This window comes from Trachemys scripta, chromosome 1 (assembly GCF_013100865.1).
Source record: "Trachemys scripta elegans isolate TJP31775 chromosome 1, CAS_Tse_1.0, whole genome shotgun sequence".
NCBI classification, from domain to species: domain Eukaryota; kingdom Metazoa; phylum Chordata; order Testudines; family Emydidae; genus Trachemys; species Trachemys scripta.
In genome coordinates, this window is record NC_048298.1 from 173359901 (window position 1) to 173481796 (window position 121896).

A 121896-nucleotide genomic window follows, 5' to 3' on the forward strand; every position below is an offset into this window, starting at 1 on the left:
TGGATTTAACCCCTGCAATGAATCTAGGGGCCTTTAAAAAAGCAGTCATAGCATTAAAACTTTAGATTATTTTTAGATGCTAGGTAGTTCTGCAAGCAACCCCTTTCCACAGATCTGTCAATGTCTCCTGTAATATTTACAGCAGGCTGCAATATGAATATGAAGTCTAAGCTACCTGAGAAACAGCTATTTTCAATGAGGAGACTGCTATGAAAACGTCATCAATACATTATTTGTCCTTCCAACTTACAAAACAGACACCACCATGTAACTCTTACCCAGTTCTGGACATGGCATTGGTTGAAAAGCTTCACAGTTGGCACATTTTCCATTCTGGTAATCCAAGTATGAATCACAAGGGTATGTTGTTATGTTGCAACTCCGTTTCAAGGATGACAGGAACAAGAAAACAGATCTCTGATGATCACATTTAAAAAACTGAGATCCTTTAATTAAAAAAGAAAAATTAAATATGCAAGGAATATGTACTGAATTATCTATTCTTAAAGAGAATTAATATTAGTCACACAACAAAATTCCCATTTCAGTTCTTGCTAATGACTAAATTATTCCCTACTGCTCAGGGAGAAGGTTGATTTGTGGTTTATTTGGCTACCAGCTTTCAAAGGTGAGGAATGGATTTATACCTATCCAAAAATAAAAGATGAGGAGCTAGAGTATACAGTTGCTGAACAAAGGGGCTGTGTACATAGAAAAAGTATTGTACTGAGCTCTCTTGCAAAATTTACAGAGTTATTGAGATTAAACATGGGCCCAAGTCAAAATGGGCCAAATTGCCCCTCACATGAGAGGGAGCTCAGGGAGAACGATCTTCTGGGAGCATCACCTCATCAAGATTTCCCCCATGCTGTTCTTCTGGGGGGCAAGTTCCTCTCTCCCCACAAACTAGGCTGTAGGACCTTTCCATAACACTGCAGATGCCCGGGAATCCTAATGGATTCTCAAGCATCCAGAGCCATCCTCACAGGGCCCGCCACAGCAGTTCTGGTCCCTTGTGGTCCCACATTACTCTTGGCAGTGGGGCTCTGCTGTAGCCATTCTACCAGGAACTCTCCCTGGTCACAGCTGCCCAGTGGACATCCCTCTTAACAGGGAGGTCCCCACTGCAGAAGGGGTCTGTGGAAAGGCAATACAGTCTGTAATACTATATCACCTTTTCAATGTAAACTCTCTGAGAGAAGGATGTTGTACAACTTCTGTACCCTAAGCCTGGCATGACTATATACACCAGGGGTTGGCAACATTCGGCATGCGGATCACCAGGGTAAGCACCCTGGCGGGCCGGGCCAGTTTATTTACCTGCTTACTCGGCAGGTTCGGCCGATCGCAGCCCCCACTCGCCGCGGTTTGCCATCCCGGGCCAATGGGGGTGGCGGGAAGCAGAGCGGGCCGAGGGATGTGCTGGCCACGGCTTCCCGCTGCCCCCATTGGCCCGGGATGGCGAACCGCGGCCAGTGGGGGCCACGATCGGCCGAACCTGCCGCGTCAGCAGGTAAATAAACTGGCCCGGCCCGCCAGGGTGCTTACCGTGGCGAGCCGCGTGCCAAACGTTGCCGACCCCTGATATACACATATACAAAGGTAGTAAGCATCTTACACACACTGTATACATTGTAAATAATAAGATACAGCAGGTATTTTGGTCAAAATCTAGGTAGCAGTATGCATGGACTAATTCTCATTTATCCAGTAGCAGAGTGGGAAAGAAAAAGAATACATTGGGGTCAGCCATCCCAACAGTTCTAAACATGCAAACCCCACTGATTTTAGTTTTGCCTTACCAAACCTTAGTTGATTAACTGGATACATCTTCTGTCATGCTCTTTTCTGAATTAAAATGAACATATCTTTATTTACCACTAAACAGTGTTTGTGGACAGCCAGGCTGATCTGCTCCTCCATTTGGATAGAAATCGATATTTCCTAAAGGTTTCCTGAAGCCTAGAACTAAAGTAAAAACATCTGAGGTAATAAAGTACATCAATGGAATTTTCAAATGATAATTTATAATTACACAATAATGTTTACTAAGGCTTTGTACGGGTCACCCCGCTCCTGCCCTGAAGGGTTTAAAACAGCCCTGGGAGAGGGCTGCGGTGGGGAAAAAGCTAGGCTGATTGGGGAAAGCAGCATGCCCCAATCAGACCTCAGCTGGCCCTATAAGAGGGCTGAGGGCCAGAGGCTGACACACACTCTCTCTCTAGCTTCCTGAGAGAGAAAGACCTGTCTGCCTGGTAGCTGAGAAGGGTACCTGAGGTGGAGCAGTGTTGGGGAAAGGCAAGGGAAGCTAGGGAGCTCCAGCCTAGTAAAACCGCAGGCTGCAGGCCTTGTTAAGAAGGCCAAAAAGGTACTGGGGCTGCAGGGGGGCAGCCCAGAGATAGGTAAAGCCAGCAGGTCCTAACCCCCCTTGCCGATGATGAGTGGTATACCAACTGCAGTCTGCCCCAGTGAGTGGGGGCTAGATGGAGACTGGCAGTAGCCACTGAGGCAAGGTGGGGATAGAGGGTTGGGGGTTCCCCTGGGAGGGGAGACCCAGACACAGGGAGTACTGTGGTGGGCAGAACCCCTGGGCAAAGGGCACAGGGGTCCAGGAGAGACACGGGGGCAGGCGAGACATCAGCTGGCAGAGGGCGCTCCAGAGCTGGAAAAGAGCTAATTCCTTGGACAACCAGCAGGAGGCGCCGCACCGGTGAGTCATTACCCCGCGACAGTCTTAAAGGTAAATAAAAGTTTCTGGAGCTTATTTTCCTCTTGTTTTGTACATAGCACTCCTACTGAGACAAACTGAATATAGTCCTTTTTCTCTAGTTGCACTCCCCCCCCTTTTAATCATGTTATTTTCTTTAAAAACAAAAGTAATAATATGCAAAAATCAGTGGGCTATATTCTAACCACATATTTGCACAGGACCCCCATTGACACCAATGAAATTGCCATGCATGGAATGAAAGAAGACTAGAACCCTATGTTTACATAGTGTTGTGGTAGGGATTTTAATTGCACAAAGGTCAGGAAATTCAGAGCTCTGGTTTGCCTCAGCAATCAAAATTCTGCATCCATGTTAGTTTAATTAGGGTTTTTCATTCTGTGCTCATAATACTGAGCCCTAAGATAAACTAGCAGATGTCAATACAATGAAGTAGAATGGAAAGGAACTGACTTCCAGCCTTCCTAGCCCCTCAAAGACTCTCACTGATTTTAGTGCACTTTGGATTAGATCCATATACTTTAAACACACATGTATACAGTAGAACCTCAGAGTTTTGAACACCAGAGTTCTGAACTGAACTGAACCGGTCAACTACACACCTAATTTGAAATTGAAAGTACACAATCAGGCAGCAGCAGAGACAAAAAAAAAAAAAAGAAGTAAATACAGTGCAGTACTGTGTTAAAAGTAAACGACTAAAAATATAAAGGGAAAGTTGGTTTTCTTCTGCATAGTAAGGTTTCAAAGCTGTATTAACTCAATGTTCAGTTATAAACTTTTGAAAGAACACCCATAACATTTTGTTCAGATTTACGAACATTTCAGAGTTACGAACAACCTACATTCCTGAGGTGTTCATAATGCTAAGGTTCTACTATACTTATTCATTTTACTGCATATGATCTTAGTTTACCAGGCCAAGGTGTTTTAAAGATTAATGTTTTAATATGTCTTAATATGTAAGTCAATACATTAATGTTAACTGTTAATATTATTATTGAGACTCTATTGTTATACATATGACCAAAGGTCAGAGATGAGAGACTTTTTGTGCTCTTAAAAATCATCAGAACTAATTATTCTTTGGCAGAATTATGGTGCTGTGGAAATCCTGACTGACTTTCTTGATTTTTTGTATGATGAAAATCTTGATTTCAGCATTACACTAATGTGGTTCTTCTCAGGACTCTCAATAGTGGCTCTAAATCCATCCTAAGTTAAAGTCCATCCTCCACAGAAGTCAATGGGAGTGGTAGCTGCCTATATGACAGCAGAATTTGGCCCCGTAGTATTAAAATGTTCACAGTTCTAGATGCGTGTATGAACATGATGTGAGCATTGTACAAATTATCTTAATGCTTAACTAGCCTACAAAGAACACAGTGTCAATTGACCCATTATATTTACACATATTTTGATTTCCTGGGGAGACTGCATGAATTCTTCTTCCTTCAAAGTGCATTTACTAGAATAATATAGACATAAATTACTAGAAAATAGTCTACTTCTCAGCGTCCTATGAACAAAAGGAGAGTTGTGTGGGAGTGAATCATCTGGCCTACACATTTGTTGATTTTTTTTAAATTAAAAAAGTCCTGATACTAATTAGTTTTGGATCTAGAGCTGAAACCTTTAGGTTGCTCGAAATAGTCCGATTGATGACAACCAAACCCTTCATATAAGAACAGAAGGATTGGGCCCTTCATCTCTAAAATGAATTCCATTTTCATTTTGAACAGGCATATAAGGACTTATTTAATGCCACTGAAGTCAATGGAAAGACTCCCATTTAGTACAATGGGATCAGACCCTTAGATAGCAACAACTCAGAACTACTCCTATTTATCAGTATGAACCAGAGCAACATTACTTAGATGCTCCTAATTGACTTTCTCCCCTCCTCTTTGCTACTCCTGCATTCCAGTTTGTATATTTCCCCCTAAACTCAAATAGGAAAGTATAAGCTATGTCATTACCATCTATATCAGTATGAATGACATCAACAAACTGTGCATCTGTATGATCCAATCTCTCATTTGGTGGTTTCCCACTGAATGAAGGGCCAGCTGGGTCAAGACCTGAAAGAAAAGAAGAATCATGTGGGCATTATTTTTCTAGGACTCTATTTCAATAATAATTTTTTCACCTAATTTTTTCTCAAATGCGGCCACCGTGGCTGCATGTGGCCACCAGAGGCTTTTCATGTGGCCACAGCCTCCTGGGTGGTGATGCAACAAAAGACAAGAATGTGCAAAGTACATTATTTGTTTCTATTCTGTTTGGGTCCAGTAAAGAATAAGACAACTGTATATTATTATGACTGAGTATGCAATAAAAATCTACATAAATTACAATGATTTGGATGTGTATATGTGCATATTTATTTGTTTTTCCTAAAGTTAATTAAACATTTTAGGAAAAATTGTCAGAATGGCCACCAGCAAGAGTTGGTGGCCGCACTTTGAGGCTACCAAAAAAATTCTTCTGAGACCCCCCCTCAACACCCATGTTTGAATAAATGCCTTTACAATCTATTCTAACACATAGTTCATGCACAAAGACTCACCCCTTTCTATATTAATAAATTAACAATACAGTTCAAGCCTTCACTCCAGACTTAGTATCTCCTAGGGTTCCTACTAAAGGACTGCTCAGTCCACATCCTAGATTCTCTACACCCAAAGAGCCACTCCCACCTCCCTTTTATCTAGGGGAGTAACAAGCCACCTACACCATGGTTCTGAGTCAGCAGAACTGCTTTATTCTTGCCCAGCAGAAACGTCTGCTAAGTGAGTGGCGTATTTCAGGCAAAAACTTCCAGACTGTGACGCCAAAAGAACATGGTATAACATTTGCAGCGGTCCTGATTCCAAGCGGGCCATGCCCCATTTCTAGATTTGTGTTGAAATTATCTGAAATTTGTGGTTAAACACAGTTTAATGCAAAACCAGGTGAAACTGGTCAGGTTTTGACTGAGTTTTCATGTGAAATTTAGTATTTGTGAATCTGAAATTCAGAGAATGACAGGTCTGAACACACAAGGATCAAAATAGAAGCTGGTTTCTTGAAACTTGGTGAAGTAAATGGCTTAGCTTTGTTCATCTCTGCCACAAATCCCTCAAATGTAGGGTCTCCATCCTGTATTTTTATGCACCCATGTTCCACTGATATTAACATGCAACCAAACCTCCCACTGAGGGAATTCTGAAATACCATATATACTTGATCATAAGCCGGTTCATTTATAAGCCGACCCCCGAAAGATGGATAAGTAAAAATGGAAAGTTTTTATGACCCGTTCATAAGCCGAACCTATAATTCAGGGGTCAGCAAACTTTGGCTCCTGGGCCATCTGGATAAGCCACTGGCGGGCCAAGATGGTTTGTTTACCTCGCGTCCGCAGGCACAGAGGTAAACCTAAGTAAACAAAGTGTCCTGGCATGCCAGCTGCTTACCCTGATGGGCAGGGACAGCAACTGGTGGGGAATTTTTTTTGGGGGGGGGGAGAAGCTGAGGGTTAGGAGAGTAACCCCTGTGACCATGTCTCACATGACCCTACCCCTAGACCGGGAACCCCATACTCTCCCCATCCCATCCCTTCCCACATTATCTGGGGAGGGCCAGGGGAGGATGTCTCTGGCCTGGCTGGAGCTGCTCCGGCAGGCTGGGCAGTGCAGCTGCAGCCTGCTCCGGCGGGCCAGACCGGGCGGAGCGGCGGTAGCATGTTCCAGCGGGCTGGGCCGGGCGGTACAGCTGCAGCATGCTCCAGCGGGGCGGGGCAGGGCGGGGTGGGCAGCGCAGCCACAGCCTGCTCTGGGGGGCGGGGCTGAGCATCACGGCTGCAGCCTGCCAGCCCCAGAGTTGCAGCTGCTTCGGAGGCTGGGGGGAGAGCAGCGTGGCCAGAAGCAGAGAGACTCTGGCCCCGCCTCTTCCCTTCTGGCTCTGCTGGCTGTGCTGCTTCTGTTGGGGGGAGGGGCTGTGTCCCACCTCTCCCTCTCTATACCTGTTCATAAGCCGACCCCCCTTCTCTGGAACTTCCCTTTTTACTAAAAAAATTCGGCTTATCAACGAGTATATATGGTACATACAATGCTTGATCAGGCCCTAGGCCTAAAATTAGGTTTTTAAATCCATATTTAAGCTCCTCTAATGCAGGTAGCCTGAGCTGCGAGGGTGCTAGGCACTTGCAACTCTCATTTAGGATTCTAACTTTAGTCAAGTAGGTTTGAACATTTTGGCCACAATTTTTTTTTTCTCCAAAGTGACTTAAATCCTAGGACGAATTTTTGTAGTGGATTAAAAAAAAATTAAAATGTAATATTTCTAAATACTGTTTATGCTACTGTTATATTGGGTCAAATTAATCTCTTGATTTACGTCAAGGATGCATTTGATCCATTGTCTTACTAAATTTAATCGTGTCCTATGTGTTGATTTTTCAACAGTGGCACGCATGTGGTATGCATAGGGTGACCAGATAGCAACTGTGAAAAAACAGGACAGGGGGTGGGGGGTGGGGTAATAGGCACCTATATAAGAAAAAGTCCCCCAAAACAGGACTGTACCTTTAAAAACAGGACATCTGGTCACCCTAGGTATGCAGCTAACTCAGACAATGATGGAATATAAACTAGAATGGGGGTGGCAGGTTTAAAAGTCTTACCTGTAATTCTGCCAAGTTTACCATTATACATTTCTCCAACAAATCCAGCTATATGAGCCCCAAGGCTAACTCCAATCATATGAATAGAGTCAAGAGAAGCTCCATATGCCTGTCAGTAAAAAAAAAGGCATGATTATGGGTTATAGAAATGTTAACCATAAGGTTTACAATATGGTTAGCTGAATAGACTTCAGTAAACTAAGTTTTACTATTTAACTTTTCCTTAAAACTTTAGGGGTTTTTTTTTCTGACTTTTAAAAATGATGGATTTTAAGTGTCTTTTTTATTAAACTTTCTGTACTAGTTATACTGTACAGTAGTTATAAAAATGTATGAAGGAGGCTGGTAACCTTTCTTCCAGGCTATCTCATTGATTTTTTTGAAGAAGAGACAGAGTGTTATCAGATTCTCTAGAAAGGTGAACTAAAACTATCAGTTAAAAGCAACTCTGACCCCATCCCAATACAATTAAAAAATACTAATAACAAGCTCTGATATCACATAGCCAGTTCAGCAAGTCTACATCTGCAGGAATGCTTGAGAGGAGGCAATGCTTACCATATGCAGTAGGTGACTTTAAAAAAAAAAAAAAAAAAAAAAAAGCTATTGCAGGACTCAGGGGCAATACCAGCAGATTTAGAGCCTGCCAGGTCATGGGATTGGGAACTTCTCTCAATCAGTCCTAGAGGTATGATATATTATTCCTGTTCCAGAGGTGAATTAACAACTAAATGGCTGCATGACAATCATTTTGTCAGTATGACGTTTGGAGTCCTGGGCCTTAACATCTTTACCCCTACTTTTTACCCCCCTCGTGAACATTTTACTGTAACACAAGTTGTAGCAGAGCAAGATCTGCTCAATGCATATGGTGCAGCCACTGTTCCACTAGGTAGCCTACTTGCTTACTGTAAGTGGCAAGCAGTAGCCTGCATCAGGGACCTGGGATTATGCAATATGTAGTCCTGTCTACCTCAGTATGGGACTGTGCCTACATTGTTATAATTATTTTAGTCTTATGTCACTTTTCCACCATATTTTTGTAAATTAGTAAGTACAACCCAACCAGCATTAGCTGATCCTAGGGGCCATGCTATGGTGTGTAATATCTTCTGTCATCTCTTCTTACCACTTTCCCCCAAAACCCACTTTCTTTCTCTGTTAACCTTTGTGCAGATATTTTCTTGTTACAGAATCTTCAAACTTTCTGAGAATGCTCAGGATGGGAAGTGATGGGGATGGAAGAAATTCAAACAATAAAATTGATAATTAAATAAATGAGACTTTAAATTATTTTTGTCCATTTCATTAAGGACTGATCCTAAACCTAGTAAAGTCCATGGGTGGGTCTTTCCACCGACTTTGTGGGCTTTGGCTCAGACTTTTATTCATCACCAATTGTTTTAGCTGCTCCTGTTAGCACTGGTATATAAAATATTTTGTATAATGGAGAACTGTTTTTAACTGCCTTATATCAATGATTTCTGATAAACATTCCATATAAGAAATGTTCATAAGTGGGCTTTCTTTGCATCTCATTTAGTACTTAAAGGAGTATCTAATGCAACAATTTTTAATAATGTAATGGTCTAGAGTTTTGCATATCCTTCACGTGACCTTTCTCCTCTGAAATAGCAGCTCTTTGCTTAATGCATCTGAAACTCCTTGCTGACAAAGTAATTCAAATACAATCTCGGTTCCATTGAAATAAAGTGCCCAAACTGCTTTTGACGTCAATGGGAGCAGATGTGGGAACAAAGATATGTGAGTGATGCAGTAGTAACTTCATGCAGTCACTAATGTAAGCATTAGTACAAACGTTTCAAAGTATGGTATTTATTGTGTTCTTTCTGAGACCACTATATTTTGAACACTTTTTTTTTAACCACCCAAAGCTATACTATTTTAAATCATTTACCTCCAGGGTAAATGTCTACCTTACCAACATCTGGTCAATATATTTCTTCAAGATTTCTGCAACTCTTCTGGTGTTGTGGACAGCATTATGATAAATTACAGTTGTAGCACCCCTGTTCCAATCTACTATAATGAGGTTAACGTCCTCTAAAGACAGTAGAAGTTCTTTCATGTCGTTCAGCCATACTGGTGTAGAGCCTGTTAGTCTTAAGCCATGGACTATAAAGACAGTTTTCTTGGTCACATCCAGATATGTAGATGCTGTTGTATTATATTCACTGAGACTCTCAGAACAGTTTTGGTTTGTCCTTGTGTACAACAGCAGTTTCACTTTTAGATCTGTCCCAGCTAAAGCATTGTGTATGCTAAGATCTGTGAACTCTTGACATTTTCGTTCTGTATCTGAAAAATATAAAAATGTTAGACAATTGTTTGATCAGTTAGACTATGTAAAAGGCCATTCTTTTACACTCTTTCTTTCTCTAATTGTCCACAAAGGTTGAAGTACTTCCATTTATTCCATCATTCTGAACTCGTCTAAAGCCTATGCTCATTCCAACTCTGTGAAACAAATCTGGGGCCAGATCCACAGCTAGTGTAAATCAACACAGCTCAATGGACTTCAAAGCTGATTTACCCAACTGAAGGTTGGGCCACCAATATTTTAACAAACCGTTCTCAGTTTTTCCTGTCATATGCCTCTTTATATAAAACTAAGTATAAAAATACAAACTGTCAATTTCTTTTGGAAAGTTAGAAGTAGGAAGAGGAATAGTAACTACTCTGCTCCTAAATGGTAGTTTTTCATGTAAGCTTGTCATTTAAACTAAGTTTTCAGTTTACTGAGGATTCTATAAATAGGCAAAAAAATAAATGGGAATCTGGCAGAGATTGAAGGACGTGGTTGCAGCACTTTCACAGTTCTCTGGAACCAAGTGGCATTACAGAGAAAGTGGACATGGTTAAATCACCCACACAGCTACACGTGGCAGGTCCAGAGGCCCTCGATATCCACAGTGCATTGTGGTGGAAGCATGAAGAGGATTACAAACTAGCTGACAAAGATGTGTTTTGTTTTTTTTTAAATCAAGAATACTGTGATCCACATAAGAACGTCACTTGGAGAGGTCCTTTATATTCTTTTAATCAAGAAACCAACTGACAGGTGAGATCTCTGAACTCTATGTTCCAAATCTACATAACCAAGATAAATCATGTGAATTTCAACAATTAACAGATGGAACAATTAGAGGCCAAATTATTTGTGGAATAATTGATAACCAGGCCAAAGCAAGGTTACTGCAAGAAATGGACTGGACGTTGCAAAGAACAGTGGATATATGCAGGGTTAATGAAAATCAAAATAAGGTGACAGAGCAGGGTTACAAAAAGTCCTGAGGCTTCCTGCTCTATCATCTGGAAAGGCACAACATTTCTCTCTGCTCATTCATTCAGTCACCTCATTAGAAATGATTGTAACAATAATTAATACATATTTGGAATTCCTGACTTTTAAAATTAAATACCAATTTTTTTCTGAATAAAAGTGTTTTAAATGTTTTATTTTATTTTTAAGTAATTGGCAGTTATTATTTAATGGGTTACATCTTTGTGGATTAATATGACTCACTAAATCAGATAACTAATAAAAGAAGACACATCTGGCTGTAATCTTTAATAGACTGGTATATAGTGAATCTTAGTAAAGTGAGGAACTCTGAAATTTAAGAACAGTTCAGATTCAGATGCAATTATTTTGATCTTCATACTAACAACATCAAAAGGTCCTATTTAAATGTCTTACATTGGCAAGATCCTGAAATGTTATCATCTGTCAAATTTAATTTCTGGTTTTCAAATCATGACAATGTTAGGTGAGGTGAGAAAACTAAAATAGAAATTCTCTCTCACACATGCCATTCACACACCCACAACTACATGCTGGAGACAGTTTCAGTTAAAAAAAAATTACTTAGACATCTAATTGCATTTTAAATATTCAGATTCACAGCTAAACTTTACAACATTTTCCCTCGGTGTACTATGAAACAGCTGTTCTTCCTCTAGAAAATCTAAAATGGATATCACTATCTTACAATTAGATAAAATTATTATTATTACCATGTATTTCTCAAACCTGTGTAGTGAATTACACTGAGATACCTTAAATATTGAAATGTTCCTTCACATTAATGGGACTATTTTGATATCTACTCATGAAGCTCAATTCTCCTCTCACTTACATCATTGTAAATCAGGAATAACTCCATTCAAGTCAATGGAATTCCATGGGCATAAAACCAATGTAAGGGAGATCAGACTTAGATCAATGGAAACACAAAGGCCTATCCTGTTGGAGATATCAAAGATGAGTGAAACCTATTAGCTGAAAGGTATGCTACATAAGAGTTAAACATATCTCACAAGTTTACTTTCAAGTATGAATAGAGTATAAAATGTGTTCACTGAAAAGTAAATACAGGAAAAAGGACAAAGCATCTGCTTTGTACACTTATGCATACTTTATATTGTGGAATTAGATGAAAACTCACATGGATTTGAAATGTTTATAAATAATTTGAGACTGTTCAGCAGTAAATCATTAAGCAAACAGGAAGCTTTGCAAATTCGACTTCACACATTTTTGAGGCAACATTTATTGGTTTCAGGTTTCAGAGTGGTAGCCGTGTTAGTCTGTATCAGCAAAAACAACGAGGAGTCCTTGTGCCACCTTAGAGACTAACAAATTTATTTGGGCATAAGCTTTCGTGGGCTAAAACTCAGTTCATCAGATGCATGTAATGAAAAATGCAGTAAGCAGCATATTTATACAGCACGTGAAAACATTGGAGTTGCCTTACTAAGTGGAGGGTCAGTGCTAACAAGGCCAATTCAATTAAGGTGTAAGTGGCCTATTCTCAACAGTTGACAAGAAGGGGTGAATATCAAGAGAGGGAAAATTACTTTTGTAGTGTTAAAGAGGGCAATGCAACGTATAACTAACATTTGTATAACTAACATTGCTTTTTATACACCCTCATGAGAGAATACTCAAATATGTACTTTTATCACATGAGAAAATTATAAATATCAGTTGGGCAGTTGTATTTATTCCAGTAAATATATATCATTTCACCGTTTTCTGTTTAAATTTGTACAATTTCTTTTATATTTGTCTTCACTTAGTGGCTTTTGAAGCTAGGATAGAGAGAACCTTACATAAACACATATTTTGATTGGAAGGGCTTTAACAAACAAATTATAGTGTACATAACAAAAAATAAACTCATACATTTGTAAAATACACTTTGAAAGTCTTCATACCTAGTAAATTAATGCTGAATAATCTCATCTTCTGTTTAAAACTATTTTGCAAAAACTATTTTACAGTTCTCATACACTTCCACAATACAAAGTGCACATACTTCTATGTTTGTGTACAAAAATGCGGAAGGAGATAAGTTATCATGTTTTCTCTTTATTTACCTTACACTGAAAAACTTTGTCCTAATTTCAAATCAGTCAAGTTCACTTGACTAATTGTTTGTTATATTAATCATGATTCATAAGGTTTAATCTACATGTCATTTTGCAGTTAGAAAAGTTAGTTTGCTTTGCTTGGAAAAAGTCAAGAGGAACTTTTAGTGGCTCTCTTACCTGATCTCACCCAGCACGTCAAAAAGATGAAGAGAAACAACTTCAACATATGGAAATTGTGAAAAGCAACACGTAACATCCACAACTGAATAGAGAAGATTTTAGTATTTCCTTATGTGTGCTAGCTTACACTATGATCTGACAATGAAACGTCACTGATAAAAACAGGTGTGGTGAAGAGAAGGAAGTGACTTTGCAAAGGGCAAAAACCAGTGTTCAAGCTTTTGCAATTCATGACTCCTCCTATTTCCATACTGAAATTGGTGATGCATATTCGGTTCTTTCAGAGTTATTTTTGTGGGTTTTTTTCTAATCGTCAGTTGCCCTTCTTTCTCTCTCCTTGGGAACTACTGGACTAACATGGGTCTATGCTTTGTGAGTAGTTGATGTGGTATGTTACTGGTGGCTCTGCCAGATATGTGGAATTTAGGGAGGAGTGGAAGTAATTATACATCATTTTGCTTGACCTCTCTGCTCAGATGAAATGCCAATGAAGACAGACTATGTGGTTGTTTTTGATGGTCTGTTATACATCTGGTGGTCTGCAGAGTGTGGAAATAGAAGATGCTGGGATGGGCAAAAGCAACTTACAGCAAAAACACATTTTGGCTATAAAATCATTCCGCTGTAAGGACTAGAAAGAAAGCCATTGTATTCCTAGGGATTGATTTGACCTTGTGATTTTCTTAAGGATTCTCCCTCTAATCTTAACCCACAGAGAGATGGGGAATATTTTATAGAAGACAGAACTGGTAGTCAGAACTCTTGACTTGTATTTCTGATTCAGTCACTGGTTTGCTGTGTTACTGAGAGTCAGGCATATCACTTAACTTCAATGTGTGCCAGTTTCCCCAGATGTAAAATAGAACAATACCTACATCTTCACACAGGTGTTGTGAAACTTAGTCAATTATTACCCCTTTACACTTCTGTCATAACTATAAAGGGAAGGGTAATAGCTGTCCTGTGTACAGTACTATAAAACCCCTCCTGGCCAGAGACTCCAAAATCCTTTTCCCTGTAAAGGGTTAAGAAGCTCAGGTAACCTGGCTGGCATCTGACCTAAAGGACCAATAAGGGGACAAGATACTTTCAAATCTTGGGGGGGAAGGCTGTTGTTTGTGTTCTTTGTTTGAGAGTGTGTTCCTTCTCGGGACTGAGAGGGACCAGACATCAATCCAGGTTCTCCACATCTTTCTAAACAAGTCTTTCCTATTTCAAACTTGTAAGTAAATAGCCAGGCAAGGCGTGTTGGTTTTCCTTTGTTTTCTCAACTTGTAAATGTACCTTTTACTAGAGTGTTTATCTTTGTTTGCTGTACTTTGAACCTGAGACTAGAGGGGAGTCCTCTGAGCTCTTTAAGTTTGATTACCCTGTAAGGTTAATTTCCATACTGATTTTACAGAGATGATTTTTACCTTTTTCTTTAATTAAAAACCTTCTTTTTAAGAACCTGATTGATTTTTCCTTGTTTTAGATCCAAAGGGGTTTTGGATCTTGATTCACCAGGAGTTGGTGGGAGGAAGGAGGGGGGATGGTTAATTTCTCCCTGTTGTAGATCCCAGGGGGGTTGGAACTGATTCACCAGGAGTTGGTGGGAGGAAGGAGGGGAATGGTTAATTTCCCCTTGTTTTAAGATCCAAGGGGTTTGGATTTGTTTTCACCAGGGATTTGGTGAAGGTTTTTCAAGGTTTCCCAGGAAGGGAATCCCTTGAAATGGTGGCAGCCGAACCAGAGCTAAGCTGGTAGTTAAGCTTAGAAGTTTTCATGCAGGCCCCTACATTTGTACCCTAAAGTTCAAAGTGGGGATCCAGCCCTGACAACTTCCCTGTTGGAAAACCCACAGGAGTAGAAAAAGGCAAACAAATCTGAGTGATGTTTTCCTTGCAAAGATTCCTTCACAATTGTTCCCTTGGGTAGGAGATGTGGTTTCATGATGTTCTTTCCAGAACAATATATGAGACCAATTCCTCATGGACTAGCGAGAGACCAGAAGCTGGCTTTGTGTTCCTGGACTGTCAGAAGGTGTTTTGAGTCCCAGGCTGGCAGTACCACCTAGTGGAGATACTCTGGACAGTGTTGCCCAACAGTGAGAGTCAGTAACTGCTTGCAGCCATGTTGCCCGATGATGAGTCAGTAGACGGGGTAGGAAAACTGAGGTCCTCCCTGCTCCACCGGGTTCCAACCCAGGGCCCAATGAAACAATATGTCAAAGTATGCGGCCTAGGGGGGTGGGTGCCTGCTCCCTGGGCTACTTCCTACCCTGGTATCAGTTCCTTTGCTGGTGCCACTGGGTAATTTCTGAGCTCCCCTTGAAGTCCTCCTTGGGCATGATCTGGAGGGTTTCCCACCCTTTGTTGAGGCTTGTCATTGCAGTCCTCTGGAGTCGAAGGGCCTGTGGTAGCTTGGCACTGGGACCTAGTCCTGGCCACCTGGGGCCTCAGCTTTTCGGCAGAAGCCTGTACCACACAACTCCTCTCCTGTTCAGTACGCCAAGACTGAGCTGGGCTGCTCCCTTTTGAGCTCCTCTTCCATTGTGAGCATGCCCAGCAGTGTGGGTGGGCCGGGATTTCTGGGCCCAGAGCTGCTCCTTACCCCTTCCTTTCCCAGTGTGGGGCTTGTACAACTCATCACAGACTACCTCCACTCTTCAAAGGGTGACTCCAACAGAGCTATGCTGTCCACATTTCTACAGCTGGTAACTGCCCCTGTGGGCTCCTTTAAGGCTGCATTACATTTTTACTTTGAGCTCTGCTGGTGGTAAAGTGGAGAGGGGGATGGAGTAATAGGACTATTCACACAAGGAAAGTTTTGCAGAATCAAACCTTTATTTCATTAGTCTAAATATGAACAAGACTAACAGGAGCTTCCCACAAAAGTTGTTTTCAAAACTGAAAATGTTTGACTACTTGTTGTAGCTTCACTCATTCTCCATCTATTTTTGCATGGCACCGAAAGTCAGGTTGATGTGTGCACATATTCACACCAGTTTTTAAAATATGCATCTTATTCAATGCAATGTGCATCTACCTGTGGATGTTCATATCCTAGATTACATACATGGACATGATACAGAAAGTTTTGAAAATAACCTCAAATTTCTAACAATGTAGGGACTGAATCTTTTTTACTGGAGTCCTTTATTTCTGACAGGTCTACATATGAACTCACATAACTACTATAATCCATTACTGTGTCTCAGCTATTATTTTTTCCATTCCTTCTCCATCCTTAACCTTTGTTTGGTGCAAATAGGTTATTTTAAGTATGTTTCAAATTATTGTCAAGTAAGATGATAATATAATTACAATTCTGTTAAACCACATGATGTATTTACACATTCAATCTTTTGAAGCATTAGGTTCTGCAAAAATTGCTATCTGCAAAGACTGATATTCTCCGATCACTTCATTCCAGTTGATTCTCTTTTATATTCCAATATTTTGTCATATAAATAATGGTGAAATAAATATATGCTCAAAAAACTTACTAAACAGCTTAGTAGAAATGCACGACATTTACAAGAAACACTTAATGTAATAGTAGCATTACATACCATCATGTAGGACATGCGCTTTCAGAAGTAATCTACAATCTCTTGTCTAGGGAGCCAGCAGGAATTATGCATTATAGGGTTGATCTAAAGCCTACCTTAGCCATTGGAAAGACTACAGGACAGGGGTCGGCAACCTTTCAGAAGTGGTGTACCAAGTCTTCATTTATTCACTGTAATTTAAGGTTTTGTGTGCCAGTAATACATTTTAACATTTTAGAAGGTCTCTTTCTCTAAGTCTATATTATATAACTAAACTATTGTTGTATGTAAAGTAAATAAGGTTTTTAAAATGTTTAAGAAGCTTAATTTAAAATTAAATTAAAATGCAGATCTTATCAGTTTAGTGTGATGCTTGCCCTTGCTTTTCCTTGCTGAGTTTTCCAATGTCTGGCACGTATTCGGATACTTTGAGCTGCACACAGGCTTCTGAGTGATCAGTTGTTAACCGGCTCCGAGAGGGAAGAGGACAGATTTCATGTGTGAAAATACTTGTTCACACAGGTATGTGGATCCAAACGCTGAAAGCATTGCAAACGCAATTTTCTTCAAAGAGTTCAATTTCACTGGCAGGAACATCCATGATCTCTCTCGGTAGCTTCAAGTGCACTCCACAGATCTACAAACTTTGATGCCCACAATTCTGAGCTTTAACTGAATGAGCTGCATTTCGAAATCTTCAACACCCATCCACTGAAATACAGACAAATCCAAGTCGCTTTCGTTGAACTTTTCAGGTTTAATTAGAAAAGAAAGCATTGGGCCAAATTGCTGGAAATCTTGAAATCTGACAGAAAATTCTGATTCCAGTTCTTGCATGTACATTCCAATCTCATCGACACTGACAGTGCAACGTGTTGGTAGCTCTTTTATGTGTTGGAAGTAGCAGAAAGTAGAAGTTTGAATACCGCGAGAAAAAACTGCTAGTTTTACAACAAATACCTTCCAGGCTTCATAAAGATTCAGAACCGTTTGCCCTGCACCCTGGAGTCAGAGGTTGAGTTTGTTTAGGTGAGTGGTGATGTCAGTTAGAAACATGAGCTTACACAGCCATTTATCATCAACCAGTTTGGGGTAGTTTTGTCCTTTTTCCGACAAAAAGGCCTTGATTGCATCAAAACAGTTTACAAAGCTCACCATAACCTTGCCACGACTTAGCCACCGAATGTTGCTGTGATGTGGAATGTCGTTATAAGCATTGTCCATCTCTTCTAGCAGTGCTTGAAACTGTCTGTGAGTCAAAGCAGAGCAAGCAACAAGGAAACTCACAATTCACACCACTGTATTCGTCACATTATTAAGCTCTGAATTAGAAATTTTAGCACACATGTTTTCTTGATGGATGATACAGTGAAATTTCACTATAGGGCGGCCAATTTGATCTTCAAGTAACTTTACAAATCCTTTCTGTTTTCCGACCATGGCAGGAGCACCATCCGTTGTCACACAAAATATTTTTCTGATGTCAACTCCTCGTTCCACAAAATGGTTTACAAAACTTTCCACTATATCTTCGCTCTTTGTTGTGTCATACAAGGGTTTTAGGCAACAAAGTTCCTCTTTGATTTCATCGGAAGCACAATATCTTCCAACAACTGCCAAAAGTGGAACATCATTTATATTCACACTCTCATCCACTGCAACGCTAAACACTGCTGTGTCTTTTAATGCAGTTGTCTGCTTTTCCTTAATTTTTTTTTTTTTTTTTTTGCCATTTCGCTTATGCAGCTCTCAACTGTTCTGGCAGAGACAGGCAGTTCTTTTATTCTAGATATGATCGTATCTTTATTTGGCAAATCATTGAACAAAATCTCTGAACTGCTGAGAAAAACTTCTTTTATATATTCCCCATCTGTAAATGGCTTTCCGTTTTTCACAATGCACTGTGCAATCTTGTAACTTCCTTCTGTAGCTTGATTTTTACTCACACTTAAGCTTTTAAAAACACTGCTTTGCTTCTCATATCCTGCTACTGCCTTTTTGATCGATTCAGTCTTGTCTGCTTCACAAACAGCACGGTCCTTCTTTTGAATAAATCCAAATGTGTTTGTCCAAGAAGGCTGAAAAGAACGGACATCTAACTTTGCTGTCTTAGGAGCTGCCATTTTGTCAAATGTTCCCCTCAACTCTCAGTGGAAAAAAAAATGGTGACAGAGGGCACGCACAAGGTCAAATGCAGATGTGGTCTGATATAAGCAGCAAACCAGGACTTTAAAATATCCCAGTGGCCAGGAACAATTTTTAAGATGGGGGTGCTGAGCTACGGCCCATTGCCCATCTGCATCCCTCACTGCTCCAGGCTGGGGCCAGTGGGCCACAGCTCGGGGCAGCTTCAGAGCATTGGGCCCAGGCCAGGAGCAGAGCGCCAGGCCCAGGTTAGGAGCAAAGCCCGGGGCTGGATGTCAGTACCTCAGGCTGACAGTGGGCTGAGCAGGGTTGGAGGCCTCGACACCCAACTGGTATGGAGCCAGCAGCTGGAACCCCAGACTGACAGCGAGGCGAGCAGGGCCGGCGGCTGGTATCCCAGGCCAGCAGCTGAGCGGGGCCGGTGGCAGGGACCCCGGCTGGCAGGAGGATGACGGGCAGAACCCCAGACCGGCAGCAGGTTGAGCCGCTCAGCCCGCTGCTGGTCTGGGGTTCCATCGCTGGTTCCTGCCAGCCGGGGTCCAGGCCGTCGGCCCCGCTTAGCCCGCTGCTGGCCTGGGGTTCCGTTCATCCAGGCAGGCAGCAGGGTTGAGCAGGGTCGGCGGCCAGGACGCTGGCTGGCAGCAGAGTGCCACTAAAAATCAGCTCACGTGTCGCCTTTCGATCCCTGCTCTAGGACATACCAAGGTAAAATCCAGGCTAATGAGCAGCTGTGTCACCTGTGCCCTGCAACTTGTGTGCCTTACACTGTCTTGCTGAAGTGGCTTCCGTCTAGGTTGCTCATAGCCTCCAACGTGCGAGCTACACCCTGAATACTGCAACCTGCCAGCCATATCTGGGTTACACTCTAGCTCTCATCAGCTTTAGTTATATTGCAGGGTGACCCCAATACACCCTCATAGATTTACCCCAGAAATGTATGCCCCGTATTGCCCAGCCCTGTCCTGGACAATACAAGCTATATTAGATCCATTATTCTTTAAAAGGAATAATATGCACACAACTTGCCTCCCCAAATGGAATTTATCAGAATTCCAATTTAAACACACTGGATTAAGTAAAACACAACAAGTTTATTAACTACAAAGAGAGAGATTTTAAATAAGTACAAATAATGAGGCATAAAAGTTAGAAATGTTTACAAGAAAAATAAAGATAGCTACTTGTACCTAGATTAACAAACTATGTTAAATTCAAAGCAAAGTTTTCTCATCACATGTTTTCAGCAGTCTTACTGACCAAACTTCCTAGGTCAGGACCATTCTGCTCTCCCACCCCCATCCAACGGCTGTTTCCTTCGTCTCTTCGGGTGCTGTGAATTGATGGGCACAGAGACAGAGAACAGTGGGATGCCTTGGGGTGTTTGTCCCTCTTTTTTATAGTTTCAGTCCCCCTCTTGAAAAACATTGCCAGCTGAGTTTCAGGAGACAGTGCCCATACTGAAGGATGATCCCTGCTGCTTTTCTTCCCCTTTTTGAACTTCCTTTGTTTTGCTTCCTACTTCATTACTCTGATTATTGCTTAAATGCAAACTAAGCAAAGCACACATTCCTTTGAGAGAGACCTATCTGCTAACCTCAGTTTGGAACATGTGTTAATAACACCATACAATGTAATCTTATAATTTCATATACTATATCGCCACGTATTTTATCAGGACTATACTGATCAGCAAGTTATGAGTTTTCAAGGCATGCTTTGTACAAAGATTACAAAAGCGTGTAGGGTGTGAATACAGAGGTACATTCTGTCACAAACTCACATTGACTTTCAAAGTACACCTCTACCCCGATATAATGCGACCCAATATAACACGGTAAAGCAGTGCTCTGGGGGGGCGGGGCTGCGCAGTCCGGCGGATCAAAGCAAGTTTGATATAATGCAGTTTCACCTATAACGTGGTAAGATTTTTTGGCTCCTGAGGACAGCGTTATATCAGGGTAGAGGTGTACTTGGATCAAGACCCTCAAGAAGACTCAAGCTAGTGCACCTTGCTAGCATATAAACTAGGCATCAGTGAAAAACACTAGTGCAAATTTCAAAGCTAAGCCAAACCCCCTGCTTCTCAGAACCACTGAATATTTGGGTATTTTAACCATTAATAAACAGAGCAAAGCAGAAGTACTTATAAAACTATCAGAGTAAGATTTTTTATCACTTAGATAATTTCAGGAAATGTGATATTTTGTTAAACACTGAAGCAACATAAAGGTAAATGTACATATTTATTTGATTTAAGCAATATCTGTATATCCTAAAATAGACAGTTCGAATGCAACCATCATGCCAACTTCAGCTATACCACTGATCTCATGACACTTACTAGGTACCACTTGCAATATTTCAAATTTAATTACAGGTCTGTCACATCTTATGTGCATTTAACATGCGCGAATTCAGCTTTACGCGGTTGGCAAAAACAAAAAAAAACTATTTAAATACTGTGCCTGTAGGGTGGGCAATTCCACCCACCATTACACTCAATGTAATTTTGACTATACATGGTTTTCACTTTACGCGCTGACCACGGAACGTAACCCCAGCATAAGATGAGACAGACCTGTAAACACAGAAATCTCAAATCAAACACTTTTCTTCTTTAGAATTGTATTATAATGCTATGTTATTATATTGCTGACTGAGATCATTAATATGATTTCATGTATGGACTGGAAGAATGGGGCTCCTCAATATCTGCAATTACCAACCCTATGACAACAACTGTAATATCTAGTTGAGCCACATGATGGCAAGTGGAACACAAACTGACTTTATTTTTTTCATTTTCAGGGGGTGCTCACACAGGGCTGCAGTACTAAGGCCACCAAGTAAAAGACAACTAATGCAACTTGATGACAAGCGTATTCAAAAGTAACAAGTCCCTGGGCACCACTTGCTTCATCTAGTGAAGCTAAGCCTGTGATTTCCCCACAGGTGCCACCACTTCTGCAGCAGGACGAGGGGAGGGGTCTCAGGCTGCCTGTGGCCCAGAGGCGATAGCCGGTTTTGGTTGCATGTATTCCTGGACTATAACACACCACATCATCTTCAATTCCTGGCGACTCCAGCACAAGCCTAGCGGGGACTGCGCACCGCAGCGGGGCGGGGAGCGCCCTGCCCAGGGTCAGACTCCGGGGCCGGGGCCTTTGCACAGGCGCTGAGCGCTGCGGCGGATCGGGGTCTGTCCGCGCACGTCACGGCCAGGGGGGGGGGGGGGGGGGGGGTCGGCGCCCGGCTACCGCGGCTGCCCGGTGACGTCAGACGTCCCTGCGCTGGGCGGGGCCGGGAGCCGTTGTACGTGCGACTGGCGGGCGGGGCCGGTTGGCCTAGAGGCGGCGCAGGGGAGAGAGGCTGTGACGGTGGTTCCCGTTTCCATTGTCTCCCAGCCCTCCCCATCAGGAGGCGGGGTTGGAAAGAGCGAAGCTCCGCCCCCTCGCGCGCTGCCCGTATGAGGGTTGCTAGGGCCGCCGAGCCCGAAAACGCAGCCTTCTGGATGCCACAGGGCGCGCAACTCGTCTCCTAGCAACCTCAGTAAAGCACCCCGCCTGCCTGTCGCGCTGCTGAGACGGGTGGCCGGTGCTTTACGGACGGTCGTGCGTGTTCACTCCCTCTTCCCCCCGCCCCGTGCCGGCGCTGATGGAGCGCTGGCGCTGACTGACTGACGCCCTGCTGGGCCGCCATGTCCGCACCGGGGCGGGCGGGGGAGCCGGACCGGACCCTGTTCGTAGGGAACCTGGAGAGCCGCGTGCGGGAGGAGATTCTCTACGAGCTCTTCCTGCAGGTGCCGGCCGGGGGCGTGGCCTAGCAAGGGGCGGGCAAGTGGAATGAGTGGGCAGCTGGGGGCGGGGCCTGGGAAGGGGGTGGGGTCAAAGAGGTGGAATGAGGGGTGGGACTTGGAATGCGGGCACATGGCCTGGGGGCGGGGGTGGAGTCTGGATGAGGCAGGTGGTCTGTGGAGTGTGGGGGCGGGGCCTGGTAGGAGCGAGGCAGGTGCAATGTGGGGGCCTGGCCCAGGAGCGGGGCCTATCCTGGGAGGTGGGAGGTGAGGGGGTCTTGATGGACCGGAAGGGCCCCTGGGTGGGGCAGGTTGGGGTGTGATGGGGCTTGGAGAGGGAGTTTGGGGGAGGGGGCTGCAGTCAGTACAGGAGCTGCCCTTGTGTTGTGTGGTGTTGCAGAGCTCCCACCTGCATCCAACGGAGCAGGTTGAAGAAGTCACTCCCCCCGTACAGGGTCCGTGTCCTCCTGTTCTGGCCCCCAAGCTGGGGCTGAGGGTGCTGACTTCCTTAGCTCTCTGCCCCGTGCCCATGAGGAGGGTGGCCTCTCTGTCCTGTTGTCTATTCTGGTATTCTCAGCCTCCAACATTCAAAAATTGTAAATCTGACCCCCAAATCATGGGACTTCAATAAACTTTTTGTTTCTTTATTTGCTTTCTGGGTTTTGAATCATTTGGGTCATGTTTTCCAGCATTTCTCTGTACCAGAAAAGGTTAGAAAGGTACAAAACCAGAAAAAGTTACGAGAAAGCTAAGATTCTCATGTAGTCACCTGACTTCAGAAACTGGGGCATTAAGAAGAACTACTATTGCAAGACACACTGAATTTGTAGGAGTTGGTAACAATAGTCCTTTGCGTGCTTCTGGGTCCTTGGACATACTTAGGTTACCCCGATCTGTAGGAACTAGTACAGGGAGGAGAGGCATGTGATCCATTCACAGTGAAAAACATGTTGCCTAAATTTTCTCTCTCAAATGTTTTCAGTGCTTGTGTATGCAAATGCACTAAATCCCTGCCAGTTACCTTTTAAATGTTGAGGTAGGGATCAGTTTCTGTGCTATCTGTGTGTGTGTGAGCGCATGCACATGTGTGTGCATGTGTATAGTGTTCACATCAGAAATTCACTGGCATCAGGGTTCCCCTCACTGACAATAAACAGGCCAATTATAGAAAAAAGCATCACAGCCTAGACTTTTTCTTATTTTAGGAGGTTCGACCCTTTGTTATTGTCTCTGCCACTTCATAATCCTTGAATTAGCTTTTTCCAGAGATAGAGGTGAAAAAAAGCATCCATCTCATCTCCCCTTAGCAGCCGTTCTGTTGTTGCTCCCTACGTTTAAACCATGTTGTACTACTCATGATCCCTAGTGAGACAGTCCGTCATGCTCTCCCAGTGGGATAAAAATAGGATGACACTCCCAACATGAAGTCCTTCACCCAGAAATGAATCTTGTGCATGAGCTACCCTGGTCATCTGATCCTGGCTAACAATGTATACCTATTTAGCCGTAGCTTCTGTCATACACCTCCTCAAGAAACCAAGCAGGTCTTTTCTTTTTCCTTATTCTCCTTCTCTCTTCCCCCATACATGCTCCTTTACTCTTATTTTTATTGTGGCTGGATGCGTTCCACTGCCGTGCTGTCCTCCTCCCCTCTCTCACGGAGACTGTAGAATTCAGTATGGTAGCACCTCGTAGTCCAAAAACACTCGTAAGGCTTTAGTTCCTAAACCTGTTTTCCTGTATCATAGTGTTTTCTCTTACCACATTAAATAGAAAAAACAGTTATAAAATTTATTCTCTTTTCATTTTTATAACTATTCATTTATGTAACTTTGCTCAGCACAAAATTATTTTTTATTTATAAACAGGAAGATCTACGTATAAAAGATTGATCATCAGAGCACATGGTTTGTTACTACTAGTTCTTGAAGAACCAGATAATCTGCATTAGACAAATCCTGAGCAGCAGACTGGATACTTGTAGGAAACTTGCAGATTAGGAAAAAAAATTGCTTCAAGATTCGAACAACTCTGGAAAAAATAAAGCAGAATTGCAAAAGTTGGTGGCTGAGTTGCCATTACTTTGAAATGTGCCTTCCTTTAAAAAAAAAATACTTCAAGATGTTTGAAGATGCAAGATCACCTTTCTGAAGACTCCCTGCACAGGATAGCCTGGGCTGAATCTTCTGCCTATCTCGATCAGCATTCTGTTGCAATAGAATTAGAAAAAAAAAATGGTACATTATTTTTGTTCCTTCATATTTACCTTCATCTTTTGTATTCTCCATTTTTTTCTGAAAAAAATCATTTTTAAACTTTATTTTCAGAAGAAGTGTGTGCAGTCATCTTATTTAATCTAGTCCCAATTCATAGATAGCTGGCAACAGTGCATTGCAATCAGATTACATTAATCAAGAATCCCTAATGTCCTTAATGAGGATTCTTAATGTCTTCAGTGTGATAATATGGAGTGGGTAACATGACTGTCAGCTCAGCACCATGAATCAAAAGGATCAGTTCCCTAGACAGACAAATTCTGATTTTGCTTTTTGCTAATGATCATCTAAAATCCTGAGTATTACATTAAGTAGAAATACAGAAAACCTAAGATTGATTTTATTTTCCTTTGTGCTCTAGTGTTCTCCATTTAGCATATACTTGAAAATATAAGCCTCTGGCAGTTTGTGCAGGAAGAACAGGTTTACAATTGCTGAAAAGCCAAGCATACAGAATGCTACCTGGCCTAAAGTAGTACATGATTTTTGAGGGGGTTTTTGGCTCTTACCTGAAACTTCATTTCATCATCAGTACTTCCAACAAGTAAGCCACTCATTTAAGACCAAAAGTCCAATAGCTGTGCAACAGTAATTTGAACATCTAGTTAGTTGCTTCATGACCCCACTTAGTGAACTGAACAGCAATTTGACCAACCCAAGACAGCAATGGGGTGACATACTTGTTCCCCCTACAAATGAGCCAACTATAGTATGACCACTCTTAAGCATTCCTGGCCTGTGGTAGGAGGGCTCCTCTTCCTATTTCCTCTCACTCTGCCAAATCAACATTTTAGAAGTGGAGCATATCTCAGGAGGAAATGCTGATTCAGTGACTAAAATACTAGTTCATTCTTCTCTTTTGCACTGAAGGCTGATTGTCTTGGATGCCGTATTATGAAAACTACTACTTATTTGAAATTCAGGAATCAGCATTTCTTGAAGCATGATCACTTTGAACTTGGTTCTTCTAAAAAAAATGCTTACCCAGTACTGAAATAGTTCAAGTGGCACAGAGATGGATCCCTTCTCTGTGGAGACATGTGGGCCTAATGCTTAATATAAGCTACAATTTATCCCTAATGGTTGTCAGTGCCCCTTGTTTTTCTGTGTTACATATTTGTAATGACAGGTGGGCAATGTTTGAGTGAAAACTGATTTGATTGTTTTTTTGTATTGTTTCAATTACAGATAATAGTGGCGCTACCTGCCCAAGTTTGCTATTCCTACCACAGTTTTTTTTTAAGTAGCTGATCAAAACTGAATAATGCTACTTGTTACCTGAACTTATGCAAGCTGCAACATAGATGGAGACCTAGTTATATGTAGCTGGTATTACTCACTATTTGAATTGCACTAGCAGCACCCAAAGGTTCCTATCAGGATTGTGCTAGCTGATGTTCAGACATAAGACAGTTTCTGCCACAAATAATGTATAATTTAAAAAGATAAAGAGAAAAAGTGTGAGTGGGGTGATCAGGACCAATGATAACCACACATTAATTAGATGTTTTGTTACCTTCAAACACATGCACAGCTGACTTTTACTTGCAAGAGCCCCAGGTCTGGAGCTATATGGATTCAGTCAGTAAAGAATGACGTGCATAGTCAAAATGATGTAGGGAATCTTAAATATCACATGCTTGCATTTTGTGTAGGTCTGACCATTGCTAAATATTCATGAATGAAATAAACATTCAAAACAGAATGAAAAGCTATTCTCTGCTAAGGATTTATGAGAAAATAATTTAAGTTTCTTACAGGCTGGACCATTAACCAATGTGACCATATGTAAGGACAAAGAAGGAAAACCCAAGTCTTTTGGATTTGTCTGCTTTAAGCACACAGAATCAGTGCCTTATGCTATAGCTTTGCTGAATGGAATCCGTTTATATGGAAGACCAATTAAAGTACAGTATCGATTTGGTAGGTTTAGTAATTCCAAAACTATTGAATTAGCAACTTTATTTTTCCTTCAATGTGAATTCTGGCTCTGCTCTGTCATTGTAGAATGGATTTAGCAGCTGTGTGACATGCAAATTCGTGATTTACTGTAGTCTTTTTGAGAGGTGGGTCACAAGTGAACAAAGCACAATCTGTTCTCTTAGGAAGAAATACTTTGTCCATATTCATATAGCAAGATCAAATATTTGTGTTTTTAAGTTTAATAAGAAAGGAACGCCAGGGGATTCAGAACATAACTTGTAAGGTATCAGAGAGAATACAGTGACGACAACAAGATGGCAAAAAATTCTGATCACACCAATGTAAATTTGGAGACAGTAGAGTCACTCTGAATTTACACCAGTGTAACTGAAAGTAGAACTTGGCTGAGAATGTTTACAGTAGAGTATTTTATCACATGTTTGCTTGCCAAGTTTTTTTCTGAGGCAGAAAAGGGATGTGTGGACTGCTAGCATATGCTTGTTTTTACTTTTTTTTTTAAATGGAAAATATGTGGTAAAAAGGGTACTGTCAAACACAGAATTAAAATTTGAACCCAATTTAAGAAAATAAAACCCAAACTTTTATAAACTTGTGACTAGTAGATTCCACTAACATATATGAAAATAATTTCAGTTCAAACAATTACAAAACTAATAATAATTTCCCTGCAGTGTTTGCAACCCAAACATTGCAGTATTAACCTGGGCATCCTGTTGACACTACAGCCTACGCTGCTCCTTACCATTGGTGTGTTACAGCGATAAAGTTTGCTAATGTAGATGCAGTCTCTGCTAGCCATTTATTCATACAGAATCTAAAATATAAAGGTATTGTACACAGTAAAATCATTTATTACTTAATTCTGTCGGATACAATTAACTGTGAATGGAAAGTCAGTCTGTCATAAATGATAGAAAATAAACTTGACATTCAAATGGTCAAATTTAATAATCTGAAGAGAGAATGCACTAAGATACATAGGTAAGTGCTTTCAAAAATAGAAAATGATAATTTTCCTTTAATATCACAGTAAAATATAACCATTTATATATGTGATATACAATTATAATGTATTATTAATTATCTTTATATCTCAGTAATGGCCTGCCAGATTTAACAACAACAAAAATGTGCTGAAGTACTGTACTAGATGTACTAGGTGTGATTTCTCCTTCCTACCCTCTTCCCATATTTTTTCATCGGTGCATGGGTAAACTTGGATTGGTCCCAATGAAGTTTGCCATTGACTTCAGTGAGGTCAGGATTTGGTCTCCATGTCCCTCGAGTCTCAGTCAGAGAACTATCCCAATGATGAGTTAAGAATGGCATTTCAGATTGTACCTTTTTTAAGATGAACACTTTCCAGCAGTTTACTTCCAAAATTAATCAATCCATGAAAATTTGTCTCAGAGAATGTCCTCCATATGCTATATTTCTTTCTAGAAAACTCAAAATCTGTCACTGAGTCATTTTCTGAGTGAGTCACCAAAAAGAAACATCCAACACAGTCCACTTTAAGAGCACAGTGTCCAGGCTCTTTAGTACTACAGTTAAACTATTCTGAAAGCTGTGGTGAAGTTGACTGTAAATTAAACAAAAATATTTGTTTAGCCTCAGAAAGAGCACAGGAAAGAGAAAATAAACAATTGGCAAAAAGAAAGCGAAATACTAGTTAGAGAAATCTAATTTTCAAGCTACTAAGAGTATTTACAAAAAGTGAAGAAAAGAAAAAAGGATTCTTAATTGTTGAAAGTCTGTCCTTTTAAGTCAAATCCTTAATGTTATTTAAACATTGTGGGATAATGTAAATATACTATGGTAATAATTTGTGTTGTGTACTAAATATAAGCTATAGGATTTCTAGTCTGTTCTGTTGGCATAGGGTAACATTTTCCAAAAGTGCTTGAGTGTTTTAGGAGTTTAAGTCCCATTGACTTTCAATGAGGCTAGGTCTACACTACAGCGGGGGATAGCTTGAATAGCGTAGCTGAAGTTGCGTATTTTAGGTCGACTTACCTGGCTGTGAGGACGGCGGCAAGTCGACCGCTGCCGCGCCGCCGTCAACTCCGCTGCCGCCTCTTGCCGCGGTGGATTTCCGGAGTCGACGGCAGAGTGATCAGGGATCAATTTTATCGCGTCTTCACTAGACGTGATAAGTCGATCCCCAATAGACCGATTGCTACCCGTCGATCCGGCAGGTAGTGAAGACGTGCCCTGTGATTTAGGCTTCTAAGTGCCTATGTCTCTTTTGAAAAGGGACTTAGGCTCCTGAGTCTCTTAACCACTTTTGAAACTTACCCACGAGTTAAGGAAATACCTTCTACAACAAAGTGGGCCAGGTTCTGCTTTCAGTTACACCACTGTTAAATCAGAAGTAACTCCACTGTAATAAGTGGAGCCACATGAACGTTCAGCAAATGTTTTCATGTGATCACAATCAGGCTCTGGAATTTTAATCTGCTGTAGAATGGTGTCTTACATCTACAAGTGCTTTGCTATAAAAAAAAAACAACCCAACTTTGTGTCTCCCCCAACTGATTTAGGACAGTTTCTTTATTTTTAACAAGTTAAGGTAATAGTCTTCATATAAAACAGAATAAATGTTACCATTTTTATTTTGTTTACAGGGAGTTCCCACTCACCAGAGTTAAACAGCCCTAGCCAAGGTTTTGAGAACTGGGTTGACATATATTCACCAACGTATAGGTAATGGAGAACATTTGTGAAAATATTGCAAGGTGTTCAAGATATTACATTATTTTAAATTTAATTTAATACTTAATTGAAATCTGCCTAATGGGATAATGCAATCAATGGGTGAGGAGAAAAAGGAGTTGAAATAGCTTTCACCAAAAAAAACCCCCACCACATGTATTTTTAAAGTACTGCGGGCTCAAACCTATTTACATTGTGGTACGTGGAAACAGCATTAAGCCTTTATAGAAGTAAAGCAAGAGACACTTTAATACCAAGGATCCTTTTACAAGTATTTCAAGGAAACGAATACCTAATATAGTAAATTTCACCCTGTAAAATGATGGTCATGGTATATTATTTTTGGCCCCACACATACAGTTTATGTTGCTGTGCCTGAGTTTGATGGTACATGGAATTCTCAGTCTCTCTGATTATGTGCCAAACCCAGAATGAATCATAGAATATCAGGGTTGGAAGGGACCTCAGGAGGTCATCTAGTCCAACCCCCTGCTCAAAGCAGGACCAATCCCCAGACAGATTTTTGCCCCAAATCCCTAAATGGCCCCCTCAAGGATTGCGCTCACAATCCTGGGTTTAGCAGGCCAATGCTCAAACCACTGAGCTGTCCCTCTGCCCTAATGGTTCTACAGTAGAACCTCAGAGTTACGAATACCAGAGTTATGAACTGACCAGTCAACCACACACCTCATTTGGAACCGAAAGTACACAATCAGGCAGCGGAGACAAAAAAAACCCCCAAAAAGTACAGTACAATGTTAAACATAAACTACTAAAAAAAAGGGAAAGCCCCATCTTTCTTCTCCATAGTAAAGTTTCAAAGCTGTATTAAGTCAATGTTCAGTTGTAAACTTTTGAAAGAACAACCATAATGTTTTGTTCTGAGTTATGAATATTTCAAAATTACAAACATTCCGAGGTGTTTGTTAACTCTGAGGTTCTACTGTATTATATTGGGGGTGGAGGTCTTTTGGTGTGAAACATCTTTTATTTTAAAAGTTGTAACCCATACTAGAATCTGAGATCAGTGTGTACATACCACATATACAAACAGTTGTAGTGTATTTTGACTCCATCCCTGCTAGCTGGTCAAGCTGTTGGGGACCATGTTACCTCTGCCTAGTCACAGGTCAGCAAGCTTGGTTTTTAGACCAGTGTGGTTTGGCCTGGATCCTATTATTTTAAACATTTGGGTGATTAGAATGGATACCATGTCAATCCAAAATGACCAGACAGAATGAATTTTACATGCCTCGTTTCTGCCAGAAGAAAGTATAAATGTTGTAAAATTATTTCAGAGCATTTTTTCCCACAAAAAAACCTCTAGAACTACATTTTTTAGAAAAAAAAGTCAGTGATAATAGAAATAATTTTAAAACTCCATCAAGTTTGTATGCATGTACAAATGCCATAAGAATACAAAAACATAAATCATCATAATGGAGCTTACCGCTGAAAACCAGCCTAGATCTTCAACACTTCTGTTTAAAACTCTGGCAGAACTATTAAGGGAAATTAAGCTCTCAGGGCTTGATACAGTGTCATTTAGAGTCTTATGTAAGTCTTTCCATGGACTTCAGTTGACTTTGGGAACAGGCCTTCGGGAACAGGCCTTCGCTGAATCCTCTCTTCTAGTTTCTTTAGTTGACACAATTTTGTCATGGAGCTTCAGCTCTTAAAATAGAAGTTCATTCAGCTTTTAACATATCATCCATCCAGTCAGCTGCATGTGATATCCCAAAATTCAAATAATTGATTTTTTTAAAAAAGGGAATCTTTGACAAGAGACAACTTCACGTATTTATGCTTGTTTTCACAGGAATCAAGAGCCTTATGGCAGTCCTCCATTTCCCATTACTCCTTTTCCAATGAACAATAGTTTACCTCAGGAATATTCAGTCTTTCAAAAGATGGTAAGTTTGCATAAATGTTACAAATCTGGTTAATAGTTGTTCCTTCCATTAAAGCAAAATGACTTGTGTGAAATGAAAGACAACAGAATTAATGTATTAAAGAGTATATTATCTGAATTCCTAGTCACCATGTCCAAATAATGGAGGTATATCTGTATAGTAGTTACAAATTCTTAGCATTCCAGGGAGTATAAAAATCGGATATTTTGTTTTCTGACATGGTGCTTGTGTAACACATTAATATGGAAGTTGATCAGAATTTGAGTGTCTGGCTACCAGTCCAAAATTTTAATCCTACTCTGACATTGGCTCCCTCAAATTGAGGGAGCCCCATTCTTCTGAAAAATAAGGTTGCTTATTGTGGTGCCTGGATATGGATTTTAGTGCTCAACTTTAGGCAGCAAACATTGTGGGTTGGATTCTGTGTTGCCCTGTGGTCCAATTAGGCTGCCAATATTAAAGACAGTAGATCTGCTAAACTAGGGAATACTTATAGTGTTTCTCTAGATGAGACAGGAGGTGTACTGAAAGTATAGCTAGGAGAGTGTGGCTGAAACATGACTGCAGTCCAGCTGCCACAACGGCCCCAGGCATAAACTGGAGATACCTTGAGATGCCCTAACTTAGTCAAAGGCCAAAGTTAGAATTTGGGAAGGCACAAAGATGACATAAAACCACTTTTCTGCTCCAAGCCCTTTCCCCCAGCATATGCATGCACACACACACATTTATAATTTGTATTGCCATCCTTGTTCCTGCTTATCTAGAGTAGAGACTCTGACGCATCGAGTCTAACATTTGCTTTAATTTTCCTGTCTGTAAAATGGAGATATTAAAGTATCCTACAAAGGTATAGAATTACTTAATATTTTTATAGCTCTTTGAAGATGGAAAAGCGTTATATAAGGTAATAACTTATAGTTGTAAAATGGTGCTAACATTTTCATTATAGATGCAGTGGTGCATGCAAAATTAAGCTTTGTCTTGTTGGAACTTAGTCTAATATGTAGGACTATCAATTTATCGCAGTTAACTTAAGCGATTAACACAAAACAAATTAACTAGATTAAAAAATAGGCGCGATTAATCACAGTTTTAATCATACTGTTAAACAATAGAATACCAATTTAAATTTATTGTAAATATTTTTGGATATTTTTCTACATTTTCAAATATATTGATTTCAGTTACAACACAGATTACAAATGGTATGGTGCTCACTTTATATTATTATTTTTTATTACAAAATTTGCAATGTAAGAAAGAAACAAAAGAAATTGTATTTTTCTTTTCACCTCATACAAGTACTGTAGTGTAATCTCTTTATCATGAAAGTGCAACTTACAAATGTAGAATTTATTTTACATAACTGCACTCAAAACCTAAATAAGGTTAGAGCCTACCAGTCCATTCAGTCCTACTTCTTGTTCAGCCTATCGCTAAGAGAAACAAGTTTGTTTACATTTATGGGAGATAATGCTGCCTGCTTCTTATTTACAATGTCACCTAAAAGTGAGACCAGGCATTCACATGGCATTGTTGTAGCCAGTGTTGCAAGGTATTTACGTGCCAGATATGCTAAACGTTAGTGTGCCTCTTACTGCAATCTACAAGTCAAAGCATGGTCTTTTTAAACCTTTTATACAGTGCAAATATTTGTAATAAAAATAATATAACCTGAACACTGTATACTTCATATTCTGTGTAGTAATTTAAATAAATATATTTGAAAATTTAGAAAAATATCCAAAATATTTATAATAAATTTAAATTGGTATTCTATTGTTTAACAGTGCAGTTAAAACTGTGATATTTTTTAATCTCTCAATTAATTGTGATTTTTTTAGTTGTTTGACAGCCCTGATAACTGAGTTTTTGTTTTTTCAGATGAGCCATTTTTTAACACAGCAGTATGCTGTTTACAGTCCAATGGAACAGCAGCTTCCTTACTATCAGATGACTCCACCACCATCTTCAGTTTTTCCCATGCCACCCTATATGAATCCTGTTGAGGATTTTAAAGCTGGGCAAAGCTCTTTTGAGTGGGTTCCTCCACAACTGAGCGACTGTGAATCATATCTGGCTAATGAAAATGCTTGTAAAAGAAAAAGAGAGCAGCAAACTAGTGATAGTGACAGTAGCATGGAAAATGACAGAAAAAAACAAAGAGAACATGGCCAAAAATACCGTAAGTGTAAGATCAAGAAAAAAAGGCACTAATATTGTGTGACTGAGTTCACAGTTTTTTTTAATTGCGCTTTTATTTGTTCTTTTTATTTGAGAGTGAGCATCTCTCATTTTTGCACTTTACTAAAATGGACCCACAAGATTCATGACTATTATTTTTGAAATGTTATATGTATAAAGTATCCTGACATTGCAGTTAATCTTATCATATTTGGAGGAAGAAATCCTTCTAAAAAAGGTATAGGAAAAGTATTGTAAAAGTTGAACTTTTCCTAATAAAGGAAAAAAGCACTTTTGTTTCCCTTATTTTTTCATGAAGCAATGACAACTATTATTCCACTAATACATGAAGTTTTCAACTTTAGTCATTCAAAAGTATTACAGATGTGTGTTGGAGTAAGAACCCTGTAGGGTAGCTTAAAAAGAATTGTTCAAGCTGAGCAGTATTAAAGATTCAAGGTTTCATATCATAGCTTTGTTTTGGAATAAGGCAGGGGTCGGCAACATTTGGCACGCGGCTACCCAGGGTAAGCACCCTGGCGGGCTGGGCCAGTTTTATTTACCTGCTGACGTGGCAGGTTCGGCCGATCGCGGCCCCCACTGGCCGCGGTTCGCTGTCCCAGGCCAATGGGGGCGTCAGGAAGCGGCGCAGGCGAGCGATGTGCTGGCCACGGCTTCTCGCTGCCCCCATTGGCCCGGGATGGCGAACCGCAGCCAGTGGGGGCCGCGATCGGCCGAACCTGCCGCATCAGCAGGTAAATAAAACTGGCCCGGCCTGCCAGAGTGCTTACCCTGGCGAGCAGCGTGCCGAACGTTGCCGATCCCTGGACTAAGGTATCAAAAACTGCAACAAAATTTTTCAGGTGTCAGAGTCTGCTTTGATTTAATTTTCTTACCCAAGGGTATATTTTCAGCTGGGCTAAGATCTGGCCTTCCATAGTTATTGGTACAGTTTTGACTTGCGAAATAATTTGGGGTGCAAATCTGAGTCATTTTACTTGTAGCTAAGTGATTTGAGCCCACGGTTACTCATATGTACTAATAATTAAGATTATATGCACATTTTGTGGGTGTGATTGGCACCCACAAAAAGGATTTCACCCTTCCATAAATTTATCTTTCAGTATATTATTTGCTTGCTTTAAAATCAGGAATGCAAGCTTTGTGAACAGTGGGTCAAAAGGTCACCTAAGTGTTGTTATTGCCTGTGCAAGTAATTTTTTACTGGAATGCTAATTTGTAACCCAACAGCAAGACTCAAGTGAATTACTACAGCAATTGTATGAAAAGACAACTATTCCACTATCTAACAAAGGAAAAAAATCACTGTCACAAAACTGTGACAAATCAAAATAACGCAAGAAGAAATAATTATGTTTCCTATTTTTCACTGCCTTGCTTATAATATTATTTGCAACAAAGTATAACTCATTACAGTAACAAACAGAAATGTACAGTGCTGTGGTTTTGTGCAAGAAAAGGGCAACAGAACTACTACTATAATCCTATTGAGTAGAAAGGATGACTTTGTTTTGAAAATTTTCTATTACAAAAAGTTTAGACTCAATGTAGACTGTTAAAAAATCTAATAGTAATAGAAGTATTATCTTCTCCTTTTTTAAATTGACCCAGTTCGTTTAGATGTAATTATCACCTTGGATTGTTTGTGAGGCAAATAGTGCCACATTTTATTAATGCAAATTGATTAGAATTGATTATTTCTAGCATCCAAATTGAATGAGATGGAAAGAGTAAACAGCATGGACTAAGAGAAAATTGAGAGTTGTAAATATTTCTATTTTATCATATATCACTGGTAAGTAAACTTATTTTTTAAGGATGCTACCTGTAACCTGCCAATGTTACTGCTAGAACTACAAGGTATGCTTCTGCCAGACGAGATAGACCCAATGGAAAATTAATACGACTTTTCTGGGTCGCTGAACTGTGTATGCTACACAACCTGCATTCAGGTTAGAATCAATGAAATAGGGAAAAGAATTCTGAGAACTGTTTGAGTCAGTGCATTATATGTGTTGTAAAGCACAAAATTTCCATAACATCTTATTTAGTATACACATAAGGAAAAAATTGCGCCCAGCACAAAACACTGTGTACAAAGTATAACTTCACCTGTCTTGGTTAAGTGGAGTGAACATTACTTAAGATTAAACAGTTCTGTCTTGTGAGTCATAATTCATAGACTGGAAGAGTTCCTACTCCCAAAATTGCCTTGCTTTACATTTAAATTTACTCAATTTATTTTTTTCATCAACACAATTACTAAAAATCTAGGAAGTCACTAGTTAAGGAAACATGAATCATCTGTGCATATTTATAGGTATAGGGGCCTGATTTTCATTTATACTAAGACCTGTTTACATAACTCTGGGAATGTTAATGGACCTTAAAGGGAGTGTAAATGTAACTTATACCCACTTTGGTCTTTCTGCAGTGTCAGGGTGGGATAAGTCTTAGTGTAACTGAGAATCAGGCCCATAAATCTTTACATTTTCAAACTTTTAAAAGTGGAATGGGACAGGAGAGTGGGTGGGCACGGAGGGATGGGTCTAAAGGGAGATCCAATGAGGTAGGGGAACATGCAGGGGATTAAGGGCAGAGCTTGGAGCTGGAGTAGAGAAAGACATGGAGCAGGGCTGGTAAGTTTGCCAGCCAGAGACAGCATCTCTTTAGCATAACTACACATTTTGCTTTCTAGGAAATTCCATGGTATAAGTCTTCCTCTCTATCCTGACCCTGTCTACTATTGAGGACATGGAAGTGGACAGAGAGAGCGGCAGACTTTCACCATAACTTTCCTAGGAAGCAGAAACTGTAGTTCTAGTAGACTGCCACTTCCTCTGGATGGTGTACCTGCTATGGTCTGCTAGAGAGCATCCCCACTCTGACCAACCTTATGTCTCCTGGTGAACCTTAAAAGATTAGTAGGGCCTAGGAAAGCATTCTTGGCAACTGAAGCCAACATAGGCAGTGAAGTACTCATGCTTCAGCACTTCATTATCTGTCCTCGAAGCAGGCTGTTTTTACAAAAAAAGCTCTCTCTCTCTTAGGTTCCCTTGGTATAAATAAAAACAGTTATGAATAATGCTAATACTTATTTTTGTGGAGTTTATATATACTGTATATATAATTTAGTCTAGATTGAACATATGCCTAGATTTATATGTTACAACACAGCCACATGAGCTAGCAGTGTATGAATAAAAGTTTTGACTGCAAATCTAATTTCAAAAAGTCTTTTTAGCTCTTTAATTGTTAAACAGACTTTTTTCAGGCTTTCTGGAAAATGCAATCTTTACCCTACAATTAGATAGTAGTAAATTTGGTGCTGATACACATTTTTCTCCCATATATAACAAAGGGATTAGTTATAAATATCAGTGCAACCTTCACTATGGCATTTCTACTGTCTCAATTGAGGTGAAAGAACATAGTGTGCATATGTAAGGCAAAATAAATTAATGGATTGAAACCTAAACCACTAAACTAGATCACCACAAAACCGTGTAAAACGAAGAAACAAATGGGAAGAAACCAATGGAAATGTTCTTTCTCAGCTTGCAACTTTGTGACAAAACAATATAGAAATTAAGACATAAAAGAGATTTATTCAAGCGGCTTGGACTTAAAGAGAGGCATTAGTCATTATTAAAACTCTTCTGTATGTTTTAGCCCAATGAAGACCTCATTAATAACTAGTGGGGAAAAAAGTGGGTTCTAAAAGACTGTCTTGATGAACAAATATTTGTTCATTTACCTGAAGCTATACTAGTCAGTTTTCATTCTCTGAAAATTAAACATTAGGGCCTCCTGTATTGTTTTTACCACTACGTTATTATTTTGCTCTAGTCTTCTTTTCTCTCCATGCTATTTCCTGGCCAGGCTATCTCAAGCACAAGCCACATCTGCTCTCTCAGAAGTCTTGCAATAAACAATTCAGATATGGTAGTTCTGAAGACAAGTTGTCGGCCATTAGACTTATTTTCCTTAATTAGGCTGCATTGGGTCCTACACCTTACACATTTGACTTCTATCATTAGCTATCAGGCCTTGAGCAAAAATGTATCCCTGCAGTTCAAATTCTAACATAAGGGGACATGGGGCCTCAAAAGAAGTAGTGAATGAAACAGGAGATGGGAAAATACAATATTGATATTCCACAGAGTAATGCTAAGATATGATGCTTCATGAACGTATGCAAAAATTCCATTATTGTACAGGAAAAGTTACGATCACGGGAACTATAACAGTAAGTGAAATCCTGGTTTTGTTACTACATCTAACTTCCTTTGCATTCAAATGATAACAAACGAATGATAACGAATACAGGTACACAAATCCAAAACAAGTCACATCCCTCCCTGACTGCCAGCATGAAAGATGATAGGTGGGGGGGATAGGCCATGAAGGCCTTGAAAGTGAAGACAAGCAGCTTATGTTTGATGTGATAAAAAAGAGGGAGCCAGTGGTAGGGTGACCAGATAGCAAGTGTGAAAAATCAGGATTGGGGGTGGGGGGTAATAAGGAGCCTATATAGGAAAAAACCCCAAATATCGGGACTGTCCCTATAAAAGCGGGACGTCTGGACACCCTAGCCAGTGGAGAGATTCAAAGAGAGGGGTGTGTGACGCCACGAATAGCAACCCTCCCGTTTTGCAACTGGGTGCAGTTTCTGCCACGCAACTTGACATCTGGAAAAAGAAGAACAGGAGTACTTGTGGCACCTTAGAGACTAACAACTTTATTAGAGCATAAGCTTTCGTGGACTACAGCCCACTTCGGTTACTTGCTACCACCTGGTCCATGGGGTTGCGAATCAGGAGGGATGGGGTATATGGTCAAAAACACTCCCGATCTGCTTCCTGACCAGAGTGGCCCCTTTCATTGAATATGTGAAAAGGGAGGTAAGGTTTGGGGGTACGGAGCATGTCCCTGAGCCCAAGGTGAGACCAGAGTGGCCCTTTTAATCGATCTGCTTCCTCCTGGCTAGCATGCCTTTAATTGTTTTAAATCCCTCCAAAGAGGAGGCAGCAAATCTTAAGCAGAAGTAAGGGCAGAGAGAGGGCAGTGGCTACAGCAAAGGTTACTGGGCATGCTCAGTTCGGGTGAGCATGCTCAGTACACCCAAAGTAGGAAAACGGGAGCAGGGTTTGTTTGCGTCGCTGTCTGGCAGAGTCCTTGTAACCCCAACAAGGCTGGGTCCAGGATTCCTGGAGGGCTCGACCCCCAACCTTGCTGTGGTCACCTAGCTCAGGTGCTAGGGTGTCCCCACTGCGGAGTACTCTCTCTGCACTGGATGCTTTCCAGACCCACTGATCATTACATACGATTTAAAGCAATACAGTTTATTTAATTAACAATTAGTTTAAAAAGGAATAAGAAAAAATGGGAAAGGTTAAAGGAAACACATCATCCCGCTCTGTGCCAGGGAACATAACAAACAGTGTCTCTGGAATGTCAGGGCAGTTCACAGTCTGTTTCTTGTAGGTCCCAGGCCTCCTTCTCAGGCTCTGGCTGTGCTACAGAGATGCTGCGGGTTGGACACTTGCTCTGCCGGTGGCCACATGCTCTCAGGCTCTAGCTGGCAGGACTCTTCTTCCCAGGGTCGCCCCCGCCCTGTCAGGGTTACAATCCCCCTCCAAGTCTGGCCTGCAGAGCCTCTTGGCGGAGGCGTCTCCCTGTGCTGGGCCCACTGCCCAGGGTCCCCCTCACTCTCCCGAGCTGCTCACCGCACCCAGCTCCGGACTGCTCCAGCCCCGGCTCCAGCTCCACACTGCCTCCGCACAGCTGCTGCTGCTCTGCCTCCAGTTCCCTGGGCTGCTTCTCTAGCCCCTCTGGCTCTGGTTGCTACTGCTCTGCTCCCAGCAGTTTAGCTCGGGCCCCTGTTCTCTCCTTTGCTTGGCCCTACTCTGTCGGATCCAGGCAATTCCAGCTCACCAGGAGGATGGGACCCCACCCCTGGCCTCCTGACTCCATGATTAACCTGCCCGCCCTGTCAATCAGGCTGACCTGGAGCATTGGCCTCTCTGCATTGTTCCTGGGGACTGTCAGTCTCAGGGTCCTGATTTCCCATGGACCTTTCCCCTGTGCTCTCCTCCCTGCAGTCAGCCAGCACGCAGCTCTAGGCAGGGGCACCCACTGCTAATGCCCAGCGCTCCCATTCCCTCCAAGGGGCTCTGGGCTCAGTCTCTAAGCTCCGGGGACACAGGATCAGGCGGGAGTTGCTTTCCGCCCCCGTGACCCGACCTTTCCATCGCTTGCGGGCAGATTGCGGCGACAGCTTTGCGCCTGGGCTGTGGCCAAGACGCGGAGGTGGGTGGTGCCTGCGGGCCAGCTCCTCCCAGGCTCCCCGAGCTACACCGGCACCGGGCGCCCCTTGGCTGTGACTCAGCCACGCCCTGGCGGCTGCTGCTGCCGCGCTGCCCGGCATCCAGGGACACCCCGAGCGGCTGCGGGGCGCGCTGGGATCATGCTCGCCGCTCTGCGCGGGGGAGGGGGCGGCTCCTACGAGCTCCTCCCTCCGCTCAGCCAGAAGGTAACCCGGCCCCGCTGGGCTAGGGAGGGGTCCCGGGCGCACCCGGGGCGGGGGCGCTACTGGGTGGGAGGTTTCATGAAGAGCCCGGCTGGAGACTGAGCCCCGCTCTCCCCGTGCAGCCCGGCAGGGCAGGGATGGGGTCTGGCGGCAGGCAGCGGACAGGGAGGGGAGCTTGTGCTAGGGCCGCCTGGCCTGTGCTGTCCCCCCTCCGTTCGCTCACCAGGCAGCTGTACAGTGCGCAGACCCGCCCCTCCCACTACCTGCATCAGGCTAAAGTCACCTAATGGCTGGCTTGGTGGGGCTTGTTCGAGCGTTTTCCTCGGAGCAGTTACATGCAATCACTGCTGGAGGCAGGATCTCGGGCTTCATGGTCTCATCTTTCAAATGGAAACCTGGTCGTTATAGGAGACAAAACTGGGGAGGGGGAGTGCGCGGAAAAAAAAAAAAAGGTCCTAATCAAGAGTTAAAAGGATGGGGGAGGATGAAGGTGATTGCGGAATAGGGACTATCTTCTGAGGGCTCTTTAAAATGTGGCATTAGGTAAGTATACCGGCTTGGAAATAGGGGTTAGGACTGGGTCAGGTCCAAGTGAGTCAGTCTCACATCTCCTTTCTTCTGGCAGTTGTTTATCCGAGGTACCTTGCACTTCTTGTTCCCTTCACTCTGATAACGCCAAGTGACTCTCACATCACCTTTCTTTGGGAGGCCTTGTAACATTCCTCCCCGGTGTACACTCTGCCCCCTAAAAAAAACATGCTAGGAACCTTGCGCTTCTTTCTTCCTCCACTTTGGTAAATCTTTCCTCCTATCACTCTTTTTATAGTTTTAGGATTCTCTCTGTCCTGTGCATTTTCTTTCCTCCCCTTTACAGTCTCTTTTGTGTCTCCCTCGGGCTAGTATTAGAAAATTCCATGAACAGAATGTAAACTGATTTCAGAGTGAGAGAAATCAACAAGAGGATGCGTCATTTCTGTGCTTATCTTTCCCTTTTCATCCCTTTTCTGTGTTGTCTGTATAATTGTAAGCCTTTTGGGGCAGAGATGGTCTTTCACTACATGTTTGAACAGTGCTTAACACAATGGGACTTGAGGTGATACTTTAATATGAAAAACAAAAACAAAAACAGTTTACACTCTTAAATTAGAATTACAGTATCAGGGCCTGAGTGGTACATATGTAAAAGGATTTGCAGGCTGTAGTTTGGATCAGAATGAGAGACTGGTGTGAAATTAATACATATGTTATGTCCTAAAACATATTATAATATATCAAAATAATTTAAATTAAATAATAAAAAAAAAGCAGTACCTGTGGGCTGCCAAATTGTAAAGAAAATCAAACCACTGGCATGGTGTAAGTCACTGGAGAAACATCTGCAACCAGAGTTTGTAAAGCTAACCAGCTTTTGACAGCAGTAGCTTTTTTTCAGGGGCAAAGTATATTTTCCTTATTTCACTTTATTCAGCCTGTTAAGTTCAATGACTAGTTCATTTAAAAAGTTAAGAAACCAGCTGGGAATTGAAAATGCAAGGCTTGTTTTCCTTTTCCAGTCTTTGAATAAAAACTAGGTGCATGAGGATGAGATCTACTGGTTCTAAAATCCTGACTACAGATACTACTATATTTGATTGTTTAAGAAATCATTTCGTTTTAAATGACAAGCATGTTTTGATAAACTTTGATAAACTTTTTTCTTATTTATCCAGCCCATTTAAGGTACCGGCAATTTTATTTAACAATTCAAACGTTTCAAATGTTGGGTTTTTTGCATTTATGATTAAATTGGAATTTCCAGCTTGACACAAATCACATATGAAAAAAAATTAATCATCATCTAGTTTAAAAAAAAAAAGCATCACTCACCAGTTTATCAAATAATACATGTAATATTTAAGAATCTAAATAAAAATAAATTAAATTATATAATTGCTCAAATAAATGTGTATAGATATAATGTGTCCTGGTTAACAAAAAGAAGCTCCAAATTTAGTGTGAAGGCTATATTTAGTTGCAAATCAACATGTTTTAATGGTTACCAATCAGTGAGACTCAACTTTCTTTAGGAAAATAACTAAAAAATACAAATGCAAAACAAGATTAAAATCAGTTATTTAAATGAAGATTTCTTTCTTGATGATTTAAATTATGATTAAAATCTGTGATTTAAATCAATCTACCTTGATGATAACACTGAATCATTAGTGTTATGGTAATATCTGCACTCAAAATATGTCCTCTATCCTTAGTAAAAAGTGCTGTTGCCTCTGGATAAAATATTTTTAGAAAATTTTAATTGAGCAATGATTTTCTTGATTGGACTGCAACTTTGGAGACTCAGTCAACCCCATTAAGGGTCTCTGTGTACTACAAATTTAAAAAAAAGTTAGCAAAGAAACATTTCCTTAATCATCAACATCCTCATCAGAAAGTGCCTTCACTTCAGATAATTCTCTCCATTTCCCCTTCCTCACTCCCCAAATTAGAAAAATTCCCTAATTTGAAAAATTAAAAACAACTCATAGGGCTTAAAGGGTATCTTGTTGCTCAGTCACCATATCACTTGGCTCATTGAAGAGCACCTCCATGAGCGAGGAACGGGAAACCAGTCTATGTAACAAGATGGTAATGCTGTATAATAAAACTGAACAACAAAAATCAGATGTTTTTATTAACTAGTTAATAAAAACAACACCTAATATTATTATAACTGAAAAAATAGTGATTCCCATTGTTTTGAGGCTTTAATACAGTGAAGGGTGAAAAATACAAAAATAGGAAAATGTGTTTATAAAAGCACAAAGATTGGCAGGGGAACTCTGGAACAGGTGTAATATCTAAAAGTACTTTTAACTCTATTAGATTTCAGGTTAATGCTTTTAAATAGGATCAGTGTCAGAAAGTGAAAATGTTAGTGACTGGTGTGAGACAGCGCTGCAAACTTGTCCTGACATCATCCTTTGAATTAATGGGAAGGCAAGGGATGAATATGAGTTCAGAGTTTGGCTCGGTGGGTCTTCCTTTGAAGTGTTTTCTTGTGGAGTTCTATGCATCTCCTGTTAGGGTCCATTACAATTTTGCTACATATAGAAATGGGAGCATGACTGGACCAATAGTAAAAGAGAGGCTGATTACTTCAGATTTGTATCATGCATTTGAATGATAAATGTACAATATGTATAATCCAGCAATACTAATTAACCTTTACAGGTATTAACAATTTATGGAGGGTGAGTTTCTTTATTTGAGAATTACATTTGGGAAGATATTTTTTAAAAGGGAGATCTTTAATTAGTCTGTTTCTTGGATTATCATTGGCTATTTGGTGTTGCTTGAAAGAACAACAGAAATTTTTGTGAATACATAGTGGGTTCTTCAGAGTACTGGTCATGTGGTGTCCTTGCAAAATGGGTTTTTAAAAGCCACCTCCGAGATCTGGAAGTGCAATTCCAATTAGAAATTAATGAACAAGGCATCCAATTTTTTTGGCAGATTTGAAAATCTGAGCAATAGAATGCATTGTATTGTATTCCTCATGACTAAAGGCAGGCCTGTGTTAAGACCCATCTTTAAGTGTGAACAATTTATTTTCCCCTGATAGTTCAGTTGGCCAAATAGTAATTTTTAGTTTAAAAATTTTTAAGGTAGCTTTGCTTATGTTAGGCCTGATTCACTGTTGCTGTAGTTGTTTACATCAGTGCAAAGTGGGTTAAAAACCACTACCAGATCAATGTAAAATGGTGGTGGAATTTTACATCCACTTTCCACTGGAGATGAGTTGTGCCTATTGAATCAAGTAGCCTTAAACCTCTCTCTCATTCCATGTGTCTTCTGTGTTAAAGAGAGAAGGAGAAATAGGTGTGGCACTTGATCATGATGAACAGATAATCATAGCAATAAATTCTAGTATTCAGGTCTAGGTTTTTTGTTTTACATAGAAAATATAGGTTATGTCACTGGAATATTAAATATGAAGCAAATTTATTTTTAGTTACAGCTTTGTGTACTGAACTTGGAGTTTATTATCTGAGATCTATAAATTTAACTCACATTAACATTGATCCAGGGGAGAATGGATCTCTTAATGCCTAAATTTCTAGCAAAAAATGTGAAGTACAGATTCATTTCCCTTTGCCCTTCAAATAACATGAATTGTGTTTGGTTTATTTTTATTAATAGAAATGCAGTCCTGAAGCAAATGCTTCCTTCTTCAGTAAGATAACATATTCCTGGTACAGCAGGTGAGAATTTAAGTTATTTATTAGTGCTTATGCTCAGTTGGTTTAGGCACAAGTCATACATGCATTCCATCCATTTATGCACCTGGCATTTTAATCCAGAATGAGAGTGCTATTAAAACAGTGTTCTAAAGCCAGAGTTTACAATTACTATAAGTCACTTCTTAACAATTACTTTCTAATGTACTAGTCCTGTAGTTCTAGGCATATACTAATGTTTTAGGTTGCCTGATTCTTGCTAGTAACAAACAGATAATGTTTAGCACTTTAATTAACAGTTATGAAGTGCTTTAAGTCAGTGGGAGCTATTCACAAGGTCCCCTTCATTAGAAAATAGACATATATGTTTCCCAGTGTTGTGTGTGGCAATACAATTACAAGAGTAAATATTTTAGTGTGACCTACAGAAAATTAGCCAAGTAACCCTGTTAATCAGTTATATGACTAATTTCCTGTGTATTCTTCTTTAATGTTTGTTCTCTTCTTCTCTCCAATCATGTGTGATTCTAAACAAGTAATTAAAAGAACCATCTCCTTGTGAGGAAGGTATAGCATACCTTCATATGAACTGAAAGCTCAGCTACTTCAGGTTGGGCTGACTACTGTAATTTAACATTCAGTAGGATATTTCAAGCAACTTCACATGTTTTGTCTCCTGACTATTACTCATTATTAGCACTTCTTCTACATCATGTGCTTCATTTGGAAATACTGTCAGTCAAAATAAACAGTAAGGCATGTAAGTGTATAGTGTAAGCCTATAGTCATGAGAGAGGAATATTAATAATATGATTAAAGTCAGTTTACAAGTAACAGCTGCTTTTTGCTTTGTTCTACATTACTATTGTAATATTCTTAAACTTTAGTATCTGATTCTTTTTGCTTAGCTTAATTTCAAGCTTTCACATTATATGGTGAAAACCTAACTCCATTAAAGTTAATGGGAGTTTTGTCATTGATTTCAGTGGACCCAGGATTTAATCCATGGTCTTGAATACAGTAATGTTGCAAGTTAAAGTTTTTAGTTCTTGCACAATTTGCATAAAATTTATAACTCCTCACTTTTATCACAGACATAGACTTATGAATATTAAGTTCACAACTTTCTTCAAAAATAGAAAGATCCAAATTTTGCTTAAGGTTTTGATTTTCTTGTCTGTCTCTGCAAAACTTGGTGATGGAAAAGCTTACCTGTGTGCTCTATGTACACGCATATATGCTCTAATCTCCTTGAGGGAGCTCCTTAGGATTTCTGTAAAATAATTCCTCACAACTTGTTGCAATTTAAACTCTTAAGTGTCCTTATTGGAGAGCTCTAAATGTTGTCTTATTAGGTTACATTTTAAATAAGTCTTGTATTACTCTCCAGTAAAGTGTAGTTGCAGCCTTCTCAGTCCCAGGATATTAGAGAGACAAGGTAGGCATAGATGACTCGTGCCTCCCCATACTGGTAGAGCACAATCTAAAGAGGAGGACACGTGACCGCCCCACGTGTCTCCTCTCTTCAGTGACCCCCCCCCCCTGCCCTGCGCCCAGTCCGGGGCTGCCATGGTCCCGCTCCCCCCATGTTACCTGTGGGGGGAGGCTCTGTCCTTCACTCCCCACACATCTCCCCCAGCACGTTTGTCTGCTCTCCCTGGCAGCCAGGTGAGGAGTGGGACGGAGCCACTTCTGTTTGAGAGAGCCTGGCTGGAAGGCAGTGGCAGCCTGCACCCTGCCCTGGCTCAGCTGCCAGGGACAGGGGCCGAACATGCTGGGAGGTACAGGGGGGCTCTGGCTCACTCGGCCCCTGTCCCTGGCAGCAGGGCCTGGGTGGGGGGCAGCCCACTGAAACCCTGGCTGCCAGGGACAGGCTGGGCAAGCTGGAGCCCCCTCTCCACCGCTGCTCCTGCTCAAGCCCCAGCAGGTTTGCCCTGTGAGGCTGAAGCCCCAAGTCCCTCTCCTAACTGGGCAAAAGCCCTACCCCACCACCCCGCTGCAAGGCAGAGGTCCAGAGCTTCCTCCACCCTCCTTTCCCGGGCCTGATAGGTGGAAAATGGGATGGGGGCGTGGAGGGCTCCGCAAGCCATACTTTAACTGTAAGAGAGCCGCATGCAGCTCGTGAGCCACAGTTTGGCCATCCCGTAATAAGCCATAAATCCAGCATTTCTGATCAGTCCATGATTTTTCATCTCTAGCAGAGTAATGAATTTAAGCTCCCAGGCTTGTCTTTTGAAAATGTAGTGGAGCTTTCCTTTATGGATGAGAACTGAGAGGTCAGATACCGCTTTGTGAAAAGTGTTCACCCAGAGGTGATGGGATGTTTTTGTCTTTTATCATTTTCCTCTGTGAGTTCATTTGAGGGCATAGTGATTGTCTGGTTTCACCCACATAGTTTTTCTTGGGGGATTTAGTGCACTGGATGAGGTATGCTACATGTTGTGATAGGCATGAATAGGATCCCTGGATCTTGAAAGGTGTGTTGTTGGGGATGTTGATCACTGTCGCAGTGGAGATATGTCTGCAGGTTTTGCATCTGCTGTTCAGGCAAGGTCTGGTGCTGCTTTGAGTTGGTGTGTCCTGGTCTGTAGGGAGCTTGCTTTTGATGATGAGCTTGAGAGGTTGGGGGGTTATCTGAAATCCAGAAGCAGGGGCGTTCAGGAAAGATTTCTTTCAGGATGGGATCCCCATCAAGTATGGGTTGTAGTTCTTCTTCGAGAGATGTCCCTGTGGGTGCTCCACTACAGGTGTTGGTGCGTCCCTGCGCCTTCGCCTGGAGATTTTTGCAGCAGTACTCATAGTGGCCACGCATGCTCAGAAGCTGCCCCCCGCTGTGACTCTAGGTTAATAGTACGCATGCGTGGCCGGTCTCCTCAGTTCCTTCTCAACCGTCCCCGGTCTGAGACGGAGCTCAGCAGACTCATTAGAAAATCCTTCACTCTTGCCACAATTACCCTTTAGTAACCAGTTCTTGTCAGTTTTCTCTGTTAGTATAGTTACTTACCCCGTTTATCTGTTAAAAAAAAAAAAAAAAAAAATTCTGTCAGCCGCGGCTATGCCGGGCTCCACAGGTTTCAAGCGCTGTGCTACCTGCAAGGAAGCTATCCCATTATCGGACGGACACTCAAAGTGTATAAAATGTTTGGGGGAAGCTCACATTCCCCAAAAATGTGCCCACTGCTGTAAACTCAGCTCCAGGGCACGGAAAGACAGGGAGCTTAAACTTAAACTGCTCCTCCTTCAAAAGTCTATCGGGTCAGTTTCAGACCCAGGCGTTGAAGCTGGCTCCGCTGCCTGACAGCCCCCCCGCCTCAAAAAAACTGAAAAAATCTACGAAGAAGGGGCACCCTTCTTCACCAAACAAGGCTATGAGGCACAAAGTATCTCCAGGCAGATCAACGATCTCTCTGCCTGTGTTTCCTGGCCTCAGCAACTTTCATGAGCCGGGCTCTTCGGGAACCGCGCAAAAGCCGCCTGAGGCTCCAGCGGCGCCGCGAGGCTCCGGTGCCGAGGCATCAGGCTTCCAGTTGCCTGCCTCTGTTACGGCACCGTTCGGCACCGCGAATGAGACGGTGCCGACATTCCACAGCATGCCTGACCCCAGGCAGCCTGATATTGCCCGCCCGGCACCGACCGCGGCACCGACCCCTGCGGTGCACTCTGACACAGAGATCACAGGCAGAAACCCCGATCGCGGAAATGCTCCTGTGTGGCAGCCTCTCCCGGCTCAGCTTTCATCTCCCGCAGGAGCTTCATTAACTCACTTTACCCAGACAGCAGATCTTCTGGTATCACCTACCTTGCAGTCTCCGCTCATGAATGAATATTCTTTTTCAATGCCTGAGTCAGGATCTGAGCAGTTTTCCTCCAGTGAGGAGGAAACAGATCCACAGGGAGTTTTTTCTCCATATCATGACTCCCAGCCCCGGACCCAGGGCACTAGGGGTTATGAGAAAACTACCTCATCCCACTCTCAGGACCCTGCCTCCTGGGGGGTGAACCCCTGGATGGCACCACCTATGCCCTACCCGCCACCATGGCAATACTGGACACCATGGGCATCATACCCTCGGGAATACATGCCCCGTGGCCACTCGACCAGGCGCAACACTGATCCAGCGCCGTCTCCTAACGAATATGCCAGTGACACGAGACGCCTGGCAACACAGCCACGCTCCCAGGATAAACCTAGCCCTACTCCTGTTCCAACAGAACCGGAGCTGGCACCTGAAGAAGCATTACTTCCCCTTCCTCCCACTCCCTCAGATGAATATACAAAATTCCAGGACCTCTTTAAAAGAGTTGCCAGTGACCTGAGAATTAACCTGGACGTGGTCACCGAACAACAGCATGAGCTAACGAACATCCTACAGCCCCCTTCTTCCTCCAGAGTGGCACTCCCAATTAACGCAGCCCTTTTAGAACCCGCTAAGTCCATCTGGCAGACTCTAACGACAAGCCTACCTACCTGCAAGCAAGCAGACAAGAAGTATTTTATTTCTCCAAAGGACTCTGAATTCCTTTTTACCCACCCAGCACCAAATTCATTGGTAGTAGACGCTGCGAACCAGAGGGCTAGACAACAGTATTCTCGTTCTGCCCCACCCAACAAGGATAACAAACGATTGGACCTTTTTGGTCGCAAGGTCTATGCATCCTCCACCCTCCAATTTCGTATAGCTAATTATACTGCAGTCCTGGCAAAATACGACCATAAAAACTATAATAAGTTACTGGACTTTATTGATGACATTCCAGAACAAAGAAAACAACAGTTCAGAGCTATGGTTTCTGAGGGACAAGCCATATCACGCACCGCTCTCCAAGCAGCCCTCGATGTAGCCAACACAGCGGCAAGATCGACCGCTACAGCGATAGTCATGCGACGGGGCTCATGGCTCTCCTCTTCCTTTTTTCCTCGCGAAGTTCAGAGCACAATTGAAGATCTTCCCTTCGACGGTGACAAACTCTTTGCTTCTACCACGAATGAAGTGCTTCATTCAATGAAGGACTCCAGGACAACCCTCCGGTCTCTAGGTCTCCAGGCACCTACGACCAGAAGATGGCAATATCGATACCAACCGTACCACCGGCCACGTTATCCCGCATTTACACAACATTCCCATAGACCGCAGGAACAGCAACAACCACAACGTCAAAGACCAAGATTCCAGCGACGTCGCCCAAACTCTGCAGGGGCACCTCAACCCCCACCAGCTAATAGGCAGATTTGAAGACTTGGTTGAGGGTTTAGAAAGCAACGCCCCCACTTCAGCCGACACACCTATCTTTGGACACTGCCTATGACCTTTCTTCCATCAATGGAGGAAGATTACCTCCGACAAGTGGGTCTTAGAGGTAGTTACAATTGGATACGTCATCCCCTTCCTCTCCTTACCTCCCACCCACCCACCCTCCCCGTCCCTCTTCAGGGACCCTTCTCACGAGCAGCTACTCCTCCAAGAAGTGCAACATCTCCTTCATCTGGGAGCAGTAGAAGTCGTGCCAGAACGACACAAAGGGAAGGGTTTTTACTCCCATTATTTCTTAACGGAGAAGAAAAATGGGGGATGGCGACCAATCCTCGATCTCAGGCGGTTTAACAGATTCATCAAAAAGCAAAAGTTCAAGATGGTTACCCTCACTACCATAATCCCAGCGCTGGAGCAGGGCGACTGGTTTTCTGCCCTCGACCTACAAGATGCCTATTTCCATGTCACTATACATCCGGCCCACAGACGTTTCCTCCGATTTACCCTCGGTTCCACACATTTCCAATACAGGGTACTCCCCTTCGGACTATCTACAGCCCCCCGTGCTTTTTCCAAGCTTCTAGCTGTAGTCACTGCCTACCTCAGGAAACAAGGGGTCATAGTGTTCCCTTACCTCGACGATTGCCTTCTCAAAGCTTCAACATTGGACGAGGCGCTCCGGTTCACACGGCTCACAGTCTATTGCTTTCTATCTCTCAGCCTACAAATAAACAGAGACAAATCCACATTACGCCCCACCCAGCACCTGCAGTTCATAGGCGCAGACCTCGACTCCCGGACGGGGCTAGCATCGCTCCCACCCGATCGCTTCAATTCCATAAACCAACTGGCCACAATTATTCGCAACAGCCCTCAGGTAACTGCCCGAGACTGCCTGCAACTGCTAGGTCACATGGCCTCGTGCACTTTTGTCGTCCAGAATGCACGCCTATACATGAGGTGCTTCCAAGCGTGGCTGGCAACGGTCTACAAACCGAATATGCACTCTTTAAACAAGACTCTCTCCCTGCCTACTCCAGTAAAAGATTCGCTACATTGGTGGACCGTCCACTCCAACCTCTGCTCTGGAGTCCCGTTTCTTCAACAGGCTCCATCACTCATTCTGACCACCGATGCATCTATGACAGGTTGGGGTGCACATATGTCTCATCACACAGTACAGGGGCTATGGTCAACAACCGAGACCTCCCTGCACATAAATGTTCTAGAACTTCGAGCCATTCGCAACGCGTGCCGTCACTTCCTGCCACTAATCAAGCATCATCACGTACGCATAATGACGGACAACATTGCATGCATGTTTTACGTAAACAGGCAGGGCGGAGCTCGATCCCATTCGCTGTGCACAGAGGCTATGAAGCTCTGGAACTGGTGCATTGCGAACAACATCCGGGTATCAGCAGCCTATCTTCCCGGAATCATGAACACCACAGCGGACGAACTAAGCAGACGCTTCCCATGGGACCACGAGTGGGAGATAGACGAGAAAACCATTCACGATGTATTCAGCACCTGGGGTTACCCAACCATAGACCTTTTTGCAACTGCAAAAAACAAGAAATGTCTCAATTTCTGCTCCAGAGCAGGACTGGGCAAACATTCCCTGGGGGACGCATTCATGATCTCATGGCACCGAAACCTATTTTATGCGTTTCCCCCGATACCAGTTCTCAACAGGGTTCTGATAAAAATACGAACGGACCGAGCCAAGGTGATCCTCATTGCCCCATCGTGGCCCAGACAACCGTGGTTTCCCTTCCTCACCAGAATGTCAATCCAACCACCAATCTCCCTACCGCTTATCCCAAACCTTCTATCTCAACAGCACGGCCGTTTTCTCCACCCCAACCTGTCCATGCTTCACCTCAAGGCCTGGTTCCTACGTGGTTCTCCCAACGCAAATTAGATTGCTCCGAACAAGTTCAGGAGGTACTCCTACATAGCAGAACGCAATCTACTCGCAAGACCTATCTTCAAAAGTGGAAACGATTCACACATTGGTGTTCTGCTAAACACCTTTGTCCTACCTCGGTACCTCTTTCAATTATATTGGACTATCTCTTGGGCCTTAAGCAATCCGGCCTTTCGTTCAGCTCCATCAGGGTCCATTTAGCTGCTATTACGACTTTCCACGACAGAATTGATGATACGTCTGTCTTTGCTCACGCTATTACGAAGCGTTTCCTCAAGGGACTACAAACCTTATACCCAGACATTAAACCACCGACCACCCCGTGGGACCTTCATCTGGTACTGTCTGCCCTAACTCAACAACCTTTCGAACCCCTAGCCACGTGCTCCCTTTTACACCTCTCGATGAAAACAGCGTTTCTAGTGGCAATTACCTCTGCCAGACGGGCAGGAGAAATAGCAGCTCTTATGGCACACCCACCATATACGATATTTTTTAAAGACAAGGTTACTCTCAGATTACACCCCAAATTTCTTCCAAAGGTACACTCGTCATTCCACATTAATGAACCCATACACCTGCCGACTTTTTTTCCGAAACCACATGCGAACTCCTTTGAAACCTCAATGCATACACTAGATGTTCGCAGAGCCTTGTCATTCTATTTGGATAGAACCAAACCTTTTAGAACCTCCTCCAGACTTTTTGTCTCTATTGCAGAGCGCTCCAAAGGCACGCCTATTTCTACCCAGAGACTCTCGAACTGGATCTCCCAGTGTATCCGACTGTGCTATCAGATGAAGGGGGTTACACCTCCAGACGGCATTAGAACACACTCCACTAGATCTCTGGCTGCCTCTGTCGCGTTCTTACGCAAAGTTCCCTTGGCTGACATTTGTAAAGCAGCCACCTGGTCCTCTGACCACACTTTTGTTAAACACTATGCCCTTACTCAAGGCCCTCTATCTGACATACGCTTGGGCAGGGCGGTACTTTCAACGGCGTTCCTACCAGATCCGAAGTCCCTACCTCCTTAAGGTACACCGCTTTTAAGTCACCTGTAGTGGAGCACCCACAGGGACATCTCTCGAAGAAGAAGAGGAGGTTACTCACCCTGTGCAGTAACTGACGTTCTTCAAGATGAGTGTCCCTGTGGGTGCTCCACTACCCACCCTCCTCCCCTCTACTTCGGAGTTGGGGGGCCTCCGTGGTAGAGAAGGAACTGAGGAGACCGGCCACGCATGCGTACTATTAACCTAGAGTCACAGCGGGGGGCAGCTTCTGAGCATGCGTGGCCACTATGAGTACTGCTGCAAAAATCTCCAGGCGAAGGCGCAGGGACGCACCAACACCTGTAGTGGAGCACCCACAGGGACACTCATCTTGAAGAACGTCAGTTACTGCACTGGGTGAGTAACCTCCTCTTCTTTGATGATACACCATCTGGGTTCCAATGTGGGGTGGTATGTGATGACTACAGGTGTGTAATCAGAGGGAGTTTTATTTCTGTATTGAAGCAGGTTCTCAGGATATTTGGGTTGCCTGTTTCATGATGTGATCTACTTTTCTGATGGCGTGTCCTTGTTTTGGCAGAGGTGATTTTAAGTGTGTTAAGGTCTATAGACTGTGACTTTCTCCTCTGAGCATATTCTGTGGTATCTGAGTGCCTGGCTGTAGATAACAGATTTATTGGTATGTTTGGGGTGGCTACTGGATCTATGAAGGTAGGTGTGGGGGTCCGTGGGTTTCTTTTATATGGTTATCTGAATGGTTCCATTGTTTAAGATGATGATGGTGGCCAGGAAGTTGATTCTAGTGTGAGTGTGTTCCAGAGAGAGTTTAATGGATGGCTGGTGGTTGTTGAAGTTGTGGTGGAAATCTAATGAGGAGTTTAAGCTGTTTGTATCTGTTCCACCTTGCATTTTTGCTGTGATGCTAGGAGTTCCTTTCCCAGACCTGAAGAAGAGCTCTGTGCAGCTCGAAAGCTTGTCTCTGACTAACAGAAGTTGGTCCAATAAAAGATATTTCCTCACCCACCTGGTCTCTCTAGTAAAGGACACTTAGGGCTTAAATAATATTAGGCTTCTGCAGTGTGACCTGGGAAATCTCAAACTGATTATTATATAACTAACTCATAACATTGCATCATGCTTCCATGGGACCCAGAATGAGATTAAGGCAATCTGGGGCTTTAGGCACAACCCAAATTGGGCCCTTCAATGGACTCATCTGTCTTTTGGGGAAGCACCAGGATTCAGAATTGAGACCAATGGGGCAGTTCACTGCTCGTAGAGGTATTGTTTCAGGTTCTCTCCTGACTCAAACAGGTACCGTTATACTCAGGTAACATTTTCAAAATTTTCTTTGAATACCTGACATCTAGAAACGTTTTTTTTTTTTAATGAATGGTGAAATTCTGATCTCACCATTTGACTCCAGGAGTTGGGACTCTAAGCAATGACTTAGAGTATGTATGCCTTAATCTTGCCATGTTGGGACCCCGGTAGACCTATGCAGTGACATCTGGTTGATTCATATCTATTGCTTTCCAAACTTTTGGAACTTTCTTAAAAAATTAATTGACTTCGACATCAGCATTCATTTTTGTAGATTTTCCCATTTGGTTGCTCTGCCCCATGTCCAGCCAGTCATGCTTCCAAACACTACAGGTTCCTTTCATTGTTCTTGTGGGGGGATTCCTGTGGGTTCAGGGTGATTACGACCATTATTTACACCCATTTCAGCTCTTCTGTTTCTAACAGCAAAGGGGATAATATGGCCCAAAATTTAAACAAATCAAGATCTATTGTAAGCTTATTGTAGACTTATACTAAAACCCAATTTCTGTTTGTCCCTGAGTACCCTGGTTAAGGATGAGTCACAGCAGAGTGAAATCCTATTATAAAGAAAAATATTTTCTCTGTAGATCAGGGGTAGGCAACCTTTCAGAAGTGGTGTGCCGAGTCTTTATTTATTCACTCTAATTTAAGGTTTTGCGTGCCAGTAATACATTTGAACATTTTTAGAAGGTCCCTTTCTATAAGTCTATAATATATAACTAATCTATTGTTGTATGTAAAGTAAATAAGGTTTTTAAAATGTTTAAGAAGCTTCATTTAAAATTAAATTAAAATGCAGAGCCCCCCCCCAGACTGGTGGCCAGGATCCAGGCAGTGTGAGTGCCGCGAAAATCAGCTCGAGTGCCGCCTTTGGCGCGTGTGCCATAGGTTGCCTACCCCTGCTGTAGATCATCATAAGTGGACGGTCACTAACCAGATTTGCTATTGAAATAACTAGAAATTTTTATTCTCCTTAACTTCATAACTACAGATGGATGCTGAAATGCAGGTTTTCCCCATTTGAGGGTGTTCAGATCTGGGGATTTTTGATTTGGGCCCTTGTCTACTATAACTATAGTTTCAGTATAGTCAAATGGACTTTAGGTGGGTTCCACAATTTTGCCTTTTATATTATACATACTGTATTTTTTATTGTGAATGTAGAGTTTATTTATAAGTATTGTATTATGTGTATAAAGTTTCTCAGTTAGGATTCCTGTTTGATTTGACTGCTTTGTGTGTCTTGTAATAGTTCACTTGTTAAAGTGTTTATTTTCCTTTCAGAATAATAACTTTAGGCTACAAGAAACCATTGGAAAGAGAAGACCTGTTTGAATTGAATGAAAGTGACTCTCCATATACTGTATGTCCTAACTTTGAAAAGCATTGGAAGAAGGAACTCTTAAAGGCAACAAAAGGATTAAAGGTAATGATGATAGCAATAAGTAACATCACTAACCATTATCTTTTTCTAAATTTATATTAGGCATCTCCAAAAATCCTTGTCAAAACTTGATTAAATTCTTGTAATGATTTAAATCAAATATCTTAAGAGCACCATATAGATTTCCATATATTCTGCCCTCCCTTGATGGGTGTACTAGTTCAGAATACCAGACAAAAGTGCTTCAGTGTATATGTTTAGCTCCCATTAACATTGGTAATGAGTCTTGCTCTAAGGCAGTGGTTTTCAACCTTTGTCTGCAGGTCCCTGTGGGTCCGCAGACTATGTCAAAGGGGTCCATGAAAGATGACTATGAAAATACAATATTTCAGCTCCCAAAAAAGGGAATTGGTATCGTTACCATATATGCCCACAGTTTAGCACCCTTTCTCACGCTGCATCAAATGCCGTGCTGAGCACGTGCAACATTTATAGTTGAATTCTGTTCAGTCAATTTTCAGTCTAAGACTTCTATGGTAGGGGTCCTCGGACTACAGGTTGAATTTCCAAAGGAGTCCACACCTCCATTTGAAATTTAGGGGCCCACAAATGAAATAAGGTTGAAAATCACTGCTCTAAGCAAAAACCAATTGTATAAGGTTCTGGCAACACTTGTGCACCATTGCAAGGAGTGGTATGTGTAGCTGCAAGGTGTATTAAAACCATTAGTAAGATTTTTGTAGTGTAGAGCAGGCTTCAATGTAATGTTTTAATGAAATTTCCTGGGTTGTTGTTTTGTGGTAGGTGTTTGTGGGTTTTTTGTTTCTTTTTGAAGTTTCACATTATGAATTTCTTTTTTTGACATGTTTGGCTAGATACTGCAGGAATGCCATAACCTTAGGAAGTCTATATGAAGAGCCTCTGTCCTGAGAGTCTTAGGAGCATACAATGCTCACCATTCCCAATAAGGCAGACAAACCTTTCTTGATGTCCAGTCATGATCAGATCATAGGGGACTTTGGCTTCTGCATGATATGGTTGGCAGGGTGTTGAGCTCTGGCAGCTCTGATCTTGGGGCTGTGCCCCAGAGTTAGGCTGGGTCTACACTACCCGCCTGAATCGGCGGGTAGATATTGACCTCCCGGGGATTGATTTATCGCGTCCCATCGGGACGCGACAATCGATCCCCGAATCGACGCTCTTACTCCACCAGCAGCGGTGGGAGTAAGCGCCGTCGACGGGAAGCCGCAGAGGTCAATTTTGCCGCCGTCCTCACAGCGGGGTAAGTCGGCTGCGATACGTCGAATTCAGCTACGCTATTCACGTAGCTGAATTTGCTTATCTTAAATCGACTCCCCCCTGTAGTGTAGATGTAGCCTTAGGTTCCAAAAGGCTTCAGACCTTACAGGGCCATTTCTTTTCTGGATGCCACCTTTCTAACCCCATCTGATTTGAGGAAAGTATCTCTCCCCCCCCCCCCCCCCCCCCCCTTTTAAAACCCAAAAAGGGCAGATTTGTTTTTGCTCAGACTATCAGAATATTCATTTTTTATTAGAACCTTAACTTGGAAAATTTCAGTGTGCCAGGTTAAGATTTAGAAAGCTATTTAGCAACTGACATCACACCATTAGAATAGAAATCCTTAGGCAATCTTAAATAAAGCAGTTGCTACAACTCCCACTGTAAAGCAAAAAGATACTTATTAGTGTTTTTTCAGTGTAACGTCTTACTTATCTGGATCTATATACAGTACAAAAGGCTTCCTCCAACACATCTAACAGATTTTTGGACATTCCAACTCTCATTTTTTGAGGAAGACCTTTTCTATTGAAGGCCTACCCATGGTAATAAATTGCCTTTTTGTGATACTCAAAGATGATTGCAGAATCCTTATTCCTCCTTTCATAAAGGATTACTAGATAGTCTAAATTATTTTTACACAGAAATATTTCTACCTCTCACTGAGTTGGAAGAAGTATATTCCACAGCACCATAGGTGTGCCCATTGCTCTAGGTTGACACTCTGCATTTTTGTGTTAAAATCTTTGTCTTAATTTTGTGTGTCTCTTTTGTAAATTGGCAGGCTCCTTATGACAAAGAGGTGATATCAGAGAAAGCAAGTTTCCAGAAACCATCTCTGCTTTACCCTCTATGGCAAACATTTAGATTTTTATTGATTAAAGTTGCCATTCTGAAAGTTGCAGCTGATATTCTTGCCTTCATGAGTCCACAGATAATGAAGTAAGTTTTTTTTTAATGTGCTCCATTTTGTGTTCAGGACAGCAATAATAATAAAGCTAAAGGATTTCCAATATCAAGAAATTTAGTTCTGCTAACACAACTTTTTAGTGGCAAGGTTTATTAGAGCAAATGTTTCGGTAACTTAAAATTATTCGCGTTAAATATTTTTATAAGATTTTTTTGAGGGATTAACAAACTTCCTCTAAGAATGTTTTAATGCCAGTTTGTGACCAACAAACAAAAGATACTTCTGATATTTATAGGCTGAGATGTTAGATCATTAAGAAAAGGTCATTAAGAAATGAGTCCCTGACTGAATTCCACCCAGCCCATGCCTAGCAGATTACATGCAGCCGTTTCCATGAAGTTACTGAAATGCAAATATTGATAGTCACCGTTTGACAGTTCTAGCTTGAATTTGTAATTTCCTTCATGCATATTTTCTTAAATATATGGCTGATTGCTTATTACATCTATAGAACTAAATAGCATTCTATCAATAAATACCAATTAGGGAGCTCCTTCCTGCATTGCATTGATATAATACCATAGTACAGGAGCTAATAAGGTGAAAAAAATGTGGATTAGTTATGAATTATGAACCCTATTGACAGCAGAGATGCATTTCTCTCTTTGCGGTGTTACATGGCTGAATATGATGACACTCAAATCCATGTTGCTATTGACACTGAAATATCAGATGTTATTACTGTATTAAAGAAAACAGTGAAATATTTAGAAGTGTGTGTGTGTTGGGGGGAAGCTTGAGTTACAGGAGCTAAAAAAAAAAAAAAAAAAAACACGGTGCAAATTATCCTTTTCCATACAATGGGACAAGGAAGAAAGTAAGGAAATACAGATACACTCAAAGTGGCTCATCTCCTGAGAGGTGGGGCGAAGGTTTCTTTTCCGAGGAACACAAGGTAGAAACCACCAGAAAAGAGAGTGGCTCATGGAGTTAGCCAAATTTCCTCCCTGAACTCAAGGCTGTCAACCTGTATCTCTGAAGGATTATCGTATTATAGAAAACGAGTACACGTCTTATTAAAAATAAAAAAAAATGCAGAGGATTGTGGGGAGGAAGAGGAAATGAAGGAGACATTGTAGTCACCAAAGTATGTTTTAAAAATGTACATACTGTACATAGAAGCTTAGTGTGTCATGTGTCGAAAGGAGGTTCATGAGCCTTTCCTCAAACAAGGATGTCTCGTAAGATCTTGACTCTGAAGTAGATTTCAGGTAAATAGCCCCTATATGACTTAATCAGAGCAGATACACTATATAGCAATTACTCCATAAACAATACTTTACTCCAGGGGTCGGCAACGTTCGGCACGTGGCTTGCCAGGGTGAGCACCCTGGCAGGCCGGGCCAGTTTATTTACCTGCTGACGCGACAGTTTCGGCCGATCATGGCCCCAACTCGCCGCGGTTCGCCATCCCGGGCCAATGGGGGCGGCAGGAAGCGGTGCGGGCGAGCGATGTGCTGGCCGCGGCTTCTCGCTGCCCCCATTGGCCCGGGACGGCGAACCACGGCCAGTGAGGGCCGCGATCGGCCGAATCTGCTGTGTCAGCAGGTAAATAAACTGGCCCATTCCGCCAGGGTGCTTACCCTGGCGAGCCGCGTGCCAAACGTTGCCGACCCCTGCTTTACTCCTTAGCATGATTTACTGTAAGTGCTCCCTAATAATGTATTCAAACTAAGAAATTATATTTTTAAAATTTCATAATTCAGGTAATATACCCAGTTGTGTTATGAAGTCATTGGTAACTTTTTAAAAAAAAATGCTTGAAGTGAAATTGCTGTGACAGTCATGGAACTGCTATGTAATGATCTAAGAATACTGAGATGTAGCAATTATATGAATGCTGTATATGACCTGGGCAGTGAGGTAAAGTTACTGTGTAACTAGCATGGATTTATTAGAATTTCCTGAATGTCAGAATTGATTTACATTGGAGGTAGTGGAATGTTTATTGTATGCCTAAAATGTTAAAATTCAACGGGGTCTGTGCATGAAGGCAACACAATGGCTGTCCAGACAAGAACATCCAGGCACTTGAAAGACAATGGGGAAAAGTGTTACCCTCAAAGATCCTGTGCCCTATTTCCAACAAACTGCAAACCGGTTACAAAGTCCTTCTCTGGAGAGGAAGTGAGGGGTTAATTGTCAGGCGCTGCCCAAGGGGAGACAGGCTGACAGTGAGAGAGACTTTGAGGAGAAATCTGAAAGAGTTGGATCTTTCCCCGTATCCATGGAATGCTAAGCCTTAGGAACAGACAGGCAAGAGTGTAGACTTTTTTTTTTTTTTTTGACAATTACATTTCAGAGAAAAATCTATTGTTCTAATAATTAATACTCTGCTTTAAAAAAACTGTCTGGTCACAACTGTCATTATTCTTGGAAGGAACAGAATTGTAGGGTCGGGACGTACATCAGACCTGCTGAGGCAATCTAGGGTGGCCATGTGTCCGGCTTTCAACTGGAAAGTCTGGTGTGTTACTGACCGGACACCCAAAGTCCAGTTATTGCAGGTGCGGGAGGTGGGGTTGCACTGGGTCATCTCCCACGCCAGCCCCTACTCAGCTGGGGCCGCCCCCTACCTGCATCAGGCGGCTGCAGCTCCCAGCCCTGGCTTCACAGGCGAGTCCCTCCTGACCCGGGTGGCGGGGGGTAGGAGGGGAAAAGCAGCGAGTGACTGGGGGAGGGAGAAAGAGGAGTGGACGGGGGGGGGCATCAGGGGAAGAGGCGGGGCAGGAGCTTGGGGGGATAGGTGGGGCAGGGGCAAGGCTTTGGGGAAGAGGCAGGGCAGGGGTGGGGTCTCGGGGAAGAGGTGGAGCTGGGGAGGTTCTAACACTCCTGCTGGAGTGTTCAGTTTTTAAATATTACCAAGGTGGCAACCCTAAGGTAATCATGGTTGATACACAGGGAACTGCAGTGCAATGCCTGGTCTGAGAGTGGGAGAACTGTGTGATTCATCCTAAGAGGCAGGCAACTGCTAGGGGCTTGAGAACTGAGAGGGAATGTACTTAGAGGGGGATCAGAGGGGCGGTTAGCCCAGGAACTGTGACAAATGCAAAGGGAAGCCTAACTGTGCAATCTGTGTTTAAGAATTTCAAAATTTAGAATCTGAATCAAGAACTAAAAACAAATGAAATGCAAAGCTAATTGAAGGCTGATGCTCAGACTAACTCAAAAGGTACATATTAAGTGTTAGCTTAAATTCAGAGTCAAAACTCTGAACTTCCATGCTTTTGTTGCTTAGATGTAGATTTTTCTTATTTGCTGGAGCAGCTGAACAAAAAAGAAAAACCTACATCTCAGTCACAAAAACATAGAAGTTTTGTGATATTATAATAACTACTATTCAGGCTTAATTGAAGACTGAAAATGACTCTGCCATGGGAGAGAAGGAAGTGATTTTTATCAACAAAGGGAAGGTGTTTAACACGGTTGTTCACCTGGTTGGTTATCAGAGAATTTATGAACATAAGTGATTAGTGTTAACCTTTAGACTGTTGCAGCTGCCACCCTCAGCTATGGAACAGTTTGTGCTAAAAATTAACCTTGCTGTGAGCTACATCTGCAATTGTCTGAAAGGAAATGTTAGAATGACACCATCAACTACTCTATATCAGTGTTTCCCAAACTTGTTCCGCCGCTTGTGTAGGGTAAGCCCCCTGGGGGGCCGGGCCGGTTTGTTTACCTGCCGCGTCCACAGATCCGGCCAATCGTGGCTCCCACTGGCCGCGGTTCGCTGCTCCGGGCCAATGGGAGCCGCTGGAAGTGGCGCGGGCCAAGGGAGCTGTGATCGGCCGGACCTGCGGACACGGCAGGTAAACAAACTGGCCCAGCCCGCCAGGGGCTTTCCCTACACAAGTGGCGGAACAAGTTTGGGAAACACTGCTCTATATTGTTTATTACACTCACTTGTTAGTAGTAGTCTATTTTCAGGCTAGTAACAAAACTTAATTTTGACTTCTGATTTTTTTTTTTACCCTTTTCCATTTGGCAAATACTGATTTTTTTTATTATTCTACAGTTCTAACAAAAAAGGTAGATTTTTTTTTTTTAACCGCCCTTTATTTGTGCTCCATTACCAGTGAAATCAGCAGCAACGTCCCTCTCTGTGAAACAGCATTTGAGAATTGTTTCAAAGGTAGCACAGTAGCACACAGATGAATGCTCTTCAATCCACCGCCCATTTTGAGTATCCTAATTCTCCACTGTCTTGCACCTTTTAGACTCATTTTGACTTGTGCAAAGTGGATGTAATAACTACACAGATTGTAAATATATCAATTTTACTGAACCCATTTGCCAGATTCATATTGTTGATTAATGCACAGATTTTAAAACTGTGTATTCCTTCATTTGCAGGGCAATGATAACTTTGTATGAAAATCACTCTGATTTACACTGGAAGGGATACGGCTATGCCATTGCTCTTCTTGTTGTGGTTGTCTTGCAGACACTTGTCCATCAGTTATACCAGCGTTTCAATATGCTCACCTCTGTCAAAATTAAGACTGCTGCTGTTGGCCTGATATACAAAAAGGTAACTGCTTCTTCTAACATTACTCCCTAACCTCTAAAAAGGGCAAATGTCTCAGTTTTGAAAGATAGAAGTGCTACAAAAACAAAGATGTTGTAGATTGAAGAAAATATTAATAAAGATGCCTGAACTATAACTGGAGCACTAGCAACAGCTGAAGTTAAAATTTCATGTTTCCATTCTAAGAGTCCCATCCTACAACTAAATGGGGGAAGCTCTGCATCAGTGCAGAATCTGAAGATATAGGGGTCTGCCAGGGCAGGGCAGGTTGCGGGATTGGGAATTACCCCCTTTTTCACTTGCTTACTGTTCTCTGAAACTCACTTTTTTTTTTTTTTAAACATGAAATTTTCCAGGCTTGGTATGTGTGTAAAGGCGGAGGGCTGTGCATGTGTCTGCATGTATGTGTTGTTAAGTTTGAACAAAAATTATTCATCCATTTTTGAGCAAAAAGAAGGCTGAATTCCCCTCCATCCCTAGCCGTTTTTTAAAAATAAGAACTACTTATGCAACCTTTCCTTGAATTGCTCTAGCATTGAAGTAGTGGGAGCAGAAAGCTGAAATTTTGGCCAGGAAATCTCCTCTCTAGGGGAGAAAGTTGAGATCTTCAGCCTTTTAGTGAAAATTGGGTTTGATTTGGCACAGCAGTGCTACTCTGCAAGTTGCAATATGCACAATAGTTTAGGAACTGTTGTGGGTTTTTTTAAATAACTTTAACCTGATGTTTTAGGTGAACTCTGCAAATGTGTGCGTAGCTAATACCAGATTGTAGTAAAACATGTAGTGGGCCCTGTCTCATTCAGGACAAGGGAGCTTAGGTGCTAACAAAGCTCAAAGCTGGAGAGAGAAGTTATCTCTATATGGAGCTTGTGAGCTACAAAGTATTTACTATACTGTAGTGCATAACAAATGAGGCAAAGATGCTTTCTTTTTTACTCCATCTTTTTAATTTACTTCATTTTGTAACAGTACACTTTGGTTTCTTGCTATTGTTGCAGGCTTTAAGCTTAGCTAATTCTTCACGGAGAAAATATACAACTGGTGAAATTGTTAATTTGATGTCAGCAGATGCCCAACAACTTATGGAACTGACTGTAAACCTCAACCTTCTTTGGTCAGCACCTTTTCAGATCCTGATGGCTATAGTCTTTCTCTGGCAAGAACTGGGCCCATCAGTGCTAGCAGGTGTTGCAGTGCTCGTTTTGGTTATACCTATAAATGCTTTTGTTGCTGCAAAAGTAAAACAGCTGAGGGTAAGAAATGTAAATGCCGGAAAAAGTTGTTATGGAAAAAGTTACAATGAAGAGCTGATTTTTTAAATACGAATGTAAAACTAATTTGGGCACAAAATAACCAAAGTCACAGCTCTCTTTGTTGGAGGGGGAACTTTTGGTATCTAAACAATCAATATTTAGATCACTAAACTTTATCTATAAACAAAAAACAATAAAGAGAAGAGATTTTATCTGTAGAAGTGTTATAGGCCCTGATCCTACAAACACTTATGCATGTGCTTAACTTTACACACAAGTCATCCTATTCAACTCATTGTTGGCAAATTTGGGGCAATAATTAGGATTTCTGGTTTTAGGTCAAAACTGACTAAAATACCAACAAAATAGTAAGGTGTGTTTTCAGGAGCTTATTATTAAATAAAATGGAAGGCAAAAATCCAAAGACCCGAATCCTACAACTGTGGCACCCATTTGGAGTGCTAAATAGGGTGATCAGATGTCCCAAATTTATAGGGATCGTCCTGATATTCAGGGCTTTGTCTTATATAGGCACCCTTTCCTGATTTTTCACATTTGGTATCTAGTCATCCAAAGCGCTATTGAGTCAGCAACTGATTTGAGCCTAAGTCTTTTTCGTGTTCGCAGTTTTCTTTAGGGGTGAAGAAGGAAAAGGTAGCCCATATGTTTTTGGGAGTTAATCCCCAGGAACATAGGATGTTGACCTATGTGTTACATGGCTTCACTTCTGTCAGTAAAGAGCAGGTCTTAAAAAAATCATATGCCTAAAGATAAACACCACAAACCAGACACTCTGCTTACAGTGTGAAATACTGACAAGAAGAGTTAGTCACAGAAGTGAGTGTGCCAGTAAGTCAATACATTTTAATTAATAATACACAGTTGATTTAGGCTCTAAATCTAGGTTTAATTAACAAAAAAGCTTTTACAAACCTTTCCATGATTACTATAATTAATTAAAGTGGGGATTGGGAAGTGGAATAAGTGACCTTCCTCAGCAGAGATGAAATGATCTGGCCATGGTCTGTAGTAAAAAGTGCAGGAGGGAAAGAGATCTTTCTGAGGATCTCACTTTCATGCTCTGACTCAGACCATCCCATTGAGGTGTGTGTGTGTGGGAGATTAATCCCTCAATACTCAGAATAGGCTGCACGACCCACTCTGAAACCTGCCTTCACAACATCCTAACCTCCAGAACCCCTCTCTCTGGCTCCCTGATACCACAGCTCCATGGCACTGTTTTATTATGGACTTCCCTTGGCCACAGCTGCCCAGGCTCCACAGAAAGAATAAAAACAGCCCAAATTATTATATTTTCCAAGGAAACTTTACAGGGCTATAAGGGAAGCTATTTGTATTCCCCAGCATACCCTGTTTCCAGCTGCTCATGCAGTGAGGGCCATGGACCTCTGGAGAGGTCTGGCCTATGTGTCTGTGAAAACAGTGCCACAGAAGCAGCTGACCTCCACCAGGAGGAAGGGGGAGGGCAGATTCTTACGCAGAAGTTCCCCTCACCATACAGATCTTGTCAGTGATGTGAAGGGAGAAGGAGAAAGGTGAGGGAGAGTGCAGTGATCTTGGCCACTGTTTGCAACCCAAAGTGTTCTGCCTAAGTATCCTAATAACCAGAGAGTGAAAGATGTTAAGTGAAACTGACTAGCATGTTTTCATTGTGCAAGTTGAATGAAATGTACAATTAAATATAGCATAAATAGTAAGAAGAGAGGATTTTTTAAAAATTCAGTTTCTAATAATCAAAGATGTTATCAGTAACAGAGGAAAGGAATTTATTCTTCAAAATATGCTCTTTAACCTAAGTATTCCTTCACATCTCACAAATCAGACTGGGCCAAATTCTGTTTGCTTTTGTCACAGAAATAGTTTCATCAGTTTTTTGGGACTACTTACATTTGGTAGGTGAGCAGGATTTGACTCCTTGTGAGTGACTATTAAAGTAAGATAAATTGGTAAATGGTTACTACTCCATGGAAAAATATGGTGAATAATCTATTCAAGACTTTAAGGAATCAAAATCACAATTTTTTTTTATAAATTATAGTTTAGATGTTTAAGCATTTTTAAGATTAATCTATTTTGTAATTCTAGAACACTGAGAACTGAAACTCTAATTATTATCTAAGAAATGCAGTTATTACTGTAATCATGCTGCAGGAAGTATTACAAAAAATCAAGATGATTTTTTTTTTAAAGAAAAAGTGCTATTAGAGAGGACATACCCATCTTTTTATCATATAATGAATTATTTAATTGGGTATAATACATGTCAGATACCGAATGTGAAGTACATTTGACAATGTAAGGTGTACAGTATAACAAGTATTTTTTTCCAAGGGAGTCAATAATAGAGTAGTAGCAGTGTTCACTGTCTGAAGTATACAAAGTATGTTTGAATCGCTGATGTTTTTTTTTTAAAATTGTAAGCATTGCTCTCTCTTTTTTAAACTAGAAAAGCCAAATGAAGAATACAGATCAACGAGTTAAGCTACTAAATGAAATCTTGCATGGAATAAAGGTAATACAAGCAGCTAATCAGTTTCATTGTTCTGCTTAATAAGATGAGCGACTAGGTTATTCAGAAAACTAGGGTTCTGTCACTGAACCTTTCAGCTGATAATGTAGGAAAGAAGAATTTAGGGGAAAATATGTTCTGTTATATAACTACTTAAAGTGGATTTTTAAAGCATTATTAATATAAGAGAGGTGATTATAAAATATAGATTACCCATGATATTTTGATCATGTTCTCTTGTTGTATTTTTTAATCAGCACAGATAGTTTGTCATTAGATGGTTGGAAATCTTCACTAAAACTTGAAGAACAAAATTGAGTTTTTCAAATTTGTTCTTGTTTCTGAAAATCTATTTGTCATTTATGCTTCAATTTTTAAATATAGCCAGTGCTTCAAATTATTCACAGTTAATTTTACATTTTTCTGAAGTTTGTGGATTTCTAACCATAGACATTGGTGCTACTATAAAATGTATATAATACTTTATTTAAGATGTTACTTCTTGGTTGCAAGTAAGGTAGAGAATATTTTTAACATGAAAATGCTAGTATGATGGACTGGCAGCTATTTGCCAATACAAAGCCTGAGGCCTTTCCTTCCTTGAGCGTTTTGTGTTCTTTTATCACCTTATATAGTATCTTTCATGTAGATGGATCCCAAGAGTTTCTTTCCGGATTCTATGGGCACATTGCGTCAATTAAACTACTCACATAGCTAAAGGGTTAGGCCCTACTTGTATATGTAATTCCTCTGTCTGGTGTTCTGGACAATAGTAAAGGATGTTTTCAGGTGTCCTTAGGAGTCCCTTGGCCACACTTTAAATTTACTTCCTTATTAAATAAAAATATTGTCTGGGCATGAGATGATCAGTTTTACATGCTGTGCACCAGGAAAATGAAATAAGTGTGTGGCTTACCATACTGATACTTTCCCACATCAGTAAGTGATAGAAGAGGTTTACAATGAAGTCAGATGGTGGCACCTCTGTGGATAAATTTAATAAATTAAAATGTATAGGGGATGAATGCTGATAGTAGTAACCTGGAATAATAAGTAATTCACCAAAACAGGGGCACAGTGAACTGTATAGAGCGAATGCTGATACTAGTAACCTGGAATAATAAGTAATTCACCAAAACAGGGGCACAGTGAACTGTATAGAGTTCAAGGTGGCTACACTATAGCATTCTTCATAACGAATCTCATTTTGGGTTATATTGGGTCTTGCTTGGACAATATTTTATTTGTAGAAGCTATCCACTGGAAAAAGCAAGTGTTGGATATTTACACTTTTGTATTGTTCAACATTTGCAGATAAATTTTTTGAATTTAAACTCATTTTAACAATCATGATCACTGCTGTTGATTTACTAAGATGTAATTTTCTGTTTATTTGTATTTAGATTCTTAAACTTTATGCATGGGAACCTTCATATCAGAAGAAGGTTGTGGAAATTCGAGAACACGAAATAGATGTTCTGAAGTCATCTGGGTACCTGACAACTTTCTCCATGCTAACTTTAACCTGTATTCCTTTTATGGTGCGTTACTTAACAATATCCATTTTTGTAGCTAGCTATCACTCTTACCGGAGTATCTGAGAGCCTAACAACCATTAATGAATTTATCACTACAATATCTCTGTGAGGTCAGGAAGTATTATTATAATACCCATTTTATATAGGGGAATTGAGGCATAGAGAGATTGTGACTTGCCCAAAGTCATATAGGAAACCTGTGGCAGTGCCAGGAATGAAATCCAGATCTCTTGAGTCAAGTCCAGTGTCTTATTCAGAAGACCTCCCTTCTGTAATGTAAACAGACACACATTCGTTTTTAATAGAGGCAATTCTTGTTGATATCCCTATTAAGCATCTAAGAAGTTTGCTTTTTTTCCATGCTCATATTTTAAAAGGGAAACAAGATTGGGGTGGAGGGGAAGAAAGAGGTACACATTCTAGTTCTTCTGAGAAGAATAACTTTCTGTGGGTGAAAAAAGATACCTTTCGTAGGAGTCAGTTAGAGACAACTTAAGCCTGGCTGTGCTGGATAATACACTTGAGAAGGACAGAAGATAAATTTCCCCCTCACACTCCTTGAAGTTGATAGCATCTGTTAGAGGTTCCCCCATCAAACTCCCTACATATCAAATAAAGCTGCGCTCAATTATTCACAAAACTCACAATCTGTTTAGTTCGTTTCGACACCTAATATATAATATAGTGTAGCTATATTCAGAAGTCAGATAGGAATTTTTCTTCTTCCTCCTCCCAAGCCACATAACTAGGGGCCTACCAAATTCACGGTCCATTTTGGTCAATTTCATGGTCATAGGATTTTAAAAATTGTAAATTTAATAAATTCAGCTATTTAAATCTGAAATTTCAGTGTTGTAATTGTAGGGGTCCTGACCCAAAAAAGGAGTTTGGGGGGCTGGGGGGTGTCGCAAGGTTATTGTAGGGGTAGCGCTGCCTTCAGACCTGGGCAGCTGGAGAGCAGTGGTTGCTGGCCGGGAGCCCAGCTCTGAAAGCAGCTGCACAGAAGTAAGGATGACATGGTATGACACTTTTACTTCTATGCTGCTGCCTGCAGAGCTGGGCCCTCAGTCAGCAGCTGCCACTCTCCGGCCGCCCAGCGCTGAAGGCAGCAGCACAGAAGTAAGGGTGGCATGGTATGGTATTGTCACCATTACTTCTGCGCTGCTGCTGACAGGGAACTGCCTTCAGAGCTGGGCACCCAGGCAACAGCCACTGCTCTCCAGCCACCCAGATTTCACAGGGGAAGACTAGATTTCGTGGTCCACGACACATTTTTCATGGCCATGAATTTGGTAGGGCCCTACACATAACAAGTAATTGCTATAGTAAAGTACCAAAAATAGCATAAGTGAACACTTTTATTTCTGCAACACACCTGCTCCTCTGAGCTAAAGCCTGCATCTGCTAGAAAATTGGGGGACCATGTGTTAGTAGATTGAATTCATAACTGGGAGTCAGAAACTCATGGGTTAATTCCAATTTACTGTATGGATTTAGGCCAATCTTTTAACTCTTCTTTGCTAGTTTTCTCATTTGTAAAAGTGGGATACTGTCGTTTATTTGAGTACTATAACTCACAACCATGTTATGATGCATGATTTGTAAAGTACTAAATAATAATTGCAGAAGTGCAACTGTTATTGCATAATACATTTGTGCATTTACCTCAGTAACATATTTCATCCCTTCCTAAATTCCTGCAGAAGAAAGAAAATGATGCAATTTGATTATATAAGTAAACACTGTTGAAAAATCATGTGGTCATATGGTGACCAGCTCTGTTATCAATATGCCTTTCTGCTTTTTAAAGTTTGGAAGATATATGCTTTTAATCCTTGTTTTTAACAACCTCCTCTCTCTTCCCTTCCCTTCCCCTCTGCCACTGAACTGTAAGGTTCTGAATTTTAAGAAAATAAAACTGTTTAAAAAAAAATAACAAAACTTCTAGCCAACTTCATCCCAACTCTGTTTCAGTGGAGTTACACTAGGGATGCATTTGGCCCTTCATACTTAATTTCTCCTATGTATTGAAGTGATTATGGGTCAGATCCTTATCTGGGATACGTCCTCTTTTGACGAACTAAAGTAGAGAAGTATTTTTTTTCTCCTTTTTATTATCTTTAACAAAACATAAGCCTTTACAATATACCCATTTTGTGTGAAATGCACAGGTTAGTTAAAGTAACTCAGAGCATACATGTCCAAATTCTTTGGTGATATATATTTGGCTGCAGCTTCATTGACTTCAGTGGCTTTGTCCATTTAAAGCTGCAGAGAATTTGGCCTTTATTAGAATGTCAGATGTGTTTAGGAATAGTAAAACCTAGGTGCTCCCTGATGACCATTTAATAAGGTAGACAGGGGGCTGAAACTAGAGCTGGTTGGGAATTTGTCGACTTAAGTATTTTTCTTCAGAAAGTGGTGATTCATGGAAACAAAAACTGTTCATGGGAGAGGATCAGTTTTGACACTTCTTGGGGAAAAAAACTGGAAAAATTTCAAAGTTGCCAGTTTCCAATTTTGACATTTTTGAAACAAAAAAGTCCTTTTCTTTAGTTCAAAATGACTTTTCATTTTGAAATGCAAGCTAATTTATAGTAAATACAATTTAAAAATGAAAATAGTCAAAATTGACACAAAATCAATTTTGATTATTTTCATTTTTAAATTTTATTTACTATAAATTAGCTTGTTTCATGTGCGCTGAATGGAATGTTTCCTCACACTGTCAGTCCATAAATATTTGAGATTGACTTTTTGTCCCAATTCAGGACCAAAAATCAGTTTTCTGCCCAGTTCTAACTGAAACACCTTCATTTGTTGATATCAGTAGGCATGCAATTGCTTGTTAAAACGATAGTGCCAATATACTGTGGAAAACAAGCAGACAGTGAACTCTGTGTGGAACATGGGAATACAAGTACCAATCAACAAATGGAGACTATTGAGACCTTCACATAGACTAAAATCTAATGAAAATCCAATGGGAATATTATCTGTGTACAAACTTAATTACGAAATGGAATTTTATACCACAAAATATAAGAGCTTGTATTTAGTCTATAGACAGAAGTATGTTAGTTTTAATACATGAATAGTAGCACAGTTTATGTTTCAGTTTGCTTTAAGCTGTAGTCAACATCCAGCTCTTAACTGCTACCATCATATTTTTGTAGCAGGAATCATTGAAAAGTAAAACTAAGAAGGATGGGACAAGTAATGGAAAAATAATCACCTCATCTCCCCCCCTCCCCTGCCTTTTTTTTTTAAAGGTCTCGTTGGCTACATTTGGAGTCTATTTTCTGCTGGATGAAGAGAATGTCCTAACTGCAACTAAAGTTTTTACATCTATCTCTTTGTTTAATATTTTGCGACTGCCTTTGTTTGATTTGCCAACAGTGATCTCTGCCGTAGCCCAGGTAAAACCTAAACCAAATATGAATATGTGTCAAAAAAGGATGACATTTATGGCCCTTTATTAATCTTCAGTGTCATGTGGTTTAATCTATTTGTAGATGAAGGTTAAACCACCTGATTATTTCTAGTTTTATTTTGTTGAAATTTTCATGTCTTTGTGGGGCGGGAGAGGCACTGGTGTTGGAGGGGGTTTCAGAGTATATTCTCTTTTGAAGTATGTTAACTTATAATAAGGAATGACCAGCAGATGGCAAGAGTACCGTTCCTATTTCTACTTGTGCTCTATCTACTGTTTCTGTATGTAGCTCAGTTTCTTGTAAAGTGGCAAGGCCATTGTAAATAGATGCCCTCTCCATCCTGCTGTCAGACATGGGCAACAAATTATACTGAATCAGAACTCAACCCTTCCTGGGGTTTGGTTTTATTAACCTAGAAATTAGCAGTATTATAACAAAATTGAGCTCAGTCTCCCCCAGCTTGACTGCTGCCTTAGGACTGCTCAGTTTATATGCTAAATGTTCTCTCTCTTCCAGAGAGCTAATCCACAAACAACCTGCCTCAGACTTTGTCTCCACTGACACAGAGGTGTTTTTTAAACAGAAAGATAACTAACGAGCATGGAAACAAGTCACTCGTAGTGTTTGCCACAAGGTAGCTAGCAGGTCCGCACTATACCCCAACCTGTGATTGACTTTGCTTAATTTACCTTAAATAAAACTAAAGTGCATTGTCTCCACTGTGTTTTTCCAGTAGAATAATAGCTAAAGCACCCTTTTTTTTTTTTTTTTTTTTTTTTTTTTGTCAGTGAAGACATAACCTTCATGAGTCAGCAGAGCCTACTTCCCACTGGGACATGAGCAGCAATGTTGTCTAACAGTGTGTGGTGTTTCAAGTGAATACTGCTGTCAGCCTAAACCAGTGGTCTCCAAACTTTTCAGGGTTGCCCCCCTCCTTGCCCCTGTCCGTGTTCCTGCTGGAGCCGGGAGTGGGGCTGCAGCTTGGGCAGGGGAACATGGATAGGGGTAAGGGGGCCGCAGCTGGGGTAGGGCTGAGAATGGAGCCTTGGCTGGGGTCAGGGCTGGGGCTGAGGTTAGGCATGGGGCCAAGACTGGGAGTGGGGCTGGAGCAGAAACGGGGGCAGAGCAGGGCTGGGTGGCCCTCCCTCCCTGTTCCCTGTGGGGGCTGGCCCAGGCCCCGCCATGCCCCCCTGGAATGTTCCTCCTTGCCTCCTTACAGGGGTGCGCCCCACAGTTTGGGGACCACTGGCCTAAATCTTCAGCTACCTTTATGAACGTACATAAGGAAAACATTTTCTATTTAGTGCCAAGAACTTTATTGCCCATCTCAAAATAAATTAATAGACTTGCTTCTTTATTGGTGTAATCTAGAATATATGAAGTATTGCTTAAAAACTCAAATAGCATAAATGTTTGTGCATTCTACAGACAAAGGTTTCTCTGGGTCGTTTAGAGGATTTTCTGTATTCTGAAGACCTTGATCCTCAAGACATCGTCACAAACTACAGTGGAAGTAAGCAGGGTTTTGTTGTTGTTGTTATTCAATGTCTGCAGGAACAAATTGATTAGCCAAATTGATAATATCAACTGAGAGGCTGCCTCTGTAACTCATTGTTGATTTCTCTTTATTGCAACAGATCATGCTGTGGGATTTATTGGTGCTTCTTTCCGGTGGGAGAAGACTGGACCTTCAATCTTAAATAAGTAAGAATCAAGTCTTAGTAACTATGAACAAGAATCTGTACAGGCATCACATTCTGCCGGGCTGAGTTTACATAGCTTTTGGATAGATGATGACATTACAGTCTGCCTAGTGCAAGGTGCAGCATGTTGTGATGTCCCAGAACAGCGAGGTAGAAGGCTGACTCCCCAGACCACAGTATTCCCCATCTCCCCATTACTTAGGAAACAGAATAAACCCAGAACAGCGCATGCTTCCTAAGGTGCTGGCACTGCTATGTGACCAGGTGTGTAGGGCGAAGAGGGAGGCCAAGATTCTGCTCTGATTCCATTCACTCACCTGCACAGGGACTGAACATAGAGCCCTTACAGGGCCTGCTTCTCCTACCGCATTGCTACTCGTGATGCAGGTAGCCAGAACAGGGAAGGCACAAGATGGCCCAGTACCTCTGTGTAGCTGCATGAGCTGGACCACTGAGTCCCCTGAAAGCATTTGTGAAAATAGCTACAAATCAAACAGGGTGTTTTTGTTTTTCTTTCTGAACTTACATGGTCTCTTACTGTTAATCTTGTACTGTGTGATGGCTTCCTACTGCACTGTTGCCCCAATTCTGCAATTGATAGTGTATGGTGACTTTTTAACACTCAGAGAGACACTACAGTCTCCTTAAGTCCAGCTTTTCAGGGCTGTAGAGCAAGGGTCGGCAACATTTGGCACGCGGACCCTGGCGGGCCGGGCCAGTTTATTTACCTGCTGACGCGGCAGGTTCGGCTGATCCAATGGGGGCGGCGAGAAGCGGCGCGGGCGAGGGATGTGCTGGCCGTGGCTTCCTGCCGCCCCCATTGGCCTGGGATGGCGAATCGCGGTGAGTGGGGGCCGCGATCGGCCGAACCTGCCGCGTCAGCAGGTAAATAAACTGGTCCGGCCCACCAGGGTGCTTACCCTGGCGAGCCGCGTGCCAAACGTTGCGGACCCCTGCTCTAGAGTATGCTCTACTCACAGGTATCCAAACTGAAATATTCACCTCCTCAATCACAGTGGAGTAGGCTGTATTTTTGAGGATTCTACTCTATACAAGTACAGTGTTTATAGAGGATAACTGTTGTTTGTCTTCCTAAATGTTTCCAGTTTGAACATGACGATCTCGGAAGGCTCTTTAGTTGCTGTTGTGGGGCAGGTTGGATCTGGAAAGTCATCTCTCCTTTCTGCTATTCTTGGAGAAATGAACAAGTTTGAAGGAATAGTCCAAAGAAAAGTAAAGTTGATTTTATTTCTTGTGTTTGCAATTACACTATTACAATATGACTGTTTTACAGAAGATGGTTTATTTGTGAATATAATAAAATATATTGACAATGGAAGCATTTCTTTTAGTAGGCTGACCATTGGATCCTTCGAAAAAATAACTGGGTGGCATTCATGCTGCTTGCCAAGTTAACTGATTCGCAGCCACCTACACTAAAACTAATATGATTTAGTCTTCATTTTTAGTAAATCTATAATTATTCATTGCAAAAACCCTTAGGATTAAGGTCATGCATCAAGCCTACACATCCTACAGAGGCTGGTTTAGAAGAGTGATACACAACCATAACTCATTTGGAGCAATGATATAGTTTTGCAGGAGACAGTCAGCCCTTTCACAATGGCTTACACATAGAAAGGAGAGAAACCATTTAAATGGGGGAAAGTGAGTTGTGGGCAGAGATGGAAGGAAGTTCATTCTGCCCCTCTCAATGATAACAGCTCCCTTGGCATAAACTTTTTCTGTGGTTGAACAGAGTGAGGGACGTGTCCAAATGCCCATCACAATAAAATAGAATTTAAAGAGGCTTATATTAGGCTAAAATATCTATGCAGAAAGATAACCTCTCAATATAACCCACACTAATAATAATACTTATCATTCCAAACACTGTAAATAGATTAACCAATCACCATAATACTGATAAATGCAGAGTTGTCAAGTAACTCTTGAGTTTGAGTCACTTTGGAGTAAGATTAGAATTTGGTAGTCCTTTTCTTCCATTCCTATGTAAATCCGCTAGACCATATTGCCTTTCACTATTGTTTAAACAAGAGGGGTCTGAAGTCTCTTGCTAATTTACAGTAAGCGAATAAATTTAGTACATTTTAGTGGAAATCAAAAAAACAAAAAAGTGGGGGGAGGGGGGGCGGGCGCCTTCTTTAGGACAGGGAACTATATAGAATATGCTACTGAAGAGTTAGTATGGATTCATTGGGTGGAGGATGATGTCAATGAATCTCATCATATTTCTTAATAAAATTAATAGATTTTCATAGATTTATGCATTTAAGTCAGAAGGATCCACTGATCATAAAGTCAGGAGCTCTTAAAATCATCACTCCTGTCCCATAAAACCATGTTAGTTTCTAGTGGTTGACATTTTTATCCAGCTGGATCATCAGTGATACATAAAGACACTGTGTAACTAACCACAGGAGTGTCCACAATTAAGCAGTACTTCACCTTGTTATTCCAATTGAGCAATGCTTCAAAACTGGGTTTACTTAAAAAGTGCAAATTAAACCAAAACATAATCTTCCTGTATTTGCCACATTCTAAGTACAGGTCCAGTTTTGCTACCTTTATGTGCACTGAGTAATACCTTAGTATGCAAGAAGTCCAATGGCTCTCAGTGAGGCTACTCAATGAGTAAGATTTTACTCAATGCGTGTAAGGGTGGTAGTATAGTGTGCACATGCCCTCATAACATGCACAGTATTTCAGCCAGTATCTTCAACAGCTTGGTCTGGAACATTTGACTTTTTAGAATTCTAACAGTTTGACTATGCTAATATTTAGAAATAATAACCAATTACTTTACTTTGAAATATAATTTGAACAGCAGATGCTATCCTACCACATGTAGAACTGTCCAAATGAGAGTATTTTGCCTTTTCTCTTTATTTAGGGTTCAGTGGCTTATGTTTCCCAGCAGGCCTGGATTCAGAATTCCATTTTGCAAGAAAATATTCTCTTTGGCTCAGGTCTGAACAGGCCATATTATGAGAGAGTTTTGGAAGCCTGCGCTCTACTACCAGATTTGGAGCAGTTACCAAATGGGGATCAAACAGAGATTGGAGAAAGGGTGAGAACTTGAAACATCACATGCAGTCACTCAGCTGAGCTCTAGTTCACAATATCTTCCAAATGCATTTAGTTTGCTAAGGCTATGTCTACACTACTTTTACGTCAGCAAAGCTTATGTCGCTTAGTGGTGTGAATATTCCACCCCGCTGAGTGATATAAGTTACGCCAGCATAAGCACTAGTGTGCACAGCGCTACTTTGGCAGAAGAGCTTCCGCCACACGTTGGGGGTGGATTAATTATGTTGACGGGAGAGCTCTCTCCCATCAGCATAGAGCGGCTACATGAGAGATCTTACAGCTGCGCCACTGTAACTTCTGTAGTGTAGACGTGGCTTAATTGACATCAAACATGAAAACTACTGAAAAGGCCTAACTCTGCCCCAAATGAAATCAGTGGGAACAGACTTAGGCCAATGCTGGTTGCTTCTGAAAACCCCCCTTCTCCATCTCTATTTTGTTTTGGATTTTGGTATTCATTCCATGATCTACCTTGTTTGCCTGGATATGTTGCTAGAAAAATTGTCAGATACCACTGTTGCCAGATAACACTTAATCTTTTAATTTTAATTGTTTTAGCCCCCTAAAAAAAGTAAAACAAAAAACTCCAAACAAACTTTATGACACTGACTTTAAAAAATGATAGAGTAATTATTGTTATTGTCACTGTTACTCTGCTGATTATTTCCAGTGATTCCCTCTTATAAAGGATACAAATATTTCTATAAAAAACTTTGTACAATTAGGTAATTTATTTAAAAAAAAAAATCACTAAGCTGATCCCCCTTTGTATGTCAGCGCCGTCCTCTTTCGGAGCTCTGAGTTGTAATATAACTTGCATAGAAAATGCTGGGAGATCAGAGAGCAGGAGTCAGAAACTTATCAGGGATAAAGTTTGTTTCTAATGTCAGCCACCTTAATCTGGTTAACTGGGACATTTAGCATGTTAAACAAAAACTGGTTAAGTGTATGCATTTTATATCTGCAGATTTCCTTGAAGGCTTAGTGGTCGAAACTGAGGCATGCGAATACGTTACTGCACCCTCTTATGAAACTATTTCTATTTCTCCTGTATTTATCTCAATCCTGACTATTTTTACAAAAATGTTTTTGATCTTTTGGAAGATAGAGAAGGAAGAAATTATCATAACGGTGCCATCTTAGTGTATTAGATAAACACACTCTTCATAGAAGCAGTACAATAATTACAGTATTTTTGCCTGTAACATATGGTAGTAGAATGTTTTCCCATTAGTTAGAACTACAGGGTTGGGAAGTGCACCTAGTCCAGGACCTCTTATCTTTTTTCTAGGTAAAATACATGAAGCTATTACAGGACTAGTATCAAGCTGGAGAGAGTTTCCCTTATCCATAATGTTGCTTTCCTCTCTCTACCCGTTTTCCAAATTGGGCACAAACACGTGGATACTTCACCTATCACAGATCACTCTTGTTTTTTCAAAGGTTACATATGTTTGTCACAAAGGAGATGTACTGTATAAAATACATCCATATCCTTTTCTAGTGCTAAGCTTGGGAGTTTGCTAGAGCTGCTGTATGGAAGTTAGCGAAGGAACCAGAATGGAAAAGCGTAAATGTAAACTCTTTCAAATAAAGCTAAGTGGACATTTGTAAAACTGTAAGGGGATTTATAGCCACTTCTAAAAAGTTCCTCTTTTGAAGTAAAGCTGTGTCCATACTTTCATGCTCTACGGTTGACATACAACAGCAGTTTTAAGCTGTAAACAATTACTTTTAACCCTATAACCTTGAAGAAGAATGGAAAATAAATTATATACATATATTAAAACTACCATAAATATGTTTCATATGTGGTATCTCCTCTTGAAGTGATTTACCCAGTCTATTTTCACTTAGTGGTGTAGTGTAACTGATAGGAGCTAGACATGCTGGTTCAGAATGACCGTAAATCACGTGTCTCTCTTTTGACTGCTTTTCTTTTCCTAGGGAGTGAATATAAGTGTGGGGCAGAAGCAGAGGGTAAATCTGGCTAGAGCTGTTTACAGCAATGCTGACCTTTATCTTCTGGATGACCCCTTGTCTGCTGTAGATGTACATGTTGGAAAGCATCTTTTCGAGAAGCTGATTGGGCCCTCAGGGCTCTTAAAAAACAAGGTAAAGAAATCAGTCTTCACATAGTACAACGGGCCAATTGAAAATCTTCAATCGTGTCTGAGTGGGCTTGTTATATATGGTAAAGAGAGGGAGCACCTTGTTAAATAAGAAGCCCTGCTGATTGTGCTATTTGAATCATATCAAGCAGTCTTATGAACACAGACACAGTCAACACTTAACCTGGGCTGATCTGGAAGTCTCAAAGGGTACAACTACACTGCAATAAAAAACCTGTGGCACCGAGTTTCAGCGTCCGGGGCAACTGACTCAGGCTCGCGGGTCTCAGGGCTAAAAAGAACAGTGTAGATGTTTGCGCTTGGGCTGGAGCCCAGGCTCTGAGACCCATCTTCCTTGTGGGGTTTTGGGGCCTGGCCTCCAGCCTGAGCCTGAATGTCTTCACTTGAGTTTTTAGTCCCATGAGCCAAGTCAGCTGACTGGCCAATGAGGGTCTTTTATTGCAGTACAGATGTACCCATACAGTCACAGAGAGTCATATAATATTTGGGCTTCCTGCTTGGCCCTTGCTTGTTAGCTGGCCAAGATTTTAGGAATGCTGTGGGTTCTATCTGTGAGGAGGGAGGAAGGGCCTTGTGGTCACTATTGATCCTTCACCTGGCTGAAAGGAGGACCTAAGGTTCACAGATTCTGAGACCAGAAGGAGCCACTGCGATCATCGAGTTGTCCTGCATCACACACAGGCCATAGAACTTCCCCAAATAATTCCTCTTTGAATTACAGCATATCTTTTAAAAAAACTGCTTGTGATGGAGAATCCACCACAACCCTTGGAAAGTTGTTCCAATGGTTAGTTACATCCCCACCTGCCCCCCTTAAAAACTTGCACCTTATTTCTAGTTTGAATTTGTCTAGATTCAACTTCCAAATTTACTTGATAGGAAGTTGCATCTACTGTGAGTGACAAAAAGGTTTTCTGGTGACTAAAGGAATCCCTGAGGAAGAGTGGACAGGTGACAGAGTTTTCTCATTTAAAATTTGTTAAAGATTCAAATATCTTGGTGAAAAGTAAATTTCCACAATATTACTGATTTATGCAGATTATTTACTGCTAGCTGCTACCTATGGAATTCATGGATTGGTGGAAGTGGAGATGTTTCTCTTTTTACTTCCCTCTTACCCTCCTCTTCTTCACCTGCTTTATTGGTAATAAACACCTGAAAAAGGAGGTTCCAGTACTGAAAACACTAGTAGTGACAGATGCCTAAACAGGATGAACAGGGCTGCTATCAACATAGATATGGTACTAGGTTGTATTTAGAGGGACTGTTACTGAGAAACTCGAGCTTTCATGGTCTTCTGTTATCATTAAGAATGAGCACTTTCCTAATTCTGAAGTATTTTTATTTGTAAGGCTAATACAACATGCCTTAAGAACCACATGTTTAACAGCAGCATAATAATGTGTAATTTGATAATAAATGTATTGTAGTATGTAACAATGGTAACAATTTCTTCAAATCTAGTTGTTTGCTTTAAAGAGGTAGCTAGATAAATTCCTAAGACAATTCCATATGCAACTCTCCTTTTAAAAAACAAAAAACAAAAAAAAACCCTGTACTGATAGTACACACTTCATTTTCATATGGTAAAAAAGAAAATGTTTTGTGTTTTTCAGACGCGTATTTTAGTGACACATAACCTGACATTCCTGCCTCGGACAGATGTTATAATTGTAATGGAAAATGGCAGGATAACGCATATGGGAACCTACCAAGAGCTGCTCTCAGAAAGAGCTAACTTTGCTGAACTCCTTCAAGTCTTCAGTGCAGAAAATAAAAGTGAAGAGACACCTCAAATGAAAAGTGAGCACATATAATATTTTTGAATATACCATATTTTCCTAAAACCTAGTTTTACCTTTCTACATCAGTCGCTAAGACATTTTTTTTTTTCCTTAGGGAATTGAATAGCACAAGGATTTGGTAAAGGGATACAAAGCCTTTCCCCCTACTATCACTTGTTTGAATTCAGCCAGGTCTAGATGCTGAGATTCCAAGTTATAAACTGGAATAAAATTCAGGCACTGTTGGAATAGTAAATCATTGACTTCAGGCACCTAAAGGCCCTCATGTGACCAGGGTCTATCTGAATATAAGTAATTCCTGGCACAAGAAACTGCCACATAGTTCCATGTTTTTTCTGCTTATGCTTTTTTGTCCTGTCAACTCCTAATTGACTTACATCAAAATGAATCTTTGACTAATCTGACACTTCAATAATTCTGACTTTTATAGCCATTTTTAGTTTTTACAGTAATACCTGTTGGTACTAATCTACATGGTGTTACATTAGAAACCCCCCTCTATTTCCATAAGTTTATGGAACATGTTATGGTGAAGTATGGCATAGGAATTGTCAACCTGAGAGCATTTCTTTTCCTCTTGCACATATACAAAGAAAGTGTTCTGCACTTTTCAGAGGGATGTTTAGGCTTAACATTTTACCTAACTGACAGCTCTTACAATATTGTTGGGAAACACTTTACATGGAAAGTTTCTAACGTATTGCTCTAGTGCTGAGAAACAAACAATTCCTTGTTTTGTATCTCCTATTTCTGTATAGTAGTTAAACAATAATTGTATTCTCAGATTGCAAAAGATGCTGCTACTGTGTAAATTGACATTTTTTTTGGTTAGCAAGACTTCTGTGGTAATGATATATTTATGAAAAATAGTGGGATGGAAACAAATCAGTTTTTGCATAATGAAATAGCCCAGGTTCAACAGAGAGATTATTGTCAGACTTCTAAGGGGATACTCCTGACAACTGTAAGTAAAGATAATTAACACATAAACTTTAAAAAGCAGCTGCTATATATTACAGATATACAAATATCCTAGAATAGGCAAATACCTTTCTTAATGTTCATTTGTAGCATGCAGTAGAAGCATGGCTGTGAATGGATATAAACGGTAAATGGACAAAATTATAGGTGAATTCAACACAACAGATGTATGCAGAAAACAGTTTTATTTTAACAGGCTTATTGACTTAAATGACAGCAAGACCAAAAAGAAACAATTTCATACTATCACTGCAATTTTTTTTACGCTTTTTCTTGATATTAGCATAACATATGCAGGGAAATGGAAAATAGCTTCATACAGTGGTACTTAAAGGACAATGCAAGTGTTATTTGCTTTCAAGTTTTACCTCTGACCATGCTGAGCTGAACAGTCTGACTAGCAGCTACAGGACAGGGGATCCACCCAACTTTGGGGTGGATAAAAGGACAGTTCCTGAAGAACTGAGGGGAGAGGCACACTGCTGGGGACCAGACTGAATCCCAGTCCTCAGAGGTTATGGTGTCTGGGTTAAGATAGTCATACATATGCCTTTAGGTAAGATAGATATATGTGTAGACCATCTGTTGTGTTAAAACCCCATTTCTCTGTTTATGCTTTGTTCCTACTATTGGGATTAAACAATATTTCTGTTTTGAAAAGGCTGTTCGGAGTCACTGTGTTCACCTACTCGTCACAGGGATCCTGAAGTGGACAAGGCTTGTAGGTAGCTGAACACAGCTGTGTCTGTTGAGTAACTAGGGTTAGTACACAGGGAACCTATTCTGAAAGTGGAAGAATTGCAGGATTGCACTCTGGGAGATGTGAAGGTACGGGCCTGTCACCTGAAAAGGCTCACTCAGGCTAAAGAGGGGGTCAAAGATGCAGCTGGCTCTGAACTGTGACTCTGCTATTAATCTAAACCAACATATTCATACAGTAAACATCCCAATAACCAGGTCAATATACAGTATTCATATATAGTTATAGAGCAGCCCCACTTCCACCTCACCTGCATTCTCTCCTTTTTTATTTCTCACTTCTTAATTGTAGCTGTCTGAACAAACTATAAAGACTCGAAAAAAGTATTTTCCATTTTTTCACTCTAGTGGCTTCTTTAAAGAGAGAGAGTCAAAAAGGCAATACTCTGCCTCAAAAAGAGCTCCTGGGGCATAAAGACTGGTAAGTACTGAAAGTAAGCAGTACACGGCCACGCTCTGATTTGGGGAGGGTAATTGAAGTGATACTAGAACTACTCCAGCCTCCTGCACTTAGGGAGTGCACAGTGCAAGATTTGGGTGCAAATCTGGGCTAGGGGAGGGGCTGTTTGCATCATCTCCACTCCATCTGTTCATAAGCAACCTAGGAATATGGCTTTGTTTGTTCTAATGTCCTTTGCACTCATGCTGCTCCCTAGCATTGGTTTGGTTTGCTTTTTTGTGTACATCAGACTGCTTCTATGTTCTGTTCGATAGTTGAGTAAATTCCTAGGGGCGGACATCTATTTGCAAGTTTGTAAAGCGCTGTGTGCACTTAGGACACTGCATCAATCATGGTTATTGTGTCTGGCTGCACTAACATTTTAATGATAAAAAGGAAGGGCTTGGAAATACACTGTGGCATTTTCAAGGAAGAGGAATTCACAGACCTTTAAGTTCACTGTTTTTGTTCAAGATTGATTCAGTGTATGTGCTTTTCTTGATGTTTCACTTCATGTTTATGATTAAATTACATTTAACATTGTTATTTGCAGTTCTTCCTTTGAACAAACCAAAGCATTCTCAATGAAGAAAGAAAATGTTGCTACTGGGAGCGTAAGCATTGGATAAATTACCTTTGTAGTTTTCTATATTCATGTAATCTGTTAAAGTAATTATAGGCAGGGCTGGTAGCACCACCTATTAAGATTTCCTGACATTGCCCATTATAAGACGCAGTTTTCAGTTATTGGTAGCTGTGCCAAACGTTAACCAGTTGGGCTTAAATTTTCCATACTAGGCATCTGCCTCAAGGTGAATGTTTTGGGAAAAATTCAGCAAAATAGTTCAGCTGTTTCTGAGATCAGGGCTAGAGAAAAGCATGTTTTGACCATGTTAAAAATAATTCTGGTGACCCCTTCTTTGAAAAGTTCTAATGCCTCCATGTTTTGTAGCAGAGGCTTGAAATTTGGCAAGAGGGTGTCCTTTGTGTCAGGGATTTGCTTTTTGCGATCACTGTGAAAATCTGCCCATATTTGGTCAAGTTATAAGCCTCTGAAAATCTTGTTAAGTAGTCTGGAAAATCAGGTCTGAGATGTCTCAAATTGGGCACTGAAAATTATTGGATACTTTTGAGCTAAATCTTACTGTGCCTCAGCTTTCAATCTGTAAAATGTGGATGATGCCCTCGGTGTCATCAAAATTAATCAATAAATATTTGTGTAGTGACGAGCATCATAGGAAAGACCATGAGAAAAATTCATAATTCTGTATTCAAAGTAGGGTTTGAATAGCATGAAGTAAATAAGGTCAACAGCACACATTATTTAGTGAGGCAAAAACAAATGAATAATTGCTTATTAAGTGAGCACCATTGATCCTGTGCACCTAAATGAGACTGGGGTTTTATTGAAAAGAGTAGTATATGATCATGTAATTAATTATAGTACTATAGTGCATTCGCAGAAAGGGGGCAAGTTGTGGGTAATTAGGCAACCTTAATTCTGGCATTTCCTAACATTTTTAGGCTTGATTTTGCAACCTTAAGGTTGTTTTTAATGTTCTGTGTAGCATATATTAAAGGTATCCCTCCCTGTACAGCTGACAAATTTTATTGTAAGGGGAAAAATTATTTCTGGGGGAAATAGATTTTTTGAAGACCCAAAATATGACTGCATGTGATTAAATTATTGGATTTCATATTTATATCAATGTCTGAAGAAATCAGTATATTCAGTTCATTTACTGTAATTTGCCTTTCACAGTGACACTTTTTAGTAACTCCAGTGCTTTTCTTGTATTTAGATGACAATGTCAATTATTTTGAAATACCTGCAAGCATTTGGCTGGCTATGGGTATGGCTAACCCTAGCAGCTTATTTAGGACAAAATGCAGTAGCTATAGGACAAAATCTGTGGCTTAGCACCTGGTCAGCAGAAGAAGAAAAAAATAAGGATTACACAGAGTGGAAACACTTAAGAAACAATAAACTTGGTGTCTATGGGCTTTTGGGATTCATACAAGGTAAGATTAAGCATACAAGACTTTATTTTCTCTGTATTTGCAAAACTTAGTTGCCTGGGGTTCTTTTACATCCTGTTAAATCTGTAATGGAGACTGCAGATGTGTAATACAAAGACAAACTATATTGGTCATTCTGTAATCAGATGCAGGGCCAGCTTGGTGCGGCCAAGGGAGAGGGGTGGCATGTGCGGCAATTCGGGGGCGACAGGTCCCTCACTCCCTCTAGGATTGCGATCGCGGCTCTTTTTTTTTGCTTGGGTTGGCAGAAATGCTGGAGCCGGCCCTGATCGTATGTGTATATACTAGCAAACTAGAGTCACTTCACATTTGGTGTGGGGGAGTGGTAGGGAGAAAGGATCAAGCTAGGGAGCTGTAAAGTGAGGGAATGATTGAAAAGGCAGATTAGACTAATTTGTAATATGGCTGTCCTTGGAACCAAGTCAATGTTTTTGTTTGAACAAGTGCACATTTTAGCTAATGAAGTGTTACTATTTTTGTGGAGTTAGATGTCAGTGTCCATGTCACGGCTAGTGTTAACAGGAATCACATGCACCTGCTAAAGGTAGAATAGACTTCCTTGTGAAGGGGTAAGATGTGAACAGATGCGTATGTAAAACAAATCTTTATAGTGGGCCTACCAGGCTGAAGTGTGATGTCTTGGACAAAAAAAACTCACCTGACATTGTTTTATTTATTTATGTATTCATTCATTCTTAAGGTCTTCTGGTCTGCTATGGTGCATATGTGCTTACTCGGGGATCCCTCTGTGCTTCTCGGACATTGCATAATCAGATGTTAGCCAACGTGCTGCACCTTCCCCTCCAGTACTTTGAAACTAATCCAGTAGGTCAGATCATCAATAGATTCACAAAGGTAAAGGAAAAACATGTCCACATTTTTTAGAAAATGTACAGTAAAGAACTACAACTTTAATGCCATGTAATGCTTCTAAAAATCAAAGAGTAATACCAGATAATAGACATCTGTTTCAGTATAAAAAGAAGCCTACGCAAATGCCACAGAATACTTTCCTGCAAAAGTCATCAGTACCTTTTATCAACTGAAGGCCTTTTAATATTGTTCTTGTCCATAGTCACTGGGCGTGCTTTCCTCAGAGCACAGTCCTGCAACCTAGAGGTTGAGCTGAGTTGAGCTCAGTCTGGTTGTGACAGGTTGCCCCCCTTAGGATGGCATTTGATGTGCTAAGATACTACTGAGTCCGCCTGTTATGCCAGCTTGGGCACCCCTTTTACCTTTCTTGCTGAGCCAGGCTATTAAGTCTCCTCCAGCGCGCACACAGGCAGGGCCACACCCAACTGCAGAATGAAACAGACACTGAGATCAGTTCTGGGAAGGCTCAGCTTAAGGGACTTGCCCCAGCACTCAGGTGTCCACCTCCCTTGGAGTACAGACCCAAAAGTATCTTTTGAAATTCGCCACCTCCCTCAATGTGGAGAAAGGTATGCACGGCCTCTTATCCCCCCCCAATTATAAATTGCATAAACTGGGTTATATTATAAATGAGAAATAAGTTTATTAACTACAGAAGGTGGATTTTAAGTGAATATAAGAGATAACAGGCAGAACAAAGCAGATTCCTAAGCAAATAAAGCAAAACACGCAAGCTAAGCTTGTTTCACTAACAGAATTGCTTACAAATAGTAATTTCACACCCTAGATATTGTTGCAGGAAGATTAGAGAAAGTCTTGAAAGGCAGCTACACTGGTCTGCAGCTTGAGACCTCAGGCATTATTACTCATAAGCTAGACGCCCTTCCAGCTTGGGCTCAACCCTTCTCTCCCCAGTTCAGTTCTTGCTTCCAGGAGTTTTTCAGTGTCTCTTTGAGTGGGGAGGCAGAGGAAAAACACGATGATATCACTCCCCTGCCTAATATAGCTCTTGTAGTCTTGTGTATGGTGGGAACCCTTTGTCTCCCAGTGGAAGAATACTGGCATTACAAGGAGTGGTCCAGTACCAGGTGACTCAGACCCATGTCTCTACAGGGCTGTGGCAGCCATTACTTCTAGGCTGTCTGGAGCATCCACAGGAAGACTAAGCTTATTCACAGTCCATTGTCTCTGCTAATGGCCCATTAGCCCTGTCTGGCTTTTCCATTGTTGAACCTGAAGGGCTGGTTGGGGGTGACACCCAAAGTAACACATTTGAAATACAGATACATAGTTAATATTCCTAACTTCATATACAGAAATGATACAAGCATACAAATTAATCACATTCAGTAAATCATAACCTTTCCAATGATATCTTACATGTGCCATCTTGCATAAAGTATTTCTCAGTTATGTCATATTCATATAATACACATATTTTCATAAAGAATATGGAGTGAAATGTCTCACTGATTTTAAAAGTTTATAACTTTTATATCTTGCTAATGCATTGCTACTTGATATAAAAGGTTACAGACAAACTAAGGTGCGAAATTCAAGCTCTCAAAGTTATAATCCCCTTCTCCTCCGGCCCAATACTTCTTTCAATGCACAGAATGGACGGTGCTCAGGGAATGACCTTTCCTAACTTTTGAGTGCATGACTTTGCAACCTTAACATTTGTAATTTGTATTTTTTTGTATATAACATCTTACATTTTTTTAAAAACAAAATAATTCTATTTCATATAACTATAATGCTCCCCGTCCCTCTCATAAGCACAGTTTGAACCCACAAGCTTCAGCAGTGCCCATAGACGTCTGCTGCTTGAGCTAAAGGATGATGTGCAATTGCTGGTAGGCTGCTATCTTCTGTGGACTGGAGGATGCATATTGCACTGAAACAGATATCATAACCACATACTTAGATTTGGTAGCTTCTTTCTGAGAGGCAGTGTGGCTAAGTAAATGAGACTTGGATCTGCCTTATGAGAATCAGGGCTTTTGTTCCCAGCTTTTATAACCTCTCAGTGGGTTATGAGGCCTTACAGATTGTAAAAGGAACAGAAATAACAGAAGTGAGTAGAAAAGTTGAGAGTTGAATTCATGGTCTCTGGTTCCCAGTCTCATATGTCTTCTCTTGCCTAATAGTATTTTGAGAGGGGAGTATTTAGCTGCCACTATGAATTTGTCTGTGGCAGTTCAGTTTGGCACATTAAGCTACAGAGCATACTCACCAACTATGGAACAGTCTGATATTTTAGCAACAAGCCTCTAACAACGTCTACTGAGCAAAGTTCAGATGGGAAATATGAGTAATTATATCTATTTGTAGTATTCGACAGACTACAATATGTTAAATTAATCCGTTGTATATCAGTATGTCACCAACACTTTTCCCCCAACAATTTTTGCTGCAGTAAAAGGATTTTGGTTGTTTGAGTTCAGAGTCTAAGGACAGTTTCTTGAGAAATGTCTACAGTTTTAGTAAGGAGACATTAAAACTAATTTTTGTGTATAATATCACAGGACATGTTTATCATTGATCTGCGCTTCCATTACTACTTACGGACCTGGTTAAACTGTACACTAGATGTTATTGGAACCATTCTAGTAATCATGTCTGCTTCACCTCTCTTCATACTGGTAGTTATTCCCCTTGGATACCTGTATTTTATTATCCAAGTAAGTTTCTTAAACTTTTACAACAAGAGATATGTATTTTCCATGTGTGTGTGAGAGAGAGAGAGACTGAAACAAAATCATTATTAAGCATTGTCTAAAACAATTGGGTGTAAATTGTAAATCTTGCCTGAAAAGCCAAAGTAGAAACCTAAGAAACTTATATTTTAGTATTCTGCCACACCAATTCTCCGCCCCCCAGCCCACACACACACTTTTTAAAGCTGACTCCTAAAGCTGACTCCTCAGGCTTCTCACAAGTATCCAGAGTAGTAAAATACATTTTGAATGTTTCCTACAGTAATGCCTGTCTTTGTCAGTGACTTCTATTCTTTCCTGCTCATCTGTTTTTCTCTTACAAGTTATTATATTGTAGTCCCCCTAAGAAAACCAATAAAATTATATGACAAAAAAATGGGCATGTGATATGGGAAAACAGAGAGTCAAAGCAAAAACTGAAGTAGGGTGTGTGCTACCCTGGAACAACACGTGCAGATATTTGTAGGGCCTAGCTTGCTTCAAGATAATATATAGCACAGATATGACTTATAGCAGGAACTTAGGGAAATCCCTTAACTAAATTTCAACTGTCATTTTAATGTGTCAGAAAAACTGTCCTGTGAAACATTGGCTTCCCTATCTCTGTTCCAGGCTCTGTTGATGTCAGACATGTTCATAATGTACGCTATGCTAATAGATATAAATGAGGGAGCAGAGAGGCTATCAACCTTTGATCAAGATTTGAGAATATACATAATTATACTGATGAAAATTAAGGTGGATCCTCATTTGAACATAAGTCAGGAAATTCCAATATAAAGTTTAGTTCATCTCCTTAATGGGTGTATGTTACAACAGGAGTGATGGCAATTTTGGAAATGACACTCCTCTTACTGCTAGCCCTCCTAGTAGTTTACATGCCTGGTTATTACATTAAGACACAGACATTATGCACCCCCCTGAATTAAGAGAAATTTTTGAAAAGTTCTCTGCTAAAATTGTTTGGCCTTTTTTGATTATGATATGCAAATAAGCCATAAGTTGTACTTGAAGTTTCAAAGCTGTGTGAAACTTGTTTTCTAATCTTTTTCCAGCCTTTATAGTAACTTAGAATCTGCCTCTTTTGTATCTGTTGTTTCCTTAGCGATACTACATAGCTAGTTCACGACAAATCCGACGATTAGCTGGAGCATCACACTCTCCTGTGATCTCCCACTTCAGTGAAACTCTCTTAGGACTGTCTACAATCCGAGCATTTGGACACCAAGAAAGATTCATTAGACAAAACAAAGATGTGGTGAATGAGAACTTGGTTTGCTTCTACAACAATGTTATCTCAAACAGGTACTGTATTAACAATCTAGAATTTACAGAAGTTATGCAGAGTGGGTCAAATCCTGCTCCTGTTGAAATCGGGGGCTAAAATAATAAGCTTTGATGGGAGCAGGCTCCTTAAGAGATTAAAACAATCCTAAAATGTGTGTAAGTACTGTAACTTGTTCAGCACTCTTAGTACTGGCTTTGTGGTTTGTATCTAGGCAATGGGGTATGTCGTCCTCTGTGTGCAGGAATCCAATTAATTTATAGGAGATAGATATGCTTGCTCTGCGATGAGAATATTCTACAACAATGAAGTCTACTAACAGCTGCTGGAAGGGGAGAATTATAAACTGTCTAATTTTTCCCTACATGATTTTATAAAGAGATGCAATTGGAAAGTGCATATTTCATGAGCACTTCAGTATTTCTCACTTTAAAAAGATTATTTGTTAAAAGCTGAATTTTTAAAAAAGAGAATCTCTTGTTGCTTCAGGTATATCGGCTGTATTTGTTAGAATGATAATATGTTCTTCAGAATGTTGAAAGTGTAAGTCAGATGGGTTGATGAAGTGATGAGGGTTTATACTTTAGCAGGGAAATGGGGTTAGATCCTCCATCTGTTCATTTCCAGATGTTAACGTGGGGTGTGTTTTTTAAGGTATAGAATTTTAGTAAAGAAAGTGTCATAGTTTTTTGCATATCATCATTGAAACAATAAGAATAAAATCCTGGCCCCATTGAAGTCAATGGGAGTTTTGACTTCAGGGGGATTAGAATTTTATTCTGCCCCAACATAAAATTTGTTGTGCAATTGCAGGAGGGAAATATTTATTCTGGGGGGATTAGGAGATAAATAAGTCTTATAAAACTCAAAGCTAGATTCAGTCTTATTTGTGGAGTTGGTGTCTATATATATGGATTGGGGAGAAGTCTGGCCTAGCTGACAGAGCACTGGACTGTTCCAGCTCTGCCACTGGCCTGTTGGGTAATCTTGGGCAAGTCACTTATCCTCTCTGTGCCTCAGTTTCCCCATCTGTAAAATGGAGATAATGATACTTACTTTCTTTGTAAAGTACATTGATGAAAAGTGCTATAAGAACTAATTGTTGAATTTTTACTATATTATCAATGTTCCATAATAAAAATTCTGTAGATAAGTCAATTTTTTTTTCTGGTTACATTGACTACAGGTGGTTGGCTGTCAGGCTTGAATTTCTAGGAAACCTGATGGTTTTCTTTGCTGCCTTGTTTGCAGTGCTGGCTGGAAATACAGTGAATTCCTCTACAGTGGGTTTATCCATATCATATGCACTGAATGTAAGTGATGGTATAGTTTTGATGCTTCTACAATATTTCATATGGAAGGCAAGAATGACTGGGGTAAAATTTCGTAGGCCAAATTCTGCACAGTTACACCTGTGCAACTTTTAATCTCATGGATGTAACTGAGCAGAATGTACTCTCATTACTATGTGTTTTTCTTTGAATTTACACTAATTATGAAAGTTTATGTATTATTAACAATTCATATATTGATAGGTTTAAATGCAACAACAAAATATTGGAATATTGAAACAGAATTTTAAATATCAAACTTACTACACTGGGTGGCTTACTTTTGGTATTTTGCTAGCTTGGAGAAGGGAGGTAGTCTAGTCAATTGCAGTCATGTTTTCAGATGCGTGCTTTCTAGTTGCACTAGCTGCAATATTTAGGTTGCCATCATTGCAAGGAGGAGGTTGGTTTAAAAATTAGTTTTGTATTGGTATTGAAGTATTTAATGGAAACATTTCCAATGGCCCTATGTTGTTTAAAAAAAAAAAAAAAAAAAAAAAGCATAGTTGGGAACACATTTGGCAAGCATGTCCCTTGTAATAAGGAGGGCTAGAACTGTGTTGCTTAGTGGCTAGAGAGACAATAAAATCTAACGATTTAAAGAGTTTTAAAAACCCACGCATCCACAATATCTTGATAGTTTGGTCCTATCTCCTGAGTACTTTCTCTCTCTCTCTCTCTCTCTCTCTCTCTCACTCATCCTGTTATCTAAAATTAGAATGTATGCTCTTTGGGGTAAAGTGACATGGACAGCTATATCACTATACCCATGAAGATGATACTGGCTACTGCAAGACTTTATACCTGCTAAGACCTGAATTCAGTGTTCTGTGATTTCCCTGCAACAGATTGCATCAACACAAGAAAGGGTATTTCATTTCCTGCATGCCTTAACACCAAAACACAGGCATCTTAATTAGAGGATCACAGCTCTGAACTCAGGTCTTTTCAGATAGGTATATTACAAACTAGCTGTTTTATTTGCCTTTTAATCTTATACACGTTTGGTTAAATATGTGATCTCAGTACAACTGATTATTTTTTGTTCAGAAGCCTTTAGGGTCATCTTTAAATATTCCTCCCTCAGGACAAAATTGTAACCTCGGCTGGCTAGTTTATTAATCCATTTTGTCACCGACCAGTTTTGTTAAAGTATATTTTTTAGTTCTGATATATAATGTACAATGTCTTAGAACAGTTTAAAATAGACCAATTTTGTACTGCTGTACCTGAGTATGTCATTTCATAGCCATCACATGGCAACTGTGAGAATTCACATATAAAATTAGTATCCACTGCATTAACTTGCAGATATTGGTCTAGGTAGCACGAGTACTTGCAGAAATAGCTTCTCAGTGCTTGAGGATAGAAGTGATTTGGCAGACACTATGGACCTGATCCCCAGGTGCACTGCAGCTGCTTTTGCCACGCTGTTAAGATACTTGTGTAAATGGCTCAGGGAGGATTGTCCCAATGTAAAGGGAATACTGCAACAGTACACATACAACACAGGCTCATAAACCTAAACTTCCTCTTTCTGCCAGTGTAACACAGAAGGGGAGCTTGGTTACTGGGGAAAAGGTGATTGCCAGGGTGCCCTGTACCCTACACTGATCCTGAGCTAGTTTTTCTAACACAGCAAATGGTGGAAGAAGTGCTCAGAGTAGCACTGGGATCAATGCAGTGAAAGTGGAAGCTTAAAGCCAGCTTTGCATACCAACTCCTGACTTGTGCTCTGCATCTTCTGGAACTATCTAAGCAGCTGACATTGTGTTTTGATGCTATTTCTTGCTATCTATTATACATATCTGAAATATATTATGCTGTTTACGAAGGCCAAGCAATTTTAACACATTCTGCGGAGTGAATCATAGAAATGTAGGGTTAAGGGGGCCTCAAGATGTCATTAAATCCAGCCCACTATGCTGTGGCAGGACCAGATAAACCTAGACCAGTAGTCCCCAACCTTTTTAGTCTGGCAGGCACAGACGACAAGCCACAGAGGACCATGGCGGCGGACGAGCATCCGCCGAAATGCCACCGACAAGCGGCAATGTCAATAGGTGTCGCCACCGAAATGCCTCAGAGCAGCAGTGTCATCCAGAGGCATCGCCGCCGAAATGCCACCGAAAATTGGCGGCATTTCGGTGGCGACGCTTCTGGATGACGCTGCTTCTCGGCGGCATTTCGGCGGATGCTCGTCCGCCGGCCAGTACGCGGGCGCACTTAGACGCCCCAGGCGCCATAGTGCCTGCGGGCACCGTGTTGGGACCCCTGACCTAGACCATCTCATGAATATATCTTTTTTTTTTTTTTCCAGATAACTCAAACTTTGAATTTTTGGGTGCGTAAAGCATGTGAAATTGAAACTAATGGAGTTTCCATTGAAAGAGTTTGTGAATATGAAAAAATGGACAAAGAGGTGAGCATTTTAGAAGACTAAATATAAACTGAGTATTTGGATACTATTTCATATATGTGTATAAGCTTGTGACTAACTGATAAAAAGAAAAGAAATTGAATGACTAATACAAATGGCATCTTATAATTAATAATATACATACATTCTCAAAGCGTGATGCATTCACAAACTAATGTATTTGACTTTTTCTTTACAGTAATAGTCAGAAAAGTTTTGTATTTTTAATGTTGACCAGTAAGTTTCTTGACATCAGACTTTGTGATAGCTATGATAGTTAGAAACAAACAAATACATAAAATAAATCTTAAATCTCTAAGTCTCATCATGAACTACTATCTGAATTTGTCTGTGGGTATATCTATACTACAATCACGGAGTGTGTTGACAGCTCACGTAGATGAACCTGAGACAGTTTAGCTAGCTAGCTAGCTTGGCTACTGGAGCAGTGAAGTCACAGCAGCATGGACTTCAATGCAGGCTAGCTGCCAGAGTAATTACCCAGGAGGGTATGTACAGCCCATGAAGAAGCCATGCTGTCACTGCTTCACTGCTAATCCAGCTTGTTGAGTATGTCTACATGAGTTGCAATCACACCCCTTGATTGCAAATCAGAAATATACAGTGGTGCAACGATACAGGCAGGGTTGGCTCTAGGCACCAGTGCTCCAAACATGTGCTTGGGGTGGCATTTTCCAAGGGCGCGCAGGCGACACTCCGCTCCCCCCCCCCCTTTTTTTTTTTTTTTGCTTGGGGCAGCAAAAAGCCGGGAGCCGGCCCTGACCAGAGCCCTGCCGCTGGAGAGCCAGAGCATCGTCCCCTGGAGCCAAGCCCAGGGTGCAGTGGCGAGAGGGACTCCCGGAATGTGTGAGGAGCCGGGGAGGGAGAGAAGCAGACCCCGGGATGCAGGGAGGGAGGAGGGGTCCTGCTGCCACCACCGCTGCTGCTCTGAGTCTCCCCAGGGTGGCGTGGCGTTTCCCCGCCCGAGTGGGCTGTGCAGGGTGCCACCGGGCTGGGCAGGGGGCACGGATCCCGGCTTGCGCGCTGACAGGGCGAGTGGCTGGGCAGCCCGAGCTGCCCTCTCTTGCCCCCGGACCCAGTCCGCCGCGCACCTCCCCCGCCTCAGCTCCGCGCTGCTTGTCCCGGGCCCCCACAGCGCCAGGGGCGGGGAGAGGCAGAGCCCGGCTCCGAGCGGGGCAGTGGGGGATACTGCCCCACTGGGGGACCCCCGCGGCTCAGGTACCTGGGGGTCAGTGTCCGTCCTCTCGGCTCTGCCTGCACGGGGCTGGGGAAGCAGCTGTCAGCACCTGTCCCTCTCAGCCCTTGCACCCCCAATCCCGCTCGCAGCCTCTTTACGTGTACCTCCCCCCATTGCTCCTTCACCGCATTCCTTCCCCTTGTACTCTCCCTTCACCCACATCTCTCCCCTTGTACCCTCCCCCCCAGCCCTCTCCTCCCACACCTCCCCCTTCCCCTGCACCTCTTCTCCCGCAACCCTCCTGATACCCCCTCTCCTCCTCCACACTCCTCTGCGAGTACATCATACCCCACTTCTCTGCCAGTGTAGAACCCCCAAGCACCCGCACACCCGCTCCTCTACCTGAACCCTCTTTACTAGATCCCCATCCCTTTCCGGGTACAAGGTTTGAGGATTAGTCCCTATGCCTTCCATGTGCATTTGGAGTACTAAAGATGGAGTTGCGGAGGCGAGATTTATACTCAAGTGAAATAAAAATAGGAGAAACAGTTTGATCCCCACTGCAAGTGTAAACGGGGATTGAATGAGGAGGTCACGTTTGGTGGGGGGGAGCCCAGGGCTGGGGCGGCAGGGGGTGCGGGTGGGGAGGAAAAGAGAGCCCAGGGCTGGGGTGGGGGGCAGCCAAAAATTTTTTTGCTTGTGGCGGCAAAAAACCTAGAGCCGGCCCTGGATGTTCCATTCACTACAGGGCTTGAGATATTTGCCATCATCAAAACCTTTGCTACTAGGCTGATACAAAAGTTGCAAGGTAGGAGTGGATATTCTGTGAATTACTGTAACTAGAATAACAGTTGCCCATCACAACTCTAGGTTGGAGTGTTCCGCTCTGCTTCCATGAGAGGAGAACAAACCTGCTGGGGTATAAGAAGGGCTGGCTTCACAGAATGTCCTTCTCCTCTCTGCTGTCGAAGCTCCTCTATGGTGGCTTCACTGGTTTGGGCTCCAGACTCCAAGAGCCAGGGCTGCCATTCTCAAATACTGCTACTTCCCATAGTGGGCCAAATAAGCCAAAGTGATTCCTGACCTTAACTAGCATGGGTTCACTCCTGATATAGTCCAAACAGTGTGTCCTAGGCATCTTTTTCAAAGTAAGTGGCATTGCAGACATGAATAAAGTTGTTAGAAAGGTGCAGGCTGTACTTTGCTGAGAATAGTGAATGTATTACAAACTACTAACAGCCAGGGCCTTGGAAGCCTGAGTCTTTCAAAACTCAGGTCTGTGAGTTGGTAAAATAATCAAGGTACCTAAGGTAGCTCTCTAAATGAATATGTGCAATCTTTGTCTGAGTCTGGTTACTGAGAAGGATTATGTGATGCCTCTGCATGTGGTGAAGTATTTTTTAATTAAAAATCCTGATGTCCAAGAAGCTGTCTGACTTCTCAATGCATTGGATTGAGTGTGAGTCATCATCATGTGTTTACTTGTATTTTTAAAATTATAAATGGCTTGCATCACGTATTCCAAGTGGCTTGTAAAAATGTAAAGCAGTGCACTAAAACAATGTTAATTTAATTTCAGGCCCCCTGGATAATGTCTAAAAGGCCCCCGATGGGATGGCCCAATAAAGGGATAATAGAGTTCATTAATTACCAAGCTCGGTATAGAACAGATCTTGGTTTGGCCCTACAGGATGTCTCCTTCCAAACGCACAGTAAAGAGAAGGTATTGTACATAATACGAAATAATCAAAAATAGTTTAATTGGCCCCTTAATTTTCTACATTCAATAGATTTCATGTATGAAAGCATAACTGAAGGAGTCCAAATTAGGATAATTCTTACAGGGTATGTAAATATTCTATTAGAATTCATGAAACTATTTTCTAAATGGTTGCACAGGCAAAGGAAAAAGTATATTTTAATCTAAGTTTTATTAATGGCAACATTAGATACAAGGGGACAGATGCTCATATGGTGTAAATTGATGTAGCTCAACTGACTTGAATGGGACTCCACTGATTTACAGAAGCTGAAGATCTGGACCAAGGTTTTTAAACAACAGACTTTAGTTTCAAGTTATACTATAGCTTTATTAGTAATGCCAATTAGAAACCAATCCTATCAAGTGCTGAGTGCCTCACAGTAAACTTATGCAACCAATTTTTTGTAATAATCTTTTGCTCTCCATTTCCCAGACATTTATTTTTCTTTTTTGTCTTTTACATATGGTAAATGAGTATGTTTCTAATGAGGGCAGCATTAACACAGATCCTTTTATTTCTTGTTTGGGCACCAACCATAGTTAGGTTAGTTTATCTCCAGAAACAGTATGAACAAAGACATGAGCCAAAGGAACTACTCATGTGAGCTCGCTAGTGTGAGCAAGGGGATCACAATCTGGCCCTAGATTTCTGTGCTGCTGCAGTGCCAGCAGATGGGAATGTTAGCTTTTGGGTGGATACCACAAAACACTTCTTTGGGAATTCCCTCCTACCCCCACAGAAAACTGGACAGTCAGGATCCTGATGATGATTCCCAACCAAAGTATGAGAGAGTTAAGGAAGATCAGAGGTGGGGCCTAAACCACTGGGCTATGGACAAAGGGGCAGTGTTCTTTTCTAACTCATATCTATCTACAGTGTTTAAAGTCACTAAAAAGAAATTGAAGTGTTAGTTTACTAAACTCTCCATTATTAAATTAGTTTTTCTTTTAAATTTAATATCTTGTTCCAGGTTGGAATTGTAGGAAGAACAGGAGCTGGTAAATCAACACTCACGAATTGCTTGTTTAGAATTATAGAGAGAGCTGGAGGCAAAATAATTATAGATGGAATTGATATATCAACTATTGGACTACATGATCTACGTGGCAATCTTAACATTATTCCACAGGTAAAATCTGTTTCAGTATAGACACTTCTAGTTCATTCAAACATTAGTTATTGCATATCTATGAAGAAATTCTAAATCCCAAATGCTGAAACTGTAACTATAAGAAAGGCTCCATTTTGTACCAATTCACCAGATGAAAGATAAATCAGGATATTATTACTGGAATTATGGCTAATATTGAAAACTCTGAAGTTACTCATTAATGGGTATGCCCCAAGAAAAGAGAGCTTTGAATGTAATCAAATAATACTTGGTCATATTGCAAAATTAAAAGTAGCCTTATAGTAGGTGATTTCAATTTAATATTAAATCCCTGTCATCTAAAAGCACAAAACCAGATTCTTAAAGGTTTAAGTGCCTAAAGATGCAGATAGACACCTCCTGGGATTTTCAATAGCACTTACCGGCTTTTGCCTATCTGCCTCTTTAGGTGCTTTAAAAACGCTGGCCCATGGATACATTTATAGAAAGCTAGTGGATTTTTTTTTAAACAATGTTCTTTGCTAAATGTACACATTCTTCTTTTTTTAATACATATATTTGAATATATATTTTCATTTACCAAAGACATAGGATAGACCTCTCTCTCTCTCTCTCTCTGTCTTCTCCCCCCCCCCCCCTTTAGGCTTTGTGGTGTTAAATAATTTGAGCATAGCTAGTTTTGCCTTTTCACTCAGATTTCAAATATTACAGTTTGCCTTTAAAATGCATTATTTCTAGAATACCTTGATTAAAATCTTAACATTCCTGTGAGTTTGTTGAAAAACATTGTTTTGCTTTTTAAGCTTTGTGATGCTACTGCTTAGGCATTTTATATTATTTCTTAGGACCCTGTCTTGTTCTCTGGGACCCTCCAATCTAACTTGGATCCCTTTGGAAAATATTCTGATCATGAGCTGTGGGAGGCAGTGGAGTTGTGTGACTTAAAGAATTTTGTCCAGTCACTCCCAAAGAAACTCCTTCATGAGATTTCAGAAGGTGGTGAAAACCTCAGGTATAAAATTTTTAGTATCTACTGGCGAGGGAGCTCTTCTGGTGTGCTAACTTGATTTTCCATCAATACATTTTACATGACAGTATTCTAATGTTTTTCCATATCACAAAAGTGACTCCATCATTCTAAATAGAATGACTCTTGTAAAGCAATTTGTGGTCACTAGCTAAATAGTAACTGGGTGAAATTTTATGGCCATGTTACACAGGAGGTCAGACCAGATGATCTAATGGTCTCTTCTGGCCTTAAAATCTATTATAGGTGTTTGAGAAATGAGCAAATAGTCCCAGGCAGGGGAAGGACCGCCACAGACAGAATAACTGATACCAGAGAAAAAAGTAACAATATATAAAGTAAGAAGAAAAAGAAAGGGAACAAAATATAACCAAGAGAACACCATCATATGCGCTATATTATATCTTCTATTATTTGTTCAGTGTAGTGGAGTAGCTGGTCAGTTTCTCTTTACAGTGCATTGTTATTTCAAAGATATGCCAGGGACGGTGACACTTTATGGGATAGAAAATTTCTGAGTGTAAGAGTCAGGCCGTTGCAGTCTGCTAAAATCTGAGAAATTTATATAAATGCTTGATAAGCTTTTAGCAGCAGAGTGGCAATCCAGAATTTAAAAAAGCAGAGCAGAAATGGAAAGGTAGTTAATAAATTGGAATGCATCTCTATCCAATGCATCTGAAAAAAATGGAATTTCAAAAAGGGACATTACATTTCCAAAGATAGCATAAGAGAGTCTTTAAAATTCTCATCCTGAACCAACTCCTACCACTGTAAAATACATAATTTAATAATCATCTGCTGTGTATCAGTCTCTTTCAAACGTATCCCATGTCCAAACTAGGACGTGAATATAATAGTGGGTATTAAGTTAATGTGGAAACTGGATGCAAATATGCATTCATCTGGAAAATGGAACCAGGGATGTGCCTCTAAAATAGATTATAAGCATGTGGTTTTGCTAACTATTTAAACAAATTATCCTACTCATTGCTTTCTCTCTACAAAATAACCCGATCATGGAATTATTTAGCATTTATTGTGGGTGGAAACATAGCAATGCTTTTGCAAAGTTATTGAAATGACACTGTTTTCAAATGTGTTTAACAGTGTTGGGCAGAGGCAGCTTGTGTGTCTTGCCCGGGCTTTGCTACGGAAGACAAAAATTCTGATCTTAGATGAGGCAACAGCCTCTGTTGACATGGAAACCGATAACCTAGTGCAGTCCACCATCCGGAGGGAGTTTCACAACTGCACAGTATTAACTATAGCCCACAGGTTGCATACTATCATGGATTCTGAAAGGTAAGTTTCAATATTGTTTTAAAAAACACATGGTTTCATTTAGATATTGTCAAAGTTGGTAGGCATGAAAGCTGATCTGGCTTGACACTTTCACCACTCCTCCCCATATAATCTATGGTACCATGAAATACATATATACTTATATTAGCAGTAGTTATTGACAGTAAACAGACTGATATTTGTGTGACAGTGATTCTCCTGTTATTACTGAATTTAATTTTTAACTCCATTTTATCCCAGTTGCAAACACAAGTTACTAGCAAGTCCATTTAATTTACCAGAGTAAATTGATTGCACTGTAGAACTTAAGGTGACAAGGCAAAATTTCATTTTCTAAAACCTCTTTTGTGCAGGAGTTCGTAGCTTTATGAATGTCTGTGTTATCTATTGCGAAGAGATCTCCCATAGTAAAGGAATGAGTTCTACCTAAGCCACACCTTCAGTACGGTTAGAAAGTAGGGCTGAAAAAAAATAGCTCAATTTTCCTCATCACCTTTTTTGTTTCTGCATTTCAGAGTGCTTGTTCTGGGCTCTGGAAGAATTATAGAATTTGATACCCCACATAATTTATTACTTCAGCAAGGAGTTTTTTCAAAAATGGTTTCTGAGGCTGGGATAACACAAGATACAAATAACTCATGAACTTATTTTTGTGAAGACAAGAATGCTGTTTTTTTCCAAACTCAAATGCAGGAAATGCTCCAGGGATGTGTGGTTAATTGTATCCTTGACATTATAAAATGATCACACAATTTAGGGGAATTGGGTAGTTTTAATACTGCAAACTTCTTACATGTGGTAGGATAAATGCTGATGGTTGCTGCTGTTATGATCTGTATTGTGCACACTTCAATCTTCTTTAAAATATTTTTATATACATTTTTCAGTAGAACAAAAAAATGTAAAGCCTTATTTTTCATAGCATACAGTGACTTTTGCTTTAATAAATGATCTGGAGACTACATAAATGCTTGTGAGCCAGACTACTTAACACTCCAGAACCTTCAGCACTTGTTTTGGTTAAATCGGTTTGTATGTTTTAAAGTATTTAGAGAATAATGCAGATTTAACCAGTATCCTCTGTTATAAATAATGAGCTGGTGAAAATTCATTTGAGAATTGTCATTTTATGAACATGGGGGGCTCAATGCTGACTCGAGTCTGTACATGAATATTTTTTAAATTCTTGAGGGGTATATTTGGTTGCTTTTTTTAAATGGTCCTTTGAAAACCCTAAAATAAATGACAAGTTAAACGATTAGTATTTATTTTTGTCTACCTAACTGAGCATTCTCAAGTCACATTGTGACAGAATTCTTAAAAAAGGAAAATCCCTCTGGGAAATATTCACTTTATATTTAAAGCACGTTTGTACAAGCTATTCTTGCACTAGTCATGGCAATAGAACCCTCTTTTCATATTTAATGGGAATGCTAACAAAGCATATTCTTCTGTATATAAAGTACTGTAAGTTATGGTTCTAATTTGTTGGCTTGTTTGTGGTTAAACTGGGTGAAAAGATACAGGGACGAGAAGAAAGTTTCCATGAGAATATACAATGCATACTAAAGGATACACAAGAAAAAATGAAATGGTGTTTTGCACTAATTCAAACATTCATGGAGCAGATACAGTTCTATTTTGAGAAGTCATGAACTTCCCCCATAAGAACCTATGCACACATTTGAGATATCTAAGCTGTGGATGCAGGGTACCTGTATCTTATGATGTACCATCTCCTGCATGCCTTATTCTCTTGAGAGGTACACTGGTGGAGGTGGAGCACATTGGAATTCACCTAGTCCAACACCAAACTAACCTCTATCCAAAGCTGTACTCCTTAAGGTCTATAATACCGCCCAAGGAACTACTTTTATAGAGTTCATTGATTTTCCTCTCAGGCCTGATTAGGCTTTGGGCCCCAACCCAGCTTCATTATTGTAGCATAAATGTTGTAGGAGGTCAAGTAGGCACTGAACACTCTGCCTCCTGGTACTCAAATTTAGGTGGGCACCCTGACATAGGAGCCATACTAGGAATAGCAGAGAAGAGTGATCAGTACTTCCCGTTGGAGATTCACCAGTAGAACAGCAATTCTAGTCATGTTGGCACAGTCATCAGCTTGATTGGTTTGGTGGTAGTTTGGGCCTCCCCCAGAAAAAAGGGGTAAGTGAAGGATCCAGGCATTCCCTGCTACTTTTAATTCGCTCAAAGGTACAATATTGTCCCTGACAATAATAGCCAGCTGTAAATAATACAGTTCCCTAAAATATACTAATAACCTAGAGCTTGCACCAAACTATTGATTAGGATAGAGTAGCTATGGTGAAGCTAAATTAATTTTGGCAGAGATTAGACTTCATGCTGAAGCCTTTGCCTTCTGTATGAGGTGAGCTGATTCTGCTTTTAAAATTTTTGTGATACTGTTAACTGGCTATAATCTCAGAATTAAGCTTCTTCAAAAGATCTATGTTATGCCCCATCCTTCTGTTTTACATATGAACAGTCAGGCTATTTGTATATAAAATATCATTGATTGTGTTGACATAATTCAACCCAGCTGCTTCTACAAGTTGTAGACCCAATTCACTGCTGGCACAAGAGGGTGCACAATCCTTCATCTGAATTTAGTCCTGAGTGCTATTAAGACAATTACAAGAATCTGGCCTATCTGGTATTTACAAACTTGAGTATGACAGAATGAAACTAGGGAGAGAAGAGGCCTTTAGTTCCTGTGTTGGTAGTGCCTTTTAAAAAAATAAAAATAAAAACATACACACTTCTGTTTAAATACAGGTGTTCATAATTGCCTGCTTCTGCAGCACACACTTGCACTTAACTTCTCAGGGAAGTTAATATAAACACAAGGCAATTGTTTCTATAGAATTTATCTTCCTTCTAAAGAAGCTACATACTTAAATGAACCAGGTGGAAAGAATGATTTTTAAACTCAAGTGCTGCCAGTTTGCAAGAGCATGTTCAAAGATGTTTGAGCAAACAATAAGATGGATAATATTGCAGTGAGAAATACATAATGGAGTCTGGAAGTGATGTACAAGTACCATACTTTTCTAAAACTAAGGACTTAGTAAATGTTCCACTTTGTCCCCTAACTGTAAGAAAATAGGTAGAGGTGTACAGCCACTCCCTTGGTTTATTTCCCTTGAAAATAGGTCAGTGTTAACATTCCTTAAAGACAGACTGAACAATTTTGAAAAAAAAGTTTCTTTTGTAGCAATAAATCACAAATAAGGGATATTGCTTAACAAGACCCCAGGGAGCAGAGGACAGAAAAAGGTAGTCCATTGCTGGGGGAAGGCAATGTACTAGAAAAACTATCATGTGTGAGTCTCACAACAATAAGATACCCCCCTGCCCTAATATTTATTTCAGAGAAGATCTTGACTGAGGAAAGTGAACGATAAAATACTGGAGCTGGCACTCTCCCCTGTAGCAAGGGAGCCAACCATCATTGGTACAAGGTAAGTTCAGTTGTGCTAATAGGGAACTTTTCTATGCCTAGCACACCCTGCAATGTGTCTTCTGTGAAGGACATTTAATATTCCTTCCTCTTCCTTATGCTGAACAAGAGCAGAGGATTTACCATGGGCAGGCATCTCTCTGGTGGTCACCAAATGCTGAGGGAGGGCTTTGACAAAGAGAAAAGCTTACTTTGAGGTTAAGGGACTGGAGTTAGAAGTTATGTTTTATTGCTTGCTCTACTACACTTTTCATGAGTTAAGTTTGAGAAACTCAGTTTCTCGCTCTCTCTTCATTTCCTCATCTGTGAAATGAGAATATTCCCCTATCTTACAAGGTGAGTGACTACATTCGTGTATCTGAGAAATGCTCATATGCTGCTAATAAGCACCACAGAAGAGCCAAACCCATCAGATTCTCCTCGTTTGGGACATCAGTTGCAATTAGGAAAAGGGGTTAATGAGACTAACTTAAGAGTGATAACTGTCTCATGTGTTACCTAACATTTATGGTTAAGCACCTCTGCCTCCAGCCGATCAGGCTTTTTGTGTTGTACTGCTCCCCCTCCCCCCCAAAACAACCTTGCTAGTGCCCAAATAGCATATGAATCATTTCAGTGTAGGGGCTGTAGTGTACAGTAGCAGTAGATAGTTAATGCTTAGAGAAAAGGAGCACTTGCATTTTCTATAGGAAGTGGAGCCACAAACAGCATTCAACTGAACCTTGTGCAGACAATTCCCACTTTTTTTTTTATAAAAACAAAGTGTAAACTATTCATTTCTCAATGGCATGTGAAAATGTGGCAACAAGCATTATATGCAATTGATACCTTGTAAAAACCTGGGTCTTTAATGATACATGCCTTTATTCTAATACTAAAGTTTTATTCTTTGCATTATTAAATGTCCATTTATAGTTCAGCAGAAAGAAAAGTCATATTCACTTTTAAGAAAAAAAAAACTCCAGCTGATGTTGGATATATATTTTAATTGTATGCTGTTAGTTGCCACTCTAATACAAGCCATTCAAAGGGAACTTTTAAATACTTATTAGAATAGCTATCCAATTTCATACACATTCAAATGTCATCAAAAAGTCTGCTTTTCTCACTTGTCACTCAGTGATGTATGTGGGCAGTTCACATTTGCAGTGCTATGGTATCAGACTCCAGATCAGGCGTTCTCAAGCTTTTTCCTTTCTTTCTCAACACTTCCCCCCAGAACATGCTATAAAAACTCCATGGCCCAGCTGGGCCACAACACCTGTTTTTCTGCATATAAAAGCCAGGGCCAGTGTTAAGAGGTAGCAAGCCAGGCAACTGCTTGGGGCCCCGGCGAAGCTAAGTTGCTCAGGCTTCAGTTTCAGCCCCACATGGTAGGGCTCAGGCCCCTGCAATATTCCTTGCAGTCCTGCCTGGCAGAACTTTGGCTTTCTGCCCAGGGCCCTAGCAAGTTTAATGCCCACCATGGGTAGCAGATCCCTTAGAACCTGCTCACAGCCACTGGATCCCTCCTTAGGAACCACTGCTCCAGCTGACAAGTACTCCTGCAGTTAATATTGAGAAGGTCAAATATTCTTACTAAGAGGCCACATCCTGCTAAGTTTGATTTTATTTTCCAGAAACCCCATTGGACAATGTCTGTGGAATGCCCAAATCTGCACAATACAGAATTTCTACAGCATGTTTCTAGTGACCTTATTTGTCACTACTGATTTAATAAAAAGGGTTACAACAATTATAGATAAATTGAGTTGTTTAGAGCTGCTCCTTCACTTTTCTAGCCTATATTACCACCTCTTGTAGGTCACTGGTGCACTTCTCTCTTGCTGCCCTTAGCTCTGCCTTATTTCTAACAGTAATGCTTCATACCAAAAGGAAATCCCAGGGAAAGAGAAACAAAAGTTTGGTAGATCTTATGCAATTACTTTTATTTAAGAACATATTTTAAAAGGCTGTATATAAATATCTCTGAAGTATGATATTTTTCCCAAATGCAGATGATGTACATGTCAACCTGTAAACTGACAAGATTTTTTAATATTGATGAGGCATCACCACTTCCAGGACTGCCCTCCCCTGAACCTCAGCTACGTAAACACTTAAATAAAGACTGGTGTTACAGGGCTAAAGCTACAGGCACCAAGATTTAAATAGGACTAGTCTTAAAAACAGGACTCCAATCTTCAAAACAGTGTCATTTAGTTAAATGAAGGACCTTCATAGTAAGTTGTGCACAGGGAAAAATACACAAGGTGCAATATTACTCTTTGTTTAAAATTCAGTCGTTTGTGCCAAAATAGAGTACCAAAACTAGTATTAGATACAAAATAAATAACTTAGTTGCACTCAAATTTAGCAACCACACAAGCTAGTTTTAAAAATATTAAATAGACCATGCATTAGGAGATGACTTATGCATGTTAACTTCTCTATGAAAAGTTTCTGGCTAAAAAGCTGCACCCCTTTTGGAAACTTTTCAAGTAAACAACCCATCCATCCTTAAAACAAAATATATTTGTAGACTTACACTTATGGAAATGAAAAGTCCACTTACTGGACAATGTTGCCATCCTCCCAGACTTTAGAAAGTTTTTAAAGCCCTATTTTTGTTTCAAGTCTCACATTTTGAAATTCCTCTGAAGCCCCTTCCAAACTTCCCATGTCTTAAAGCTTTTCTGGTTCACTTTAATTAGCTATGATTTGATTCTGATTTTATGCAAATCAGTTAATCCTGCTAGTTTCACACACAAAAATAGTGTTGAAAACAAAAATTAGCATTTTAAGATCAATTGTAATTCTAAACCCCCTTAAAAAAAAAAAAGGCAGCTATGAATAAGACTTACAGCAGAGTAAGCCCTAATTCTTGCAAAGATTTCTGCACATATGCAAAGTAAACATAGAAATATTTGCAAGATAAGGGCCTCAAATAGCATCTGCATGGTACTTGAGAGAATTGTACTGCATACTGATATTTGTCCATTATTTCTTTGAAGGGACTTCAACTTTAAGTTTAGTCATTCTTAAAAAAAGTAGTTTCAAGAATTACATACCCACTCCTGTTAATTTTTGCAATAGTACAACCACTTAAAGTATTTTCCCATACAGAAAGCTTCTTGGTTTTCCTTGGTTACAGTTCAAAAGCTACTAGCAGCATTGTCTGAAATACTTTGTAAACTCAGAGACAAGGCCACTTTAAAATGGTAGGGCAGACACATTCCATCAAAACCATATTTTTTAAATTAAGTGCAAGCTTATTACTGAAAAGTCTCAAATGTAGTAGATAGCAAAAGATTTAAAATCAAGTTATTAGATCTCACATTAAAAAATACAACTGTCAGATTTATTAAGCAAATTTTGCTTAGTTATCTGCTGTTCGGTGATGACAATACTCTCTTCGTTGACCAAGGATAAAATAACATGTATAAAAAGGAGGTTATTTGGCTATTCAGCATTTTATCCCTTCAAAAAGAGCACAATTAGACAAGTTTCTTTAAAACCTTCCTCCAAAAGTTGAGACTTTAGGAGTCAACTTCTGTTCCTTGTATTTAACAAGATGCCAGTAGTCAAAACAGTCATCAAAAGCAAAAGGCTTCAATATTACCATGTTTACATTCCAGTTCCTGTGCTACTTGTATGGTTTTCTTTACCAGACTACAACTCACAATTATCACTCCATGTTCAACTCAGAGTGTGGGAAAGCATCAGGAACCTGAAAACATGTAGACACCTACATGCTAGGCACCAGATAAAAACAGTTGGATTCATTTTATTTTTAGGGACAAAGTTGTTAAAAAGAAGCTGTAGCAATTCTCTTAGCTGAGCACCAATGCATTTCATGGTAAATAAAAGATAGGGATGTATTGGTTGAAAAACATGAATGGGACCCTAGCAGGACCTAATGCGTTTTTTTCATTAATATAAAATTGGCTTTATAGAACGTTTTGGCTGCATGGCAGGAACTACAGTAATGATGGCATTATCAGGTGTCTGCCCACTGGAGAAACATCAGGGGGACCACAGCAGCCTCTCTAGCTGATGACAAATTGAGTCATAGGAATCCATTAGGAAAATGCATTTTAAAGCAGACACCAGTGTAACAACATGAAAGAGCTTAAAAAAAAAAATCTTAAAATTTTTTTTGATTACAGTAAGTCTACACTAAGAAGAGACAACAAATCCACAAACAGTTTCAGCAATAACACTGCTGTTTATAACAGCAGCACAAGAATCGTACGTGAAGTGGACAAATAGATAGTATTCAAACAGGAAAACTGCATTTAGAAAGGTGCTTTGAAGTGCTCATCTGACTCAGTTTAATAAATTAAGCTGAACATTACCTGAGCTGTCTGCATTAATACTGCTACACCTCCTCTCACAGTACATACTATCTCCACCACAGGTTCAAGCTCATGGTTACAGTCCACTTTCAAGTCTTCAGGGTCTGCTAATAAAATTTAGCAAGAAAATGTGTGCATTTTATTGGCAATAGCATGTTTTCACAACTATCAACTCAGGTTTTCATCCCACAGCCAGTCGACAAACCAATGGGGCAGAGGTGGGTTATGCGTGTCCATTATTTTTGAATTGCTAATACCTTTAAAACATGATAGAGCCAGCACACAATGGTCTAGCAACACTTAAATGGAACAGAATTAAAAAGGTAGATATTACATGGCCAAGACTAGGCTTCATTGTTTGTTGGGTAAGTCTATGCACGGTCATGAGTACAGTTTTTTGAAACAGTGAATAATGGAATGTGACAAGAACAATGAAGTTCAGTTGAAGTTAGTTTTTCGTAAATGCTTATTAGGAATTTCTACAGCACTGACTTGGAGGGGCCAGGACCCTCCAACAATCCCAGCTTGGATAGCTACACCCATTACCACTGCCAGATCAGGATCTACAGAGGTATTGGGTTCCTTTCCAAAGAACTCTCGAATAACTCTGCGTATCCGGGGAATACGGGTGGAGCCCCCTACTAATACAACCTCATCCACTTCTGTCTTGGGTAGATGTCCTTCCTTCAGCACCTGCTCAATGGGCACAAGGATCTTCTGAAACAAGTCCTCGTTCAACATCTCAAATAGTTTTCTTGAGATTTCTGTTTCAAAGACAACTTTCACAGTGTTGCTCTGGGTTTGTGAAAAGTCATCACTTAAAAGGTTTATCATACCATCTTCCGTTTGTGAAGGTTCGGCTGCAATTACGTTATTTATTTTTATCTGTTCTCTTTCTGAAAGTTCTTTTAGGTCCTTCCTTTCTGGCATGGTAAGAGAAACTCTGACAGGAGAAGAATTGTGTAGAGTCAAATTTAACTTGACTGCTTCCACAGCCTGCCTAAGTCGATGTATTTCTTCCTTTCTGGAGGGCACAGAGCCATACATTCGATGGATTTGGTCATACAAGTATTGCAGCAATCGCTGATTGAAGTCCTGTCCTCCAAGTTTGTTGTTACCTAAGACATAAAAATGTATCATGTCACTCACAGTATTTCAGAAGACAAAGATGCCCTTTATGTCACGTGCAGGACATTATCATGGGACTGGGAAAAAGAAGTGTTCACAACTATAGTGCCAACAGCTAATTGTCACAACCAAAAGTATAATCATTTGGGGATATTTTGTTTGTAATGTGCTTCACAAAACGAGACAAGAATGTTCTCAGGTTCTCTGTTTCAATTTGCATAAATGAAAAAGCAAGGGGTTGGGGATTTCAAAGGAAGTATTTAAAAAATAATCCACCAGAACGCTAGGAAGGGGTTCGGTTAGTAGAGGGTAAAATTTGAAATGGAAAATATTTGTGGCCCGCTGTGATACTATGCAAGTCAATCTTTTCCATATTCCCAACTCACACTCCAAGTCTTAGTTACTGTCTACATCTCTGCCCATCTTAGACATTTTCACTAATAGTAGCAAGATGAAACTCATGGATTACTGCCTCAACTCCTGGAGCTGAACTTCATTAAGGGCTTATTGTATTTTAGAGCCTTCATATTAAAAACATATACTAAGGGACATTAACGTACACGGATAAAGGCTACTTTTGAGTCATGAGGTATCTATTGTCGAGTTCTTCCTGTGGAAATGCTGATTCCCAGTAGGAGTTATTTCAACTCTCTGGGTCAGAGAGCTTCAAACTCTAGTAACAGACCCATCCTACACTAGGCTTTATAGGTAGCTGGTGGCATAGTGCACTCATCCCAAATTCCCTCTTAAGGTGTTAGTTCCACCTTAACCATCCTTCCAACAGTTTTCAAATACCTATGTCCGCTCTTCATAAGATTGGCCTCTTGAGTTTTCCAATGGAATAGGCACTACCCATAAATATTCAGTCCATCTTTTTATTTCAACTGAAAAAAGGAGTTCATACTGTCCAACAGAACCATGTTGAAATGACTGACTGCATTCATTACTCTTTTCGTTTTACTAGACAGCGCAGCAGGTGTCAAAGCTCACTGAGTCGGGAATATCAACAAGGGTACTCACCTCAGATCTGTCTGAACTCAGGTCATCTGCAAAGCAATTGTGTGTTCACTACATAGGTTTACAAAGCATCGCTGCCAGAATTCTTTGCCAAGTGATGAATCAGTTTGGCATATTTGTGTTAAAACCTGTTTCTGGGTTAACAGTGTGTGAGCTCTCCACCCGTTAATGTCTGAGCTGCAGCCAAGCACGAAAGGGGACTGTTCTAAAGCACCCTTCAATAATATGACGAATCCCCTTGACTCGGACAGATGGAGGTAGTAGAAAGCTTTGAAACGCCAGTAGCTCCAAGCACAATAATTGTAGAATGCACAAATGCTCAGGTTACCTGTGCACAAATGTTGACAATAACAGACAACTAGACCACAGCTTGTTATGTTAAAATCAGCCAAAGAATGGAAGAATTTCTCTTAATTAAAATCAGTTGCAAACCTAATTTTAGAATTATGGAGAGCAGAAATAACATTCAGGGGACCAGTAGGCCACCAAAAGTTTTAAGATATGTCAATCTCAGCACATCAACTTTAGCATCCCTTTACAGGTGATTTTTTTACGTGTACCCACTGAAATTATATAGAACTAGTTTTTACTTAAGAAAAATAACATGTTTTATTGAAGTATAGGGTGACTTATCCTTACCTGCCATCGCTCGTGTCAGAAACATTCCTCCTTGTTTATTCAATAATGAGACGTCCAAAGTTCCTCCACCCAAATCCACTACCAGAACATTAAACACATCTGCTTTATGGAGACCATAAGCCATAGCTGCAGCAGTGGGTTCGTTAATTACCCGCAATATCTCCAACCCTGAAAAGGCAAAACAAGTTAACATTTTCTCCACACAACTGATAACTCTGTGTAGTACAATGGATTCCACTTACTAACCCAGCCCAGTTGCCAGCAAAAAGCTGGCATTGTCCAACAGTTGCCAATGAGTGGAAGGCAGGTTTGCAAGGCTGCAGCCGGGGAAGGAATGTCAATGGGACGTGATTTGGTTAGAAGCAACATTTTGCTGGGAACCAAAGATGTTAATATTTGGGTTGCTATTAAGTGGAATCTACTGTATGTTTACAGTATTCTATTAAATTCTTCCATTAAATTGTGTCAATAATTTTTGTTCAAACATCTTATATTTTACTTCAATCTGAAGGAAAAAGTTCACAGGGAATTCTACATCTCCCATGGCTTTCACTTTTTTTGTTTTTAAGATTAAATTTAAGAATGATATTCCAAGTTTCTTTTAGAACAGTCTGTCAGAATAAAAACTGACTGAACAGTTCCCTCAGTGTGTTTTCTCAGAGGAGGCTGTGGTGGGATGTTTTTTTATCTTGTTTTTATCCGAGTCTGATTTATTTCCATGAAGTTTCCTGTATAATTTTCTCTACTTGAAAATTTCCAAAAAACCTTTTCCCTTTAGTGATACTTGAGAATATTGCTATCTGTACGTGCATTAGCCAACTGCACTTCATGTCATTTGAGAGTTCCTGGCTGTTATTGGTGATTGCTAATGCTCTGTAAAGTGATTTCTAAAGTTTTCTGCCACAGACTCTCTGTTGCTATTCTACATTTCACAAACAACTTAGTGTAGATGAGTAAACCTCAGGTTAATTCAAAGGGTAGAGGGAAAATACTAGAAAGAAAGATGCATCACCTGCAAGGTTAGCTGCCTTAATAGTGTAGTTCCGTTGCCTTTCATCAAATTCTGCTGGCACTGAAATGACAGCCTTGGAAACTGGCATGCCAAGGTACTCCTCTGCCATCCTCTTTAATTTCAATAGCAGTTGAGAGCCAATATACTCAGGTGAGACGTTATATGTTTCATTGGTTGTCACTGAAAATTCAACTGCTCCATTGTTGCTGAAAATCTGGGTGGGGAAGGCAGCACAACCCACAAGTGTGAAACACAGCCCACCTTTCATTTAACAAAATGCTTTTGTGAAACTGTACTTGGATATGTAGAATACTTGCTTACTCCAGAATCTACTATGAGTGGTGACTTTGGCCAGTCTAAACATTCTATCTGAACCAATTTTTTTTACCTTCCATTATAAACAATATATGACCTGAAGGCATTCAAGTTGCCAGAAGTACTTTTTTTCTATTTTGGCCAAAGACACCAGTGAGTCAATATCCAGAAGTTGGGTCACACAGTATCAGAATTAATAATCCTACACAACAGCACATCCAAGGAATGAAAATAGTTCTTTTGAGGTGAACCCTATGTCTACTCTACTGCTAAAGCAGAAACATGCAGGACGCCTCAGGAGACACACACATATATAGGTATTTATTCTGTCCCCATCAAAGCAGTTGCTGAGTGCTACTGTACCACTGAAGATTTATTTTATGCAGACTCCCTGCACCCACTATTAGCAGAGACACAAGAGAATGATTTCTGGTGCCAGACCTAGTACCCATTGTTAAGTACAGTAACTCCTCACTTAATGTAGCTATGTTCCTGAAAAATGCAACTTTAAGTGAAATAGTATTAAACGATTCCAATTTTCCCATAAGATTTAATGGGAATGCGGGGGGTTAGGTTCCAAGGAAATTTTGGGGGGGCAGACAAAAGGCATTATATATTGTACTGTGGTTGGGAAGTGCCCCAGCTTACCTCCTTACCTCACACAGGCACAGCCCGCTGCAGGCAAGGACACTAGAAAGCACCTTTGCAGCAGCAGTGGCAGATTTCCCATTTGGCAGCACTTAGGACTTTCCGGGAGGAGCGGAAACGCAGCACTTCCCCACTCCTCCCCCTCCCTCCCAGAAAGTCCTAAGCGCGAAGTGCTGGGAGAGAGGGGAGGAGCAGAGAAGCCCCGCGTCTCCACTCCTCCCCCTCCCTCCCAGAAAGTCCTAAGCACCGCCAAACAGCTGTTTGGTGGTGGGGGAAGCACTGGGAGGGCGAGGAGGCTGAGAAGTGGGACTTGTGCAATGCTCCCTTGTAAAGTCGCTGCTCTTCTACAGAATCTTACAAGCAGGCCGCCAAACCACGTTATAAGGAAGCACTGCACAACTTTAAACGAGTATGTTCCCTAATTGAGCAGGGACATAACATTGAAACAACGTTAAGCAGGACAACATTAAATGAGGAGTTACTGTATCTTATTGTGCTAGTTTCACCATTACTGAAAGACACAGCTTTGTAGAACTCTTAATTTCAGGTCCATTTATAATTATAACTGAACCTCATAAAAAAAAAAAGACAAACTGAATGTGTAGATGGGAAATTGTAAGTGTGAAAGACTAGCTATCCATAATCATGAGAAACAAATGCATTGAGAACAAACTATGAAAGCTGTGTATTACATAATATTTTCAATTCAATTGCTATATACTGAAAAACACTATTTCGGTTAACATCTTATACATTATCAGCAGGTAAAGTCCTACTTTGTGTGTTGTGACACAAAACAAGGCTAAAACTCAAGTAACTACAGGGGAAAAAATTATTAGTACCCTAGAAATACTCTCCCTGGAGTGCATTTCTTGTTGTATAAACTAGAAATAATAAAAATAAATGTAGTCAATAGAGAAGGAGGCTCCATTTCAGAGAGAAGATTCTTGCATGTTTCAGCACCCTCCTGCTCAGATCAGAAGAAGGTCATGTATATACTGTATCCACAAGCCATCACATCTAGTGAGTTCAAATTTGGCATTTGCCAACATAGTTACTCCCATTCCCAAATACTTTTCTCTCAGATTTTTCCTTCTGCTCTGAAACCAGTTGTTTTGCTCAAGTTCCAAATCCCACTTCTCTCTGCCTCAAGCTCATATGACAACACATTCAAGTATCATAGGTATAAAAATAACATAGGGTATAAATAGCCAAATGCAGTTAATCGAGAACAAATACCTATACAAAATACTATTTTATCTTTATTTTAAATTTTTGCAATTTCTATATTTGGATCCCACCAGCACAAAGACCATATTTTGTTCCTGAAATGCTACATTCAGGGTTCTGCATCCTGATGATCCAATTGCCTTTGTCTGGCAGGTTGATCTGCTCCCTCTGAACACGATATATATAAAACTGTAGTTTGTATAGAATTGGTGAAGATTGGTATCTGTTTACCTTAAATGGATATCTGCTACTTTCATTTTTCAGCTCTTCTGGAGTGAAGATTTTCCCTATGAATCTTTTGGTATCATATACCGTGTTCTGTGGATTAGAATCTGCTAGTTCTAGGCCATCATATCCCACGTACACATCCGTGTCTGTGAATGACACTATGCTTGGTATGCTGTTATGCCCACTTTCATCTGATATAACTTTCACTTGCCCTGTGCCAGCAAGGAACACGCCAACAGAGCAGTAAGTGGTGCCAAGGTCAATCCCAATCACTTTTGGTGTAGGCATAGGTAGATACTGTTGTGCCAGGTAGCCAGCCAACAAAAGGGCCAAGACAGCTGAACCTGTGAGAGCGATAAAAAGACAGTATCAGAGCATCCATCCAAACAAATCTGGAAGTTCTTCAAAGCTATAATACTAGTTGTGACAGTGGTAAACCGAGCGCCAGCTCTGGCCAAGGCCATAAGAACTGACAAACTCATAGCTGGAAGCCAAACCAGCTCACCTGTATGTTAGTTTTGTCAAAATAGGTATTAGTCTTATAATAATGCATTTAGTGTTTAGACTATGAAATGCTTATAAATTGATGCATGCATTAATCTCACTTGTAATATCAGCATTCCATTCTATAGGGACATACATAAGTTTTTGTATTTAAAATGTTCGCTCTGAATTTGTGAACCCAGGCATGGGAATTGTGTGTCTCTTCCCCCTGCTGCACAATAAGATAACCTATCAAGACCATTAAGAAACATCACAATACAACGGATTGGTGAATGGCCCTCTCACCTTGGAAATGCTACATGCAAGGGAGCTCCTCAAATGCACTGCAGGGCCAAATGTAAAAGATAAAATAGGGTCACAAGAAAATTTTTCATTTCTTTGCTGTTTGAACTTTCACCAGGCCAGAGACACTTAACTAAGGCAGAGATCTCCAGGGCCCTGAAACTGAATTGACAGATTACTTTCGCTATCATCTTTAGCAACCATGTATGGTATACTTGCTTGCACCTGTAAATAACTTTATTTCTTTTTCCTAGTTAATAAGCCTTTAGATAGTTTATTATAGGACTGGCTACAGATATTGTCTTTGGTGTAAAATCTATGGGTAGATGAGGGGTAACTGACTGGTCTCTTGGGACTGGAAGCAACCTGAATATTTTGTGAGTTTTATGTAAGTGATCATTTATCACTAAGTCCAGCTTGCCTGGGTGGCAAGATAGACTGTAGAGCCCAAAGGGATAGTCTGACACTCCATGGTAAGACTAGTACAGCGGCAGTGGCTCAGGAATTCATATTTGTTACTGAGTAGGTGAAATCTAATTATAGAACATGCCACCAGTTTGGGGCGTCTGCCCTGTTTTTGACAGTCTGCCCTGAGGTAACACTCATGGCCATGAATCACTCCGACAGTATGATATTACTCTGTTGTATAAATCCCTCCACTGATTCCACTCAGTATATTTCTTAGTATATATTTACTCTGTCGTAAAAGTAGAATGTGAAATCACATTGTGAAACTACTTTGTGCTTAGTCTCATTTCCTCAGAAGTTAGTAGCAAGCTTGCACCTGGCAATTCAGGCAAACTGCTGGCCACTGAAGTGTAACATAGACAAGGACATAAGATTTGTGAAAGTTTAAAGAAAGGAATGGTAAATCAAAACAACAAAATAATGTTGCAAAGTGATTTACAAATACATACCTCACATGGAAAATGAGGATTAATTGGTAAATTTAATCCCTACATAACAGACACAGAAAATAAAGCAGAGGCTAAATGAATTGTTCAAGGTCACGCAACAAATCAATGACATAGCCAGAGTAAGATCCCAGGAGTTCCTGGCTACAGTCCAGGGCTCAAATGACATCTCTCTATTTGGCTCTCCCACTTTTTTTGAAGACTGTCAATATAAATATACATACAAAACATGAATTTCCCATGTCAATCAAAGACTAGTCATATATCTTCCACAGAGCAACAGCCCGATGTACTGGTATTGGGAATTCATTCTAAGCATAAAAGGCAGCATGGAAGGTGACACAGAGATGGGAGAGATGAGGGTGAAACTGTTGACAAAGCCAAGATACATGATAAGAGAAGAGACCCAATATGCAAGCTGGGCAGGGTCAAAGCATGGTCTCAAATGCAAGAACAAGAAATGTATACTTTATAAATTGCACAAAGTGGAATCGGTGGAGGGATTTAAAAAGGAGCAAAAAGGTAGGATTAATGGGCAAAGATTATGTTAACGTGTGTTTCTGACAGATGGGAAAGGAATTATGCGTTTGTTTATTTTAACAGTTCTTCCTCCCCGCCCAATCATTCAGACAGAGAGAAGAAGGGGGAATACTCTGTATAAAATCTGTACCAAATGGATATGTCACAAACAGAAATGATTCAGGCATAAGTATCCAGAAAAGCCAATTTGAGAAGATAAGCTTTATGCCTCGACTTGAAAATATTGACAGTTTATGGCAGATATGTTCAAGTTCAGTGTCCCACATCTCTGACACGTCACAGACAAAAGCGCTAGACAAAATAGTCTTTGAGAACCTTTTGAAGTTGAAGCCATTCTGCTGTAACCAAATGTAGGTCATGACCAAGAATACATACAAATCCCTGTGATTTGACTGGCCAGAGATACATGAAGATTTACATATGAAAAGAAAACTTAGAGCTTGTACCAGATCAGAAATAAGGAAGAGCTTTTAGCATAATAAATAAAATACATTTAGGACGACAGACTTTTGTACCAGTCAGCACTCGGACAGCAGGATTTGGCAGCAGTTATGACTATGGACTTCTCTACACAGAACTGTTTCTGACGTAACCATTTGGGTTAAACTAAAGAGGAACAAGCCATACTTGCTCCAAAATAAGAGAATCCACACATGAAGGCAACCAGGAACAGTTACCGTGCCTTAAATTTACATCCTAGCTTAATCCATGTGAACTGTCAAAGGCAGACAAGCCCTGGGTGTTACTATTAACCCCATAACGTGCCATCTTCAGGATCTATTGACCAGTAAGGCACTAAGATGAAGGGCAAAGCCAGGGATCAGCAACCTTTGGCATGCGGCCCGCCAGGGTAAGCCCCTGGCATGCCAGGACGGTTTGTTTACCTTGCGCGTCCGCAGGTTCGGCCGATCGCGGCTCCCACTGGACGCGGTTTGCTGCTTCAGGCCATGAGAGCTGCAAGAAGCAGCGGCCAGCACATCCCTCGGCCCGCACCGCTTCCCGCAGCCCCCATTGGCCTGGAGCGGCGAACCGCGGCCAGTGGGAGCCACGATCGGTCGAACCTGCGGACGCGCCAGGTAAACAAATCGTCCCAGCCTGCCAGGGTGCTGACCCTGGCGAGCCGCGTGCCAAAGGTTGCCGATCCCTGGGCTAAGCACTCAAGTTTGAAGACTAGGCCCTCCATATGGATCCCCAGGAAGGGGGATCAGCAACAAACCTGTGACGGCTAGAAGAGGTTATCATAAGAATGGCCATACTGGGTCAGAACAAAGGTCCATCTAGCCCAGTATCCGGTCTTCCGACAGTGACCAATGTCAGGTGCCCCAGAGGGAATGAACAGAACAAGTAATCATCCAGTGATAGATCCCGTCACTCATTCCCAGCTTCTGGCAAACAGAGGCTAGGGACAGCATCTCTGCCCATCCTGGCTAATGGCCATTGGTGGCGCTATCCCTCCTTGAATATACCTAGTTCTTTTTTTGAACCCTGTTATAGTCTTGGCCTTCACAACATCCTCTGGCAAAGAGTTCCACAGGTTGACTGTGCATTGTGTAAAAAAAATACTTCCTTTTGTTTGTCTTAAACCTGCTGTCTATTAATTTCCTTTGGTGGGGCCTAGTTCTTGTGTTATGAGAAGGAGTAAATAACACTTCCTTATTTACTTTCTCCACACCAGTCAAGATTTTATAGACCTCTATCATATGCCCCCTTAGTCATCTCTCTTCCAACCTGAAAAGTCCCAGTCTTATTAATCTCTCCTCATGCGGTAGCTGTTCCATACCCCTAATCATTTTGTTGCCCCTTTCTGAACCTTTTCCAAGTCCAATAAAACCTTTTTAGATGGGGCAACGACATCTGCACACAATATTCAAAAAGTGGGCATACAATGGATTTATATAGAGACATATATAAATATATATTTTCTGTCTTATTATCTATTCCTTTCTTAATGATTCCCAGCCTTCTGTTAGCTTTTTTGACTGCCGCTGCACATTGAGTGGATGTTTGCAGAGAACTATCCACAATGACTCCAAGAGCTCTTTTTTGATTGGTAACAGCTAATTTAGACACCATCATCGTATTTGTATAATTGGGATTATGTTTTCTGATGTGCATTACTTTGCATTGATCAGCATTAAATTTCATCTGCCATTTTGTTGCCCAGTCAACACCCAGTGTTGAGAGCTCTACACAGTCTGCCTGGGTCTTAACTAGCTTGAGTAGTTTTGTATCATCTGCAAGTTTTGCCACCTCGCTGTTTATCCCTTTCCCCAGATCATTTAGGGTAGTATGTTGAACAGGACTGGTCCCAGAACAGACCCCTGGGGGACACCACTAGTTGCCTCCCTCCATCCATCAACTCTGCTGCTCCTTTATGCACGTTACTACTCACGGCCGGACAAGCTCCCCCCGACCCCTGGGCGCAGCTCGGCCGCCCTGCCGCGAACCCCCCCCCGGGCACAGCGGCACATCCCCGCGCCCGGGGGCTCAGCCTCTCCCCCGGCCCCGCTCGCTCGCTCACCCAGCACCGTCATCTCGCCGGCCATTTCCCCAGCGCGCGCTCCCAGCTGCCGCTTCTCCTGCCGCCGCTTCCCGGTCTCGGCTGTTTGCTGACGCTCCGTTGCTGCCACTTCGAGGTTTGGAAACCCCCGCTCCGCCCGCGCGGCCCCCTGGGAAGTGGAGTCCGCTCACCGCCCGCTGCCCAGCGCGGCTGAAGGGCCGTTGAGTACATAGAAACTACAACTCCCGGCAGCCGCCGCGAGAGCGAAGGTGCGTGCCCGCGTAAAACGTCATCAAGACACGTTTCCAATCATCTTCCGCGTTCTAGTGCGCAAGCGTAAAATGGGATGGTCCTCTTCAGGCACGTGGCTCGCAGTGTCTACTGGGGCCGGTAGTCCTATTGATTCACGCTGGGCACTGCAAGCCGTTCTATCTTGTGCATGGGTCAGGCCCCAACGTCATGAGATTGGTTATAAAACTCAGGAGGGGATTTTTAAAAATAATAAAATGGGTTCTTTTGGTTTATTGCTTGCCTGGTTTTCAAACATTGTTGGGCTCGAAGCCAGAAACCGGCCGGATGCTCCAGGTAAAACCAGAACAGGTGTCGACCCTAATTGGAGATCACATTTTCCAGTTTGTCTGCCCCACCATGAGGGCTACAGTTTTAGGAAAGCTGAGAATAGATCTTCGAATAATTCCGTGTTTCCAGGACCTGTAGCATAAAGAAAAAAAACACCAAATATGGCTAGTCTGTGACAGATACTACAATTTGCCAAGGAACAGACTAGGCCTTTTCAGGCACCATTTCCAAAGTCTTAATTCCTCTCTCTCCCCCCACACTATTGCCAACTCCCAAGGATTCATAAATCAGGCCTCAAAAAAAAAAAAAATAAAAAAAAAAATCACAAAATGGGCTTAAAACTATTGAAATGATACCAGGATTTTGTTTTGTTTTGTTTTCCAATAAAATTTGTGACCTTTTATTTGCTTTTAGGTTTCTCAGCTTTTAGGGTTCACTCAGGTCATGGCAGTCAAAGATCTCATGGCAACCAGAATGGCCAGAAATTTACTTTTTCAAAACGAAAGTGGAGATTCTCACAATCACTTGAGTTCTCTAGCTGCGGCTTTAAGATAACCAAATACTGCAAGACTTGTGATTAAAAAGCACAAGAGTTAGCAACTCTTTCCCCACTTCTAGTGAGGCAGGTGATCAGTTCTGTTGTTTAGGTTTGGCCCACTATAGGGCTTCAAATCCTGATGGCAACTTCAAGGCTTCTGAAGGACTCAGGGAGAGTTGGGCCCCAGCTCATTATCTCACACATCTCTTCTTTCACAAGGTCCAGAACCCCTCAAGGCCTTGTAGGGGAAACAGCAGAGGCTGTTTTCTTAAGATTGCCTAGCACTTTCATAAAACATTTTTGTTACCTTTCTTCAAAGTGCTCTCATGTCTCATTGCAACCTTAAAAACATTCTTTAATATTTTGATACAATGATACATACACAGCTCCTCTCCTTTGTGCATTTGTAACTCGTGGGAGGGGAGACTTCTGGGGAAAGCCATCCACATCCCTGTGCACATGACATTAGTGCAAGGAGTGAAAATTCTGCCCAGGACTTTGCAAATAAGTCTGCTAATGCTTTCTGTGTGACTGACTGTATTCATTATTCCTAGAAATCACACACCATAGGCTCTGTTTACCTTTTTCTATATATAAAATTATACAATGCAAAATAAAACTAGTTAATTAAAATCAAATCCAATTTTGCTTCTTGTTTCTATTTGCTTAATGATAATGTTGCTCCACTGGTGAGCAGCAGCAGATTTTCAAGGGCTTGTAGGTCATTTTCCTGTTTGGATCAGGAATTGATGATATGGAATAAGTTCATTTTATTTATTTATAAAATGTATATTTATGCTGTTTTCTGAAACACGGATGGTAAGAAACAGCACATAGGGAGAACCCCCAGGCAAGTCACCTTTGCCCAGTCCTGAAGTAGCTCTATTGCTTCTGTTTCTCCTCAGATGCAAATACACTCACACTTAGAAACTGACTGCTTGGCACTTACGATACACTAGGTTGGTCTATACACAAAAGTTACACTGCTTTAACTACTATGGTGGTATAAAAATGGTAAATCTCCCTGATGGGGATTGGTTACACTGGTATAAATTATTCCCCACAGGGAAAGTGATGAATCCATCAATAAGGCTAAGGTGAGTTAACCCATTCCACCTCCTTAACGACTTTCAGGATGCAGTGATTGCCTGACATCTTAACTCCTCTGTGATTAGTTTCACCTTGACTGATTACATCAACTACCTTTAATGGCAAACAGTTACGATATCTTCCTGCTTTGAGTTCCACAGGACAAATATGCATTGTGTAATGTATAGTCATTCCTGCTTCTTCTCACTTTTGTGTTTTCCTGTGTCTCTTTAAGGGCAGCTTCTCCTTTTTGCAGAGTTTGGCCATACACACGCAAACAACTTTTTTTCATATATATGTGCTGGAAGGGGGCCCATTCACATTAGTTCACAAGTCAACATGTCATCAACTCATCACTCATAAATCCAGTACATAAAACACATTAGATTTATAGCTTTCAGATATAATCTACGTATAGTTTTGTAGCTCATGGGCCTGACTACCCATGTGCAACAAATAAAGCAATTTACTTGTGACTGATGTGTAAACATGGGTCATCTTGCCCATGATGATGGTTGATTTCATCCTGTTCCTGATATAACGGAACATGGGGTTTTCAGTGAGCCATTTACAAACTCCCTCATGCAAACTGCTCAAGCAGCTGGTCCTTTGCCTGTCAGAATGAGAAGAGAGAATGTGCCATGTCATGTCAGAGAAGGTGTAATACCTCATTAGTCTCCATTTAAAATAAAAATCCTAGCAGCCACCCACTGCTTGCGCTCAGACATGATTTTTCAATTACTTATTCAACCAAATTCTTTTTCATATATCACAGATGAATACCTTACCATGAACTCTTCAAATGCCATGTTTTAAAACTCAGCCATTGTTAAGTTATTGGGCAGGGAAGAAAGGGTCTGATAGTTTTTATAGCATTTTTTCCACCCTCACAAAACTCAAAAAGCAGATAGAACAATTTTATCTATTCATTCACCTTTCTGCAGAGAATAAGAGTTTTGGAAAAGAGTTTTAGTGAAAATGAAAAAGGGGCAATCCAATAAAAAATGTATTTCATTCATAATTATAGCATTGCTGCCAAGTAAATGTTGTAATAAGGTGGACCTATCTAAAACCCAACATTCCTATAGAAGTTCTAGTGCCTGTGTGTTTGTTTGTCTTCTAAACTGCTATAACAAACATTGTACGGTGTGGGGAGAGGAGAAAAGGAATTGTGTATAAGACATTTCTTTGCAGACCTAAGTGTTTGCTGGTTTTATTCTTAGGATTAAAAATGTGTAGTGTAAATCAGCAAGCTAACTCAGCCTACACACCGAAGGACACTCTCCAGCCATAGCATTCCAGTCCCCTTTTCTGCAGAGCTCCAATTCCCACCCTCCTAAATAAACCTATAAAACACAAGCTTAACATGTCAATCATGCCCCTTCTCCTCTGACCAAGGTTCTCCTATAGTGGTCTATTTACTCTCTACAGGATTACACCACACAGGCTGAGTCAAGTCAAGTCAAAGCAAGCCTGAATGCAGGACTACACTTCAGAGGTTCATATGTGATTTAGGTTCTCTCTCACACTCCCCCACACAGCGGCGGCTCCAGGCACCAGCGCTTCAAGCGCGTGCCTGGGGCAGCAAGCCGCAGGGGGTGCCCTGCCAGTCCCTGCGAGGGCGGCAGTCAGGCAGCCTTCAGCGGCATGCCCGCGGGAGATGCGCCGGTCCCGCGGATTCGGCGGCAATTCGGTGGCGGGTACGCCGAATCCGCGGGACCGGGGACCTCCTGCAGGCATGCTGATGAAGGCTGCCTGCCTGCCGTGCTTGGGGCGGCAAAAAAGCTAGAGCCGCCCCAGTTCCCACAAACACTGCTACAAGAGTTTTCCTATGTCTTGCAGCACTTGCTGGCTTTTATGAGGACTAGGTGATCCTCAAGCTATCAGCTGATATTTGGCCTCACAATCTCTCCTGGGTGGCAGCTGATTAGTCACAGGTGGAGTGAAACCAAGGCCCCTTAAAGGGCCAGCCGGCCTGTGACAACATGTCAGTGGGGAGTGAAATACTGTGCCTATAATTTACCTATTCATGACCAAATGCTTATTTATGCTTATTAGTGCTACAACTCATGCAGGCGAGAGTCTGTATAAAGCCTTTGCAAGAAGCATGCAATGATTAATCTCCTTGGAGGAGAATGTGTTTTTCCCCTTGTATTTTGATAGGTGGCGGAAAAAATGTTTTGGTCTATAAGTGGGTTGAAGGAGAAAAG

At 41.0% G+C, this 121896-nt stretch overlaps 4 protein-coding genes across 7 annotated transcripts in view; 2 read left to right on the plus strand and 2 right to left on the minus strand.

The window, feature by feature from the left end:
- The window catches only part of LIPI (lipase I), a 41121-nt gene extending 27874 nt beyond the window's left edge, over positions 1–13247 (minus strand). The window contains exons 1-6 of the mRNA XM_034792573.1: positions 12969–13247; positions 9337–9713; positions 7395–7503; positions 4708–4809; positions 1879–1968; positions 279–446 (exon numbers count right to left, since the gene is read on the minus strand). Coding sequence (XP_034648464.1) covers positions 279–446; positions 1879–1968; positions 4708–4809; positions 7395–7503; positions 9337–9713; positions 12969–13047 — 925 coding nt within the window. The 5' untranslated portion in view covers positions 13048–13247. The remainder of the gene's footprint in view (positions 1–278; positions 447–1878; positions 1969–4707; positions 4810–7394; positions 7504–9336; positions 9714–12968) is intronic.
- An 8746-nt stretch (positions 13248–21993) lies between these two features.
- RBM11 (RNA binding motif protein 11) lies at positions 21994–33767 on the plus strand. Of its 3 annotated transcripts, none has more exons than XM_034792593.1 (6): positions 22315–22447; positions 24310–24678; positions 26478–26640; positions 29289–29367; positions 31196–31289; positions 33177–33767. In XM_034792593.1, the coding sequence occupies exons 2-6, from the start codon at positions 24676–24678 to the stop codon at positions 33507–33509; spliced, it is 672 nt and encodes a 223-aa protein (XP_034648484.1). In that variant the 5' UTR covers positions 22315–22447; positions 24310–24675; the 3' UTR covers positions 33510–33767. The 3 variants fall into 3 exon arrangements, with proteins under 3 accessions (XP_034648476.1, XP_034648484.1, XP_034648491.1); XM_034792600.1 differs by lacking the exon at positions 22315–22447 and adding an exon at positions 22802–23477; XM_034792585.1 differs by lacking the exon at positions 24310–24678 and having other exon boundaries at positions 21994–22447.
- Positions 33768–39834: 6067 nt separating this feature from the next.
- Positions 39835–99964, plus strand: LOC117888839 (multidrug resistance-associated protein 1-like). The gene is made up of 28 exons (XM_034792613.1): positions 39835–40032; positions 44209–44270; positions 55055–55196; positions 57238–57395; positions 61777–61954; positions 62950–63204; positions 65672–65737; positions 67138–67275; positions 70545–70691; positions 72135–72219; positions 72344–72410; positions 73516–73642; positions 75324–75500; positions 77468–77635; positions 79269–79455; positions 81546–81618; positions 82190–82250; positions 83439–83658; positions 84377–84531; positions 87078–87233; positions 88375–88574; positions 89741–89867; positions 92206–92307; positions 95082–95225; positions 96236–96394; positions 97222–97388; positions 98511–98705; positions 99221–99964. Exons 1-28 carry the CDS (start codon positions 39967–39969, stop codon positions 99345–99347), a joined length of 3909 nt encoding a protein of 1302 aa, XP_034648504.1. The 5' UTR covers positions 39835–39966; the 3' UTR covers positions 99348–99964.
- Positions 99965–104093: 4129 nt separating this feature from the next.
- On the minus strand, positions 104094–117616 carry HSPA13 (heat shock protein family A (Hsp70) member 13). Of its 2 annotated transcripts, none has more exons than XM_034792625.1 (5): positions 117502–117616; positions 112744–113084; positions 110320–110533; positions 109308–109475; positions 104094–107641 (listed from the first exon to the last, which is right to left on the minus strand). In XM_034792625.1, exons 1-5 carry the CDS (start codon positions 117524–117526, stop codon positions 106962–106964), a joined length of 1428 nt encoding a protein of 475 aa, XP_034648516.1. In that variant the 5' UTR covers positions 117527–117616; the 3' UTR covers positions 104094–106961. The 2 variants fall into 2 exon arrangements, with proteins under 2 accessions (XP_034648516.1, XP_034648524.1); XM_034792633.1 differs by lacking the exon at positions 117502–117616 and adding an exon at positions 113530–113653.
- Between the last annotated feature and the right edge of the window lie 4280 nt (positions 117617–121896).

Bases quoted from the DNA above. Each gene is read 5' to 3' on its own strand.
- RBM11 (XM_034792585.1), top strand. From the start codon at position 22,346: ATGTCCGCACCGGGGCGGGCGGGGGAGCCGGACCGGACCCTGTTCGTA. The intron at 26,641-29,288 runs GTAGGTTTAGTA...TTTTGTTTACAG, and splicing joins TAAAGTACAGTATCGATTTG to GGAGTTCCCACTCACCAGAG. The intron at 31,290-33,176 runs GTAAGTTTGCAT...TTGTTTTTTCAG, and splicing joins ATTCAGTCTTTCAAAAGATG to ATGAGCCATTTTTTAACACA.
- LOC117888839 (XM_034792613.1), top strand. From the start codon at position 39,967: ATGCTCGCCGCTCTGCGCGGGGGAGGGGGCGGCTCCTACGAGCTCCTC. The intron at 75,501-77,467 runs GTGAGAACTTGA...TTCTTTTCCTAG, and splicing joins AAACAGAGATTGGAGAAAGG to GGAGTGAATATAAGTGTGGG. The intron at 89,868-92,205 runs GTAAGTGATGGT...TTTTTTTTCCAG, and splicing joins CCATATCATATGCACTGAAT to ATAACTCAAACTTTGAATTT.
- HSPA13 (XM_034792625.1), bottom strand. From the start codon at position 117,526: ATGGCCGGCGAGATGACGGTGCTGG. The intron at 113,085-117,501 runs GTGAGCGAGCGA...TCGCTCTCACAG, and splicing joins CGGCGAGATGACGGTGCTGG to GTTCAGCTGTCTTGGCCCTT. The intron at 110,534-112,743 runs GTAAACAGATAC...TTCCCCACCCAG, and splicing joins GTAGCAGATATCCATTTAAG to ATTTTCAGCAACAATGGAGC.